This window comes from Cryptomeria japonica, chromosome 3 (genome assembly GCF_030272615.1).
Source record: "Cryptomeria japonica chromosome 3, Sugi_1.0, whole genome shotgun sequence".
Lineage (NCBI taxonomy): Eukaryota > Viridiplantae > Streptophyta > Pinopsida > Cupressales > Cupressaceae > Cryptomeria > Cryptomeria japonica.
The window spans coordinates 209,012,908-209,157,086 of record NC_081407.1 but is presented as its reverse complement, the minus strand read 5'-3'; the positions used below and the strand labels follow the sequence as shown (position 1 = coordinate 209,157,086).

The 144,179-nt window shown below is 36.8% G+C and overlaps 1 pseudogene; it reads right to left on the bottom strand.

Moving 5' to 3' along the window:
- Nucleotides 1-138,488: 138,488 nt before the first annotated feature.
- On the bottom strand, nucleotides 138,489-139,950 carry LOC131057684 (aspartyl protease AED3-like; annotated as a pseudogene).
- Nucleotides 139,951-144,179: the final 4,229 nt, after the last annotated feature.

Sequence of the window (144,179 nt, the reverse complement as noted above, 5' to 3'; positions counted from 1 at the left end):
AAAGGTTTCAATGCTTTCGAGTTAGAAGACATGAATGGGGACCCCCTCCCTATCCCTGTTAATGGTTTCCACCTCAAACCTTTTCATTAAGGGTTCCCTACCCTTTTTAAGGTATATAATGTATATCATGTTCATAATGTATATAATGCCTATTTATCTTATTTATTTCCAGTTAGAATCAAGCAGGTAGATGGAGAAAAGAGCAGATAGATAAAGGAGAAGAGCAAAAACAAAAGAAATCGATTATATTAAGAGCTTCTTATATTTTCGTTACAAAATGAGCAGGCTCTTGGCCTTTCCTTTTTCTACAATCTTTTGGTTCAAGCCCAGGTCTACGGTTTCTCACTGCTTCAGTGCCTCTCCTCAGTCTCTCCTTCGTTAGTATCAAAGTCTTCTTCTTCCCCTAGCCACTCCGAGTTGGAGGCGTGCTTAGGCTCCCCATGCATGAAAATGACAAAAAGGTTTGGTTGTTGATCTAGCACTAAAATTATTCAGAAGATGTAGTCTCTGAATCCAGTATACCAACTCATGCCTTCTGGACTTGGGATTATCAAATGGAGGCACAGAAGAAATTTTGCGGCAAGCTCAGCGTGATATCGATGAGAAGATAGTGTCATGGTTTTCAACTCACCGATGAGCAGATGCCAAGCCACTTCTTCATTGAGCGTGATGAATCTCTCCAAGTTAGGCACCATAAGGAGCCCTCGGAAGGGTACATAGTATGCAACTACATTCTCCAGTCCACCTATGTAATCCTTAGGAAAAAGAGCCTGAGTCAACTACGTCGCTAGCACCCCAGGCTGACCACAATCCAGTAGAGAGGTTATGAATTATGAACAGATGTCCTTATTCACGTGATATCGGTATGAATTACCAACAAAATCCTCTCCGAGTATCCATTTAATGGCGGCTATTATTAAAGGATTCTTCCTACACGTCATCCCCTGCAATCTCCGGTCTAAAATATTTCCAAAGAAAGTGACCTGTGCTTTCTTGCTAATGAGCCTAACAAGAGTATCCATTTCTACAAAAGCTCTACCATTAAAGCTTGCAATATGGTAAAATAATGTCTGAAAAGACATACTTATAGCAAAATTTTGACAAAAGGATGTCCAATGCTCGTAGCTCAAGCTTTCCTAAATTCCAATGTCTCTATCATGTCTCCATTAATTCGTGTCATGTGAATGGGATTGCCTTCAGTATGCCGGGGGTCCTGTCAGTTACCTCGAGGAGAGAGGTGGGCAGAAGCAAAGAGCCATGTGTACTTTCAGGTATATTGTAGCCCGCACAATCATTACTTCTGACCAAATCTCTCAATCAAAGAGAAAATTTGCCTAAGGAACTTCCCCTAAGTAATGTTGAATTAGCCAAAAGTATTCCAAGGAAGTGGGAATGATGATGCCCTTCATTCGCGTGGGTTTATTGCATTAGCAACTTGAGCTGGCGCGCGTGTAAGCAGGACCTCGCCATTAACACACTTGACTTTCACAAAAATCCAGGTGCGTTATGCATGCATTTAAGGCTTGAGGTTTTTCCCTCCTATCAGTCTATTTTGTTTTGAAATGCGGAAGGAAAAAGAGAGTGAGTGAAATTTTATCTCCCATCTCTAGTTTTGCCAGGAAAAAGAAGTGAAGTTTCTATCTATAATGGATTCTGAGGCCGCATCCGTAAGTGCTGTCCCCAAAGGTTTCCGGGTTAATGTTTTCAAAGAGCTATCTTATTCTGCGCAAGCCATCCCTCCAAGGAAGGAGTATCCAAAGACGAAGGCCAAGGCTAAAATGACGACCTAGAATGCGTTGGTTGTTCTGGATTCTTTGGAAAATATTTTTGAGTTCAAGATCTGTAAGTAGCCCAAGAACCTTAGAGAGGCTGCTTGCTCAAGGATGCTGCATCACAAAAATGATCCTCAATCCATGGCGGTGCATTTTTGGAAAAATGGTGCTCCCCAATCCTTGGTTCCCACAGTCCCGTACTGCCCTGAGCTCATAGCAGCTTGTGTGGAGCTTTTTGATCCCACCTCATGCTCTGTTAGTAGCTCCATCCTGAGATTGGTCATATCTCCAGAAGCCATTAGGGAGATGATCTTTCCAATTCTTGAAGCAACAAAAGTTTTCTTAGTGAGATCAATGGAGGAGTTTTGGAGCACCAGGAGAGATGCTTTGACTTTCTATCAAAATACCCTCAATCGAAGTCTGTCGGTGGGACTTCTGAAGTTCCCTTTATCCTACAATGACCTAAAGCAAGACGACCTCAAAGATATCTCCTTTACCTGAACCTCAGAATTTATGGGCATGATAGTGATTGGGATATCACGGCTTCCATGATGGGTTTTTTTTTCAAATGTAGGAAGTAAAGAGAGCCTTTTCACTTTGACTTCTTTGTAACTATTGCTAGAGCCATCATTAAGCAATTGTCCGAGTTCCAGCAGTTGTGACGCTTCAGATTCTCTTTGATATTGGTGCACCTACTTTTGCACCAAAATGAAACCTTCTTCTCATAATTCATGTGCTTGGCCACTTACGATGAGTCGAGAAATGTAATGTCAGTGTCCTACTGGACACCCCTGCTATTGGCCTCCTATGATTCCTATCAGTTTGCATACCTATTTATGGCTCCCGTACTCAAGGACTTTGGAGTGATCTCTAATGAGCCACTAGCCTGTTTCTCTCAGATTTAGATGAACTAGATGCAAAATGAGCGTCCTCCTTGCGACTGGTTCATGGACCCTGATTTTTCTTTCATCCGCGTGCATGGGTTCTCCGAAGAACCTTTCCAGCTACCCAGTTACGTAACTGACCGAAACCCTGGCCCTTGAAATGGTAAGGTAGTTGGTGAGCATCGAGTAGGCCATCGGTGCTGGAAAGCATGATGCCTATCACCGAAGATAACAAGGCCATTGGCCCAATCACTCTAGTAAGAAGAAAAGTTGCTGAGCAAACCCTGATGTCAAAAATGGTGTAGCTTGGTTAACCAAATAAATACGAAATATTCATTTAATTAAAATGGACAGATTTATGTGACTACATTTGCCCCTCTTTGAGACGGTGCGGTTTGTCGCATCATTTCAAAGAAAGAAAAATAGGTGTGAAGAAATGCCCCATAAAATATAAATTTAATGGGTGGTATGCCCCCTCGAGAGATGGGCCAAAAAATTTCAAAAAATCGGGCGATCTCTCGAAAAAGAATGAAAATTGGTAGGGTGATAGAAGAGAAGAAGTTATGTATACTGGTGAAAAATAGAAGAAATTGGGGGAAACATGGAGAAATGGGGGGCTCGGGAAGTTCACGGGGACCACGGCGATGGGCGAGGCAAAGTTACGGTGATGGCGGGGGGTATAAATGGGGTGAAATGGGTGAAAATAGGATCATTTGTGACCGCGACCAGTTGAAAACGAGAGCTCTGATAGTGACATTTGGAAGAGCAAGGAGGAGCTACTATGCCGATTCCGATCACCGAGCACAGATTCGAGCGAGTCCGACGGTTCCAGCGCTCAAACGACTATGGACCAGCGGTACGCAAATTTGAAAATTTAATTTTCATGCATTTTTGATAGGTTTTTAGCTGAGTCCAAGTCAAGTCAGAGCAAAAGCGCTGGAACTCTGGTTTTGGTGCTTTTGCTCCATAAACTAGCGCTTTTGCCATGCATTAGCACTATTGTATGTAAGTTTTAGCGCTATTGACTAAGTAACGCTATTGGACGGTGAATTGAGCGCTATTGTTTTTAAAGAGCGCTATTGTATAGCTGTTTTAGCGCTTTTGAAGTTGTAGCGCGTCCGTAGGGCTTTTTGAGCGTTTTTGTCATGGTAATAGCGCTATTGTGTAAAACTAGCGCTTTTGTAGGTAAAATAGCGCTTTTGTCTTAGGATAAAGAGATGCCCCAGTGTTGGACAAAACAAATCTCTTGATGCCAATGATTGATGGATGGCGAGGTGAAGTGGGAGTTGTTTTGAACCATAGCAGCCCGATGAGACTTAGGTCATTTGTTAGGATAAATGCCCGTTGAAATCTAGGTGGCCATGATTGCTTACCTGTTGAGACCCGAAGATACTTGATCAAAGTATCTGATGATAGTCTAGGTTTAAACTTAAGAAAGTTTGAAAACAAAACAATTGATAGTGATGGATGAATGTCTTATGTGCAGGAGGATCTGCACGTGTTGCAGTTACGCAAGCGTCATCCTGCGACATAGGGGTTGCGGAACCGATTGAATCAAACTGAGATAGATTGTATTGCAGCGATTGGTCTCTACGAGGTGATGCACATGCCCGTGATTCGGATGAATCATGGCTTGATCACAGCATTGGCAGAGCGATGGCACAGTGAGACATGCACGTTTCATTTGGCACAGGGAGAGATGACTGTGACCTTGGAGGACGTGTGGCGCATCCTTTGGATTCCGATTCGAGGAGAGCTGGTCACATATGACAGATCCTGGGGGACCGTGTCATGTCAGAGGATTTTTGATGATGATGTATATATTGACGATGGCTCAATCGCATGGGAGGATATAGCGGCACTATATGAGCCCCTTCCAGCAGTGTTGTCAGGGATTGTGGGAGGACTACTGTGTCCAGATAGGTGGTCACATGGATTGACAGTGGGATGGGGACAGGTGATAGAGATGATGATGACCGAGGGGACCTGATTTGCATGGGGGCCGTGCGTGCTAGCGCACATGTATCAAGAGCTCCATGAGGTAGTGTACCGAGGGAGGGGTTCTCTAGCAGTGGGCATGACGCTGCTACATGTTTGGGCATGGGAGCACCTACCAGTGACTCAACCAGTGAGTCTCAAATTCCGAGCCGTGGACTAGCCATACATGTTTATGTATAGTGGCATGATGAGTCAGCCCCACTTAGGGAAGTTAGAGTGGTAGCAGTGAGTATTGGATGACTTGGATGCAGTGATATGGTGACCATACTTGGAGTGTGAGCCATGGGATGATGACGCAGAGGCACTGTCGTATGTGTTCATGACCCAATTCCTCATTGGGAGGACCTCCTATCATGTAGAGAGGCAGGTGCCGGGATGAGTGATGAGGCAGTTTGGATGGCAGCAGGGACTGCCTAGTGGATCAGGGGAGTATGCACGGGTGATTCGGGAGAGGTATGCATGGGGTCCAGTGCTACCTTATGATCAGGCACTGGCAGAGTTTTGGACACTGCAGGCGAGGCCATGGGACCTACGACCGAGGGTCGTTGATGCAGGGGTGACAGCGGAGTATACACAGTACCGAGTGGCACACTCAATCCGACGGATATCAGACCCGGCAGAGCTGAGCCCATCTTTTGAGGATGAGAGAGGACGGGGATGAGGACGGAGAGTAGGAGGTCAAGGTGGAGGAGGAGGAGGTGGAGGTGGAGGAGATGGAGGTGGCGGAGGAGGGGGAGGAGAAGGATTTGGAGGAGGTGGGTTGGGGATGCTGAGGCAGCGGAGAGGGAGAGGTGGACTACCTCTGCAGATATCACAGGGACTTTTGATGCAAGGCGGAGTGCAGCTGAGTGGGAGGGGGATGGAGAGAGAGATCCCGATGGATACAGGTGCAGGGGAGGGTGGTGCAGGGGAGGGACCTACTGGAGGGGGTGATACAGGTGAGGCAGACATGGACATAGGAGAGGGAGCTACTGGAGATCTGTGGGATCATATGATAGGTTATTTGCAGACCCAGATAGAGAGATTAGAGGAGGAGGTAGCAGCTAGGGATGTGCAGCTATTTGCATGTGAGTCAGAGCTGATGGTGGTGCTACGGGAGAGAGATACTGTGGTGGAGAGATTAGCGGAGCTGTAGGAGAGAGTTCGAGCGGGAGTAGGAGCACAAGGTCCTACAGGGGAGGTTATGAGGCAGTTTGGGCGAGCACAGGCTGAGATAGAGTACTGGTGAAGTTTATATGAGCAGGTGGTGCCACTTAGTCAGCGAGCTCTCAGTTATACCCAGATGCAGTAGACGAGATCAGAGCGATCACAGAGGATGCAGAGTAGTGGGGGAGTGATGGGTCCTTTGAGGCGGGAGAGATCAGGAGATGCAGGAGGGAGTGGAGGTTCGATGAGGCCTCCACGGAGAGATGGATCAGGTGGTGCAGGTACTAGTGGTGGAGCAGGTAGGGGTGGTGGTGGTGGTACAGCATCTGGCCAGAGTGGCATTTGAGAGAGCATTTTTGCATATATGTATTGTATCATTGTCTATTTATGGACTGTATCTTGGATGGCTCTTGGTAGCTGATTTTGTAGACTTCATTGTACTCTGATATATGAGAGGAGATATATATATGAGGAGATCCCATATTGTGGTGATATGCATTTGATTATGTATGGATGTTTATGCATGATTATGATTTATTGCTTAGATGGATATGTGTACATGTTTCTTTTATGCATGTTTTTATGATGATCTATGATGTGAGATACTGACATATGAATGCAGGTTTATATATGTATGATTTATTTGTTGATTTTTGATGTAATGCTTTATGTATGTAATGCCATAATGATATATGCTTATGCTTGATGTATGAATAGGATTTTGGTGTTTCCTATTGCGATGTAATGATGAGATAACATTAATACAATGGTGGAATGAATGATGTTATGTATGAGTATGCATCTAGATGTGTTTAGATGAATGTAATATGGATAAACAAAATGTAAAGTACAAATGTTTATATGATAATGCCTAAATGAAATGCATATGTAAAATGGATATATGAAATGGTATGAACCAATGATTTGTAAACAAATGGACTTATGAATCTAAATGCGTAAATATGAGAGTGTGATGATACTATAACTAATATTTTTGATAACTGCACGTTAATGCAATTAAAAAGAGGATAATGAATGCGATGTGAAATGAATTCTAAAATGACCATAATAAAATACTTTAATAACTAGATGAACGAATGCACTGTTTCATTTATAAATGAACGTGATGCAATGATAAATGATAAAGGATAATGAAATGATGATGAATAATTGACACTATACGAATGCTTTAGTAAATGATTTAAAACAATCAAAGACAATTTGATCCTATGAATAAATCAACTTATTTTATGATTAATGCAATGATGCAAAATGATTGATGAAAACTTAATGTCCAAAATGAACTATATGCAATATTAAGTTTTAAAAAAATGACATGAATGTTTTAATGCAAGATATAACTAAATGTTTAATGCAAGATGCAACTAAATATTTAATGCAAGATGCAACTAAATGTGAGGATGATATGATCATGAGGAATGCAAGGTTTGTAAGACTTTGCGTGATGCATTGATGATGTATCAGAGTACTCGATCATGATTGTATCCAAGACTAGCTTTATTTAGTCATTTTTGCATGTAAATCCTACATTTGAATGAATGAATGGATGGGTGATATGCAACAGAATGCAAGATATAAACAGATGAGGTGAGATGACGATCCATAGTGCTCTATTTTCATCATTGAGCTTTAAAATGTTGGAAGAGAATACAAGCATCTTGACATAAAGATTCAAGATGACCTGAGTATTTCTTACATGGATTTTGATATAGCAAGTTAATACAAGCAACTTGATATAATGGATCAAGTTGACCTGAGTATTGCTTGCGGAACAGACAAGGATTATCTCCTTTCATGCATGACTTGGATTGTCCTCCTTGATCTTAGGCTGATCAGATCCTAAGACAAGTGCATACCGTACTAAGAAAATAAAACCTTTATCCAAATTGGATGAGGAGGAACCAAAGAATGAGCATTGTACCTGTAAACAAATAGTATATACATAAAGAATAAAGAATATGGATCCTTGGTAATGGTTCATGTCCATATGGTCGAGGTATATGCTATAGTCAGCAAGCTGTAATGATCTAGGACTGCATTTTTGCCTATGATCACGTAGCTTGGTGAACTTCCCACGTAGACACCATTAGTACATGCCCCAGAACTTCATCGGAAATAATGCGCAAATGATACAAAACAAGGCTGAAAGATCCCGATACAGATAAACAAATGAATTACTCATGAATCAACCAAGTTTTTGATAGCTTAACATAATTTTCTAGTCAAAGAAAATGTCACTTTTGTCTTTGTTTTGGGTAAGGAAGGATGCATCCTTTTTTAAAGACAGTTTGGATTGTTGATGTCGATTGTTTTGGTCGATTGATAAGTGGTCATTGTGTGAGTGTTTGTGTTAATGTTGGTTTTGCATCTGCTCAAATGAATATGTACAAGGTGTTGCCATGTTTTTGTTTTGATTTTCGATGGTTTTTCGTTGTTTTTTGGTTTTTTGTATTGTTTTTGAATGTTTTTGGATTTTGATGATTATTTGAATGTTTTTAGATTTTGTGAGACATTTTTTAATGTTTTTGCCAATGAATCATAAGTAATGTAGAATCCACTTCCATCATCTAGATTGTAAGGGTATTGCCCCCAAGTTTAGACATGACTATGAAAAAGTGGGATGCAAGACGCATGAAGTACTATCTCTTTATTGCAAATCAAATAACAAGCCATGGTTAGATGGATGGATGTTGTGTATGCATGACTGTGATCGCAACGAGCCTAAAAGATACTAGAGCCATTGTCTTTATGAGTGGCACCTATTTGCCAGGTTTTTACCATTGCACTTACCCAAGGTGCCACCGGAGTGGTTGTTCACCATTTGGATGCATGATTTTTCTTTACTTTTTTTGAATGTTTTTGTATTTCTTCAGGACATTTTTCTGAATGTTTTTGGTATTTTTTGGTATGCAGGGGAGCTTGATGCTTTGTTCAGCTTAGGTATAAAACCGTTTGAGGTGCATGCTGTTGATTGGATCTGCAAGTGGTTCTCCTTCTGATGTAGCCAACTGATATGCCCCGGACCCGAATACAGCAGTGACAACATATGGGCCCAGCCAGTTTGATTCAAACTTGCCCTGATGTTCTTTGTTTGGTTGGTTGCGAGGATTCACTCGTAGAACAAGATAACCTACCTCAAATGTATGAGATCTAACTCGGTGATTGTAGCTTCTACTCATGCACTGCTGATAGGCTTTGAGGTGATTGTATGCAGCTTGTCGCTTTTCATCAAGTAACTCCAAGTCCTGAAGACGAGATACTCTGTATGCTTCATCATCGATGAGATTGTGTGATGAAACCCGTAAGGATGGTATCTCGACCTCAATAGGTAAGATAGCTTCTACACCATAGACCAATGAATAAGGAGTTGCACCTGTAGGGGTTCAAATGCTAGTTCGATATGCCCATAATGCTGGATTCAATTGAACATGCCAATCACGACCGGCATCATTGACTGTCTTCTTTAGGATCCTCAATATGTTTTTAGTGGATGCTTCGGCCTGACCATTGCCTTGTGGGTAATAGGGAGTGGAAAAGCGGTGCTGGATATGAAATTTCTCACAAAGCTCACGGACATCCTGATTTTTGAAAGGAAGACCATTATCTATGATGATGGACATGGGTACACCATACCGGCAGATGATGTAGTTGAGGATGAATGAGGCGATCTACTTGCCGGTGACTTGGGTAAGTGGAACAGCTTCGATCCACTTGGTGAAATATTCGGTGGCGGTAATAATAAATTTATGGCCATTGGATGAAGATGGATGAATCTTACCCACAAGGTCAAGGCCCCATTGACAGAAAGGCCATGGTGTCGTGATTGGTTGGAGTTCCTGGGTCGGTGCATGTATCAAGTCACCATGAATTTGACATTTCTTGCATTTTCTAACAAAGTAGTAAGAATCTTTTTCCATAGATGGCCAATAGTATCCAGCTCGCATGATCTTTTTGGCTAGTGATGGACCGCTTGCATGAGTCCCGCAAATTCCTTCATGTACCTCTTCCAAAGACTTTGTTATCTCATCTTGTTCCAGACATCGAAGGAGAGTACCATCAAGACTACGTCGGTATAGGGTTTCGGCAATAATGGTATATCGAGCAGTTTGGCGAATGAAGGTTTTTCGTTGGTTATTTGATTGGTTGGGAGGAAGGGTATGATCGTGGAGATAGGTGTAGAACTCACCGTACCATGGGGATTCGGAACCAACAAGGTGACATATCATTTCAAATTCAGGGATATCATAAGTAGGGATCCAAAGCTGTTCTACCAAGAACTCGTAGTGTGTTGAATTCTGTGGAAGATCTAGTAGAGATGCGATGGTAGCCATGGCGTCAGCAGCTCGATTCTGATCTCTTGGTATCTGCTCAAAAGTGATAGTAGTAAATGATGTCTTTAGAGTGTCCACCATTTGCTTGTATGGCATGAGTTTATCATCCTTGGTCTGATACTCATCTGTGGCTTGTCGAATGACCAGTTGGGAGTCACCATATACTTGTAGTTCTTGTAATTTCCATTGTATGGCTAATCTGAGTCCCGTGATTAAGGCCTCATACTCTGATATGTTGTTGGTGCATGGAAATGTGAGCCTGTAAGACTTCGGGATGCTGTCACCTTGAGGTGTGATAAATAGAATGCCTGCCCCCGAGTCGTGCCTAGTGTATAAACCATCAAAATATAATTTCCATGGTTGTGCTATTGTGATCATGAATATCTCTTCATCTGGAAAATTGGAAATGAGAGGATGATCGCCTATGAGTGGTGCATCGGCCAACTGATCTGCAATAACTTGACCTTTGATAGCTTTACGATCTACATACTCAATGTCAAATTCACTTAGAATCATCACCCATTTGGCCAAGCGGCCTGTCAATGCTGCTTTGCTGAGTAAATACTTGAGTGGATCAATCTTTGCGATGAGTTGTACCTTGTGTGTTAATAGATAGTGCCTCAGTTTAGTGGCTGCTAAGATTACTGCTAGGCAAGCTCGCTCAATAGGTGTGTAATTGAGTTCATAGCCAACCAGTGCACAAGAGATGTAGTATACAACACACTCTTTGCCTTCTGCATTATGTTGTGCCAGTAGTACACCCAATGCTATACTTGTTGCTGAGATATAAAGTAACAACGGTCTACTTGAATCTGGTGGCATCAGCAATGGTGGATTCATGAGATAGTCTTTAAGCGTCTGAAATGCTTGCTGGCATCGGGCATCCCACTGAAAGTGGATGTTCTTGTGTAGCAGATGTGTAAATGGGTGACACTTATCAGCCAATTGTGCAATGAATCTTTGGATGGATTGAAGCCGTCCTTGTAGTGTTCTTAGCTGACTGATATTCCTTGGAGGTGGCATGTCCATGATTGCTTTAACCTTTGCTGGATCGATCTCAATGCCTTTGCTTGAGACAATGTATCCTAGAAGCTTCCCGGAGGTTACTCCAAAGACACATTTCTTGGGGTTGAGTCGAACATGGTATTGTTCTAGTCTATCAAAGATTTTATCTAAGATGTGGAGATGCCCATCTCTAGTGAGTGATTTTGCTAGTAAGTCATCCACATAATCTTCCATCATAGTATGCATCATGTCATGGAAGATGGTGGTCATTGCTCTTTGATAGGTTGCTCCTGCATTCTTTAGACCAAAAGGCATTACATTCCAGCAGTATGTCCCCCATGGACATGTGAAGGCTGTCTTATGTTGATCTTCTGGTGCGATCTTTACTTGATTATATCTTGAAAAGCCATCCATGAGTGAAAGCATGGCATGTCCTGCTGTCAAATCCACTATGATGTCGATATTTGGTAGGGGGAAGTCATCCTTAGGACATGCTTTATTCAGATCTCTGAAGTCAGTACAAATGCGGATGCCCCCTTTTGGTTTGCCAACTGGCACAATGTTGGAGATCCATTCTGCATAATCAATTGGTCTAATGAAACTAACATCTAGGAGTTTCTTGAGTTCTATTTTTACTAGCACTGCAATCTGGGGATGCATCTTACGAAGCTTCTGCTTGACAGGTTTGGCTCCTTCTGCTACTGTGAGATGATGCATAACTAAATCAGGATCAAGCCCAGGCATGTCTGCATGTGACCATGCAAAGTTGATCTGACATTGCTGGAAGAACTCTATAAATTTAGGTTGTTCCTCTGGAGTGAGAAGAGATGCCAGATGTATAATATGAGGATTTTCAGGATTCCCCACATTGTATTCTTTGGTTTCCTCGATAAGAATCGTTGATCGTTCCTGTTGTGTACCTTCAGGGAGAATGTCAAACCCTTCATCCTCAGGTGCCTCAGAGAGGTTTTCACCATTGGATACGCTCTTTCTTTTTACTTTTGTCGGATCAAACAGTGCCATAGTGTGGTTTTCACTGGAAGATCCATGTTTTATTGTTATATTTTTGCAGCTGAAAGGTTTGGCATCCGCCCCAAAGTATGTTGCGCTATTAAGTTCAATGGTGAATCCAACTTTGTGATCCCCGCTTGGTAGATTATCCCTTAATTCCAAAAAGTCAATGATAGCCTCATCATTTTGGAAGAGGTCAAGACATGGTGGATTTGATTGGTTCCATTTGATGAGTTCAGGGTGGATAATGGGCATTACTTCATCGATTAGGTTAAGTACGTTAGATGTATCAGTGAGGGTTAAGACAGTGTGGTGAAGGTCGTTGATGGTACTCTCCCTATCAGAATCAGGTGTAGGATGAGACGTAGGGTCTGTGGAAGATGTTTCCAGCTCAGGAACCCAAGTGGTCTTTATCTGTGCTTCTCCGTAAACAGGGATGTCTTTGCATGGTGGTGGTGGTGACGTGTCTTCCTCATCTGAAGTATTAAGCTATACAGAATCAAATTCCCACTCATGTGAGTCGGTCTCCGAATCACTTTCCAGCATCCGATTGCTATACCATACTGGGATGTCGCGGGAGTTGAATACTACTGGTGTGATTGGTTTATGTATCTTTGTAGTAATTGGTGTTGCAGGAATTTTGATGGGGATTAAAGGATTTGTCACTGGAAGTATCGGTAGTGTTGATTTAGTGGCTTCTATTGGAACGGCTAGTGCCATAGATGTTGCTACAGGTCCTGATACAGTTGCTTCTACAAATGGTGTTGCGGATGGGATTACTGGTTTGTTTGGTGGGATGGTTGGTATTGTAGATGGTTGCGGTGGGTTTGTGAGCCTCGATGGGGCAGTGGGGATAGTGCTTGATGGTGCTTTGATTATGAAAGGTGTCCTCTTTGCAGTAGGTGGGCAAAATGGTTTGCTGGGTTTTCCTTTGAACTTGAGTTTAGGAAGGATCTCTTTTTCAAAGCCCAAGCCTGTATTACCTTTGGTCTTAAATTCTGGTAGTAGAGGTTCATGTCATCCTTGTTTGCAGTATCCCAAAGCACTCTGACCATCATATCCCATTCTTTGCATAATGAGGAGGCCTTTGCCATACTGTTCTGTAGGAAGTGTAACTTGCGGTTTATCAATGGTGAGGGGATCTTTATAGATCCATTCCGCTAGGTCCTCATCTTGTGTCTCTTCCTCTTGACTCTTTCCAAGGACGAAAGGCGTCAAGGCACATGTTGGCGTGATTAATGGTTGCGGAAGTGACTGCTGTGGTTTACCATGTGTTCTAGGAGAAGTGGGCATTTGTCCCACACAAAAGAGTTGACTCAAGTTGTATTCTCTAGGACCTTCCTCTACTACTTTCATCTTAAGCTTTTCTTGCTTGGGTATCAATGCCTCACCGGGAAGTGGAAGGACCCCTTTGATCTTGTGATGGAAGTGGATTCTTGAACATCAGATGATCATTATTGGTCGTTTTTGGGTCATGTCCTTCAATTTCAATTTCTCCTCAATCAATAAGATCCTGAATGAGATCTTTCAATCAGTGACAATTACTTGTCTTGTGTCCTCTTCCTTGATGGAACTCATAGTGTTCAGTATCTCTCCACCATGCCGGTTTGACCTGAGGCTCATAGTTTGATAGCTTAGGTAGAGTGATCAAATTTTGAGAAATGAGTTGTCGCAACACTGTTTCAATGGGTTCCCCTAAGGGAGTGTATGTGCATTTTTGTTTTTGCTGATGAGGTCTAGGTTCATCGTGAGATGTGATGCGACCTTGATTAGAAGGAACATTTGTGTTGTTCTGAGGTGGAGGATTTTGTCCTACAAACTAAACCACGGGTTGTGCATTTTGGATAGTTCGAGCATCCACAACCCCATCGTTGACGATATTCTTATTCTTGTTCCAGAAGTTTGGTTTATCACTATTGAAGCGCGGGCGAGGACCATCTTTTGGTTCATTAAAGATTTTGATGAGTCCTTTCTTGATGAGTGCCCTTTCACATTTTAAACCCTTGGTGATCATATCGTTAAAAGAGTCTGTGTCTTTGACATCCAGGTGAAATTCCATTTCTTCATTTAAGTTGGAAATGAAAATTTCCACTAGTTCTCGTTCAGGTAACTAAAGAGAACGTCTGCTAGACATTTGGCGCCATCGTTGCAGGAATACTGAGAATAGTTCACCTGGTTTTTGTTTGGTATTGCACAGATCAGCCATGGTGATGTCGCATTCAATATTATAAGAGTAATGAGATAGGAACTTCTGGATGAGTTCCTCAAATGTTCTAATGCCACCTAGTAGTCGGGAAAACCATGATGTGGTTGTTCCTCCCAATCTTTGGGGAAAAAGGCACATTAGGTATGTGTCTTCATATGCCACTTCAAGACAAGCGGAATGAAATTCTCAGACATGATCGCGGGGATCCCCCTTTCCTCTATATTTTTCAAATTTGGGTGTTTCGAATCCTCGTGGAAATGGTGGCATGTAAAGATTCCTATCAAAAGGATAGGGACAGATGTCATTGAGTGAGAATTGGTTAGTCTTGACACCACTATGAAGCTGTTGGGCGAGATTCTCGACTTGTTGCCACAGCATCTCCATTTCATTTGGAGGAGGAGGTGGTGGGTTACCTTGAGGAATGTTATATCTGATGGGATCTCTACCTCTTTCCTCTTCATGGTGACTTTGTCTTTCTGATTCTTGTCTTAATTGGGCAAGATCAAAGTCAGAGGGGAGTTTTGCTCCTTCTTGAGCGAGTCTTAAGAAGTGAGCATCTGCATTGCTCCTGAGTATTTCGTCAAAAAGTCTGTTAAAGAGAGGGTTATGTTGAGCCCTTTCTATTGTTGCAGGAGTGGGAGTACTTGGGTTTTCATCATCTGCATTTCCTCCAAGTGCTTCTTGAAATTCATTGAGATTTTCCTCTTCTCCTTCTTCCCTTTCTATTTCTCGTTGCTTGGACTGTGATCGGGTTTGAGCCATTTTGCTTTATGAGTCTTTGTTGAAGTTGTGTGAAAATGATGATGAGTTTGTTGATGAAATGAAAGATGGATGGTTGGTGTTTTTGTGTTTTTTGTGGATCTCTAGCACCTTAAAGGTAGATGTAACCAAAATTCCTTCTTTGAATTGCTTGCTTGTTTTGATAAGTTTTGATGTGATAAGGTGTAGAGAAATCTGAGATGTGTTACAGATTGAACTACCTAGTAATGAGAGGATTCACTCATAAACTAGTTTTAACCTGCGTAGATGTGTCTCTTAGGATGAGCTTATCCTAGATGTAGAAACAATCTAAAAAGTGATGTGATGTGTTTGATTCAAGCAATATTTAAAAAGGAATCTTGGGACAAGAACCTCATAATGTTTTGAGAGTTTTGGGATGGATTGATGATGGAATAATGATGTATGAATGAGATGATGGATGTTTTGTTTTCAACTTCAATAAAAAATTTGTGTTACAAATGGAACAAACTCTACTTCTTCCCTTTCAGGCGTTGGTGGCACTTCTCGAGCTATGTTGTAGGTGATACAGATGTTTGGGAAGAAGTTGGGATTAATCTTTCCTCTTTGATTTTTGTGATAACTCAGAGCTCTATATTGCATAAAAGCTCTGTGGTTCAATGATTCTGAATCAAACTCGTTTGTTTTACCTTGAAGGTATAGACGCATGCGATGTAGAAAGATTCTATGTGAGACAAAAATTTGTCTATTGAGATAGAAGAATTTCCTCCTTTTGATCAAAGCCTTTGAGCTTAATGGTCTCCTTTTCAAGTTGATATTCTGATGACACTTCTTCTTTCGCAAGATGTGAAGAATGGTCATAAAAATTTTGATTCTTTGTTGTTTGCACTTTGTTTTTGATATTTTTGGTTGTTTTTGAGAAATGTTGGATGAATACTATGTTTTTGGGATTGATTTTCTGATTTTTCTTTGACAAGAAAACAAAGCAAGCACACAAACACAAGAATGTTGCCCCCAAAGGCACAAATGAGTATGGGTCTAGATCAACCCAATCCTTGGACTTGTATATGACCCTTCTTTTAGATGTATTTTAAGATGTATTTCCAAAGCCTGAAGTCGGCTCAATTTGCACTAGGTCTGTAAAATGAACACACTTCAAACACTTTTTATCCCTAAGGTCAAATGGCCAGTTGTGATAAATTTAGCCCACATCTTGATATTTCTTCGACTTTGGTACTACATACCTTATGAATCCCGTCGTGGCAGGTAAGGATGTGATATACTAAGTCTTGCACGAGTATAACAAATAGATGATCCCTATGATGGGGGAGTCACCACTTTTATCAAGCCACAAGTGACTTTTCAAAAAGCTATGTTTCTACTCAAGGAAATATGTATGGTGAGTAACTTGGGAGCAAAACCTTCTATGCTCTTGCACTAAATTATACCTCAAATATCCTCAATCAATAGAATGGGTGGGCTACTATTTAAAGGTGTTTAGTCATGTTTGATTTTTTTGGACATAAGTTCATTCTGCAGTGACTCACTTAAGAGCCTTGTAACTGGTGGTGGGGCCCATTTGTCCTTTCGGCCAGTTACACTGTAGGAACAGCTATACCCAAGGCTACAGCTTTCGCTCTCACCTGATTTCTATAGCGGCTCGAAGGATTTACCGCTCGAGGTCGTTCCCAAGAGTATCGATCCCTTGGCAGGCCTCTCTTAAAAAGATAAAATTTTGAGTGTTACTAACACTTTTCTCTTGCACCTAGGACCACGAGAGCCAAGGGAGAGGATAGTGTGTGTTAGAGGTAGGACCACTCGACTGACCTTTGTGCACAAGCATGCCAAACACAAAATTCACTTGTTCTTTTTAATCCATTATTGCAAATATGATCTAACTATTTGGAGATGTTGCTCCAACAGCCATGGTGTTCTTTTTAACTTCAAAAGAAATGTGTTTTGTAATCTAGAATTTGAAAATCCTAGTCAACTCAATGGAAAACACGTTTGCTTTGAAGTAAAATTTGTTTTTGCAAAAAAAAATCAAAACAAGTGGTTTGTAAGTTTTTAACTGCACCAAAATTTGAAGTGTGGCTTGTGATTTTTAGATTTGATGCAAGGAAAGAAACTTTGTTTGGTTGATTTTAAACACCCAAAATAAAGATGAATCCTAACTAGAAAACAATGAAAATTTGTTGTTTTGTGTTTTTCAATGTTCTTTTTAAGCACCAAATGACAAATGTGTGATTTTTATGGTGAGTTGTTAACCTGCATGAACAAAAACAAGTTAGTAAAAATCGATATTCAAGGGGGGCTTCCACAAGCCTAAGATGTTCAATTTTTTGGTTACAAAGCGACTTGGACAACACTCTATCGCAATAGCGCTAGTCTGTGTTTTGGACAGAAGTGCTAATTTATACAATAGCGCTAGTCTGCGTTTACAGAAGTGCTACTTTACACAGTAGCGCTTAAAGAACTGGAGAGACAGAAAAGACAGAAGCGCTAGAATTTTCCCAATAGCGCTAGAATAATCTCAAAAGCGCTTAAATAGTTTCAAAAGCGCCAAAAATTTTTCAATAGCGCTATTTTAAGGACAATAGCGCTGAAAGAAAAAGTATCGGTAGCGCTAGAACGTGTTCAAGAGCGCCGAAGCGCGACCTGTGTGGCACTTTCAACAATCAAACATGTTAGTAAAAAAAAATGAGATGTTTTTGGTGGTTCGATTCACGTCGGGTTCACCAAATGATGCCCTCCTAAATGGCACAAGGTTAGTCTATGATCAAAGAACACAAAACACACAAAAAATTAGTGTTAGTCAATCTAAAACTAATCTATGAAGGCATACCAAAAGAGACACTAAAAAGCATGATAATATATCTAATAAGTAAAACAAAGATTATGAGGCATCTCCAACTGCCTCTTAGCATGGCCTTAGCTTCTTCTCCCTTGTTCCTCTCCTCTCCAAGTTCCAAAATAGTGTAGCTCTCAGCAGCTTTTTGCACTATGGATGCTTATGGAGGATTGAGATTGTAGTAGAGCTCTAAATGTGAAATGAAATGCTAATACTATGCTAAAATGATGTATTTTAACCAAAATAACAAGATATGAGATTGCTTATACTAAAATGCTCTCTAAAATGTCTATAGCTTAGATGCATACAAGTTTTCAAGATCTGGATTATGAAAGAATGGGCTCTATTTATAGGAAAAATGGAGCAATGGATGGCCAGGATTGAAAGGTTTAATCAAGGGTCAAGCTTGAAAGTTGGGGATCCATGTGCACAATTTGCACCAATAAAATGGTGACAAGTGTCAACACAGGATTGGGTTGAGAGAAGAGGTTGGAGGCATTAAAGGCCTGAGAAGACTTCATGGTTATCTAAAGGCTAAGGGTCAAGTCTAAATTAAGATTATCCACTGGATTAAGAGTTAATCCAAGGATAAACCTTTGTGCAAATGATTAAGAGATAATCATGGTCAAAGCATTAAAGGCTTGATGAGACCCTTGGGTTGGGTAGAGGTTGAGTCAAAACAAATGTTTTAACCATGTGAAAGGGTTTGGGTTAACCATTAATGGTTTTTGGAGACTTTGGGGATTAAATGGTTGAAAGTTGGAAGCCTTCAATGGTTATCAAAGACTTTGAGGAATTAAGTGGTTGAAGGTTGAAAGCCTTTAATGGTTATCAAAGACTTTTAGGCTTTGAGAAGTGACTCCATTTTGCTTAGGAATGTGACAATAATTAGGGAATGGATTAGGCTAATTAGGAAGGGGTTAGAAGAATCTAGAAAGGGATTAGATTTTTGCAAGTGGATTTGGTGGGTGAGGGAAAATAGGATTTTATTAAAATAAAAATTCATTTATTTCAATAAATGTGTGCAAGTTGCATTTGTAGGAAAATGCAAGTGGGGGGATAATGATTTAAATAAATGTTTGATTTAATTTATCTAAAAGAGGAAAAGGGGATTTAATTAAATAATTGATTTTATTTATTTAATTGATTAAAATTTGATTTAATGAATTAATTAAAATAAATTGAATAATTTATTTAATTAATAGAAGAATGTTTGGGGATGAATTAATTAAATATTAATTTAATTAATTGATGGCTAGTGGATTTTTAACCAAATAAATACGAAATATTCATTTAATTAAAATGGAGAGATTTATGTGACTACACTTATAATAATGAGAAATAAAAGAGACTGGTATCTAAAGGAACTTAAGACTCTACTCACATCACAAGTGGACATATTATAGAGAGCCTACTCCAATGCAGAAGCTACCTTAGCAACTCCAAAAACCTGTACACTGGATTCAATGGAAGAGTTCCATTCACAGATAATGTCTACACTAGAATATACTGAGAACATGCTGGAGTCATGGACAAATGCTTTATCACAGTTGAAGAGGAACTTCAATGTTCATTTCATGAGAATTGCTTATGCATGAACTTTAATTTAGTTTTTCAAGTTATTATTGTATATTCTAAACACTTGGATACAAATTTTCTATATATATATATATATATATATATATTGCTTTTTCAATTTGGCATTGTTGTCAAAGGGGGAGTATAAATATGTACATGTATTTTTGAAAATTTTGTATGATGTATGCATTAAGGGGGAGCATGTGTATATGTGTAAATTTGTTTTGTATGCACACTTAGCGGTATTATTATAAAATTTTCTAAGTGTTGCCATCAATGCCAAAGGGGGAGATTGTTGGCTTGATGATGATTGTAATATATTCATCATATGTTGTCATTGATGAAACACACACATACACATATGTTCATATTTTGTACCGATGTAACTTCAAGTTGTTTACACTACAACTGATATACTAAGGGATTTATCTCTAACTGATACTTTGTGACAACCGGTATATGCATAAAAGACAACTAGTGGATATACATTAGTCAACATCAAGATGAAGATCAAGCAAAGATTATTGCAAGAGAATCAAGGATAATGGTTTATATATTTAACTCCAACCAGTATCGATTGTTCCAACTAATATTCATTGATTGTGTCACGAGTTATCACAAATCGTGATGAGTTGTCCCACTGATAAATTTTGGTAGTATTTTTGTTATGATTCCTTTAGGCCGACATGAAATCTAAATGTCTATATATTGACATCATAGTGAATTATTTTATATGATGAGCAAAAGTGATTTTTTGTGTGTGAGAGACAAAGTGCTAAGTTGCAAAGTATGTTGAATAGCAGTGTTGAATATGTTTAGAAGAATCTGATCAAGCAAGTATTGTGCTACTTAGACAGATCAAACCATTCCTATTGTCTTCTAACAATTACAACATAAGTCAAATCCCCTAACTGGGTAAGCTCTAGCTGGCTTCAATGTAAAAATCCTCTAACAGGGTGATCCATTAGTTTGGATTCATAAATCCTCCACCGAGGTTACTCCTAATAGGGTACTACCTTTTATAGGGTATAAGCTTCTAATCAAGCTTTGGGATCTCTAACAAGATTGGCTCCTAGCAAAGCACTTTGTAGACCCTAACCGGTCAGTTATCTATTCCTGCAGGTAGTTAACTTGTGAGTTCCATCTCACTGTGGTTTTTAACTATTTGGGTTTTCCACATATAAATATTTGTGCTATGGTGGATGTTTTACTTATTGTGGATGCTATTATATCATTTTGGATTACATGCATTGTGTTCAATAAACTTATTAAGTTCATCTACTAGTTACTAGCTGAAGTAGTATCATTTTTGGTGTCACTGATTCACCCCCCCTCTCGGTGCTTTTCAAGTCCATCATAAAAAAACCAACAACGAGTTTTAATTTGCATATTTATATGCAAAATTTTGTATATATAAACAGTAATGAGCTTGATCATCTATATTAGATGCCAAATTTTATATATAAAAGTACTCATGTTTGCAAATTTTGAGAGCCCAAATTTGTACCATTTGTAATAAATTTTTACCATCTCTAATAGGGAAATGTTATAATTTTCACTTGAAACTGATTTGAAGGTTTAATCAATTCATTTTGTGTACATATTGTTGATTGTCCTGGATTCTACCATTTTGACAATTTTGTGAAGGTTTTGAGGGTCACAATGTTAAAATGTCCCATTCCACCTTGTGTACTTGTTTTTTTCTCATGGAATGGGTCTAGAAAAATGTATCATAGCCTCTCATATTGGTTTAAATGCAAGGAAGAGTGAAATGAAGGAGTGGTGAACACAAATTGTTGAAAAGTTGTCATTTGAAGAGTGCATACTCGGTGCCATGTATAGGTCTGAGTGTTTTCATTGAACAAGGGTATCATTTTATGTTAGATTATGTCTATCCATGTTGAATAGGTGGTGTTTAACCTTTTGGTTGGGTCTGGAAGTTTTTGGAAGTGGGATTTTGAGGAAGCCCTAAGTTTTGGGTCCTAAAAGTGAGGGTTTGGTGTTTGGATGAGTAGATGAGCATGAAGCCACTTGAAACCTTGAAAATAGATTTTTTTTGCATCCTAAATCAATACTATTTTTTGGTTTGGGATTGAGGAGTGAAGTTTGTGATAGGGTTGCTTTGTAAACGTGGCCTAATTAGGCCTAATCCTAGTAGGACAGGGTGTTGGTTTAGAAATTTGGTCCAAAATAGCTGTGTTTGATTCCACCATATGCTAAATAAATTGTAGATGGGTATCTGAGTATTCAGTTTTTTTTGAAGTATTTTGGGAAATTTTTGAGTTATTCTTGAATTACTTGATTTGAAGGGCTATTAGGAATAAGCCTCCTAAGTGCAGTTTTGTGTATTGGGAAGTGAACTAGTCAACTTGGGCAAGTGGAACCTTGTGTCAGGGTGTCATAGGTGTTTTAAACCACTAATTTATGTTTGGTTAAGCCGTTGAAGTTGAAAACCACATTTGAGTGGTTGGGTGATGCCTTGAGAGTGCATTGAGACAAGGTGTGAAAAGGTGAGAAACCTAGTATTGGATGATTGGATTTTGATTCTTTTTAGGTCAATTGAGTGTTATTAGAAGAAGGCACAAGTCTCTGCATCAATGAGGGCCATGGTCTCTAAGTTACGTGATGTCAAAGTTCAACTATTTTTTCCACTTTGAGTGCTCAAGGGAAAGCGTCGCTACGAGGTGGCTTGGAATGATCAGATGTCTTGGGGAGAGAGACAAGCACACACCTAGCTTAAAACTGGCCACTTGTACATGCTAGCACTGATGGTTTGTTCCCACAATGAGAAAAATGAAAGATGCACTATTTTGCCACCTTTCACTGATAGTTTTTTACGGTTTTTTGATGTGATAGAAAAAATCTCACCACAAGAAAATGGAATTGAGTTGTCCCAAATAGAGAGAGGATTTTTTAGGAAGAGATAACATGACCCCATAGGTTCAAATGGCTCATCCATAAGTGTCATGGTCTTTGAGTTACGCGATGTCAAATTTTGACCATTTTTTCCACTTTGGATGCTCAAGGGAAAGCATCACTATGAGGTGGCTTAGAATGATCAGACATCTTGGATACTGAGACAAGGAAATACTTAGCATAAAATTGACCTCCCAAATGTGCTCATGCTAATGGCTCTTTCCCATGATGAGCAGAATGAAAGATGCACTATTTTGCCACCTCTCATTGATGGTTTTTGACGCGACAGAAAAAATACCACCACAAGAAAATTGAATCGAGTTGTCCAAAACTGAGAGAGGATTTTTTAGGCAGCGACAACATGACCCCATAGGTTTAAATGAATCATCCATAACTGCCATGGTATTTGAGGTATGTGATATCAAAGTTTGACTATTTTTTCCACTTTGAGTGCTCAAGGGAAAGCATCACTACGAGGTGGCTCAAAATGATCGAACATCTTGGGGACTAAGACAAGGGCACACCTAGCATAAACCAAACCACTTGGATGCACTCACATTGACTATTCATTCCCATGATGAGCAGAACGAAAGATGCACCATTTTGCCACCTTTCATTGACGGTTTTTGATGCGATAGAAAAAATCTCACCACAAGAAAATGGAATCAATTTGTCCAAAACTAAGAGAGGCTTTTTTAGGCAGTGACAACATGAAACCATAAGTTCCAAGGTCTCCACGTTACATGATGTCAAAGTTTGATCATTTTTCCACTTTGAGCACTTAAGGGAAAATGTCACTATGAGGTGGCTCAGAATGATTGGACATCTTAAGGACCAAGACAAGGGAACACCTAGCATAAAATTCACCACCCAGATGTTCTTGCACTGATGGTTCATCCCCATGATCATCCATAAGTTCCATTGTCTCCAAGTTACATGATGTCAAAGTTTGATCATTTTTCCACTTTGAGTGCTTCAGAGAAAACATCACTATGAGGTGGCTCAGAATGATTGGACGTCTTAGGGACCAAGACAAGGGAACACCTAGCGTAAAATTGGCCACCCATATGTGCTTGCACTGATGGTTCATCCCCATGATGAGCAGAATGAAAGATGCACTATTTTGCCACCTCTCCTAGATGGTTTTTGACGTGGCAAAAAAAATATCACCACAAGAAAAAGGAATCAATTTGTCTGAAACTGAGAGAGAATTTTTTAAAAAGTGACAACATGACCCTGTAGGTTCAAACATCTCATCCATAAGTGCCATGGTCTCTAAGCTACATGATGTCAAAGTTTAACTATTTTTTCCACTTTGAGCACTCAAGGAAAAGCATCGCTATGAGGTGGCTCAGAATGATTGAATGTCTTGGGGACTGAGACAAGGGAACAACTAGCATAAACCTAGCCACTCAGATGTGCTCGCATTGACGGTTCGTTCCCACAAAGAGAAAAATGAAAGATGCACTATTTTGCCACCTTTCACTAATGTTTTTTTTATGGTTATTGATGCGACAGAAAAAATCTCACCACAAGAAAACAAAATCGAGTTGTCCAAAACCGAGAGAGGCTTTTTTAGGTAGCAACAACATGACCCTGTAGTTTTGAGTGACTTGTCCATAAGTGCCATGGTCTCAGAGTTACACGACATCAAAGTTTGACCATTTTTTCCACTTTGCGCACTCAAGGGAAAGTGTTGCTATGAGGTGGCTCAAAACGATCAAACGTCTTGGGGACTGAGACAAGGGAACACCTAGCATAAACCTAGCCACCCGGATGTACTCATGTTGATGGTTCATTTTCATGATGAGCATAATGAAAGATGCCACCCTAAGGCCGACTTGTTATGGAATAAAATTTAAATGAAAACCTTACCTAAGCTGGCTCATCCTTAGATAAATTTCAAATTTTCTTTGGGTGCTCAAGTCTTGTCTTAATTAATTCTTGAAATGATGAACTTCGCTCCATAATATCAACTCCTGAAGTTATCTTGTTTTCTCTCAACTCATGAAGTAATAAAACTTTGCTCTCCTTGTTCAATACATTAAAACTTCACTCTGAAGCATGAGTTTATGAAATAATAACTTCACTCCAATATCTTCATGCACAAATTTTGCTCCTTATCTCAAACACATGAAGTAATAACATCACTTTAAATCATGATATGTGAAGTAGCAATTTTACTTTAAAATTTCAATTCATGAAGTTTTCATTTCGCTCTTAATTGTTTGAACTCAAAGTTCGCTCATATCACCTCAAAGTTGAAGTTCACTCTTATCATCTCAAAGTTGAAGTTCGCTCATTCTTCTTTGAAAACAAAGTACACACTTCACTCCTTTCCTTTATCACATGAAGTTGATTCAATGTTATCCTCAAGATTGCTTTACCTTACTAAATCATGAACTTTGCTCATCTCTCTTCCAATACAAAGATCGCTCATCTCCTCTTGAACATGAAGTTTGCTCATCTCCTCTTGAAGTTGAAGTTCGCTCATCTCCTCTTGAAGTTGAAGTTCACTCATTTCCTCTTGAACATGAAGTTCTCTCATCTCCTCTTGAATTTGAAGTTTGCTCATCTCCTCTTGAACATGAAGTTTGCTCATCTCCTCTACAACATGAAGTTTGCTCATTGTGCTCAAAGGTGAAGATGAAGTTCACTCTAATGTGTTTGAAAATAAAGTTGAAACTTCTCTCCTCACACTCAAATAATGAAGTAGATTCCTTCACTCCTATTCCCAAATATATGAAGCATAACTTTGCTTCATTTCCCCAATTCATGAAGCAACAATTTCATTCCTCCTTAGCAACCCTTGAAGTGAATGATTTTGCTCCTCTTAGGTCAAACATGAAGTAAAGAATTTCATTTTAAGCTTGCAGCTCTTAAAATTATCAACTTCACTCATAAACATTGATTCATGAAGCAAGAAACTTCACTCAACTCTTTTGATACCTAAGATATGCATTTCGCTCCTAGTTGCTTGAAGCCGAAGTTCACTGCTAAACTCTCACACTTGAATTTCGCTCCAAAGGTGAAGTCATGAAGTAAAAATTTGAAATAAAAGATAGACTTAGAGGTGAGGCAAATTATGAAAGAGCTAAAGATTACTTATTCCACATTCAAATGTTCAAACTCATGCAACTTACTTTCATCAATCCTCAAAAGGACTCAAAGAAAATTCACTCAATCAAAATACAAAATATGAGCATTATCATTTTCAGTACTTTGGTACATAGGTATACACAATATGAGAAACCTAATTTAAAAGTATACGCCATATGAGTTACATGTAATGAACAAATTGGATCACATTTCAAGACATATACACAATGAACAAGTTTGATCACTTTTCAATAGCAAATATCTAAGTTTCAAGAAAATCAAGTTTTATATATATCAAAATGGATCAAATATCAAGTATCATATATATCAAAATGAACAATAATTGTGTACATATCAAAAAATGGCATAGATGCCAAATCAATAATAGTTACAAAAAAGTGGCACATGTCATGTCTTTCAAAGTCGATATATACATATACAAATGTCGAATATATAAAAAAATTGGTCCTTCAATGACCACAACTGCAACTATATGTTTCTATAATTATCTATGATTGTAGTGGATCATCAAAATCGAGCCTCTTTGAAGCAGTTCATGGCTCTGCAGGTGGCTGCACAAGGATAATTCAAATGTCGAATCAAATATATTTTGTCAATATAAAATCAAAATAACTAAATACTGAACTCTAAATTGTTTGAAGTTGAAATGTTGATTACCTCATCTTTATCTTTTGGAATTTGGTGAGGCTGAGGATCCGTGGGAAGTCCTAAAGGGGGTTGTAACTAGTAAAACAACATTAATACAAGTTAATAATATATATCTCAAATAACATATAATAACTAAAACTGAATAGACTAAAAAACTAAGGCATATTGATGCCTTAGATGGATGTGCTATGGTCATAGGAGGCAAAGTCACTGATGAATAAGTTACGATCATTTCCTTTATCCATGGTAAGTGATCCAAAAGGAGTTAACAAGAGGGTTTCAACTCCATTGTGCACTTAGTGAAAATGAGTTGATCTAAGACAAACATACCTGTATATGGTAAAAATGGATACAAGAGCAATAATAATATTGAAAGACTAAATGAATTCAACCATAAAACCCTAGCCTAACAACAACAAAGATCCACCATAGCCTATGAAGATTACCTAAGACAATGCAAATCAAATGAAATCACAAATATTATACCATCACATGTCCAATAGGGTTTGAATCTCCATTCTTCCTATCTCCATTTATCTTGCTTGATATATTTGCTCTCAGATTTTATGTTTGCACAAGAGCTCAACAAAGAACGGAAATGTGGTTGCAAGTAGACTTGATTACATATGAAAGCTTGAGTGTTAGAGTGCTTGATTTGAATGCATAGTTAGGGTTGATAATGAAGCATCTCCTTATATAGAAGACACAATAGAAAATGGAGGGATAAGATTGAGAGGTGTAAAAGAGGTCGGCTATGATTAGAGGGTAGGTAAAGAAAATAATAAAATAATGAGAGGGGTAGTTAATGTATGAATTAAGAGATGAATGACATGTGTCATAGGTAGAAAAGGCTAATGAATTAATTAAATAAATAAAGATTCATTTAATTAATAGAGGAAGTGGGATCAATTAAATAAATAAGATATTTATTTAATTTAGGAAAAAGGGTAATTTAAATAAATAAATGTATTTATTTAAATGAGAAATAAGGCTAGAAGAGGATAAATAAATTAATTAAATAAATAAAGATTTATTTAATTAATAGAAGAATTAGGCTAAAATAATTAAATAAATAAAGATATTTATTTAATTAGATTGGACAATTTTAGGTGTCTACATTTTGCCCCTGTTTGAGACAATGCAGCTTGTCGCGTTGTTTCAAAGAAGATGATATGAACTGATACAAAGTTGCCCCAATATGGGAATGATATGCCCCATCAAGAGATTGGATGAAAATGTCTAAAAAGATCACAGACAATCTCTCGATAAGAAAGAAAGGGTAGAATGGACTGACTGGATAAAGTGATAGAGTCACGGGATAAAGAAGACTAACACGAGAGACGAAGGCTAGGGCTAGGGCTAGGGTAGTCTATAAGATAGATCACAAGGGGAATACATCCTCATTGTCATCCACACATCCAAGAGATTAGAGTGCAGAGAGAGAAAAGAGCAGCAATAGTCAGCAGTGATGGCAATGGTGCATATATTTGATCGCGTTCGTCAATTTTAGAGGCCAACAGATGCAGGAGAGCCAGTAAGTACCGTAAAACCTCCTTGTACTTTGTCGCAATAAATATTGTCATTAATGCATGCTAGGTAGGGTAATAATTGTGCTCTAGGATAATGTCAAAAAATGCCAAAAACATGTAGGCGTGTCTGCGTTGGTGCTAGGCACGTCTGGGTTGGCTAGGCGCGTCTAGGTTTGTGCCAGGTGCTTCTATGCTAGGAAAAGCATCTGTGCAAAATGCGAGCGCATATGTGTATTGCAGTCGCGCTTGTGAAATGTGGGCACGTCTGTGCAGGATAGGCACGTTTGTGTAGAGCAAAGGCACATTTGTGTATTTCAAGCATGTCTATGCAGAGCAGATGCATTTATGCAATATGTAAGTGTGTGTATGTCATGAAAGTGCATTTATGTCTTCTAGGCCAAATCGGCAGCTCTGTGATGAACATACACTATTGATTGGATAAGCTACTGAGAGGATACACTCAAGTAGGTCCTCTAGGGAAGACTAGGATAGTAGATAGGGCTCGGATTGACAATTCTGTGATAGAACATATGTTGCCAATTAGGAAACTACTCAAGAGGATACACTCAAGCAGAGGCCCTAGGATAGGATAAATCAAGGCACTTTGTGATGAACAGGGAGTACCAAGACATAGTACTTTGTGATGAATAGGGAGTACTAATATGAGCAGCACTTTGTGATGGATAGGGAGTGCAAAAATGTAGTACTTTGTGATGAATAGGGAGTACCACTAGGATAAAAAGCAACACTTTGTGATGAACAATGAGTGTCACTAGGATACAAGCAACACTTTGTGATGAACAATGAGTGTCACTAGGATACAAGCAACACTTTGTGATGAACAATGAGTGTCACTTTGACTAACATGATTGATTTGCTTGACTGCAGGAGTACTTGATTATGCTAGAGTCATGGGAGAGAGTCCCATTGACTCAGAGGTTACGACTAGAGCTAAAATTTGAGGACAGAGCTGCTATTGAGATTATGCACTTACGCCACATTCTATATGCGCCTGAGTTTCGGGTGAACATGGGTTTGCTGATTGTGCTTGCCGAGAGATGGCACTCAGAGACATGTAGTTTTCATTTGCCGATGGGTGAGATGACAGTCACCTTGGAGGACGTATACAAGATTTTGAGGATACTGATCGATGGGGAGTTGATACCCTACGATCGAGATGGAGATAGGGAGGCCCTGAGATGAGTGTTCCAGGATCCGGCATTGGAGATGAGGGAAGGACATGTTGCTTGGGATACTATGACAGCGACATGATTAGTGCTACCAACGGTACTAGGAGGAGTGATCAGTGGGATCTTGTGTCTGGATAGGGTGACGCAAGGGTTGGCTGTGGGCTGGGGAGGTGCACTGGAGACACTGGTTACATAGTACACTAGATATGCCTGGGGACCGTGCATGCTGGCACACTTATATTATGAGCTGCATCAGTTTGTTTACCATAGATCTGTCGGATTGGGCTGCGGAGTCACATTGGCATATGATCATCTATCGATTACTCGATCGATACACTTCAGAGGCAGGGGCCATGGATGCAGTTTTGTGCACTTGTATGATATCGCAATTTTGTGCATTTATTACACTATGGTATGGAGGCCATACCGAGAGTGTGAGGTGTGGGAGGATGACACAGCAGAGCTACCATATACTTTTAGGAGCAGATATCTAATTGGGTGGACACCCTATGTACTAGAGAGGCAGTTGGTGGACTGAGTTGGTAGGCAGTTCGGCAGGATTCAACGGATGCCATGAGGTTCCAGGATGTATGCTCGGATAGTGAGAGATCAGGTACACTTTGGGCCATTACTATCATATGATCATGCAGTGACTCAGATGGTAGAGAGGATTCCCTTGCCCTGGGATATGTGGCCAGAGATCGAGGATGTGAGGATGGATGTAGAGTATACTGCATATTGGACAGAGCATCCAGTTGCATGATTGACAGATCCTGGAGAGCTGGTAGAGGGGGATGGAGGAGGGGATGAGGATGATGATGGTGGGGGTAGAGGCCGATGGAGGTAGTAGGGTGCAGTTGGAGAGAGGAGAGTGGCTCCATGGAGAGAGGGTGGAGAGGAGAGATAGGCTCAGGTGGTGAGGGGTTGAGGTGGGTTGCCATTACGGGTGTCAGCAGCATAGGGTCCTAGATAGGTGCAGGTATAGAGACAGGTACAAGTACAGGCAGAGGCACAGGCACATCCACCAGTACAGGGAGAGCCACAGACATAGGGGGCTGAGGAGGAGGAGGATGAGCTATTAGAGTTGAGGGAGATCTGCCAGGGATAGGTAGATGAGATCCAAGAGCTGGAGAGGGAGAGGGATCAACTCAGGAGGTAGCTCAAGGACACTAAGCGGGAGCAAGACCAGGCTATCCAACGGTATACTAAGGCTGAGATAACATTGAGGGCTGGGAGGCAGGCGGCAAAGGACACAGGGGCTAGATATGCCTATGTTTTACGGGCAGGAGAGGAGATAGGGTACTGTTGAGACCTGTACTATGCCGCAGTGCCACCAAATCAGAGAGCCAGGAGCTATCGTAGACCATTGCGGACAGCGACGACCACTGGAGGGAGTCATAGGAGACTGACGTCTAGCAGTGGGGTTATGGGTCCTCCACCACCACCAGATAGAGGGGACAGGAGAGATGATCCTGGGGTGGGCCCTTCCAGGGCACAGACTCCATCGAGGCCAGGCGGCTCTGAGTGAGGGAGTTCGTCATAGCCTTAGAGGGCTCCCTATGTATCAGTTTTGTACCATTTTGTATGATGACACCTTCGGGTGATTGCAGCCATATGATTTTTTGAGATCATTGTATCATGACACTTATGTTTTTGATATATATATGAGATTCATCGTAGCGGCAGCTATATGCATGTGTACCTATGTGATGCTTATGATATGATTTATGATGATGATTGTATGATATGGATGCAAATATGTACATGATGTAATGCAATATTTTTGTTCTTTTATGTTTTTAAATGTTATGCATATGCAAATGTAAATGTGTGAAATGCAGATGAATATGATAATGCAAATGATTATTTACATGATGAAATGAAAAATGTGCTAACATGTGTTGTGTGTAGGATGTGATGCATTTTGATATCTATATGCATGTATGAAATGCTAATATGTGGTAATGCATGTGCAACTACATGAAATGCAAATGTTTTTGGTGTGTCATTATACTCAGTCATGTGATAATGGGCTACACAGACTCAAGAAGGATGATGAAGGTCAATCAAGAAAGGGGGATGAAAGACAAGATATGAAAGTGAAAGAGCTTCTTGTGCATTATCATCATTGAGCTTTATATGACAATCTAGGAATATGTTTGACCTAGAAAATCATTGTACCCATTTGCATGGAGATCAGACAGTTACAAACAAGGAATGCCCCAGTTCACACTAGACTCTTAGTGTCCTCATATCCTTGGACAAGTCATAGCATTACTAAGAGACAATCCACAGACATCAAAGAAAGATAGGTGATGATACCCCATCCCCGCCTTTCTAGTCAAAGACATCCTAGAGATAAAATCTCTAGTCAGAGACATCCTGGAAAAGCTAAAAGACATGTCACCAAAGAAAAATAAAATTCAAAGAAAACCAAGACTCAACACCAACATTCACTGTAGTCCTCAAATTTAGTGTCTCTTGTCACTTGTATAAGTCTATTTGATTGTGGTCACATTGTTTACTTTCACAAAAGGATAGATAGCACTGAACCATAATGTTGTCTAAGTCTATTGAAATATTTGATTTGTTGAAGCCCATTGTTGCTATTGTGTCTCATCTAAAACTGACTGAATCCATGAAACTGATACTTTATTGCGGAGAAGACGAAACTTTATTGCGGATTGTGCATGGATATACTGAAGAAAATTTGAAGAAACTATACTCCTCAAAACATGTGATGCTCTCAGTTCCACACCCATCACTAGACATAGATTTGCCTTAGCCATAGATAGGAGTTGGTTTATTATGGATGGAAAGGGGTGAAAATGAAGGTTTATTATGAATGGCTAACCAATCTTGGGTAGATCAATAACAAGCCATGATGGGGAATGGGTAATTTTATTATGAATGGATAGACAGGCTGTGAGTGTGTGCAAAATGAAAGGATGAGATGGAATCCTAAAGGAGGGAGGAGCAATGTCTCTACAAATGGCACTGGTGACCTAGTTTTCACCATGGTACTTGCCCAGGGCGCCACCGAAGTGGTTTTCACTGTTGGACAAAATGTTTTTCTTTACTTTTTTGTTTTTTTCAAAAAAAATTTGTGTCACAAGGTGCCTGTTTGCCAGGTTTTCACCAAGTAATGATTTTTATGTTTTATGATTTTTTTTGTATTTTTTTATTTTTTTATTTTTTTATTTTTTATTTTTATTTTTTAATATTGGGATACTCTGAAGAGCTATGTGTAAAACCTGCGAAGGTGCATGTTGTTGATAGGACCCTCTAAAGGGTCACCCTCTATGGTTGAGAGTTGATATGCACTAGATCCATATGCTATTGTGATGATGTAAGGACCAAGCCAATTTGGTTCGAATTTGCCCTTTTTCTCTCTGTCTTGCTGATTTTTAGGATTTTCTCTGAGAACTAAGTCACCTACCTCAAATGTGCGAGGCTTGAATTTATGATTGTAGTTGCGACTCATTCATTTTTGATAAGCCTTGAGATTATTAAAAGCAGTTTGTCTTCATTCATCCAATAGTTCAAGTTCTTGTAAGCGAGAGACCCTGTAGTCTTCATCACTGATAATGTTTTGCAAAGAGACTCTTAAAGAGGGTAACTTGACCTCAATAGGAAAGATAGCTTCAGTGTCATAAACAAGTGAATAAGGGGTAGCTCCTATAGGTGTGCGAATGCTTGTGCGGTAGGCCCAAAGTGCGGGATTTAGTTAGATATGCCAATTGCGGCCAGCATCGTCAATTGTCTTTTTTAGGATTTTAAGGATAGTTTTATTAGACGCCTCAGCTTGACCGTTACCTTGGGAGTAATAAGGTGTGGAGAAACGATGAGTAATATGGAAGTAGTCACAGAGTTCATGAACATCCTGATTTGTGAAGGGACGCTCGTTATTAGTTTTGATGGAAACATGAATACCGTATCAACAAATGATATAGTTGAGAATGAATGTAGCAATTTGTTTTCTAGTGACCTATGTAAGAGGCACTGCTTTGATCCATTTTGTGAAATACTCTATGGCAATGATGATGAATTTATGACCATTGGAGGAAGGAGGGTGAATCTTGCCTATGAGATTGAGTCCCCACTAACAAAAAGGCCAAGGAGTCGAAATTGGTTGTAGTTCTTGTGCTGGTGCATGAATTAGGTCTCCATGAAGTTGACACTACTTACATTTCTTAACAAACTGATATGAGCCTTTTTCCATATTGGGCTAGTAATATCCAATTCTGATGAGTTTCTTGGCTAAGGTAGGACCACTAGAATGCGGACCACATATCCCTTCATGAACTTCATGTAATGCAACCTGAGCTTCGTCCCTTTCTAAACATCTAAGAAGAGTGCCATCTAGACCTTGATGATATAGGGTATTGGCTAAAATGACGTATCGAGAAGATTAGCGGATGAAAGTGCAATGTTGGTTGTTGGATAAGTCAAGAGGAAGGATATTGTCGCGAAGATATGTGAAAATGAAACCATATAACTGGGAATCAAGACCGATGACACATATCATTTCAGTAGGAGTGATCTTTTATGAGGGAACCAAAAGGTTATCCACCAAGAACTCATAGCAGTTTTCATTCTATGGTAGATCGATTAGTGAAGCAATAGTAGCCATGGCATCCGTAGCTCGATTTTGCTCTCTTGGTATCTACTCAAAGTCTAACTTAGTGAAATGTTGCTTCAGGTCATCCACCATTCTTTTGTAAGGCATTAATTTGTCATCCTTTGTTTGATAGTCATCAGTTACTTGAGGAATTACAAGTTGAGAGTCCCCAAAAACATGAAGTTCCTGGATCTTCCATTGAACTGCAATCGTTAATCTAGTTGTTAATGCCTCATATTCTGCTATGTTATTAGTGAAAGGAAATGATAGTCGATATGATTTTGGTATGAAATCCCCTTGAGGTGTGATGAAGAGGATGCTGACTTCTACCCCATGCTTTGTGTATGAGCCATCAAAGTATAGCTGCCAAGGCTTTGTGTGTGATACTGTCAAGATGGATTCATCTAGAAATTTTGAAGTTAGAGGAACATCATCTATCATGGGAGCATCTGCTAATTGATCTGCGATAGCTTATCCTTTTATTGCCTTTCTGTCCACATATTCAATGTCAAATTCACTCAGGAGCATCACCCATTTTGGCGAGTCAACCAGTAAGTGTTGCTTTGTTGAGGAGGTATTTCAATGGATCAATCCTTGTGACCAACTTGGTTTTGTGAGTTAGCATGTAGTGTCATAATTTCTATGAAGAAAAGACCACAGTGAGACATGCATTCTCAATTGGTGTGTAATTTAGCTCATATCCCACCAATGTGCGACTGATATACTAAACTACCTTTTCCTTGCCCTCAGCATTTTGTTGTGCTAAGAGTGCCCCCGGTGCTGTTGAAGTAGCGGATATGTATAGTAATAGGGGTTGATCTGGAACTGGTGGCATTAAGACTGGTGGATTCAAAAGATAATCCTTGAGCATCTGGAAAGCTTGTTGGCAGTTATCATCCCATTTGAATTTGATGTTTTTGTGTAGCAAGTGCTAAAAAGGATGACATTTATCTACAAGTTGTGCTATGAATCTTTGTATGGATTGGACTCTCCCTTGCAAAGATCAAAGTTGACTGATATTTCTTGGTGGTTGCATCTCTAAGATGGCCTTGACTTTTGCTGGATCGGCTTTGATTCTTCTTTTTGAGACAATGAATCCTAGGAGCTTCCCGGAGGTTACTCCAAAGACACATTTCTTGGGATTTAATCTTACTTTATACTTTTCCAACTGATCAAAGATGACTGAAAGTATGTCTAAATGTGTATCTATGTCTATTGATTTGCCCAAGAGGTCATCAACATAATCTTCCACAGTAACATGCATGAGATCATGAAAGATAGTGGTCATGGCTCTTTGATATGTAGCACCTGCATTTTTTAGCCCAAAGGGCATGACATTCCAGTAGAAAGTTCCCCAAGGACAAGTAAATGTTGTTTTATGTTGATCTTCAGGTGTGATTTTTATTTGATTATAACCAGAGAATCCATCCATCAAAGATAACATCGTGTGACCTGCTGTGAGATCTACGATTAAATCAATATTCGGTAAGGGAAAGTCATCCTTAGGACAAGTTTTGTTGATGTCTCTGAAATCTGTGCATATTCTAACGCTACGATTTGGTTTACTGATAGGTACTAGGTTGGAGATCCATTCAGGATAATCAATGGGACATATGAATCTGACATCCAATAATTTTTCAAGCTCTGCTTTGACTAATAATGCCACTTGTGGATGGATTTTTCTTAACTTTTGTTTGATTGGTTTTACCCCTGGTTTAACTATCAAATGATGCATTACTAAATCCGGATCCAATCTAGGCATATCAGCATATGACCATGCAAAATTGATTTGTCATTCTGTGAAGAAACTTATGAACTTTGATCTTTCCATCTCTGTGAGAGATTGTGCCAGAAATATGTTATGTGGAACTTCTTCTATACCAATATTTGTTTTGATAGTCTCCTCTACCAACATGGATGACTTTTCCTCATATGATGCGGGGAGAATGTCAAGCCTTCTATCTTCGAGTGCCTCAAAGAGGTTTTCACCCTCAGATACATCCTTTCTTTTTACTTTTTTAGGGTTAGATAGCGCCACAATGTGGTTTTCACCATAAGACCCTTGATTTGCGTTTATTTTTATATTTTTGCGACTAGAAGGCCCGACACCCTCACCAAAATATGCCACGCTGTTGAGTTCTATAGTGTACCCCACTTTATGGTCCCTAGGGGGAAGATCATCTCGTATGCCAAGATAGTCAATAAAAGATTCATCATTTTGGAATGCGTCAAACTGTGCAAGTCCTTCATGGTCCCAATCAATAAGTTGGTGGTGAACAAGGGGAAGACCTTAGATGTCTTCAAAGTTAGCGGGACTAAGGGTGAAGATGCAGTTATATTCAGGTATGTCAAGGCAATCATTGAGGTCATCATTGGCACTCTCCTCATCAGTCTCGATCGTGAACGAATCCAAATTATCATCACTAGTAGTGCATTCTGGGATAGGTGTTCTCATTCTATGTGATTTCGACATAGAACCTAGAGGCAAGGACTATATGGGATCCTTCGGGGTTGTTTCTTGACCAAATTGGAATTTTTTATAAAATTCCTCTTCTTCTGTGGGTTCACCTAGTTCTCTGAATGTCACGGTGAGCTCATAGTCACTGGCGAATTTGTCTGAACCCCATTCCCATTCATTGGAGTCTGTGGAATAGTGATTCTCTTGTTGAATTTTGGCATCTTTGATTTGTAATGCTTCTCCTGTCTTTTGAGTGTAGACCTTGGAAGTTATGAAACCAAGTCCCTTTGAGCGCTCCTTTTTGAATGTCAATTCAGGTTGTAAAGGTTCAATGATGCCTTCCTTTCTTAAGCCAATAGGGCTTTTGCCATCATACCCAATTTTTTGTAGGATCTTGAACCCTTTGCCATATTTCTCACATGGTATACTAATGTGATCTTGTGTACCATTTTCAAGGTCTTTGTAAAGCATTTTGTATAAGTCCTCTTCTTCCACTCCACCCCATTTTTGGAAGATTCTAGGATCCCATTTAAGTGTAATGATAGATACCCATTTAGTAGGATGTGGTCATCCATATTCTTTTAGTGAATTCATGACTTGTTGTAAGTACATGGTCTAAAGCAAAGTGTATTCACCCATGCCCTTGTCCTGGAATTTCCCTTTAATCTCACCTTGTTTTCATGTTGAAGGTTTTAATGATTTAGGATCAATGTATGCATAAGAAGGAATAACTTCTCGATTGCTGGGAATGATCGTCTCAGTTTTTGGTCTCAAGTTATTGCAGTATATGAATGGATTAGGATCACCATTAACTGTTATCTCGACTCCGTTGTGAGGAAACTTGATGCATTGGTGATATGTAGATGGGACTACCCTCATTTCATGAATCCATGGACGTCCCAAAAGTATGTTGTATGTGAGATCTAAATCAAGGACTTGACAAACCACATCCTTTGTAACTGGCCCAACTCTGAGAGGTAAAATGACTGTGCCTTAGGATGAACGCTCTTCATCATCATATGCTTTAATGGTGATTTTGTTTGTAGAATTCACAACTTTGTCTGAATATCCCAATTGTATTATGGTACTCAATGTACAAATGTTTAGACCAGCTCCTCCATCTATCAGGACTCGTTTTATTCGGCATTTGTGTAGGAAAGCTTCAATATGTAAAGGTGCATTATGTGGTTGGCTCATGAAGGCATCATCAGCTTCTGTGAATGTGAGAGAATGTGGAATGAAAAGATATCCCACCATGGCTTGAAACTAGTCCACATTCAAATCAGTAGGGATGGCAGTGTCTCTCAAGATTTTGTCAAGAATAGCTTTATGTGCGGGGGATATACGTAAGAGCTCAAGGATTGAGATAAGTGCAGGTGTCTTCCCTAATTGTTCTACAAGGTCATACTTATGTTTGGTTGATGAAGAAGTGGTGTTTTTAGTTGGAGCACCTTGAAAAGTGAATTTACCTTGATGAGTTGTGGCATTACATTCAGAGGTTGGTTCGAAAGAAGATCCTATGCCTTTTAGGACAATCTTAGGTCTTTGGGTAGAATTCTCAGGCATTTTGTCCTTGATGATAATGGCAGAGACATAATTATCCATTGAAATGTGATTTATGGTTGAATCATAGTTATAGGATGCTTGAGTATAGTTGGTTTGGTCATCTGTGGCTTTAGCTTTTCCCTTGTCATGTTTTGGGAATGGTTCTTTAAACATTTCATGTTCTTGGTTGGATGAGTGTCCTTCAATCTCAATGTCACCTCTATCAATAAGATCTTGTATGATGTTCTTCAGCCAATGACAATTTCTTGTCTTATGACCTTTGCTCTTATGAAATTCATAATACTCATCATCATTCCACCAATTTGGTTTTACCTTTGGCTCATATGGAGGCAGATCTAGAATTGTTATTATTTTGTTTGCCACTAGCTTTTTGAAAACTAACTCAAGTGGTTCGCCCAATGGAGTGTACTTCCTTCATGACTTGGAAGTTGTTTGAGTATTCAATTGATTGTTTGTAGAGCTTGATCCATAAAAAATGATTATGGGTCTTACTATATTGCCAATCATGACTATATTGATTGTATTTTCCTTTAAAGTCCTCTTTGTTTGCTCTGAAGATTTTGATGACTCCTTGTTCAATTAGGACCTTTTCTATCGCTAAGCCTTTTTCAATGACGTCCTTGAAGGTGGACAAACAAGCTTTTCTTAGGTCATAACCAATGTCTTTGTTAACATTTGGGTGAACATCTCTACCATTTTTTTTTGTGGAATTTCACAAGAGCATCTACTGGATAGATTCCTCCATCTTTGTAAAAATGATGAAAAAGACTCTCCATCCTTTTTCTTGGTGTTGCACAAAGTAGTGATTGATATGTCTGTCTCTATGTTGTATGAGAAGTGTTGGATAAATGCCTCTGCTAAATCATCCCATGACTTAATTCTAGGTGGGAGTTGGGAGAACCATTCCATAGCTTGATCACCTAAGCTCTATGGGAATAATCTCATCAAATATGTCTCTTTTGCTGCTACCTCAATGCAAGCTGTGAAAAACTATCTTATATGTGCCTTAGGATCTCCTCTGCCTCTGTACTAATCAAACTTTGGTGTCACAAAGTGTGTAGGAAATGGAGGCATTGGAATGCTCTTGTCAAATGGATAGGGACATATGTCTCTGATTGTGTAAGTTGGCTTTGGTGTATTTATGTCCTCCATTTTCTTTTGTAAGTCCTTGATTTGCTATTCCAAATTGTACTTAGGTGGAGATCAACTTCTTGGACCATACCCCATGCCTGAACCAGCGGGTGGAGGAGGAGCATACTGTGTATATGGATGATATTGATCATACACATGTTCATATGGAGGAGGTCTATAATGATGTTGTGTATATGGACCACTTGGTCTAGAGTCATGATGAGGAATAGAATATCTACTTTGTCCATGTATATCATACTCTACAGGCATTTCATGATTTTGTTCTAATGTGTTGTCCCCAAATTTGACACGGGGTTTCCTTGTGTCCAAAGTTTGATCATGCCTTTGAATATCCAATTGCTTTTGTGGTGGGTCCTTAGCATTGGTATGTGATTGAGTATATTTTCCTGCATAAGATTTCCATAATGGTCTGTGAAGATTTGTATCATATGCTTGATCATGTGTATGTGGGACCTCCAGTTTTTGAAACAAATATGATGGTGATTCAGGCACCATATGTGGTCCTCTATTACCTCTACTATTAGGCCTAATTTGATCCATGTTGGGGTGAGGTTGTCCCAAAGGTCGATTTTCCATTATTTGAGACATGTCAAAATCATGAGGGATCTTGGCTCCACTTTGTACCATCACTTGTAAGAAGTATTGTCTATCTCTCCTCATTATTTCCTCAACTAATCGATTGAAATGAGGATTCATAATGGTGTCTTCCACTTCTGCTAAATGTATGGAAAAGTTGTCCATATTGTCATTGTGTGTATCATCATTGTTTGTAGTGTCCATGTTCTCAACATTTGGAATGTTTCTATAGGCATCCATGTCTGGTAATGTAGTGTGATCAGAATTGAAGAAGATATCATTGTCATCCTCATAGGAACTCATGTTTGCGGACTCTTGAGCCTCTTTAGCTTCTCTCCTAGATTTTTGTGAATGGGTTTCAACCATGAACTAGGTATTGACCAAGATGTGTTAGACTAGATGAAAATGGGAAGAGTATGGAAGACCAAGAGTTGGATGGAATGTAAATGAATCTGAAGTGTACTTGCAATGTCCAAAAGTGTAAGACCAAGTATGTATGTAGTAGAGTAGGCGTGGCTTCCAAAGAGATGATAGTTTCTCTTGATGAGGTAAGTTGACCTTGACTCTAAGTAAAACCAAATGAGACCCAAAGTTGATAGACCTTGATGAGGGACCACTCAACAATATGTTGTTGTATGTAGTGTGTTGACAAAGTATGATGAGGACAAGCAAGTGACTTTTTGATTCAAGTTTAGACAAATGTGAGTGTAATGTAAGGTGTAAAGCAATGATAGACTTTTTGAGACCCAAAGACAGGTTGAATGCTAGATGAAACCCTAGAGAAATAACCTAGGAAGCTCAAGAATTCTGAAACTGACTATTCTTGTTTGTGGAATTATGAAAGTTTTCAATCCTGAACACAGACGTGCCTGTATACTTCATAGATGCACCTAAATGACACAGACGCATTTCTAAAATGTTGCAAATGCCATGTTGCTCAAGAGAAAATAGACACATTTCTACCCTTCATAGACATGGTTAGATCACATAGCCGCTATTCTGTCAGACACAGACGGATTTCTGCAAACTAAGTGCAATTTTTCCAATCTATAAAGTTGTTTTGTTGTGACCAAATCTGAATGTTTGACTGTTTTTTCGTGACAAGAGGACATAGTGTTGATGATGACTCAATGTTTGCAAATTTTTAGACTCAAAATGACTCCAAAAAAGTGTGTTGTTTGATGTAAAATTGTTTTGCATACACTTGAAGACACAAAAGACACAATGTTTTGATGTTTGGTCTTGAATGTTTGATTGTTCAAAATAAGTCAAGCACAATTCTTATGGCTGGCCAAGACAATAGTTGTTGATCCCACATGGAGTTTCTCCCAAGGCTACGCTATTCAGAGCGGATACTTAGATGCTTGACCCCATTGGCTCCACCCTTGACACTCACTTCTTAGGGCAGCCAAGCATCAGTCCCCACGAAAACTCCTCGTGGTGAACTTTCTATCTCTACTAAGAACCGTATGTGTGTGGGCCGCTACCAGAGGTCCAACCTCCTACCCCAACAACTAGAAGGATTTTGGTTTCTAAAACAAAAAGGTGCTAGTAAGGGCATCCACTCGTGTGGCCATACATGCAGCACTTTCAGCTCTATAAATACAGAAGGCTCCCAGCCGGTAGGGGTTACGCCCTACAAATGATCAAATAAATTTGATCAAATGGGTTTATGGGGAGACATAGTGTCGGTATGAACTAATCAGCACATGTTATTCATAGTTTTCACCATGAATATAGTTATTTATAGTGGTTTGGAAGACGATGGCTTTTCTTTTGCTACCACTTGGGTCGTTCTCTCCTCACTAGTAGTTCTAATGACCACACGGGGAGACAGACCCTCTAAAGATGAAACAAAAAGAGCCTATTGCTCAAGACACAAAAGACACTGGTTCAATTTTAGTGCACCAATTGAAGTGTTTGATAATCTATGAAAACAAGGCACACAATAAAAATCAAAAACCCTTGCCAAGGTCCTACAACAAAGATCTATTAGTAGTTTGGATTGTTTCAAATGATCACCCCTTCCTGCAAGCATGCAAGTTAGGTAAATTTTAGATCCAAAAGACTTTGTGAAATGACAAAACGATTTGGCTTTCAAGACAAGCTACACCAATTTTGTTAGCTACATCTGAAAATGTTAGCTCAATATAAACCAGATCTGAAAGCCAAATGATGAAAAACTGAATCAATGAAATTGAAATGCAACAAAGATGAACACAGACATGGTTATCAGAAACACAAACGCTATATAAACACACAAACAAGCCTATATCTAACATAAACGCAGCTCCAGAACGTAGATGTGGTCCAAAAACATAGACACACCTGGATGCCTCACAGACGTGATTAGGGAACACAGACGTGTTTCCTGGAATCTACAAAAAATAAAATATTGTCGAAGGCATAGACGTGATTCCAGATGTCACAGATGCAGCAGAAAACCAAAAATGTGATCTGAAAGTGCGCAGACGCGAAAATGTCAAAATACTATCAGAAATGTCAAATCTGCAACTTCAAAAGCATAAAATATACAACAAAAGATGTTAAATGCAAAAGGGACAAGAGTCCCACCAAGCGTGCCAAAATGTATATGGTGAAAATGGATACAAGAGCAGTAATAATATTGAAAGACTAAATGAATTGAACCACAAAACCCTAGCCTAACAACAACAAAGATCCACCATAACATATGAAGATTACCTAAGACAATGCAAATCAAATGAAATCACAAAGATTATACCATCACATGTCCAATAGGGTTTGAATCTCCATTCTTCCTATCTCCATTGATCTTGCTTGATATATTTGCTTTCAGATTTTATGTGTGCACAAAAGCTCAACAAAGAACGGAAATGTGGTTTCAAGTAGACTTGATTGCATATGAAAGCTTGAGTGTTAGAGTGCTTGATTCGAATGCATACTTAGGGTTGATAATGAAGGAAGAATCTCCTTATATAGAAGACACAATAGAAAATGGAGGGATAAGATTGAGAGGTGTAAAAGAGGTCAGCTATGATTAGAGGGTAGGTAAAGAAAATAATAAAATAATGAGAGGGGTAGGTAATGTATGAATTAAGAGATGAATGACATGTGTCATAGGTAGAAAAGGCTAATGAATTAATTAAATAAATACAGATTCATTTAATTAATAGAGGAAGTGGGATCAATTAAATAAATAAGATATTTATTTAATTTAGGAAAAAGGGTAATTTAAATAAATAAATGTATTTATTTAAATGAGAAATAAGGCTAGAAGAGGATAAATGAATTAATTAAATAAATAAAAATTTATTTAATTAATAGAAGAATTAGGCTAAAATAATTAAATAAATAAAGATATTTATTTAATTATATTGGACAATTTTAGGTGTCTACAATACCTTTTCCCTTTTTTGTGTTGGATCCCATATTATACGTGTAGGACTTCTAATGAAATGGAATGGTAGAACATCAGTAGGAAGTTTGGAAGGGGGATGTAATAGGTTAAAGACAATTATACAAGTTAATAACCCAAAGTTGTTGACAAACTAGATAGAACAAATATTTTTAACTTATGTAGAATAAATGCACACCGAAGCCTCGTATAGCTCTCCTATAACCTTAGGAGGCCTAGTTGAATTTGATGCAGCTATTACCATTTCCTATATGAAAAATGATAACATTTGATATAGACATAAAAGGTTTTAGTTATTTCAAACAAGCAAGAATGCAATCCAAAGTGAATACGAAGATATCACCTCTTCCCTTTGCCGAACCTCATCAACATCAAGTGCATTCATTAATTCTGTAAACCCCATATGTTTTTGTATATAGAACACATAAATTAAGTGCATTTATCAATATCTACATATACATGTTTAAACATAATACATTTCAAAAAATAAATTTAAATTGTACTTAATTACCTTTTGTCATTTGGGTGTTTGGGAGGATATCTTTTTTTGCCTTGGAGTGCAAGAGGATGGATTTCTCACATGAGATGTCCTTGAGGCAGGTGGGGTAAACTAACAAAAAAAAATTAACATAAGGGAAAAGAGCATGTATTTAATATATCACCTAAGTAAAAATATATAAATATAAATGGTACCGCATAGCTATCTAGGCCAAAGTCAATGGTCGAAAGCGTGATAACATCAAGTTGGGACATCTCAGCCCCTGATAAACCCTATAAAACACCAAGTAATGATACATATATATTAATAAAATATATTTTGAAACCAATTTATTATTGTATTTTTAACAAATTTATAAATCTTTACCTCCAATGGCGAAGCTACTCATGACCGTGGAGTCGACTGAAAAGTATGTGGTGTACTCCCAACACTTGTTGCACCCTATAATGTATTTTATTTATATGTCACTTTAAATTCTTCTAAAAATTAAAACTCATTTCTTTTTATAAGATTTAGTGACTTAATTGATAACATGTCATAAAAAGAATTAAATGCACCTGTGTCTAATAGGGAGGGAACAACATATTCATCAGGTCGTCGGTGAGGGCCACATCCTTTTTAGTGGAAGCATGACATATAATCCCACAACATGTACATGAATGAGATATCAAACCATCCTCATCCGCGCCAGTGTCTATACCAAAACATACACCTTGGCAGGTGGCACACATATGCTGAATGGGCTGGTCTGTGCCAAATGATGAAGGAGTTGCAACTAATGAAGGAGGTGCTGCAGGTACTGGTAAACCCTCTGCTCCAATAAATTGTGTGTCATGATGAACAATGACATCAGTCAATGATGCAACTGCCTGAAGAGTCTGTAATTTCATAGACTCCTTCAAGGATATAGGGACATTGAGATGAACCATGGGTTTAGGAGTTGTATGCCTCCTATGCTATGGCTATACCACCCCATGGGCCCCAAGTCTATCCTGCATAGAGCCTCTCCCTCTACCCTGAAATTGTCGGACATCATTTGAAGTAATTCAACTTCTTGCCAAGGATAAACTCACAATACAAATTTCTCAAAAAATATAGAGGCACCTCCCAATTATTACAAGGTGGTTGGTCAAAGACCATATACCACCTATCCCAAAAAGCTTCATCAGCCTAGCATGAATGCACCAATGTATAGGAAATTGAGTCATATTTAGTTCTAGGTTGTTACTGGTAATAGGATCGGTGAAAAGAGCACATATGTCAACTTTAAGTTTGCCCTTTTTTTCACTTGATCATATGACAACCCATCCGCATAAAATGCTCGACATCTATACCTCCATGAACCCCATTTCGTAACCTCCCTAGATACCTTATTTGCACTATTGGCCATTGTTTCTAGTATTGTGGTGAGGGTTGAGTGGTGCTCAAGACTAGAGGACCTCAACCTGTTCACCAATATAGAAATTTGGAAACTATTTTGTGTAAGGCAATTGATGAGATCCTCTTGTGTGGCATCTACACGATCTAATGGAGGATGTGGAGGGTTTCAAGGTGGCGGTGGTTGTTGAGGAGAAGCATTTTGAGGATTTTGTGGTTGTGGAGAAACGTCTTAAGGGTTTTCTTGTTTCTAATGTGCAATGTTTACAGGGTTTCCTTGTGTTACTTGTGCAGAAGGAGGTCTTTGTTGTCTATTTCATTTTTTAGGATTGCTTGAAGAATCTAACATCAAATTAATAAAAACAAAACTTAAATCAATTAAAAAACCCTACTTCAATTAAAATGAAAACAAAAATAATCAAACCAATCAAATCTTACCTGTTCGACGGGGTGCCATTGATGAAAATTGCTCTTAATGCTGGAAAAATCCAAAATGATTGCAAACCCATGCAGGTTTTGTGGTTTTTTGGCTTCCTTTTGCTACTGTTCCATGGGTTTTGGTGTTGAAAATGGCCAAAACCCATGGGCCACCAAAAAATATAATGTTCCTCAAAACCTATATGGGTTTTGAGGAACTTTTGATTTTTTATTAAAAAACATAATGTTCCTCAAAATCCATATAGGTTTTGAGGAACTTTTTGTTTTTTAAATTATTTTTGGCTACACCAAGCCTAGCACATTTTTGAATTTTCAAAACTCGTATGGGTTATGAAAAAATTGGTTTTTTTTTTTGCATGTGGCCACTTTTTTGTTCACCATCTTGGTGCACTTACCCGCGATGTGATTTAAAGAGTTGATGATTGATGTAGAGAAATTTAATCCTCTTGATAAGATCCTTAGAACTAGGTTGTCTTTTCTTCAACTTAGTCTTTTGATGAAGACTTCTTCTTCTCAAAATATGGGGAGTGGTCATACAAAAATGATCAAAGTTGATGTTGATGCTGGATATGGATACTTTATTTTGGATACTCAAGCCTACTTGTCAAGTAGAAGTTTAGTTTGATTCACATCTATGACAAAGTGTGTCAAATGATATGATTTAAGTTTCACAATGTAGAAACTTAATTTGACAACTTGAAAACCTAACTAGGTATTGTTTTGATAAGACTTGTTGGATGATGGAAACTTTGATCACTCAAATGGAAAATCCTTAATTTTGTTGGATTAAATCTTATCCTAAGATAGTTGAAGATCTAATACCCTTTTCTAAAATTTCTTAGTTCGATTGGGAAATTTATTTACTTATGATGCAATTTTTTCTTTCTATGTCAGATTTATCAGAGAACCTAAAAGGGTATCCGAAACTATTGATGAAAAATTCACAAGGTTGCTAGTTTGCTCTCTATTTTTTTGCTATTTTGATCATGCGCTAAAACAAAGACTGTATGTGCTAAAATATGACCCCAAAGTGCTACAAAAAATTCCAGATGCCCCAGGTTGTCCTTCAAATGCATCGTTTCTCACTGTCTGTTGTCTCAAATGGTAAAAAGGGTATGCGCTAAAATGTCACTTGGAAGCACTAATGTTTGGTCTCAAAGCACTAAAATATGGTTTAAATGTGCTAGGTTGATGCTGAAATGCGTTAAAATGATGTTGGCACGCACTATCTAAGTTTTCACCAATTTAAAATTCTTATGTGCTAATGTGGGTGATAAAAGCGCTAATATTTGGTTGAAATGCATTATCTAATGGTTTTGATGTGCTAGACTATTTCTCGTACACGCTAAGTGTCCTGATAACTTTGTTTTGATGATTTTGTCGAGATGTTGAAAAATGATTTATGTGTTTGATAGATGATTTTCTAAAAAATGACTTGAAAACACAGTAGATAAAACAGTAATAATTTTCCTATGCTAACAAATGGTGTATGTTCTTTTGAGGATGTTTTCAAATCCATGATGTTTTTACTGGCTTGGATACAAATAAGACAAATCAAGCAGACTCTTTATTCAAAGGTCATTAACAACATCATAGCCCACTAGTGTTGATACTTCGTCAGCTCAAACAACCTTGTCACCCCCTAGAGGGCACCCAATTTTTTGCCTTTATCCATAAATTAACTCAAAGTGAATTTCTTCACAATTAGGTAGTTATCTTGGGAGATATATAGCGAGTAATCTTGGGGGCAGATTCTTCCCCACCCTTGCACTATGATATTGCCAATATTTGGTAACTTACTAGGCTCAAAGCTTCTACTTCTATGGTTTTTAATTAGGATTTCGTTCGGTCTTCAATGATAAACTCCCTCGGGAGGCTTCCCAAACTTTAGAAAAAAGGCTTTACGTATCTTAAAGATACTAGGGAAAGACTAATCATTGAGAAAAACCATTGGAGGGGATTTTCATCAACCTCCACATTTGATTATAGTGGGTTGGAATACTTGGCGATAAAATCATTTCCCACTTAGGTTGTTTCCCTCTCACCGACCTTAATGGTGCCCTAAGAGAAACTTGGGAGGGCAGGCCTTCTAAATTTTGTAAATGCTTAAAGTAAAGAAAGCTTTTAAAGAGTGGGTTTGGCTTTTTGATCACCCAATTAAGGGGAGAGTATATGCTTACCACTTTCGAGACACGAAGTACACATTCTTTTTATCCCATATTGTAGTTGTTTTCTACACGTTATTTAGAAGACATGTGGTTCTTTTTATCCCAATATAGCAATGTGTGGAAATAGCAAACCTTTAAAGAAACCCAGGTCAACCAAAGTAAATTCGTCAAATGAATAGCAATGGTTTTGCAATCTTGAAAGTTTTTTTTTGAAAAGAAGTGAAGGTTCTTTTTAAACTCCCAAATGAAAAATGAGGTTCATTTTAATCAACACCAAAGGAAAATGATGTTCAATTTTAACCCTTTGTAGAAATTGGAAAGTTTATTTTGTTCTTTTTAGACCCCAAAGGAATGTGATTCCTAACTTGCATAAAAGAAAGATTTGAGTTTGTTGTTCTTTTTAATCCTGCAAGAAAGAAAAATGAAGCCTATTTTAGGCAGCAAAAGGAAATGATGAAATTCTTTTTAAGCATCCAAAAGAAAGATGAGAGTCATTTTAGACCTTTGAAATAAGAGAAAATGAGTTCTATTTACCAACTTAAAAAAAGTAAATAAACTAATTAAATCCTCCTTTTCCTGCATTGAAAAATTGTTAGAACCTGCACATAGTTAGTCAAAAATGCAATTCTGATGGTGAAATTCACAAGCCTAAATTTTCTAACTCTGTTACAAATTTTTACTTTTGTCAGAGCTATGCGCTAATATTTGGCGTAGGTGCACTAAAATGCAGTGCATAAGTGCTAAAATACAATACCGATGCACTACTCTGAGGCCTAGATGCACTAATCTAGGGCTCCTATGCGTTGAAAAAGTAGAGAGGAGTATGTGCCAGAAAGGGATTCAAATGTGCTAAGGTATGGTTTATAAGCACTAAAGTGTGCAATGGAAGCACTAAAGTTCAAAATAGATGCGCTAAAAGAAGTCCCATGTGCATTATTATGATATTTTGGTGTGATTGCTATCTTCTACCTACACACAAAATGATGTTATTTTTGGGGACTTGCCCCACCGTGGGCACCCAAGATGTATCCAGTAAAATGTGGCGATCAAAACGAATAAATTGACATATAGAAACCTACATACCAATGAGACTTTTGGTGCAAGTATAAACTAAATTAGACTAGTTTAATTTCTCAAGGTGTGTCCCATTGTTTTGTATCTCATAGGAACCCTAAAGCCAATGTTTTTCTCTCAGTTCATTGAGCAAATGACTTAGGAATGACAACTCCAAGAACGAGTGATATTGTGATCTATATACATGAATGCATTCTAAGATCTATATGATGTTTTAAAATTATGATGATTAAGCTAAGATGAAGATAATGATATAATAAAAGATTTATCAAATTATCCTAACATGATGCACTAACCTAGCATGAGTATTCTATGATATGGAAAAATGCTTCTAAATTATATGATGATATCTTAACAAAGAGAGGTTGGAATGCTTAGTAAATTAGACTATAATGTGGATGCATAAAAATTGGATATGGAGAATTAGGAAAGAGAGCTCTATTTATAGGGAAAATAGGGCAATGGATGGTTGTTGAGATTGGTTAAGATTGAAAATTATCAATCCATGTTTACAATTTTCACCAATTAAATGGTTACAATTGTCAACAAGAGGCTACTTGAGAGGAGATGCAAGAGGCATTAAATTCCTAAGGAGACATGGTGGTTACCTTAGGAGGTAAGGTTAAGTTTAGGTTAGTGGATAACCAATGGATAAAGCCTTTACCCAAGGGATAAACTCTTGTGCAAGGGTTAATAGGATAACTAGGGTCAAAGCCATGAGTGCTTGATAATACCCTTGAGTTAGATAAAGGTTAAGTTAGAGAGAAAGTCTCTAACCATCTGGGAAGGTTGAGTTAACCATTAATGGTTAGGAAGACTTTGGGGACAAATTTGTAAGTGTCCTTCCAAATTTGGGGAAACTCAACAAGTTAGCTTGTTGAATGGATAAAAGCCTTTATTGCTTTTAGAAGTCTTTCCTCCAATTTTGAGAAGTGACTTCCTCAAACTTAGGGAAATGATAGGATTAAGGTTAATTAAGGCTAATTAAGATGGTTTAGAAGAATCTAGAAGTCTCTATAAGCGATTAAGGAGACAAGTGGTAGATGTAGGAAAATGCAAGTGGGTGAGGGAAAATAAGATTTAATTAAAATAAAATTGATTTATTTCAATTATTGGTTGCAACTTGCATTAATACAAGTGGAAGGATTTTATAAATAAACTAGATTTATTTATGTGCAAGGACCAATTTAATTAAAAAGGGAGAAAGGGGATTTAATTAAATAAAGTGATTTATTTAATTAAAGGCTAGAAAAGGTTTATTTGAATTTAATTAGATAAATTGAGTAATTTATTTAATCAAATAGATGAATGCAAAGAAATTAATTAAATAAAATTTAATTAATAAGGGGATATGGTTTAAATAAATATTAAATATTTATTTAGGAAGGTGGTCAGATTTATACGTCTACACTAATAATATCATTCGCTTATGACCCTTATAACTAAACATCAAGTTCTTTGAGTGGTGTATCCTATGGTATAGTTTTATTATGTAAAAGTATATTATCAAAATTTTTAGTTATTTTATGTTTTTTATTAGGATAAAATAGGTTTTGAAGGGGGCCCTGAAACCCTTTACAACCATAGAGCTGCCATAAAAAAATAGACTAGACTACCTAGCAGCAAACCACAAGTTTTATAAAGGACCTGAAACCTTCTAGACTTTCAAGCACCCAAAACCCAAAACCAAAGACTGCACAAATCTTAAACACAAGATCAAAGTAGGCACCATCAGCTAGACTCCAGCCAAAAGTCAGCAATAAAGCATTTAAAATTAGGCTGGTCCAAATAGAGGAGAAGATTTAGCAAACAAAAGTCCTCAAAATAAACAATGAGGGATTTAACAGGCACCCTCAGCCAACAAGATGGGTTCTCCCAGGCTCCATAACCTATGATAGAAATTTTGGGCCACAAGCCCCCAAACTAGAACCTAACCAAACACAAACACTGAATAGACTAGGCCCATGAAAACTACCAACATCTAGCCTGTCCCTGAGAAAAACAAAAAACGTAGATTTTTTCCAGGCTCCCTCAACCTTGAAAGGGGGTTTATTAGGGCTTCCACAAATAGACACAATGGGTTTTTTAATGGCTCCCATAACCTTGAACTTAAAAGAGAACAAAGATGAACACAAAAAACTCTCCAAGATCACCACCTCAATAGATGAAAAAAGAGAGAAGCCAAGAAAAAAACTAAACTCTGTTTCCATACAACCAAGAAATAGGGTACCATCAATCTTCTTGAGTAGCACTGAGAAAAAAAAATCCTCCACTATCCCCACCTCAATAGAAGAGAAAGGGGAAAAAACCATTGATAGGCCCAACTCAAGCTCCAAGAAAGCAAGAGACAAGACACCTTCTGCTTCCCAGAAGCATTTCCCAGCATCATCCACAACAAACATCTTTGCCTCAATAGAAGACAGGTCATCTCTAGTACCATCCATCTTCATTTATAAATAGGATAGAGCCACCTCTATAGGAAAAATTGGGGAGAACCAAAGATGTTGAGAACGAAGCCAAAAAATACAAGGGAAGCCAACCGAAGGGCTAAGAAAGATAGGAAAATATCGCACAAACCATAGATAGAGAGATTCAAACACCCATAGGGATGCCAAACCACTCAACCCACCTCTCAAAAGGGGAAATCTACAACAACAGGAGGCCTCTAAAGAAAAATAGAGAGCAACAAAAACCCCCACACTGCAAAAAACATCACCAGCCAACCCTATCACCATCACACAAAGAAACAAGATCTCCATGAAAGGATGGCCAGGAGCCCAAACTAAGGCAATCTTCACCACAAAAAGAAATAGACCCAGAAACCTCAATGAACACCGAATCGAAGCTCGAAGTAGCAAAAAAATCCCAAACCCCACCCCACCACTTTGCACACACTGGATCCAAACAACATCATCCAAAGCAAAGGCCATGAATAAGGTAGGAGGGGGGCAAGGAGAGGAACAACTACCTCAGGGAAAACCCTATCCACACTGACCCTAATGTAGCAACCTGAGAAGACCCTTGCTCCAATGGAAGGAGACCACAACAATGCCCAATAAAATAACACATCCAAGGGAGCAAAGGCCAGATCATAAGCAAGATCATCATCACCTCCTCCAAAGATTTCTTCATTTCAATTTTGCACTCCCCCATGCTTCCTGCTCGCCCCTCCACTCTTCCCGCTCATTGTTGCATCCGATCTTTCAGTTATTTTATGTTATTTAACTTAAAATATACAAATTTAAATTTTTTGTTAAGAAGTACTTGATTTGATTTTTATTTGAAAAATCATTTTTATATGAATATTTCTTATGTAATTGAATACGATTGAGAAATAGTATAACATTCAAAAAAGGAGTGTGATAAAAATATACATTTATGAGTCTAAATAAAATGATCTATTTCTAAAACATAATTATGTTGTTGTGGCTATGCTAGACAAAAGATGATTTTGACGTTTAGATTTCTCACAAACATTACTAGTGGTGGAGTCATCAATTGATTTCCATCTAGTAAGCTAAACAACAAAATTATGTTTGTTATACTTTTTATTTGGTAGCTTATTTATATCAATTTTATCGTGGTTTTTAAATACATATGTAGTTATGATGTGAAACTCCTTACTATCACTTAGAACACCTCCTAACATAATTAACAAGTTATTTATTATGCATGTTGTGTGTTATGTTTGAAATATATTTGTAACAATATTTGAGGATACTTTTGAATAGAAAAAGTATAGTATATTTATAGTTTATTAGTTAAGAATTGATTTAGTTTAATTAAATAAGGTCTAATATTAAATATCATGTGAAACTGAAAATTATTTGAGTAATGATTTATTTTTTAATATAGAAAAAAGTGAGAAAACTTGAATTATTATTATGTTCAACAACACACAAACTCAAATATAAAATTTCATTATCATATCTTAAATAATCTATACATTATTGACAAACAATATAATTTATATTGCTAAATTCTTGACTAACCCGAAGATGGTGAAAAGGAGTGTGAGGTGGATTAAATAGTAAACATGCAAATCAAACATGAAAACACATGAAACCAAAAGACATAATTTAAATCACATGAAAAACATGAATAAGATGCATATACCTCACAACCTTTTTACCTTCTCCTTTGAATGGAACTTAAATGGAGTTGAAGTGCACCCAATGTGCCTCCAACTTGATGTCGATTTGCTCCTAGATTGCTTGATGTGGACGACTCTCCAATATTGTGCACAAATGGATAAAAATGGATCTTGAGGAATGATATGGATGATATGACTAAGTGTGGATGAGGGATGATTTTGGCATGGTAAGGATGCAATGGTAATTTTCTAGGCTCAAACTAACAACATAAGCTTACTAAACTTGGAGATGATGAATGAAGGGATGGAGTCCTCAATTTATAGGAAGAGGAGAGGAAAAATGAAGGGCTAAGATTGACCCAAGATGGAGGGTCAAGATTTCTTGTGAGATCACACAAGGCCCAAGAGAGGGTGTGGAGACCAAGAGATATGCCTTAAAGGCATTTCTTGTCTCCACACTCCTCAAGGTACATTGGGAAGACTTCCCAATGTGCCTTGACAAGAGCAAGGGATGAGACATTCCTTGAAGAATGGAGGAAGAATTTAAAATTCTTCAAAAAGGGATGATCATGGGGATTGGAGGAATAAGAAGGATAAAAATTCCTTGGAAGATGAGATGCCTATAGGAAACATTCACCTAGGGAAAAAGCATTTAAGGATAGTGGTTGGATGGAAGGGACAAGGAGTTGAATTTGTGGCTAATCATGATGATTAGCCACTAGCAACTCATTAGGAGGGGGATTAGAGGAAAGGTTAGGTGGGATAAGATTTGTAGGATGATTTGACTAGGAGAGAGAATGAGTGGGAGGAATTAAAAATTAGAAGAATAATATTAAGTGAGCTTAGGGAGTTTCTAGAAGAATTTATTAGGTTAATGGTGGATTAGGAAAAGACAATTTGTAGGAACCATGTAGGTTAACCAATTAATTGAAATTAATTAGTTCAAAGGGGGATTTGAGAAGATAAAAAGAGGGTTTGATTTATTAAATAAATCAATCACAGAGTATAGTGACAATATTAATTATAATTAATTAATATTGAGGAGAATTAGAATTTGCATAATTAATAAATTAATTATGTGAGGAATTAAAAATAATTAAAATAATTATTTTTAAGTGTCTATATTTTGCCCCTTTTTCACATAGCGGCAAATTTGGCAATGGGTAGAAGATAGAAGAAGAAGAAGAATCGGATGCCCCAGCGTAAAGTGTGGGAGGTGTATGCCCCCTCAAGAATTTTTTTGGAAAAAAAAAATGAAAAATTCTCAAAAATAAAGAAAGAAGAATTTGAGTGGAAGAGATAAGTGAGGAAGAAAGATGAAGTAGACAAGAAAAAATTAGAAGGAAGAATAGAAGATACGAGACCACAGAGGAAAGGGGGCCCTCACGGGGGCCCATATAAGCCACAATGGGCCTAATGAGGAGTCATTGCTACACACAAGCCTTAGAGCTACTCAGAGTGAAGAAGAAGAGAATGAAAGATGGACCGCATTCCTATCCATGATCATCACACTGAGAGGATCCGTCAATTCGACCGACCGACCGGCTATGGACCACTGGTATGTAGGACTATCCCACCTTTTTGAGTTTTTAAATTTTGGTAGAATTTAGGGCTAAAATGGGGGTCTAGGTTTGGCAAGGCGCACGCGCTGATCATTGTTTCAGTGTGCATGCCCCTAGGTTAGCATGAGCACTAGCGAGTAGTGCAGATGCTTGTTGTAGGGACAGGTAGAATAGGGGTTTTTGGGGATATGGGGGGACTAGTGAAGCGCGAGCAGTTGCGCTTCGACGTGAGCACTCACATTTCAACGCAGGCGCCCAAGGGATTTCGTGGGTGCTTGCACGGAAGTGCGAGTGCTCATGCTGAGGAGTACTAGAAGGGGGGTTGAGTAGGTTAGGAGTCTCTATTGGCGCGAGTGCCTACCAATTGGTGCAAGCATCATGACTTTGGCGCGAGCATTGGATAGATCAGTGTGTGCGCTTGGGAAGGGATAAATTAGGTGTTGGCTTAGAATTTTTGGAATAGGGGGAGGGTATGGTTGGTTCTGGGGGGGTAAGAGAGAATTTTGGGGCATGTAAGTAATGATTTGGTCTGATGGATGCAGGTGGAGATGGAGTTGTTGGCTTCGAGGGAGCATTGGCTCACTACGATGAGCTTATATCATGAGTTAGGCTGCAATGAGCTGGAGGTGATAGCCGTTCTGGGGTTATATTATTTGGGCAGGTGGCCGACGATACGAGTGCATACTGCTATGATGATGATGCTAGTGGAGAGGTGGGATAGTCGGTATAACACTTTTCGTTTGCTTACTCGGGAGGCCACAATGACTCTTTTGGATGTTTGGAGGATCTTGAAGATCCTTGTTCGTGGTGTTATCCCTGAGTATTAGTTAGATGCAGCTAATTTTTATCTCCGGGAGGTGTGAGAGTATGAGACTCCACCAATGTTGGATAGGAGCAGGATGCATTTGGGTCGGGCGATTGGTGTTTGGTGGATTCCTTGGCTGGTTTTGGTTATTTGTGGATTCTTGAATCAGTAGATCATTCTAGATTTGGGTGGATATGGATTTCCTCTAGGATGGAGCAGGTGTGTATACTTTATGGTTCATGATGGTGTGTAGTATGCGTGGGGCACAACGATGCTAGCCTAGCTATATCTTGATATTCATCTAGTTGTGTACAAGGAGTACGCCAGTCTATCTACAGAAGTTACACTTCTATACATCTGGGCTTGGGAGCATATTGCAGTCACTCGGCCACTAGGGGTACAGGACAGGCGGGCTCGATAGCCATATGTGGATAGGTACAGGGGACTACTACACTATACACAGACAACATGTGTATGGTTCTGACAGAGTATTTTGGATGAGCTAACACAGTTTACATGGAGGCCATTTTTGGGATGTGAGAGGTGGAGGGATGACTGGCAGCTGCATTGGGTGGGAGTGGAGATGTGGATATTTGGGGGGTTTGTATATATTATGGAGTACTATGCTCCATTCAGGGTGGCCAGACAACTTGGGAAGGTACAGGACATAGTGAGGGATATCCTAGTGTATCCTCGGATTACACGGGAGGTCAGGTATTGGGGCCCGATAGCGAGTCCCTTGGAGGGAAGGACCAGCTTCCAGATGACATTTCACTTGGTTTGGGATGAGTGGATGGGGGCAAGGGAGGATCCAGGATACATAGGTGGATACAAAATTTGGTGGGAGGGACACTTTCCAGTGCGACGTACCATTCCTAGAGTTTTGGAGGATGAGGAGTTGCATTTAGGGGTAGACCAGGTGGTTGGTGGGGAGGATGATGTCCCAGGAGAGAGAGTTGTGGTTGGTGTAGGGCATGGTGAGGGCGGACATCAAAGGAGAGTCTGGGTGGTATGGAGGAGGGAGAGGGAGAGGGAGAGGGAGAGGATTCCCCAGTAGGAGAGGTCGCAGAGGCTGTGGTTAGCGGGGGAGAGGAGGTTGTACCTATGGATGCTCCTGAGGCACAAGCGGAGGAGAGGGGAGGGGTGACATAGGCTGATTTTGACCGGTTATAGTAGGAGCGAGATACTATTAGAGGAAGGCTTCATTCTATTAAGGATGAGATACAAGTAGAGAGGTCTCAGAGGGAGAGTATGGGGGCAGAGGTGGAGCAGTTGAAATGGGAGATATCCAATTTGATGGAGAGCCTCCATACCGCAAGGACAGAGGTGGATGCCTTGAGGGATGAGAGGGAGGAGTCAGAGGGGATGTTAGAGGAGGTCCAGATAGGGACAACCATAGCAGGGCTTCAGAATGTCATTCGTCGGCAGGATGCCGAGCTAGCAAGGCTTCGAGCCAGGGTACCGAGGACAGAGGCAGATGTGACATGGCTGCAGGGAGAGAGGGATGCAGCTCGCCAAGTATTGGTTCCTACAAGGCTGGCGTAGATATATGCTAATATTATGCAGTAGTGGGATAGGGTAGAGAGGGCAGCCAGAGAGGCAAAGTACTATAGGGGTTTGTACCACTGAGTAGTGCCTATAGCATAGCGAGTAGCCTCATACACTGAGAGTGTGCCATCTCACAGGACCCACAGTTAGCGACCGTCATAGAGTCAGTAGATGGGGGGATCACTGGGTTTTCAACCACTGGTAGGGGGAAGGTAGGAGGATTAGGTGGAGGAGGTACAACAAAGGGGGGTGGAGAGACAGGAGGGGAGAGTTAGCTCCTTGTTTTGCTTGTGTATCATATTTTGACCCTTCGAGGCAATCATTGTATTATGACAGACACATTTTCCTCTTTATATATATACATGATTTGATGATGATGGATGATGTGTGTTCCTTTTATTATGATGGATTCTCTTTGTTTTTCTTGTGATGTGATGTATGGATGCAATTATGGATATGTTGTACTAACTCATTTGTGATGCAATGTGGATGTGTATACATGTATGTTTATGATCTATTGTTGACATGTTTTTGGATGCATGATGAGTGATTTGTGCTTTTTGATATGTATATATGCAGATGTATGATGGATTTGTAGATGTAAAAAGATTTGTGATTCAATCTGAATGTAATGTTACATGGATGAATAGATATCTTTTATTTATGTGATGCAACCTAAGTGCAACCTATGTGATAAATGTTTGTGAAAAAATTACTATCTAAAATGAAATAAGTAATGCAATCTATATGAATAACATGATGTGAATGAATAATACAAAGAGGGAATATGCCAATAATAACACAATGATCTTAGATAGAAAATAGAAGAATATGGAATAGATGGGGAAATGGGGGAAATTGAAGACTCCATGGGATTATTAGGATTTTAAGATTTTATGGAATGGTGGTGAAATTTGTGTACAAAAAATGTGGAGAGCCAACCTAGTTTGATGTTGCCTTGGGTGACTTGCACCACTGATTATAGGAATTAGGATGCCATGAGAAACCCAAGGTGTGGACTGACTCTCAAATAAATGGGAATTCCTTACACATAGCTATGCAAGTGTTGAGAAACACTAATAAAAAATTGTGGGTACATGTAAGGAAACCCTCAAACACACCGATACCTCTTGTACACGAGAAGGTAAGTGTTGATAAACACTAGTACCAGGTCACCAGTTTATACAAGAGATCCAAAACATGCCATGTTATGAAAAATATGCCCCAATATGCACCTATTGTAACATACCTGGATATGTCAAATCTAGGCATTCATAGATAGTTGCAGTCGTAGGGCAAAAGATACAAGTCTAAATGAAAAATCCAAGAAATCAAACAAGTCATTCACTCATGACCAAATGATACCTCTTGCCAAGAGTAGGATTAGGGTGGAGGATTAGGTTTCCAGGTAAGGGAAGGATTCGTCCCTAGGGAAAAGTGGACTTTTGGATTAGGCAAGTGATCCTATGGTTTTGAAGATTGACTTGTGGACTTAGGACTGCTCTCAAGACTTTGTGAAGCTCACACAAAGGCAAAGAAGCTGAGTTTGATGGAACATTCCTTATTCATGACTTAGGGGAAGAATCATCATCATACACATGTTTTATTAGGAGATGGAAGGGAAGGAATGTTGCAAATGGGCAGACTGGACGGAGGGTGTTTGCAGTATCGACCTGATAGACAATGGATCTGGTTATTTACCTTGGCGCCTACATGGAGGTTTTCACCAAGGTACTTGGCCATAGCACCACAAAGTGGTTTTCATTGATGGAAGAATTGTTTTTTCTTTTCTTTTTCTAATTTTTTAATTTTTTTGTGTCACAAGGCGTCTGTTTGCTAGGTTTTCACCAAAGTGACGATTTTTTCAGGATCTTTTTTCTCATTTTTTTTGTATTTTTCTTGATTTTTTTTATTTTTTTTATTTTTTTGACAATTTAAGACTTTCTGAGGACTAGGCATAAAATATTTTGAGATGCATGATATTCATTGGATCATCCAAAGTATTGCCTTCAGGAGTAGCCAACTGATAAGCTCCTGATCCATATTTTGGTGTGATTACATATGGTCCAAGCCAATTAGGCTCGAACTTGCCTTTCTTTTTGCTTTCTTGAAGGTTTTTCTAATTCTACATGAGGACAAGATCACCAATTTGGAATTCCTGGGTTCTGACTTTTTTGTGATAACTCATGCGTAGATGATTTTGATATACCTAGAGATGGTTCAAGGCCTTGAGGCACCTTTCATCTGACAATTCTAGCTCTTGTAAGTGGGCAATTCTGTGTTCTTCATTTGGTAGGATATTTTGTAGTGACACCCTTAGAGAGGGGATCTAGATCTCAAGGGGAAGGATGGCTTCAGAGCCAAAGACCAAGGAATAAGGGGTGGCACCTATGGGGGTGTAGATGGAGGTGTGGTAGGCCCACAAAGCGGGATGGAGTTGGAGGTGCCAATCATAGACAACTTCATTAACTATCTTTTTGAGGATTTTGATTAGGGTTTTATTAGAAGCCTCAGCTTGACCATTGCCTTGGGGGTAATATGGGGTTGAGAAGCAATGTTGGATGTTGAATTTTAGGTAGAGCTCTTTGACATCCTAGTTTTTAAATTGTCTTCCATTATCTGTAATGATAACTTTTGGAATGCCATATTGATAGATTAGGTATTTTAGGATGAATTTGGATATCTGCTTACCAGTGGTAAAAGTAAGAGGAAGGGCCTCTACCCACTTGGTGAAATACTCGGTGGCGATGATAATGAACTTATGTCCTTTGGAGGATGAAGGATAGATTTTCCCAATGAGATAGAGCCCCCATGGCGAGAAGGGCCATGGTGTAATGAATGGTTGCAATTTTTGTGATGGTGCATGAATCTTGTCGCCATGTTATTGGCAAGGGATGCATTTATTCACATAGTTATATGCATCTACTTCAATTTTAGGCCAATAATATCCTGTTCTCAAAAGTTTTTTAGCCAAGGTGAGCCCACTTGAGTTTGCCCCATAGATGCCCTCATGTACTTTGCATAATGCTCATTCTGCCTCTTGTTTATCTAAACACCTTAGGAGGGAACTATCAAAATGCCTTCTCAATAGGGTGTCTCCAAGGATGGTGTAACGAGCACATCAGTGAATAAAAGTTTGTTGTTGGGTTTTGGTGAGATGTGGGGGAATGGTGTTGTCTTTTAGGAAAGAAAAGGTTTCTTGGTACCAAGGGGACTTAGGACCAACAAGTACACACACCATTTCAGATTCTGGTAGGTCATATGCCGGTATAAATAGTTGCTCAACCAAGAACTCACATTTCTGACTATGTGTTGGAATCTGAAGGAGGAAGCCAATGGTGGCCATTGCATCTACAACCCTATTGTTTGTTCGTGGGACTTGATCAAACTTGATTGTCATGAAGTGTTGCTTAAGATCTTCAACCATGGTTCGGTAGGGTAGGAGTTTGTCATCTATTGTCTGGTATTCATCATTGACTTGTTTTATGACAAGTTGGGAATCACCATAGACTTGTAATTCCTTTATTTTCTAGTGGATAGCCAAGCGCAATCCTGCGATGAGTGCCTCATACCCTGTGATGTTGTTGGTACATGAAAAAGCTATCTTGAATGACTTTGGTATGCCATCTCCTTGAGGTGTGATTAGTAATATTCTCGTCCCCGATCCATTTTGGGTGCAAGAGCCATCAAAGTATAATTGCCATGTGGAGGATGTGGTAACAGTCACAATGAATTCATTTGTTAACTTTGTGAGAATAGGATGGTCACCTGGAAGTGGAGCATCCACCAACTAGTTTGTGATTACTTGTCCCTTGATTGCCTTTTTGTCTACATATTCAATGTCAAACTCGCTTAAGAGCATGACCCATTTAGCAATTCTGCCAGTGAGAGCAACTTTTGACAAGAGATATTTAAGCAGATCAATCTTAGCAATTAGTTTTGTTTTATTGTTCAGCATATAGTGTTGGAGTTTCTGTGTGCTAAACACCAATGCCAAACATGCTCTTTCAATGGGGGTATAATTGAGTTCATACCCTACTAGTGTCTGATTGATGTAGTAAATGGCATGCTCCTTCCCTTGATCATCTGTTTGTGCCAGTAATGCCCCCAATGCCACTGTAGTAGCACATATATATAAAATAAGAGGTTTTCCAGGGGTACGAGGCATCAATACTGGAGGTGATGCCATATATTCTTTTAGTTTCTCAAAGGCCTTTTGACATAAGCAGTCCCATTTGAATTTTATGTCTTTATGTAACAGGTGTGCAAATGGATGGCACTTATCTACTAGTTGTGAAATAAAACGTCTAATAGATTGGAGTTTTCCTTGGAAACTGTGTAGTTGTATGAGAGTTTCTAGTGGAGGCATTTCCATGATAGCTTTTACCTTTGCAAGATTGACGTCGATGCCTTTGTGGGAAACAATGAATCTCAATAGCTTTCCCGATGTGACCCCAAAAACACACTTCTTGGGATTTAGGCGTAGTTTTTATTTTTTCAATCTTTCAAAGATCTGCCTTAGAATAGGGATGTGTTCTTGTCTCGTCTTGGATTTTCCTAGAAGATCATCCACATAGTCCTCCATAATTTTATGCAAGAGATCATGGAAAATTGTTGTCATGGCACATTGATATGTAGCTCCAGCATTTTTGAGGCCAAAAGGCATGATTCAGTAACAGAAAGTCCCCCATGTTGTTGTGAATGCAATTTTATGCTGACCCTCATCTGCAATCCTAATTTGATTATATCTAGAAAATCCATCCATAAGTGACAGCATATCATGTCCTTCTATAAGGTCCACAATCATATCTATATTGGGGAGTGGAAAATCATCTTTAGGACAAGCTCTATTTAGATCTCAAAAATCCAAGCAAGTGTGGATGCCTTGGGTGGGTTTGCCGACATGTACAATGTTGGAGACCCATTCAACATAGTCTATTGGTTTGATGAATTCTGCGTCTAACATCTTTTGAAGTTCTTCCTTGACCAAGAGTGCAATATGTGGGTGCATTTTGCGCAATTTTTGTTTACAGGTTTTGAATTTGGGCGGACAGCGAGATTGTGAACCACCAAAACAGGATCCAACCCTGGCATATTGGCATAGGACCATGCAAAATTGACTTTTACCTCTGTAAGGAAGTTGATGAAATCTTGTTTCTCTTTTTCTGTGAGGGACTTGGCAATGAGCACAATTTTTGGAATGACTTCGGTGCCCATGTTGATACTATATGTTTCTTCTACCAGCAAATTTGATCTGTCCTGTGGAAGGTAACCAATTGTAGGGAGTTCAAGTCCCTCATTGTCAAGTGCCTTTTCCAGGTTTTCACTTTCGGATACGCCCTTTTTTTTTTTCTCATCCAAAGGTGCCTCAGAGAGGTTTTCCACCTAGGGAATCATGTTTTTTTCTTTGATTATCTTCTTTGTGACTAAAGGCATTAACCTCGCTACCAAAGTACCCCTTTTCGTGTAGTTGAATACCCTCTACTCTATTGCAATCTTCTATATTTTGCATCGTCAGGAGAGTAATGAGAGCTTTATCATCGATGCATATGTCTAAAGTGGGGTTGTCTCATTGGCCCCGGTCTATGAGTTCAAGATGGACAAGATGTAGCTCGTGAGAAGTGGGAAGGGTTATGGGGGTGATGGCATTGACGTGAGTGTAAAAGAAGATATCATTTTTGTATTCATAAGGCATTTCATGGAACTCCTCTTCGTCAATGATTTCGATGTCCAAAGAGGGACTTGAAGGGGCACCAACCATAGTAATCTTGGGCATCGAGGTGTACCCCAAGCCTCTGTTATATTTGTAGGAGATAGGATTTATGGGTGTTTTTCTTTCTTTCTCCTCTAGTCCCAGGTCGTGTCCTTTATAACCTATTTTTTGACTATAGCTGATGCCTTTGGGTACATCTTTTTGGATATTTTTGTTGGGTCTTCATCTTCTTCTCGGTACAACCATGAAGAGACATCTGCATTGAGGCTCTTCTCATCAAGTGGGCCCTATTGCTAGAAGGTGGTATTTTGGCATTGCATGACTAGTTTCGTGTCTTTTTTGAGTTCTTTTGGCTTGCCAAATGACTTAGGAGAGAGGGGGAGGTTGCCTATTAATAAGACATCCTCCAATTTGTATTCTCCACAACCATTGTCTAAGATCTTGGTTTGTGTGTCTGGTTGAGATGAGGTGGAAGCAACATTTGATGTGTTAGATGGAGGTGTTGGCGAGGGTCTATTTAGTGGGCAATGATATGGATGTTTCCCTTCTAAGAGTTTGCAATATTGGAAAGGTTGTGGATCACCTTTGATAGTGATCTCTCTTCCATTGAAGGGGAATTTGATGCATTGGTGATAAGTGGAGGGTACAGCCTACAAGGAGTGAATCCATGGCCGATCGAGGAGAATGTTGTAGGGGAGATCAAGATCTAGTACTTGATAAGGGGTTTCAATTGTAATAGGGCCCACTTGAAGAGGTAAGGTGATCATGCCCTTTGAAACTCTCTCCGCATAATCATATGCTTTTATTGTGATCCTTCCTGGTGTGTCTACCGGGTCCTCAGAAAGTCTCAATTGTTTTATTAACTTGTATGTACACAGATTAAGTCTAGATCCACCATTTATCAAAATACATTTGACCTTGTGCTTTTGGATAAGGGCTTCAATGTGCAAAGGCTTGTTGTGGTCTCCATCTGTAGGAGCATCATGGGAGGTGAATACAAGGTATTGTTGGGAAGCAAGATTTCCAATGAGAGCTTGGAATCAGGTAGCATTGATGTTATCAGGAACATGAGACTCAAGGAGGGCTTGTTCCAAAATTTCCTTATGTACAAGGGAAGTCTTGAGAAGTTCTAGAATGGAAATCTATGCAGGGGTCTTCCCAATTTGGTCAAGGAGGTCATATCTGTGGGTGGAAGACATGGGTGGGGGGTTTGGTGGGGGAGGAACTCCTTGGATGGTGACTTTACCTTGGCGTGTGGTTACATTGTGGTCATTTTGGGAATGGGAGGTGGAAGGCATGGCGCCTTGAATGACTATCCTAGCAGGATTTGGTTTGCTTTGGGAAGAGGGGGGATTAACTCCTTGGATAGTTATTACATTAACATGGTTATCTATGGGCTCAATGCAACCTACTAAAGAGTCAAAGCTGGTTATGTGATTAGTGTAGTTGTAACTCACTGCTTTAGATGATGAGCCTTTTCCTTTATCATGCTTCAGGAAGGGTTCTTGGTACATTTTAAGTTTGTCATTGTTATTACCAGGTTTTGCATTTGCTACCTCAATCTCACCCCTATAAATGAGATCTTGTATGTAGATTTTAAGCTTCATGCACTTTTGTGTATCATGTCCCTTGATACGATGGTACTCACAATACTCATTCTCATTATACCACCTAGGTTTGGGTTGATTGGGGTCAAATAGACGAGTGATCAGAAACACCACTATGCCTACTTGGACAAGTTTTTGAAACACCATTACAATAGGCTCATCAAGAGGAGTGAAGTCTCTTGGAGTCCTGTTATTCAATCGGGGTGGTCATCCCTAGACTGAGACATTATTGTGAGGATTTTGTGATTGATTTTAATTGTTGAATTGATGATTATTGGTGGTGGGTTTTGGGGGAGCAGCCATGGTTTTGACCTGCTTTACATCTGTTACACCATCATTGACTACTTTTTTGTTTTTAGACCAGAACTTTGGTTTGTCATTATGATAAGAGGAACAACTTTGTGTCAATTTTTGGTAATGTTTCAAGGTTCCTTCCTCCAACAAGACACGTTCGAGGGCGAGGCCCTTATCAGTTAATTTTTTGGAAGGATTTGATACATTGAGACATTAGAGGTCTTCAAAGTTTAGGTACCAAGTTCTTTTAAAATAATTAAATTTGATGTTGTTCTGGCATGTCCCATTGGAATTTCTTGATAAGATGTTGCCACCTTTGCAAGAAGTTGGCGAAAGTCTCTTCGGGCCTTTGCTTTGTGTTGCATAGGTCCATCATAGAAACGTCATTAGCCATGTTGTAGGCATAGTGAGATACAAATTTCTTTGCCAAGTCTAGAAAGGAGACAATGGAACCCCAGGGTAGAGATGAGAACCATGCTAGGGCGTCTCCTGTGAGACTCTTGGGAAAGAGTCTGCGAAGGTATAGGTCACTATAGGAGACTTCTTGACATAAGATGTGAAATTCCTGGACATGGTTGCAGGGGTTTCCTTTGCCTTCATACTTGATGAAATTAGGGATCTCAAATCCTGGGGGGTAGGGTGCAACTGATATAGACAGGTCGTAAGGACAAGGACAAAATTCCTCAAATGAGTAAGGTTTCCTCTTATTAGTCCCTTCTTTCATATCCTTGATGATATTTTTCATGTCCTGAATTTTCTTGATGAGATCTTGTTGTGGACTTTGATAATGATGAATTGTATTTGCCCCAAGAATTGGATGAGTTAAGGAAGGTGTACCACCACCAATGTATTGATATGATGAAGAGGCGGGAATGTGAGATGTGATAACCAATGTCACAGGGATTTGAGTCATAGTTAGTTGCGGTTCACAAACTATATGACAAGATTGAGTGTGGCCCAGATAAAGAGTGTGACATTCTTGACAGGAAGAGAAGTTTGTGGAATAGATATATGTGGTTGAATGGAAGAAGGTGGTATAGAAGTGTGTTGGAGAATAGATGAGATCAGATTTGATAGCAGTATAGATGGTAAGGAGGAAGAAGGTGGGATGGAGACCATGAGGGGAGGTGTCACAGGTGGCATTGACTAAGTTTGGATGATTGTTGGGGCTACAATTGATTGAGTTTGAATAACAGGTGCAACATTCTGTATGGGAGCAAGGTCTCCTTGTGGTTGTTGGCCAAGAGCGGATCTGTTGAATTTAGGTGGAAGTTGAGCTCCATTTTCAAGGAGGGTCTTTAGAAGTACAGTAGGATTGTGTTGGATGAATTTGTGAATCATCTCTTGGTTATAAGAGTCCTCTAGGAAAGTTTGCACTTCCAGTGAGAGTTCATCTTGGCTAACCATATTAGGATTTTGGATTTGATCTTGATTGCTAGGTTGCCCACTTTGTGTAGGATCTTATGTGGGATCTTCATATAGGACACTAATGTCTGGCATGCCATATTGTTGTTCAGCCATCTTTTCCTTTTGAGATCGAGTTGTGACCATACACGAATAACCTTAGAAAAGCTTGGAGGAAGAAATTTTTGATGAAGGGACTTAGCAAGATTTTTATGGAATCTTTGGATTTTGTCTTTGATGGCAAGGGATTTTTTTGATTGGTGGGGTTCTTGGATTAGAACTTAGATTTGATTAGGATTTTGACACCTTAGTCCTTGGATGAGGATTCTAGGTGGTGGATGAAACCAGAAGAAAGGTAACGACCAAGTTGGGTAGGATTTAGACCTTGGAATGATGATTAAAAAGCCTCTTTTCCACCAAGGGTTGACTAATGACCCTAAGAAAAGCAAAGGCATAAGTTAAGATTCTTGATTGACTCAAAAGGATGAAGCAAAGGATACTTAGAGAGGATTCTTCTTCAAGCACAAAAAGCCGATTGATTAATGATGAGGTCTAAATGGAACTTCACAAGGCATGCAACCTTAATGTGAGGTTAAATTGGATTAAAGGATGATTGGATTTGGATGTTGAGAATTGATTTGATAGTGGAGGGATGTTGATTTGATGTGCTAATTCCTTAGGAAATTGAGGATGATTGATTGAGGAGGTATGATAGTGATGATTAGAATAAGTTTGGTGACTAGGTCATTCTTGGCATGAACATGACTCAATAAATGATTGGTTTGGATGGCAAGTTGTATGAAGGGACATGACCACCCTGATTTTGATGATAGTTGGTGTTAAAAGACAAACCTAAACCTTGATGGAGGGCATGGACTCTTAGTTCATCACTAGCATCAAACTTATTGCTATGACCATGGATGTAATCGTGGTAATGATGCAAGAATGTCCTATGTTTGAGCAAGAGTTTACTATTGGTATACCAAAATTTCTGACGCCTAAGGAGTTGTGCTTGTGTGAGCTTCTTCTTCTTGATAGGTCGGTGAACTCACTTCTTACGATGTTTATACAACTTGGGCTTATGAAACATGAGACAGACAGATTTTTGATGCAATTTTGGACTTTGTGTGAATAATGATTTGGATAATGTGTTTTTAGTCTACTCTTGGCAAGTATGTATCAAACAAAGAAACACAATGATCAAATGAATTTTTAACTCAAAGACACTCATGCTCATATACAATACTCTTAAGGCTGGGGAGGACAATAGTCATTGGATCCCAATTGGTTTCCCAGCTACACTTACCCAGAGTGAACACTTAGATGCTTGACCCCACTAGCTCCTCTCCATGACACTCACTTCTTCGGGGCAGCCAAGCATCAATTCCCATGAAAACTCCTCATGGTGAACTTTGTGTCTCTACAAAGGGCTGTAAAAATATGGGTGGCTTCGGAGGTCTGACCTACTGCACCAATGACTAGAAGGTTTTTGGCCACTATACACAAGGTGTTTAGTATGTATTCCCGTTAGGAGCTACCCTTTGTAGTTGCACAAGAGCAATTGAGGCCTATAGCCCAATGAAGCACCAAGAACCTAGTAGTCACGCAAGCATGATTGAGATCTCTAGGATCCTACTAAGCACCCAATGTGAGAGTGAACTCTCATATAGCCCCAACCATTGACCCTTTCATAGTCAATGGCCTATTTATTATAGTGAGTTGGGAACCCCAGGTCTGGGTGTACTCACTTGGGTCGTTCCCCTCTTACCTTCTCAAAGAAAAAGTTGGGAGGGCAAACCCACTAAGGGTAAGCATGCAACAAACATGAAAAACTTGGAGGGTCTAGATTTCTGATCATCTTCCTAGATGCTTTAATTAACATCTAGGTGCCTAGTTTAAAAAAAAGCACAATGTTTGGTTGGAATTTCTAGGCAACCTGCAAGCAATTTAGATTAGTAGTTTTTCTATTTTTCAAGGTCTTGGATGGTCGATTAAAACTGCAAAACTAAAAAAAGGAAATTAGTACTCACTGGACTGCACATACAGCACATGCGTTGAAGCGCCTGTGCAGGCACTGAAATGCCTACGTACGCATTGTAGTAAATAAAAACAATAACAAAAAGAAGATAAGTGAACACAAAGCAAATAAGAGTTGTATACCTATCTGTCGTGCTGATCTAAATCAGTCACGCTGAAACGCCCATGGTCGCACCAAAACTCCTGCGCTCGCACTGAAATCCTGAAAACAGAGACTGGAAAGATTAGTGGTTAAAATTTTCAAAATTCAAATTTTAAAATTGAAGCTATACTAAGGGTGGGAATTTTGTAAAAATAGTCACACTGATTAAAAATCGCTCACGAAACACCTCCGCTTGCGCTGATGCACCTGCGCAGGCATTAAAGAGACAAACAGAAAGCAATTTTTTAAAAAATTTAAACAGGACAGGAAAAGATTTCAAATGTTTTAAAAGTGGCCACGCTGATGCGTTTGTTCTCGCACTGATGTGCCTGCACTGAAACAGTTTTTCTCTCGCGCTAAACCCGAGTTGCTCGCGCTGATTTGTAGTCTCTCGCGTTGTTCCAGAACCTACATCTCACAACTCATAAAAACTCAAGAAAATGTTATATTTTAGGGACATGGGTCCCACCGGGCGTGCCAAAATGAAGATGGTGGAAATGAGTGTGAGGTGGATTAAATAGTAAACATGCAAATCAAATATGAAAACATATGAAACCAAAAGACATAATTCAAATCACATGAAAACATGAATAAATGCATATACCTCACAACCTTTTTACCTTCTCCTTCAGATGGATCTTAGATGTAGTTGAAGTGTGCCCAATGTGCCTCCAACTTGATGTGGATGGCTCTCCAATATTGTGCACAAATGGATAAAAATGGATATTGAGGAATGATATGGATGATATGACTAAGTGTGGATGAGGGATGATTCTGGCATGGTAAGGATGCAATGGTGATTTTCTAGGCTCAAAATAACAACATAAGCTTACTAAACTTGGAGATGATGAATGAAGGGAAGGAGTCCTCAATTTATAGGAAGAGGAGAGGAAAAATGAAGGGCTAAGATTGACCCAAGATGGAGGGTTAGGATCTCTTGTGAGCTCACACAAGGCCCAAGAGAGGGTGTGGAGACCAAGAGATATGCCTTAAAGGCATTTCTTGTGTCCACACTCCTCAAGGTACATTGGGAAGAATTTCCAATGTGCCTTGAGAAGAGCAAAGGATGGGACATTCCTTGAAGAATGTAGAGGAAGAATTTAAAATTCTTCCAAAAGGGATGATCATGGGGATTGGAGGAATAAGAAGGAATTAAAAATTCCTTGGAAGATGAGATGCCTAGAGGAATGTGAGATTTTGAAAATCTCACATTCACCTAGGAAAAGAGCATTTAAGGATATTGGTTGGATGGAAGGGACAAGGAGTTGACTTTGTGGCTAATCATGATGATTAGCCACTAGCAACTCACTAGGAGGGGGATTAGAGGAAAGGTTAGGTGGGATAAGATTTGTAGGAGGATTTGACAAGGAGAGAGAATGAGTGGGAGGAATTAAAAATTAGAAGAATAATATTAAGTGAGCTTAGGGAGTTTCTAGAAGAATTTATTAGGTTAATGGTGGATTAGGAAAAGATGATTTGTAGGAATCATGTAGGTTAACCAATTAATTGAAATTAATTAGTTAAAAGGGGGATTTGAGAAGATAAAAAGAGGGTTTGATTTATTAAATAAATCAAACACAGACTATAGTGACAATATTAATTATAATTAATTAATATTGAGGAGGATTAGAATTTGCATAATTAATAAATTAATTATGTGAGGAATTAAAAAAATTTAAAATAATTATTTTTAAGTGTCTACATAACCAATCCATCATCCACACAAATTTCACACCAATATACATGTTGGCCAACAAAATTTAGAAACATTTTGTCTAGACAATCATGATTAGAATCATGTGAGTTTATATTGCTACCATATATAAACATGGTGCATGCAAGTGGTGTGGTCAATGAATAAACTTATCATATTATGAAGCATGGCCATATTGTTTGTTTCATATGAATACATGAATAAATCAAACATAGCATGCTCCTCGTCACTCACCAAAAAGATTATTCAATCAATGATGAAATACTAGGATCTCTATGTTTTAGATACATTCTTGATATTTTCTAACATTTCCTTGAATAAAAATTATATAAGACCTTGCTTTTATTAATAGAAACCTTTCTCAAATATGAAATATATTTGGAATGTAAAACCCGCATTAATAAATTGATATGACAAACCTTTTTCCATCGTTTTGAATTACCATTCATTACATGCATAATACAATTAATTAAGTATGGTTTTCCTATTCTAGCAATTTTATTAATCATAATTTTAGGAGTTTCATTATTATAATGCACAATTCATAATGTCTCATGTCTATGTCAAATGTAAAACATTATTTTTCACATAAGTTGCTTTCAAGAGCTAATGAATATTAATTTTCTCTTTAAACTAATTTTCTATTTGGGTTGATTCTTTAAATCTGAAGGTTCTTGTTTACTAGATATATAGTAGTTTATATTGGTTTCAATCATACACCATGTTAAATTATTATTGATCAAGAATATCAACACTAAATAAGTATCCTGTTAGGAATAGGTGTTGTACATCTTGCATAACATTGATTCTTTTAATTATGTAAAAATAATTATTTGTGGTGTATCGCTAAGAAATGTTATCCATCTGAATTTAAAACAAAATTGGATTTCCAAATGATTTGGTGTTTGAGTCTTGAGGTCTACAATATTATCTTCTTGGCTATCTTGGTTTGTAGCTTACTAATGCAATGATGAGTTTGCATGTTTCATTAAATTAGTTTTGAATCTTTGAGTTACACAATTATGGATTGGCTACCAACTGGTTATAGTGGGATGAATTGAATGATGACTTTCTATATTGACAAGGTTGATTTATTGTTTATATATATATATATCCTTGTCAATGGCTATTTATGCATTGGTATCCTCCATTGAGATGAGAGGATGGATGATAAGTAGAGTGTTTGGATAGTCAATTATAGAGACTTGTAGCATGTGGTTTATCATTATTTTATTGATAGATTGACTACACAAATTTAGTGGGAAATTTTGATAGTGATATTTGGTGGTGGTTGTATCATCTTGGTTGTACATTTTCCTTTGAATCTACTATCATTATTGATGCTAAAGAAATGGAGATTCTCTATTTTTCCTAGATTTATTTCTTTTGTTTCTTCCATGAGAATAGACAATCTTTCTTAATTTGTGTTAAAGGGGAGAATTCCAAACCTTCCATCCTTAGGTGCCTTAGAAAGGTTTTCAACATTGGATTTGTCCTTTATTTTTACTTTTTTAGGATTTAAGAGTGTTGTAGTGTGTTTTTCAAAAGATCCATTCTTGATTGTTATATTTTGTGACTGAAAGGTTTAGCATTCTCTCTGAAGTAAGCCACACTATAAATATTGATTTATTTAAATGTGAGAGGGTTTTTTGTAGGATAAGATGAATTAATTAAACAAATATGTTTTTCTTATTTAATTAATAGTCAGAACAAGTTTTAATGAATGACTTAATTAAATATGAATTTAACTAATAGTTAAATGATTAATAATTAAATAAATATTAAATTTATTTAATTAGGTAGGAAAAATTTAGGTGCCTACATTTACATTTGAGTGTGTTTGGACTATGTGCAATCTTTCTTTATGAGATGATTTTGATAATTCTATAGAGAGATCAATGACATGGTTCAATGGGAGATTTGGTGGAACCTGATATAGATTCATCATTTGATGATGGATGATCTTTAATTGTCAAATTCGGTTTAATGGAGGATCTCTTAGATCCTATTTCTATAGTGGGATTTTTCTTGATCTTTTTAGTTTCATTGATAGGAGATGGTTATCTTCATGTTTTTTAAAGACATTGACATATTTTTACCATGGAGAACTATTGGATTCTTTGGTTGAGGTGTCAAGTTTATGAATTTTTTATTTTGACATGTGATTCTTATTTGATAGGATGGATTCCAGTATTATGTCTTAGTTTACTCTTTATAATAAGTTAGAGTTTTGACATGATACAGGTGCTCTTGGGAGCATGATATGTCAATTAGAACATATAATCTTCTTTTGAGGAGATGCTGGATGAAGATGTCATGATGCGTACCTAATTCTACAACTAGAGCTTTGATAGTTGTCTTGTTCGTTCTCTTAGTATCAAGTATATTGTTAATGCCCCTTGAGAGATTCATGATTGTGTTCTATTGTATTTGGAGTTTAGCTTGAATTCATTGATTTTAGCTTCTCATGGATACTTCGAGACTTGGGTGAGGCTAGAATCCTATTGAGATTAAAGATATTTGTTGAGACAATTAGTTTTTGAGGTTTCAATAGAAAGTTTGACGGGCCTTCACTTGGATATAGACATAACTTTAGGATGGGCCTATAGAGGATATTTTTCTTGGAGAGAGTCATGGTGAGCTAGTTATCCTAGAGGAGAAATTAATATTTCCCCAACCTTTTTATACTTAGTGGAGAATCATTTGAGAGGTATTGGCTATCATTATTTTCAAATGCTTTATGTGTTATATTTTTTCTTCTCATATTTATGGATCTTGAGCTATGCCTATTTAGTTTAGGAGTGTTAATTTAATGAGTATATTTCATGTTTATCTCTTTCTACATGTCAACTTATCTATGATACCATGATTAGGAGTTTTAGTAGATGTTATTGGGCTAATTACCTAATTTTGTAATGCATTTGAGTTTATCTTCAATGGTTAGAGAGGCTTACATCCATGTTAATTTATGAGATACATATGTTTCTTCTTTATCTTGGATATTAAATAATTGGGTGTTATTAAGTATTTTCATTTGGGATTATAAAGGAGATCATACTTGACACAACTTATCACTTTTGTAGTGTTGGTAAAAGGGAATAATATAATTTATAGGTCTTCTCTCTTTGTTCTATAACTACCACTTGGAGGTTCATGTTCACATTGTTTTTCATAGTGTACTTGGGAGAGCTATGGTGACATGCTGTGAGAGAGTATTTAGTTATTTTAGTTGCATGTTTGCATCATTGTGGTTATTCTTTAATACTATCAATTTGATTATTAGTCACACCTTGGTTTGAAAATTTACAGATAGAATTTGAATGCCTTGATCTATTTTTACATTTGACATTACACATGTATTGAGAGTTCTTGGATTGCATTTTCTTCATTGACAAGTTTTAAATACATGGAGCTTTTGATTATACTTTATGGGTTGGATTTGTTACCAGCATGAGTTCTATTTATGGTATTGTATACCTTTAAGGTATGGATGGTTGGATGGATTTAAACTTTCTATGATTTCTATTTCCATTCATTTGATTTTTTCCTTCATTTAATATAAACTTGGAGCCTTTGTTATCACTTGAATTTGATTCTTGAGTTCTAAGTATTGGTGCCTTTTTTTACCTTGGATTGTTCCTTTTCTTTTGTAGGTGGCATGTTGGAGGATGAAATGATTTATTGGTTGAGATGGTAAAAATATTGGATGTTGTTGTATGTATCATGATGGAGCATTAAATTTTTCATGCCCTTTTTTTTCTTGTTTGTGGTATCATCATGATACACCATCTTTATTAAACTTTTTATATTGTGCAAACCAATCTATATAATGGGACAGGTAGTAATATGTTGAAGAAATAAATTAACCAAAGATAATCACATATGGAAATTAGATGAAGTAATAAAAACATAACCTACTTATTTATTTCAATATTTTTATTAATGAAATAAATTTATACATCCTTATCATGCTTTTTGAGCCTAAATATTTTTTGAAATGCCCCTTTTATTACAATTTCAAGATTTCAATTTTGAAATTTATTAGAGACTTACATTTTTATTTTGATATTTCTTGACCTCATTTAATATTCCCCTTCTATTTGGATCTTCCTCTCATAAAGAGAGGATATTTTTAACAACCACCAATATAAAGTATACACCTATGTGAACATGTTAGCCTCAAGTGAAGAAATCTAATGACTTGACCTTATCAAAATATTATGTTAAAATGAGGCCACACATGGATCAATGATGGGTTTTCTAAAGGAGGATAGTAGCTCAGTTAGTAGATAACTCTAGAAAAAAATGCAAGGTGCTGGATTTGAGTCCTAGTTAGCCCATATTAGCTCAACATGAGGTATTAAAGCTAGGATAGGTGCCCTGAGAACCTATAATATGGCTTAAAGGAGAGAGTTATAAATAAGACACACTCAAATTGATGATAGGTTTTCCAAATAAGGGCCAATAGCTTAGTTAGTAGAGCACTCTAGTAGCATATAAAAGGTGGCGAGCGATGAATCACCTTTATCACCATCATCCAATAGAAAAATTTAGGTGTCATGAATCCATTTAGTTAAGGACAAATTAAAATATTAATTCCCAAAGAACTATGTACTATCTCACTACCATAATCCTTCTCTTCAATTTCTTATAAATTTGTAACTCAAGTTTCCACATTTTTTTACTTTCTCATATTGGTTTCTATAGTGTTGTAAATTGTATCTACATACAATTTCATCCTCAGTTAGACCTCACCTTGGCAGTTTAACTTTCAATGCCTGATGTCTATTCTTTTTTTGCTCACACCATCCACAATCCTGAATTTTCATCTCTTTCTCTATCTTATCTCCAAACCTAAGTCCTGATTAATAGGATTAGGACATTGAGTGTGAAGAACACAAATAGACACTGAGAGGGTGGTTGAATCAGTGTATTACAAAATAATTTAATCTATGTGTGCTAATTCTAAAACTGAAAAACAATTAAGAACACACACACACACACACACACACACACACACACACACACACACACACACACACACACACACATAGATCAAACCATAACACCAGAGTTACAAGGGAAACCCAAAGTGAGAAAAACATTGGTGAGAATAGCTGCTGGAGTCTACTACAGCCTCACAATGAAAACACTTGTACAATATGTTTAGGACACCAACCCCTATTGATTTTGAGCACCTACTCAAGGAGCACCTACACTTTCTCTTAGTACCCACTTAGAGAATTGCAATGATTAAATAGATTACAATAATATTGCCTTGATGCAAATGTAATTTTGTAACTCATAGTTTGATTGTCTTCTCTATTTTCTTGATCCTCTACACCCTGCTCTTCTTCTCTTTGACTCTATCTTCTCTATCCAATGGTCTCTAACTTTCCTCTATTCTCAGCACATTGTACTCTACCACTGCTACACCTTGCTAAATACTCTTTATTCTCTCACTATCCACTTCTATGATTATGTCCACTCCTATCGGCGACAACTCACACTACTTATCTACAATACACAGTTTGATTAGATAATTTTTTTTATTTTCACCTCTACCTTTGTCTCGACAACCACACCTAAAATTGTGAAATCTCATCAAATATACTACTTGATTCGATTGGCTTTATGCACCTAAGATTTTTCCCTCTAAAGAAAAAATCAAATATTTTATTTAATTTTGTTGTCTTGTAGACTTCTATAGCAAGAGATTTTATTCTCTATCCTGAATATGTTCATAGATTGGCCACCTATATTAAATGTATCATTTCTTTCTTCAAATCATTCTTTGTGCTTAGATTACTAAGTTTAGTGATCTTCCTCTACCTAAAGAAATCTAGTATCCTTGCTTGAGCTACTCAAAGAGCTTGCAACAAGGTTTCCATTAATACAATCTCCATCCTCTTGTTCTGAAAGGATGAACAAAAATCTCTTTTAAATGTATTGCCTTTGTAGTCATCTACTTTGACACATATGATTTGTTCTTCAACCTCTTGAAATCCACTTGTCTTCATTTTCGACATCCAAAACCCTTGGTCAAGCTTGGTCAATTGCCACATGCATCAACTTCCTTATCGACATGCAAATGTATTGTCAGAATCTTGGCAATCAGCTTCAGTCAACAAAAGTCAACCTGCCACATGGACTTCTATGTCTATTGGGTTGCCAATGTGTCAAATGAAACACCTCTATTGGTCATAATGACCTTTAAATCTGTCCATGTGGGATGGTGAGATGCACACCATTTTACTTTTAACCTACCCCACATCATCTTTTATGAGCCCATTTCACCCATGCGGGCTGGCAAGATACACCTTTTACACCTTGCTTTCATACCCTGCAGGGACATTTTGCTCTGGTTATCCTTGCTACAGGATGGTGGGATGCCTTTGCCTTCTATCTTCTTGATACTTTGCAACATATTCTATACAAGGTTTGGACCCATGCAGGTTGGTGGGATGGTCTAATCTTCATTGTTTTCTTACCCCACATGCCAACATCTTTCTTATCTTTGTGGTTGTGGGATAGTGGGAGAACCTGCTTCACCTCATCTTTTGTCTCCCCATGCAACCTTTGACAAAGCCTAACTAAGGTGCAAGATAGCAGGATATCTCACACACCTTCTTTCTTGGTATCCTATAGAACTGTAGCACACCCATCTTGCATGGTCTAGGATAGCAGGGAGCCTTGAGCTCCTTTGTTTTTGCTTCCCCATGAGGTTGTCTTTCCTATGTTCTTATTGATCTGAGTTGGCGGGAAGCATCTCTCCACACAGATATTTATTTTTTGATGTGACACAAAATGTTCACATTAGAGCCTATAGTCAACCACCGTGGGCCCCATTTTAGTATAACTCACACCGTCTAATAAAAAGAAAAAGGGCTTTTACTAAAACTAAATGTTCCCCCTGCATGAACACTCACTAACAATGTGGACCACAAAGTGGCTACCGATTGGACTCGAACAATTGGGCCCTGAAGAACCCGTGCTGAGGAGACAAATACTGCCACATAATTGAGGACCCCACAAGAACACATCATAACATGAGAAAACCAATGCATAGTCACCAGTTGTACATCAATGCACATGAGAAAGGGAACCCACTCAACACATCACCACCTAAACATATCAAACCATCGACTTCTTGTCACCAAGACATGGCTACCACTACACCAAAAGAAAACTCTATCAGTATAACAATGAACCCTGATAAGACAAGAAGAAAGTCTTTCCAAACAACCAGATTACACCAAAATGTAGAGATGTTCAAACTGAAATACAATCATGCTGAAAGACTGCCAAACAATGGATTTTCACCATTTTCAATCTAGAACTCACATAGATGGAACCCAATGGATGAAACACTTTTAGAGACCACTATAGGACACGATTCCAATCCTTCAGCATTTGTTCCAACCCTACAATGTTTGTGTAGCATAACACGTGTTATGCACGACTTCATAATCTTTGCATAACCTGCAAGTTATGTGCTTAACCTTGTCTGCAACTATTCTCTTATGGACATCAATGACAATCTAATGCCAACAATCTTCCCCTTTGGCATTGATGTCAACCATGCTGCTAATATTCTTCCCTTTTGACAACAGTGGCAAAGGGCTTGATCGAGACATATTCTACTCCCCTATTGAAAAACAAAAAAATTATTATTCTGTTGGAAATATGCATTCTCCCCTTTTGACCATCGCCACATGCACAAATTGGGACTGCCTGGACTTCTTGAAGGTTCAATGAACCATTATTACAATATAAAAAGAAGTACTACTACTGCTTAAAAAATAAATTCAAATCTCCCCTTGAAAATGGGAAGGTGGTTCAAGGATGAAAATGATGGAACAGTAGGCTCCCCCTGAACCAATGACTCATTAACTTCTTAATTTCTATATGAAGGAGGAACAACCCCCAATTTCATTCTGAGATATTCATATGTATCTTTAGGTAGGGGATTGGTGAAAATGTCTACGACTTGTTCTCTTGTAGGAACATATTCCAGCTTGACCTCCTTATCAACTACCTCCTCTCTTAGAAAATGATATTTGTTCGCTATGTGTTTTGTCCTTGAGTGTATGACTAAATTGTTTGATATGTTGATTGCACTTGAGTTGTCAAATATGATGGGAATGGGATCTCAAAACCCTTCTTGAATGTCCTTCAATGTCTACTTTATCCATAATACTTTTGAGCAACATGTAGCAAATGCAATGTATTGAGATTTTGCAGTAGATACTCCTGCTTCTTTCTATGCCATGAGACCAGTATATCACCTAAGAAGAAGGATCCTCCATTGGTACTCTTCTTATCATCAATACAATTGGCCCAATCAGCATTAGTGTAAGCATGCAGAGTGGCCCCTTTTTGAATACCATAAACCATACTTTAATGTTCCTTGCATGTATTTAAAGATTCTTCTCACTGCATTTACATGTGATTGTTTTGGGGTTGCTTGGAATCTTGCCACCATACACACTGATTTCACTATGTCCAACCTTGATTCTATTAGATATAACAAACTCCCAATAATTATCATTGATCTATACAATGTCTGATCTACACTAGGTGACTCAATAATCTTTACTTAGCTTGCACCCAGTCATCATGGGGGTACTAAATGGTTTTCTATCCTCCATCTGAAACTTCTTCAACATGTCTTTAGCATACTTAGTTTGCAATATAAATACACCTTTATCTAACTAAGAAATCTACAAACCAAGAAAATATGATAGCTCACCAAGCATGAACATCTCAAACTCGGACTGCATTTGGTCAACAAACTCCTTGCACAAGGAACCCCTATTGCCTCCAAAGATGATATCATCTACATACACTACTACAATAATCATATGATTACCTTCTGATTTGATGTGTAGGTTGCTATCAACACTACCCTTTTTGAATCCTTGTTGATATAGGTACTTGTCCAATCTGGAATACCATGCCCTTGGAGCTTGTTTTTATCCAGACAAGGCTTTCTTTAATCTACAGATAAAGTTATCATCCTCATGTAGCTAAAACCCTTTTGGTTGTTCTATGTATGCCTCTTCTTCTATATTACCATTAAGAAATAAAAATTTAACATCCATTTGGTATACCTTGTATCCTTTATAGGCCGAGAATACCAAGAACATTCTTATAGCTTCAAGCCTTTCAACTGGTGCAAATGTCTCCCCAAAGTCTCTGCCTTCAACCTGAGCATATCCCTTGCACACTAGACTTCCTGTGTTCCTGATTACTTTGCATTCTTCATTCATTTTGTTCTTGTAGACCCATTTTGTTCTAATAACATTCTTGTCAGTTGGTCTAGGAACCAATTCCCAAGTCTTGTTCTTCTTTATCTACTGCAACTCTTCTTTCATAGCCTTAATCTACTTGTCAATTTTTCTGACCTCATCATAATTCTTTTGTTCCACTTCAATCATAAGGTAAAAATTTACTTGTTCATTATTCCTTTCTCTCCTTCTTTTCACACCATCACTCTTGTTCCCTGTAACCTGATCTTAAGGGTGATTCTTTTGCACATATTTGTTTAGGGCTTTGCTTGGTGCTTCTTCTTCATGTTCACTTTCAGATTGATCTTCATTATCCATGTATGAGTTTTCAATTTGAGTTACTAATTTTTTCCTTCCTTTGTGAACATCCCCATCAATTCTCACATAAACACTCTCGACCACCTTATTTAGTCTTTTGTTGAAACACTTGTAGGCCTTTCTATGAGTAGAGTACCCCATGAAAATACCTTCATCACTTCTTGACTCAAAGATAACCAATCCATCCTCATCTCTTTTGATGAAGCACTTACTGCCAAAGACCTTGAAGTACTTAACTGAGGGTTTTCTATCATATGATAACTCATAAGGTGTCATTCTTCTATTTACTCTTATTTGCACCCTATTTAGTGTGTATGCAATAGTATGGACAACCTCTTTCTAGTAAACATCAAGAAGATTTTCTTAATTTAACATTGATCTTGCCATCTCCTTGACTATCCTATTTTTCCTTTCCATGACACCATTTTGTTGTAGTGTCCTAGGGGTTAAATACTATCTTCTGATTCCATGTCTTTCATAGTAGTCTTCAAATTCATTTGATGTGAACTCTCCTCCACAGTCTGATCTAAGACATTTTAGCTTGTAACAACTTTCATTCTCAACCATCTTCCTAAAGATTTTGAATCTTTCAAAAGCTTGAGACTTGTCTTGTAGGAAGGTGAACCATGTCACTCTTGAGAAATCATCAATCAACAACATAAAAGTATTTCCCACCATTTATTGGTCTTGTTTTGGTAGGCCCACATAAATCTATATGCACAAGCTCAAGTGGCCTTGTCGTCGAATATTCTTTTGTCTTAAAGTTGACCTTTGTTTTCTTACCTCTTTGACACTTCTCACAAATGACACTAATAGGTTTGACAATCTGAGGAATGTGCCTAAGATATCCTTTCTTACCTACTTTAACAAGGTTATCAAAGTTTATGTGGCCTAGTCTCCTATGCCACAATCAGTTGTCATTAAATTGCCCCATCATGCATTGAGACTCAAAACACTCCTTAAGATCATATACATTGCCATCTGTCATTTTGCCTTCACCAACAAGGTATCCATTAATTTCCCTTCCGATCTCGCATCCTTTGGAGTCAAAGGTAAATTTGTATCCCTTGTCACACATTTGACTCATACTTTGAAGATTATGTTTCAGACCTTCAACATAATAAACATCATGAGATTTTAATTTTCCATTAGTTTTTAGTGTACATTTGCCCTTGATTTTGATTGATGAATTTTATCCAATCCTTACTGAACCACCATTCCAATCCTCTATTTTTTTGAATTTATTCTTGTCTCAAGTCATCTGATTGGAGCAACCACTATCAACTACCTATAGATTTTTCCTTTCAACATGTAGAGCAATTTGGACAATCAAACATGACTCATTCTTATCCTTTCCTTTTTCTACCCAAACCTATTTTCTCTCTTCCTTCTTTTCTACTATCTCATTCTAATCTGATTTTGTTTTTTATTCCAAAGTTGACACAACCTTCTTTTGCTTAGTTCTTCTAAGCTTATAATGTTTTGCAATGTGGCCCAATCTTTGACAATGATAGTAATTTACATTCACATTGAATGATGAATTTGAAAATTTATTGTAGGATTGAGATACATTTCTCCTACATTTATGACTCCTATGACTGACATCGTTGCAATGATAACAAATGAAATTTACATCTCTAAGAGTAGAAAAAGGATTTCTACTTTCATAACTAGGAGGGGACCTACGCATAAGTCTACATTCTATAATTTTATGACCATAAGTATTGCATTTATAACAGTAGTCATGGAACTGAGGTACATACCAATCATTGTTGAAGTCATTTCTAATTGGCCTCCTTGGAGAAACATAGTTTTTCCTTCTTGAGTTCTTCCTTCCTATATCCTTGACCTTTGTGAAGCCTCCATCATCAACCTTGGATTTTCTTTTAGGATCAACATGTTGATTCTTTGTTGTAGCAATGGATGTCTTCTTTTCAGTGGGCTTGCTGAATGTGAATGTTTGTTTGACTTCACTTTCACTTGAGGAGGTGAAGTGTATCTCCTTTATAGGTGAATCTTCATGATTAGAACATTGTCCTAGTTCAAATCCAACACCATTAATATCCTTGTTGTGCTTCTGCTTACTCAATATCTTATCTAATTCTTCTACGCTACCACCAAACTTAATCCTCATGCTAAGTTCATTTTTATTGTTTTCAAGCTCCTTCCTTAGATTCAGAAGGTCTTCTTACATCTTGTGATACTCCTTTTCCTTCTTCTCCAAGTCTGATTTTGTTACTTCATACATTATTTCTGCTTCTTCTAATTGAATTCTCAAATCAGAAATAGTTTTCTTTGAATCCTCAAGAGATTTTTTTAGAAGATCTTGTTCCTTAGTAGTAGCAAATCTATATTTTTTGTATTCTTTTCTCACCTTTCTAAGCTCTTCTAGAGAACTTACAAGTTCACCCTCTAGGTCTACTTCATATAGTTCATCATATAGTTCTCCTTGTGCCATAAAGAGATTAACTTATCTTTCTTCTTCATTGCAATCCTCATCAGAGACACTCTCTTTATTTGTGACATCATCTTCAAAGGTGTAGATATTGTTTTTCTTCCTAAAACTTCTTCTCCTTGGCTTCTAGGTTTTCTTCATTGTATCCTTACTAAAGGATTTGTTGTTTTGCTTCTCATCTCTATCTTTCTCACCATAGGGGAACTCAGAAGAAAAATGTCCTATTTTGCCATAGTTGAAGTATTTAAAGGGCAACTTACTTTTGTACTTGCTTGATCCATTTTTTATTTTTCTCACAAAATTAGCTACAACGACATCAGATCGTCTTCTTCTTCATGAGCAGGTTCTTCTTTTCGTTTCTTGGTTATGCTGAATGCAACCTCTCTCTTTGAAGGTTCTCCACTTATTTTTCTCATCTCATAAGCTGAAAGGTAGCCAAACAATTCATCCATAAAGAATGTCTTTAAGTCTTTAGCCTCTTCAATAGCTGAGAGCTTTGTGTCATACCTTGTGGTTACAATAACTTCATATGAGACATCCTTTTGAAGTCCTCTTTTAGCAATTACAATCTCATCCACTCTTTGCAGTTAGTCAACTATCTTCTCCTCTTCTTTGATTTTTAGGCTTTCAAATTGAGGTCTTAGATTTTAAGTTTGGCTTCATTCAGTTTGGTATCTCCTTCATATATACTTTGCAGCTTATCCCATGTTACTTTTGTTGAAGTGCAATGTATGAGTTTGACAAACTCTGTATCAGACAAACCACTTAAGATTGTGTTCTTAGCTTTGGGATTGTTCTCTGACTCTCGTTTGGCATCAGGATCAGTAGGAGGAGTGGATGGAACTGTATATCCATTCTTTACTAACATCCAAACATAAAACCCAAGGGAAGACAAGTATGTCTCCACTCTTCTACTCCAGAAGGCATAGTTTATTCCATCAAACATAATTTTTTTAGAAGAGGATTCATTTTTGGCCATTGTGTTCACAAGACAAGATCTACCCAAGCTAGAGGAAGCTTTACAATAAGGGAACCTAGGGCTCTGATACCAATTCAAGAACACAAATAGGTACTAAGAGGGGGTGAATCAGTGTATTACAAAAAAAATTAATCTATGTGTGCAAATACTAAAGATGAAAAACAATTAAGAACAGACACACACATAGATCAAACCACAACACCAAATTTATGAGGAAAAACCAAAGTGGGAAAAACCTTGGTGAGAATAGCTGTTGGAGTCTACTACTCCAATCCGGCCTCACAATAATTTTTTTTGTACAATATGTTTAGGGCACCAACCCAAGGAGCACCAATACCTGTTGATTTTTAGCACTACTTAAGGAGCACCTACCCTTTCTCTAAGCACCCACTCAGAGAATTACAATGATTAAATAGATTATAGTTATATTGTCTTATTACAAATGTAATTTTGTAGTTCATAGTTTGATTGACTTCTCTATTTTCTTTATCCTCTGCACCTTGCTCTTCTTCTCTTTGACTCTATCTTCTCTATCCTCTGGTCTCCAACTTTCCTCTATTCTTAGCACACTACACTCTATCTTTGCTATACCTTGTTGAATACTCTTTGTTATCTCACTATCTTCTTCTATGATTGTGTCCACTCCTCTTGGTGGCAACTCACACTACTCTTATACAACACATAGTTTGATTAAATAATTTTTTTTTAATTTCCACCTCTATCACTATCTCGAAAGCCACACCTACAATTGTCAAATCTCATCAAATCTATTGCTTGATTCGATTGGCTTTGTACAATTAATATTTTTCCCTCCAAAGAAAAGATCAAATATCTTATTTAGTTCTATTGTCTTGGAGACTTCTACATTAGTAGATTTTATTCTTTGTCCTTAATATCTTCCTACATTGGCCGCTTGTATTAAATGCATCCTTTGTACTTAGATTACTAATATTAGTAATCTTCCTCCACCCGAAGAAATCTGGTATCCTTCCTCGAGCTATAGAGGTAGCTTGCAACATGGTCTCCATTAGTGCAATCTCCATCCTCTTGTTCTAAAAGGATCAACAACAACCTCTTTTAAATGCATTTCCTCTATAGTCACCAATTTTGGCACATATGATTCATTCTTCAATCTCTTGGAAGCCACTTATCTTGATTTTCAACATCTAAAACCCATGGTCAAGCTTGGTCAACTACCACACTGATCAACTTCCTTATGGACATGCAAATGTATCATCAGAATGTTTTTAGTCAACAATAGTTAACCTGCCATGTGGACTTATGTGTCTATTAGGCTACCAACGTGTCTACTGAAACACCTCTATCGGTCACAATGACCTTAAACTCTATCCCTGCAGGATGATGAGATGCACACCATTTTCATTTCACCCATGTGGGTTGGTAGGATACACCTATTATACCTCACTTTCATACCTCGTAGATCCATCTTCCTTTGGTTATCCTTGTTTCAGGATGATAGGATGCCTTTGTCTTCTATCTTCTTGTTACCCTACAACATATTATACACAAGGTTTGGACCCATGTGGGTTGGTAGGATGCTCCATTCTATATTGTTTTCTTACCCTGTACATTAGCATCTTTCCTCTTTGTGGTTGTAGGATAGTAGGGGAACCTGCTTCACCTTGTCTTTTGTGTCCCCACGCAGCCTCTCACAAAGTCTAATTAAGGGACGGGATAGTAGGATATCTTACGCACCTTATTTCTTGGTATCCTATGGGATTATAGTGCACCCATCTTGCATGGTCTATGATAATGGGGAGCCTTGAGCTCCTTTGTTTTTTCTTACCCTGCGAGGTTGTCTTTCCTTCGTTCTTGTTGATGCAGGCTAGTGGGAAATGTCTCTCCATGCAAACACTCATTTGCTAATGTGACAGTAAACTTGTCACATCAGAGCCTATAGTCAACCATTGTGGGTGCCATTTGATAAAAATAAAATGGTTTGTTGCTGAAAAGAAATGTGGCCCGCACATGAACACTCACTAACAATGTGGACCAAAGAGTGATTGCAAATTGGATACTCTCAAACACTTGGATGAAGTGCGCCCTCCAAAATTCATGTTGAGGAGAAAGATATTGCCAAATCATTGAGGACCCCACAAGAACACATCATAACACAAGCGAACCAATGCACAGTCACTAGCTGGACATCAATACGCATGAGAAAGGGAACCCACTCGACACATCACCACCTAAGCATATAAATCTATCGACTGATTATCACTAAGACACGACTACCACTAAACCGAAAACAAACTTTGTCAGTATAACAATAAATCCCGATAAGACAAGAAGATGGTCTTGTCGAATAGCTAGATTAAATTGAAATGCAGAGATGTCATTAAGACTAAAATATAGTCATGCTGAAAGATTTCCAAACAATGGATTTTTACCATTTTCAATCCGCAACTCACATAGATGGAACCCAATGGATGAAACATATTGAGAAACCACTATAGAACAATATTCCAATCTTGCAGCATTTATTCCAACCCTATAGTGTTTGTGTAGCATAACACGATGTGTTATGCATGACTGTATAACCTCTGCATAACCTACATGTTATGCGCTTCACCTTGTCTTAAACTATTCTCTTGTTACATCAATGACAGTCTAATGCCAATAGGCCTTGGTCCTCAATTAGGACCCATTTATGGTCCTCATAATGGCCATGTCAAATGAGAAAGAAATTTGATCCCATGTCAGCCTACTTTGGAAATTAAATTAGTTTTTAGGTAGTCAAGTATAAAAGGAGGGATACCCCTCTAATTTAAAAACATAACCTCAATCAAGATCTCAATTACATGCTAACAAATTCAAGTGAGCAAGCAATCAATCATTCAACAAGCATTGGAGAAAAAGTGAAGTCAGGTTTACACATTCATGATGGCATCCATGATCAACCTTCTTTGAAAAAATGAAACCCTAAAACCCTTGCATGAGGATCAAACAAAACTTCATCAAGGTAATTTCAATTATAAGCATTTTCACTTTAGATCTATCCCTTTCCTCAAAAGGAAAGCATTTAACATTAATTTTCATTTCAATTTGAAGGGTAATTCCTAAACCAATGTTTGACTTAAGGCAAACCTATATCTCCAACATCTTTCCCTTTCTTTCCATGTGCAGGAAATAGGTTCAAGAGTTGTACTATGAGATTTCGATAGAGTCAACAATGACAAATAGTTTCAACTTTTGACAAAGCCAAATTTAGTGGGCCAGGGAAAATCTATACTACCTAGTGCCAAAAAATTAGGCTAAACTTCTAGGAACAAATTCTAAACATCTTCTTTTGTCTAGATCTTAGTTTGTGGCTCTGTGGGATATATGTAATAGTCTATTTTTTACAATTTGCTTCAATTATTCATGGTTTTACCATAATTTCATAATTACCTTCCAAATTCAGCTAAGAAAGAGGATAATTATTAACAACCAATGAATCTAATCTGAATTTTAGCCCTTTCTTTATTTGGATTGTGGGTAGATCTATTATGTTCATTGCTCTTTCAATGTTCTGGTAAATTTGGCTTTTTAGTGGTTTGATTATCTTAATTGAAACCCCAAGTCCGAATTTCCACCATTACATTTTTGTAAACCCAATTTTTTTCATACTTGTTTCCAATTAATTATCTCAAATATAATTTTTATTCACTTTAACATCAAAACTTGCACCCATAAATCTTATTTGCAATTGAATTACATAAATTTAGAGGTGAAATTCACAAAAACTATAATTTATTATTCTAAAATTGACTTGTGGGTTGCATAATTTTTCAATTGTGTTTTCAAATCTGATTATTATGACATGTTATGTTCATATTTATATGCATCTAACATTCAATATCGTAATTCAAATTTCTTAATTAATTGGTTAATCAATCATTTTTGAAACAAAATTTCATTGCTTAATCATAGTTTTTTATTTTTGCATCCAATTTTGCCTCCTTTGTACATGAGTTTTGTTACCATTAGTCCTACATACAATATTCCAATGAGAAGAACTTGTAGACTTAAGGCTTCCAAAGGTTTAAACACTAAGGATATGGACCCTCGATTGGATAACTTGTTCCATGAGAATGTTGTTGTTTCCTCTAATCTAAAAAATGACATCACTTATCCACATCCTCCTCATACTTCTTATGATGTGGATGCATAGCTAACTAGGGTTACCATTGCCCAATTGGAGAAGATTTAAAAAGAATGGTGCAAAGTGATAAGATAGGTGTATATTTATTGTGTGTCCTTGATCATATTCATCACACTACTATTATATCAATCAAAAGTTGTGCCGAAGTTCTTGGATATTCTCAACCCACTAGCCAAGTTAACCATTCAATTCCTATGCCCACATCCTTGACTAGTGTGCCTACATTTACATCTTCTATCATGACTACTTCCACACAAAATGTTAATCCTACACATGTAAGGGGTGGGTGCAAAAAGTTGGGTCCCAATTCCATGGAAGTCTGTGAGTAAAAAAATTTCGCTAGAAACGAGTGGCTATTTTTTAAGAAATAGACACCTATTTAGCTTCGGGGGCCCGACCCATAAAAATAAAACAGGTGCACATTTTGAAAAACAGGTGCCTGTTTAGGATCAAACCACCATAGAGAAACGGGTGCACGATTTTTAGAAATGGGCACATGTTTCTAAAAATGGGTACACGTTTCTAAAAATGGGCACACATATCTTAAAATGCTACAAATTTCAAAATGGGTTCTCATTTTTTGAATTTTAAATAATGGGCATCTGTTTCATAAAAGGTGGAGTGAGAAAAAAACCTATGCCTCGGTTTTGGCTTTGGGTTAGGCTTGGTGGGACCAAGCCTATGCTTGGACATCCAAAAATTTGGCTAAGGCACTGGAATACCAGATTTATGCCTTGCCGTAATTTTTTGAAGGTCTTCCTGATAGTATTTTTTGATGAAATGAAAACCCATTAGATTTCTCATTGTCATGATTTAAAAAATGTAAATTCCATACTGATATGATTATTTTTATTATTTTTAAATTATTTATTAATCAAAAGTGGTACCTAAATGTAAAATAATGAGGCTCGGTAAAACTTTAATAACTTTTTTTTTTTAAGGTTTTTTGGAAAATAAATTATGTCATCAATCTACATACAATTCTTTTGAAGATTAAAAAAGAAAATTAAAAAATGTGAGATTTTCATCAAATTATGGTGGTCGTACACCAGATGTTTTGAAAATGTACTTTATAGTCAATTAAAAATTAATAAAAAAATATATATTTAGTAAAAAAATATTCTCACCAATATTTAGTGTCTTAGGTATCTTTTTCCAGAAGGATTTGCAAAAATTCATTTATTTATGTCAAAATATGGTGGTCGTACATGTGTGGTATGGTCCTAAAACAAACATTTTGAAAAAAGTGGTTTTTAAACATGCCTACTAAAAAGTAATTTCTATCATGTGGGTATTGAAATAAATTACATATTTGAAAATAAGACTCCGAGCACTGCATTTTCTATTACTGAAGGTTTTTCAGATTCAATCTCTAAGTGCCTCAAATTTTGACATCAATCGACATAAAATTTGAAAAATAGGGAAAACACTTCCACTTTTTCCCCAGAAGTGGGACTCAACTTCTTGCGGCCACCCTTAGTCATTGGGACAATCCTATTAATCAATATTCTTACATTCCTCCTTTCGTGAGTCTTCCATTTGTGTCACAACCATCTTCCATACCAACATACCATAATATTTCACCTCCTTATTCTTAACCTCCACCTACATACAACAATGAACTACTCCTTCACAATTCAATATGTCCAATTTTAATACATCCATCGAAGAAACCATCAATAACCTAGCCCAAACTATTACATCCCTACGACATCAATTGACTTCCATTACTAAAACCAAGTTCAATGTTCCCACATTTTATGGAGTGAGCCCACTATTAGATGAAATTGTCTATGTGGTTCCTCCAAAGCATATGGAAGTCCCTCAATTAGAATTGTATAATGGAAAAGGAGACCCCTTGACTTATGTGAAGACATTTCAAACTTTGTGTAGTGATTTTTCTCACGACCAAAGATTTATGGCTAAATATTTCACTAGAACCTTTAGGGATAAAGATTTGCAATGATATTGTTCTTTGTCTCCTTATTCTATTACTTCTTTTCAACAATTTGTTGATGATTTCATTCACCAATTTCAAAATAAAATTGATCCTAAGATTACTCTGACTGATTTGATTCATTGCAATCAAGGAGTTATAGAAAAAGATTGATTTTATTGGTCGATATAAAAATTTGTATTCTAAAATTGCTTATTAAGTGCCTGATCATGATGTTCAAATAATTTTCATTGCTAATTTATAAAAGGATATTAGAGATACTTGCTTCTATTTATGAGTTTACTTCCTTTACTTAATTATGTACAATGGTTCATGATTATCAACTTCAAGTGAGTCAATTTGAATCATTCTCTTCAATGACTCTGGTTGATAAGAATGATAATGCTAAATTTTTTTTGCGAAGTTCAAACCTAACAAAGGTTTCATCAAACTCAATTACAACATCAACACTCAAGTGGTAGCCACAACATTAGGTGTGGCCCCTTTATCCAAATACTTTAGAAAAGAACTAACTCCTCTTTTTGAGTTTTTTTATAGTAAAATGTTTAAATTAATTAATGCTAATGTGTTGCAACTTCCTCTCATCAAACCAACTGATACTTATAAATAATTACCACATTACCATAATCCCAAAGCTTTTTGTCAATGTAATTGTCAACCTGGCCATGAAACTTGGGAGTGTTAGAAGTTGAGAAATAAGATTCAAGACTTCATTTATAACAATACTATATCCATAGCTAGTGTCAATGAAAAAGCGAATAAATATGTAGCTCCTCCTAATTGAAACCTCCAAACCTTTACCAATCCATAACCTTCTCATTCTACCAATGTTGTTGAGTCCAAGTCTCTTATTTTTTCTCCTAATGACCCTAGTCTAGAATCTAATAATATTGTGAACCTTAACCTACACCTTGAAAAGGCTTATGTATTACTATTGATCCTAGTGAGACTATTGTTGCACTTGATGGCCCATTATATATCACTATGAAGATCAAAGACAAACTCTCACAAGGGGTTCTCATTGATCTAGTGTGTACAATGAATGTGGTCACTAAAAATTATCTTTAGATCTTATAATTGATTCAAGTTACCTATGATAAAATAATGTTATGGTCAAGGTGTATGATGGTTTCTCTTTCCCTACTTTTGGTTCTGTTACTCTTCCCATTGAGGTTAGTATTGAGTTCTTAGATGTCACCTTTGCCATTATTCCTATATTGGATCAATTTTGTGTGAAGTTGGGACATCCTTGACTCTCTTCCATGAAATATATCCCTTCTACAATTCATAACTATTTAAAATTCCCTAATAATGACATTCTCATAACAATTAAACGTAGCTTCTACCAACCCAGAATGAATCTTGGCAATTTCACTCTTGATTACTTTTGTTGTAAACAACCTGAGCCTCTTAAGCCTCGAAATGACATCCTTTTCTTATCTTATCAAAAATGAAAAAATGAGATAATAATGTCCTTGAGTTAACCTAGAGACCCTACACCCATGACTATCTCTCCTCGTAACGGTTATGGTATCTTCCTACTCCTTCCATTCCTCCTATATATGCCTTAGTCCCTTCTCCTCCTCACAAAGGAAATTTCTTGGTATTAAGTCTCCCTCAACCTATTTGGGTTTCTTCCATTCCTCCCCATATAAGGGAAGAAAAGAAGCGTATATCCATTGATACTAAACCTTCATCAGTTTTGACTAAGACTTAAAGGAATCATTGTGTGAGAGAACACCGATGAAGATATCGTGCTAAGGCTCATGAGATTTCTTCCCAAACCATTTCCTCCCTAAAGACACCAAATTTTTACTTGGTCCCATTTTTCCAACCTTTTCCTAACCCTAGGGAGGAAGGTCACATCAAATTATCTAGATTAAAAATACTTGAGAAAAATGATTGTTCAACTTCTTTTAGCATTAAAGATCCCATTTTTATTAATTTAGATGATGATATGGATGATGATAATGTTGTTCAAGCTAGAAATGTTGGTTCTAATGATTCTAATGATATGTATGAGCTTGTTGAGATTAATCATGAGTTATCTTCACATTTTTCAAAAGCATTAACCTTAGCTCCTAGTGACAAACAAAGGGACTCATCATTAGAGAATGATCCTGTTTGGAACTTGCAGTACCTCCATTCTCAAAGTGGTCTCTCTTCCATCTTGTCCAACACCCCTAAATTATTTTCAAGAAGATTGGGAGGTAGATGATTTTCTTGACTAACTTCATTTGTATCATGGATCCTCTTTTGTGTGTTTCCTTGTTCGTAATGTGCTTCCCCCGTGATATACTGCTTGACATCTTTTTGTGTTATGTAAGGTTCTCTTTGGATGATCCTTGTCACTCCATCGGTGCAAGGTAATAAAGAGTCAAAATATATTTTGACATTCTTCTTTTTGTATCTCAATCTTTTTATATGTTGTCCATTATGTTGTCTACTTGAGGATGATGCAAAGCGTTGAGATCTATTTTTGGCCTCTTCCATGTTGACTCAAAAAGACACTTGTGCTCTTCTTCCATTGTGTTTGTAGTTCCACTACCTTTGGGGGATGAAGTCAATTCAGTACAATATTCTTGATATATATTATTTACCATAAGAGCATATTGGCCCCAGAGTTAGTGGATCCCTTATGTGCTTTTTCCTATATGTTTTGTGACTATTATTCTTTGATTTATCCTTTCTTGGGGGCATGCTACATTACATAAATTTCTCCCGATAAGTCATATGAAATCACTTTAAAGTGGAGGCATGTACACTCCACTCAATGTTACACATTATGCACATACCATGACATGTTTTCGATAATCAAATTACTTTGCATACTTATCCTTTTTCTTTATAATTTGGTATATTATTCTTTTTCATGACTCATAGTAAGAAAATATTACTAGCCAAGTAAAATCATGCTCTCTCTATTTTCCTTTCATGTGTTGTCCCTTTTATCTTGATATAAAAGTAGTAAGATCCTAAAGTCCCTAGAGGTTTGGTTTATATTATCTCTTGGATATCTTGGTGAAATTTTTTCGATACAACTTTGTACTTTTCCATGAGTATTCTTAGTCTCATACTACAGCTAAAGTGGGGATAATTGTAGCATCGTAAATTGTATCCACATACAATTTCATTCTCATCTACACCCCACTTATGTGCTTTGGCCTTTGATGCTCGATGTCTATCTTGATTCTTCTCACACTGCCTATCAACATCACGTGTTCATCACCTTCACTGTCTCCCTAGTGCAAGAGTACCTAGTTAGGTATATACTTCTATAGTTCCATTTTGAGTTATTTCAAGTTTCATGTCATGTCTATATGGAAATAAGGTCATGAAAGACCATTCTTTATGTAATAAGGGTCCTTGAGACCATTATGTAATGTTTGTGAACTATTTGTTGTCTTGTTGTCTCAATGTTGTCAACGTTGTCATTAAAGGCATAAAATGGGGCATTCCATCATATATAATGGAACTTTGGGTCCCTTTTAATGTATTCACAATAGCATGAAGTCATAAAGGACCTAGTTTGGGTCTTGAGTCAAGTTTTGTCAAAGTTGTAATTAGTTGTTAAGGTGATTAGGCATGTTTGTTAGTGCAAATTCAAAATGTAGTTGTAACCATTGTAGGAGACTTGAAAAAAAATTTAAATATCCTATCCTCAGTCAATGAGGGGGTGAGAGATGTATGTGGACATATGCATTAAGAAAGGATATCAATAAAATTTTAAAACTTTCTTAATTGTCACTATTTTTCCTGAACGTTACAACCTAATATCTCCCATTTTTTTAATTGTTAAATCTATCTTACTATTATTAAAACCTTATTTTCTATGGAAGAGGTGCAAATCCTTTTCAAATTGGCTTTGGTCTAGTTCAATTTCATCTCGTTTTGACAAGTTTATAAGAATTTTGTGAAAACTATCCATACCTTAAGCTAGGGTAACTTGAGATAGTAAAATAATGGATTTTGGATTATTTCCACATAAAAAATTCATACCAAAGAGTGGAATGACCCCTTGTAAATATTTTTCTTTTTTCTCTTTTCTTTGTAGGGTTCTGAGATGGTCTTGGCATGTGTAAAATGTGAGGAGAAGACTGATTTTTTTGTCTTAGTTTGATGAGATAGTGAGGTGATGGTGTGAAGAAGGTGTAAGTGCAAAGTTGAAATTGGGAAGGTTAATAGAAGATAGTGAGGGGTGTGTGAGAGTGCCTTAAAATTTTTCCAAGGGTTGTTTATCCTTTGAACACATCAAACGTCAAATACTTATGATTGTCCTCTTGATAATGTTAAGGTCTGTTATAGTATAACAAAGAGTTACAAAAAATATACTTTGCAAAGCCAAACCAAAGAGTTGTATGTGAATAATGTCAGAGGGAAGAGTGGAAATGTCCTACACAATCACTGGCAATGCTTGGAAGCTTCATGGCTAAGGGATAGTCTATGTGTAGGTGACTATCATAGTGGTCTTATCTATCATAGTCTTGAGAGCCAGTCAGACCCTCATTGTAAGGGGTGACTTTGTAGAAGTTCTTCATCATTGTAGACCAAGGGAGAAGTGTGTATATCATGTGTGGGACTCTCTTCAATAAATTTCACAGAAGTTAGGTCCTAAGGACCTAGGTTGCACTTTTCATCTATCCATTAGTAGACACTAGTAATAAGGGTCAGATTGGTATCAAGAGGGTTGTGTGAAACTAAGTTAGTTGGGAGTCATTGTTGATTTGGAAAAGAAGTTCTCTATTGGTTTCAAAGGTGTCTCAATGGCAAGTGGGAGTTTGTAAGTCGATAAGCATATGCTATGTCTTTGAGCCTTGCAAGAGGGCTAGTGGACTTGGAAGGAGGTTGGATTTGGTATAGAGGGAAGACGGTTGGGGATCAACTTTTGATTTAATCTATGTCTTGTGAGGGTCTTATAATGTCAATGAATCTATCCTTGTGTGGAAGAACCTTTGAAGTGTTTGATTAGGTGAGTTGGGAGAAAGAACTCCCTTGTGAAATTTTGCATCAAGCCAAGAAGTGATTGTGTTTACTATGTTTGTTGGTTGGCTCTACATCATAGTGGTATTAGAGCTAGTGAGTAACTCTCTTGTGGGAGATTGGTGAAAGATTGCTTGAGAAAGGTTAAAGGTTGTGGGGTCAAGATGTCTTCTAAGAATGTTGGCACTGCTAGAGAGTTGCAAGAGTTGAGAGAGAGGAATACTAAGTTGGAGGAGTCTTATAATGTTGTTTTGGCAAGGATTGAAGCCTTGAAGTCAAATAAAAGAAGAAATGTTGACATAGGAGATGTGAATGATCAGGAGGAAGAAGAGTTCCAAGAGGTAGAGGATGAAGAGTAGTTAGATCTTGAAGGGAAGAGGACAATTAGAATTTTTAAGGCAATTAAAGGTGACCAATATAAGGTAAGGATTGATTTACATATGTATGGTGGGAATATAAATGAGCAAGAACTACTAGATTGGATTTCAGCCATTGATACCTACTTTAAAAGTAAAGATGTACCTGATGATCAAAATGTCAAGGTGACAAAGACCAAAATAAAGCAACATGCACTTCTATGGTGGGACTATGAATAAGATGAAAGGAGAAAGAAGGGAAAGTCCATGATAATAGATTGGGACAAGATGATTGCAAAATTAATAGGTAAATTTCTTCCTAAAGATTATGAAGTTCAATTGTTTAAGAAATAGAAAATTTTAAGGCAAAATGATTTAGATGTGAAGACATATACTGGTGAGTTTTATAAGTTAGGCATAAGGGTAGGTAGAGAAGAGGGTGAGGTTGAGAAAGTGGCTAGATACCTTGGTGGTCTTAGATTTAACATACAAGATGAATTGGTTGACACTAACTCAAGGAATGTGGAAGAATGTTTTCAATTGACTATTAGGGTGGAGGAGAAGATAAAGAGAAGGCAAAATAAGTCTAGTAAAGGAAGAGGCAACAATACAAGAGGAAGGGGATCCTTTTCTACAAGTAAGCAGTCATATACAGACCAAGAAGAAGCAAGAAAGGGTATGGAACAAAGTGCTCTGCAAGAGGTGTCTGTAGGGGTTCAAGAAGTAGATTTAGAGGAGGTAGAAACTCAAATACCTTTTTAGGTAGATACTACAATTACCAAGAATTTGGACACCTAGCATTCAAGTGCCTTGAAATGCAAAGATCTACATCAAGTGGTGGTGAGAGAAGAAATGAAAGAAGGGCTCAAGTAGTACAAGGAGATGGAAAATAAAGTGTAACCTCTCCTAGAACTAGTACATTTGGAGCAGTTTTTCAATGACCATTCGTCAGAACTCAGAGAACTAAATGTCAAAATTCAGACGTATTCAAGGAGAAAATCCTCATCGCTATTTTTTCGTCGATGATTCCGACACTACCATGTCAGAAATTTCTATGCACCTGCGACATGTTTTTTTGATGAGGAGATGTCAAAATTTTGACCTCGTTGCATCCTTTATCGCCATAACCTTTGCCGATGCATTTTACTTTTGCCAATGTCCATCAAGATAAGTCTTACCAATAACCTCATCGGCTATCAGCAAGACATGATTTCTCCATTGTCGCTAGTGTGTGTTCTATCGAATTTTGATGATTACGATAAATGGATGAGGCTGCATCCTGTGACATTTTTTTTGTTGCAAGTATGGCAACATTATCGGTTATCTTGTGGTGTTCGTCGAAAATCTGATATTCCCCAACATTTAAAAAAAAAATCCTGACTGCTTTTGTCTACACCAATGACCTTTTATCATTGTAAACCTTTGCTGGTGCATTTTAATTTTTGCCAGTGTCCATCGGGATAAGTCTTACCGATAGCCTCATCTGCTATCAGCAAGACAAGATTTATCCATTGCTGCTAGTGTGTGTTTTGCCAATGGAAAAACAATGTATGCTATCTCTATCACATGCTTCTACTTGTCGGTGTTACCATCAGGTTGACTTTTGTTGATTACAAAGGATTAATATCAGCAACATTAATATCAGTGAGCTTACAAAGGATTAAGCACAGTAGGTACTTTATTATCAGGAAGATAAAGATGATATAGCTACAAGAATGCATGCGAAGACTTATCATAAGGAATCATAATAGTAAATGCCAAAAATGTCTTGCAGCCAGTACATAAAGCATTCATAAATATTCATACAAATAGTCATATTATTGTTTAAAAATATTATCAAAGGAGGATATTATAAAGATAGAGACCTAGAACTCAGTATGCAGTCGTGGATAATAGTGTAGGGTTAGGTATAGTCCTAGACCTTGTTTAAAGGGAAATATGTGATAGTGCACGTGCCTAAGGAAAACTCTAAAAAATAGTGAGCAACAAGATTATTAAGAACAATATTTCAGTCTTAGGCATACAAAGATCAAGGAGATAATGGTTAACAAAGAAACCACTTACAAAGATATATCCAGTCATAAAACATAATCGTCTGAGTTGGAGACATGAGAATATTGTAGAACACAAAGTAGATAGTGCCATCATAAGGAATACACTCCATTTCAAGGCTCCAAACTTAAGGGCAATACAAAGACATTCCATCAATGCCAATTGTAGTCCATAAAATCCTTGTCACAAAGAAAATCAAAGACAAAGTATATTCATAGAGAGATAAGAAGATCAAGGCTATCAAAGAAAAAAATAACTCAAAGGCATTCAAAGATGTAATAGTCATAAGGCATGCACAGAAGCTCAATAAAATGGTGATATAGTGTTTTAGACTAGTAATGAGGAGTGAAGAATAAGGATTGTGATAGAAATCAGGTTCTAAATACAAAGGCACATGACAGTAAGTTTGAGATTAGACAATGCAACATGGAGATATGATCACCTTCTATGAGAAATGAAAGTGCAATCATGATAGTATGTTTTAGTATATTGGACTATCATAAACAAATGACTAAAGGGTTAGTTAAGTGAACTTCAAGTTAGAATGCAAGTTCATCAGTTCTGGCATTAGTTTTTAGAGAAAATGTGGATTTCTAAGTTCATCATTAGTTTGACACCTGAAAAGGTGGAGTTTTGAGGATAATTTCATCAGTTCTACATCAGTTAGAAGCCCCTCATAGGTCATACATGAGACAAGATGTCTTTTAGATAATTTAAAAGCTAAGTTACTGATTTGGGTATGCATATGGATACGAAATCGAGTACGGATTCACGAAATCGGCAAAAAAAATCCTTATGTATGGGTACGAGTACGTCCGTACGCACACACACACACATATATATATCTATATATCTATCTCTCTCTCTCTCTCTCTCTCTCTCTCTATATATATATATATATATATATATATATGACATATACTCCAATGATATAAAAGCAGTTGAGAGAAAATGTAATCCTGAATTTATTTAGTTTATGACACTAAAATGAAATCAAAGTAAATGCTCATATAGTGAATTTCATATATGCAGAAACTAATTTGATTAATTATGCTCAATTAGGTCTTTAAACCTTAGAAAAATATTGACAATACTAGATCTAGTCATCAAGATAGTAGGATGACAAAATCTAGTGATAAATAATGCCACTATAACTATTGCAAGGTCTTAGAGCTGATTACTAATCAATATCATAACCAGTTGACCAATAAGAAATCACTAATAGCAGTTTCACATCCTTATGACAATATGAAGAAATCAACAAAAATATAAATAAAGATCAGATTGTACCAATGATGATAGGCTGTGTATTTATGACAATTGCAATTTGAATAGTAGTTTGGGTTAGATCACACCCCTTAGTAGGCTCTGATACCATGTTAGTTTTAGTAATTAGACTAAGAGTAAATAACAAAAATTGAGAATGCAACACATCATAGCATAAGAGCAACACACGAGAACATAGCAGTACCTTGGGAAAACCTCCCTCTTGGAGGAAAAACCCAACAACACTATTCATATTTGATTATATTAATGTCAGAATGTAACTAATTACAAGTACACCCACCTAGGGCTTGATAAAATCAACTTATCTGAATTACAAGTTCTGATAAGAACTTGACCAAATCCCAATCACATATAGGGCAGTCTCTAGGGCAAATATCCTTTACTCACAATTCACCACCAAGTAGGGAATACTTGATCAGAGGTCTCCAGAGTTGCACATTGGATGAACTCACTCAACTGAGATGACATTCGTTGTTGATGTCCAATGTTTGATCGCTGCTTTGTTGATCACTTGTCTTCTTAAGGATTTTATAGATCTCAAGATATTGTTGCTATCCTTCACTATGTATTTGTTGAGCCTTGGATAGATTCACTTACCTCCAAGGAAGATTCACTGATATTGTAGAAGAACTCACTGATATTCAAGGTAATTTGAATCTATGTGAAAGGATTCAACTTGCCTTGACTTTATATGAGTTACAATGCCTTAACTTTGCTAGGTTGGCCATATGAAAATTCCCACCAAAATATAAATAAATAATTTCATTTTACAAGTTACAAGTTACATAATTTTGGTGCCAAGCTATATTTTACATAATGTTTACACATTACATACATTTTTAACATAAGTCACCCAAATAGGGCCCAATCAACATGATGACAAATTTCTACTTCATGAAGTCATAGCTAATGCATAACAACTATCTAGAGTTTAACTAGATACATCAAGAATCCCATAAATTACCAAAACTCAGTTGGATCTGCAAAAATCAGAGTTAGCTGTAGAAGCACTGCAATCCATCATTCAAGCTATCAATTCATTGGATCCTTGGCATACTTCTAACTCTAGAGAGTAATGTATTAGGCCTAGTTTTATTTCAAATTCTGAAACTAACTTAGCATTTCAACATTAATCCATTAGGATCAACATCATGCTTACAAAATCCTAACCTTATGAAATATTATCAATTCTTTCATCAAAGCATTTTATTGAGGATTGTAGGGAACATAGAACCCCCTCTTAATCCTTAATATAAACCATGACAACCAAATCTTATGATGATTACATAATATAAGAATCCACTAAGGAAAGAAACCATCATAAGTTTTCATAAATCAAAATGAGAAATGCTAATTTCCTTTTCCCTTACTTTCACTTTATATGAAAAGGACCCACAGCACAATTATTATGAACAAGGCACACCTTCAGCCATCTTCTCAAGTGAAGGAATGAGCTGAAAGCTTATATAGGCTCTCATGTCTATTCCCAAGATCCATCTAAAGCTCGAAGCATAATAGTTATAGACTATCTCAAAGAGAAACATCAATGTTAGAATCAAACATGATTCAACATACCAATAGAATGAATTAATAATAACATAAAAATTCATGAGCATGATTCCAATATAAAAGAACTTATCTCTTTATTGGCTAGTCTTCCACATAATCCACCAACGTTCTTAAGATGTTCCATTTTCAAGCCCATGGATCTTTGATGGAAGCATGGACTTCGGCCCTTTCCATCACACATCATCTACCAGTAGACATGCATTTCATCCCGATTGCATTGATATGTGGTTTTTTTCTCATACAACTTGATGGTTTTGAGGTGAGAGACTATATACAATTTGAACTTAGTTTGTGCAATAGATCGCTAATTCTAAAAGTAGAATCACCCTTACCAAAGTTATTTACTGTCAAACATAAATCAATGTGTCCAGGATTAACTTTTTCTATGTGCATGGAGATGAATTCAAAAATAACCTTGTGAATTGCCTTAATTCAAATTTGTGGCTCTCTCTAGTTGATAAATTTGATATAAATTCAATGTTCGAGCCAATATATCCACTCACTTCTCAATGAGAGAAAAATATAGATTGGTAGTCCAAGGAATATGAAGATGCTCACGACCATCAATAGCTCTTCCTAAATGAGGTCATCGTGATATAATATGATCAATTTGCATTATTCAAATAGCTTCAATCATAGTATAAAATTACACTACATTCTTTAATGGAATGTAAATTATTTTCCAAATATTAAAAAAATAATAGGAAGATAACCACATCAAAAGAACTAAGAATGTCATATGTTGATCACACCTGATCATATTATTGTATTATTGAATTGAAATTAAAAAATGACTCATAAAAAATACTAAAACAAGTGTATGTCTTCAAAGAAGCAATGTACATAAGCCAAGTTGTCTTTCCAGCCAATATGTAAAACTAATCAAAAGGAATACAAAACAATTATGTAAGAACTTACCACTCAATTGAAGAGACACACACTAGTACATTCGGAGCTGATTTCCGACGGCCGTTTGTCAGATTTTCGATGAATTTTCATCGGAGTGTTGACAAAATCCACCATCGAAAACTAGGCGTCAGATTGGTCGATGATGCCATGCCCATCAAATATTCAACAATCCAATGGACTCTATGGATGGTCAAAGAAGTCGTTGGTCGAAAGCTTGGTATTCGTCATAATTCCAACGATGATCATTTTTATAAAAAAATAAAATAATTATCATCGATATAAAAGAGCCATCGAAGGAAGGAAACACTGAAAGGACTCACCGAAGATAATAACTTCATCGACAAAAGATATCAAAGAAAGCAGAGAGGGTCTTCATCGACGGGAAAAGTTCTCGAGGAAATAATACTATCGGTGCAATATAAAAAGGACCCACCGAAAGGAGCATTTTCATCGAAAGAATAATATCGATCAGACAAAAAGAAGTACATCGATAAAAGATATCGATGAGGATATACGTTTCGAGGAGGTTAAACTTCATCGACAAAAGATATCGAAGAAAGTAGAGAGGGTCTTCATCGATGGGAAAAGTTCTCGAGGAAATAATACTATCAGTGTAACATAAAAAGGACCCACTGAAAGGAGCATTTTCATCGAAAGAATAATATCGATCAGACAAAAGGAAGCTACATCGATAAAAGATACCGATGAGGATATAGGTTTCAAGGAGGTTAAAATGCATGTTCTCGATATGCATGGTTTTACCGATGTAACTTTATCGGTGAAGAATGATAAGGGAAAATAAAGAAAAGCCTTGGTGAGATAATAGACTCATTCATCGACGGGGCATAGTGATATCGATGAAAGAAGTATTTCGATGGAAAAATAAAGGAGGAAACTGAAGCCCAAGGTTTCTTTGACATAAGACCCAATGGATATCAGATATGTTTCAATGAGGAGACAGCCATACTGACCAAATACAGTATTTCGATGAAGGGAAAAAATACTTGATCGAAGTAATATTTGAAACAAAAGTATTGTCGATAGAAACAAAGAGATCAATGGACTAAAGAAACAAATGATCGAAAGACATATCCTCATCGAAATGATTATTGATTGCCACAAAAATCATAAACAAATCCCAGGGAAGGTCACATCACCATTAAATTCAAACGTGTGCCTGAGTGACCATTGTCCAAAGCGCCATTACTAACTGATTAAATATGCCATAAGTAGTGGATCAACCATCAAAGGGCACAACATTAAGGAATTCATAGGCGATGAACTGAAAGTAGGAATTGGGCGAATTCACAGATAAAGCTCAGTAATTCCAAGTAAGTTGTTTGCACACAGACCTCTTTTTCAAAATTCAAATGGAATCATCATCTAAAACTAATAAGACCAGAAAGGGAAAAGAACCTATCGCTGTAGAAGAAAAACCTAAAAGATAGAAAGGGGAAGGGCATTCTTTGGCCCAGGACCTAATTGACCAGTGCCCATCATCCAGTTTGAGGTCCAAGAAGATTAGAGTTGATGAGGAAGGCTTGGAGGACCGGTTTGAGGATCTTGGAGACATATGGACAGAGTTGAGAGGGTATGAATTATTCATATATGGGTACAATAGAAGAGTTTCCCCTCAACCTATCAACAATTTATGGCAATTGAACTTAGGAAGGTTAGTTGTGGCTAATGTATTCATAAATGTGGAGCTCATGAAGGCATTGGCAAACAATTATGACCCTAAAACCAGGACCATATATAACTACATGGGTGAGCCAATTCTTGCAATCACAAAGGAGGTTATTAACACCGTGTTCGAGTTGGATTGGGGATTTGAAGAATTGATTGACCTCAAGAAGTTAACAAGTGAATATTTTAACGTAGAGCACACTTACAAAATGTGGAGACTCCCTATACATAGACCTAGGAATGCAGGGTCCTTAGTGCCACTAGGTCAGGATGACAAAGCTCCCTATGATGTCAATTGTTTCCATCCATATTTCAAGTATACCTATTACTGTGTTGCCCAAGTGCTAGGGATAAAAGCCCATCCTTTGATGGATATTGCAGCCATGGACATTTGTGCCGATTTGCAGTCGAAGGACCCCCGCTTCTTTGATTTTTCTACTTATTTGGTTGAGGTTTTGAATCATGGGTTAGAAAAGTTAAAGGGGGATGTCATCAATGTTCATTTCAAGCATTATTCCTTACTTATGTATATGCTATTGTATGTGGGCCAAGATGAAGGGTTATGGCCAGAAGAGTTATGTGTCAGGACATATGACAATGCTGGAATGAGAAAACTAGTGCAACTATGGGTTTCTTCATGGGACCAGAGGTATGTGAATAATCAATATTGGCATTTTGAGGAGTTCTTTGTCAAGCCATTATATAGACTGTTGGGATGCCCGTGCAATCATGCCCTTGCACCAGAGGTTCAAAGATTCCTAAGAAAAAAAGATTTCGCTAAAGATACCTCAATTGAACATAATTGGGGAGATTGGTATTGTTTTTCAGACTACACACAAGTCAAGGTATACGGGTTTGAAGGGAGACCATACTTACTACCACTTACAGTCCCTAACAGAGTGGCTTGTCTAGAAATTGTGAGGCAAATGTCAATAGTGAGTATAGAACATCTGACAAGCCATGGAAAACAATCAATTGTACCTAGGTTGTTAGTATTTTCAGATTTTATTATGAAAATTTCAAAGAGTTATGGCTTGTTGCAGACAAAATTGGATTATTATGGCATGGCTATGGGGGATCCAAGGCCCAATTTCAATCCTGAAGGATACATAAGGATAGCCCGGTCATCATAGAAGCTGAAGGCTAGAGAGCATAAATCTTACCTACTAGATGACCTCATTAAGAACATTGGCAAAGAAGAGGCCAGAGTGAAGTGAATAAAGTTTGAGAAAGCAATGCAGGCTTATAAATGGAAGCTTTATAGAAGGAAAATGGATGAGAACATGCTACAAAAGATTGAAGACCCCTTGGAGTTGGCCAACAAACTTGTGGAGCATGAATTGGAAATACTTGAGGGAGTCTTGCCTCATGTTTTTAGGGATTACATTGATACTATTAGGAATAAAGAGCCTTTGGCTCATATGTCTCCTTCTTCCACATCTGGCATCATTCCATTCACTCCTCAAGAGGATTACCCCCCTAGTTATGCAGAGGATACACCGATAAAATTGGCAACAGGACAACTGAATGTCCGAGAAGTGGCTGACATTAGATTCCTGGAGCATGAGGATTTCATTGCTGATAGTGACTTCATTGCTTCCAAGGAGTTCACCGCATTCCTCTATCAACATAAAGGATCTCAAATTAGGAATAACATGAGAAATAGTGAAGAAGAGCAGCAGCTTCAAAAGTTACAAGAGGAGATGGATCTTGTGATGAGAGAAATGACACCTGAGAAGGGAAGACAGTTTCTTAAGGAAGCTGGTGTGCTATTATACTCTGGATGGGACATGAACTCTACCTTGTTATTTGATGGATTCCTCAAGAAACAGGACCCAAGTAGGCAAATGATGCCAAAAGAGATTGATAAACTCTTTAGAGGATCAGGATATGATCTAGATCAGAAGGCTCTTCTATAGTGGGCTATCTATCCCAAAGATAAAACACCTATATTGGTTGATACAGAAGAAGCTTCTGGACATTTGATGGTGTAGCAGGTTGGAAAGATTGACCCTAGAACAACTGCCAAACTAAATTTGGATGTCGCTAAACTGAACCAAGATTAGATAGAGTTTCTGGTCTGAGAAAATTGTACATACAAAAGCCTATATGAGAAAACCGATGAAGAAAAATAGAGGCTCCAAGCAAGATTGCTTCAGATTGATACAGGTACCAGTAAAATAGGGACGACATATGGTGTTGACAGAGATGCCATGGATGCCTTGACAGATGCTATGTATTGGAGGAATAGGGTCAAAAAGACATCTTGGCAACTAAAAAAGGAACAACAAAATATGGATAAGTTAGTTCTCGAGGTCATTGACCATAGATTCAAAAGTATGATGCAGGTTGCAGAAATCTATTGGAAGACATACACTAGAACAGTCAAAGCTGTGAAAGAGCATGAAAGGCTCAGGTCTTGGTTGGAAGGCTTGATGAATGACAACAGTCTGATGAATCCAGGTGAGAAAATTGAAGCCAAGGCTCACTTGAAGTCCCATGATGAATTGGCAAATAAATTAAGGAAAGAGCATTAGAGGCTGGACGATGGGATACCCCTAGGGTGCCCTCTTTTTACAGTAATGGTGAGTTAGTATCGTTGGAACAGTGGAAACAAGAGTTCAATGATGAGAAGAATCGAGCAGTAGCTGATTTGAATCGAGACAAAAATTTGTCACTTTGTGTTAACAATATTCTATCCAATCATTTCTAGATAGAAAGCGACATGAGGACACTAAACAATGATGTTCTAATGTATAAAGATGATAAGTACATTGAACACATAGGAATGTTGAACTTGTTTATCTTCCAGTTTGTTAACAAAAGTGCTAATTAATAGTTATGTGTTGAAAAGCCACGATGCTTGGTGACAATGTATACCCTCATATAAATGAGGGAATTTTTGTAACAATAAGGATCATTAGAGAAGAAGTAGAATATAGCCTCAGGCTTACTATTGTACCATTTTGCGAACATACATAATATAATTAGTCATCTTTCCTTTGTGTATATGTTGTGGATTACTGCATCTTTCTGTAGGCAATTGCTTGTGATATTATCTAAAGGAGATAAGGTTACTTGTGTTCTTCCAGTAAAACTCTGTGTTTCATATTGTGGATTTGAATAAAAGATTTACTTACGAATATAGTTTTGTATATAGTACGCATGCATATTATCTCAACCATGGTGCACCTGCATATGTATATAGTTTTGTTTATAGGTGGAAAGCCTGAGGTTCAATGTCAAACATGGTTGCTCTGATACCAAATGTAATATTCCATTAATTCTATACTTAAAGAAAATAAATTGTGATCTATATTAAGATAAAAAATTGAGCATTTCAAAATTAAACATAACTACTTCAGTTGAAGGAGAAAACTAACTAAATGTTCTTCAACATAATAAGAATCTAACTAATTTATCTAAAATGAAGGTAATCTTTTAATGATAAAAAAAATTGAACAAATATTATTAAGCTAATCAATATGAGAAAGGAATTCAAATGGCAAGTTTCATTTTTGAGGGAAGAGATAAAGGTTCAGAGGTTACTGTTATCACTATTTAAAAAATGGGTATTCTTTTCCATAATTGGCTAAGTCTATGAAATTCTTGGGTCTGGTATGGCCTTGTGACTTCTATTGCTTTGGGTCCTAAAGAGGGTTTAGGGTTTAGGTTTAATCACTTTCAAAATGTCTGAGAAAAAACCCTTATAATTCTATTTCTGTGTTACTTTATTCACTTAAGTAATGGGTCCTTTTGTCATGCAAAGTGTTCCCCCCATTGTTTTTACCTAGGCAGTCCTTTTAAATGTTTTAATTTTTATTTGCCTTTAAATTGCCTTTTCTAATGACCATCGAGCCTTGTAATTATTGCGCAACTCTCAGTCAATCGGATGGCCCATGTGGATTCGCAAACTCAACATGCCCGAAAGTTACCTATCATGTAGTAGTGAAAAGGTTTGGCGGGACCCAGCGATAAGGACTTCTTTCTTGGCTAAAAGCATTCTATCAAAGTATCTAAGATTCAAACAGTATCGATGAGACCCAGCGATGTCTCATCGATATAAAAGGGGCATCGAAGAAAGAAAATGCTGATGAACTTCAGAAAGGACTCATCGAAGACAGTAACTCCATCGATAAAAGATATCGAGGAAAGTGGAGATGGTTCTCATCGACAAGAAAAGGTCTTCAAGGATATAACACTATCGGTGCAAAAAGACTCACCGAAAGGGATGGTCCCACCAACAAAAGGTATTTAAGAAAGCAAAGGTGGCCCCCACTAATGAGAAAAGGCTTTCAAAGAAACAATATCATTGATGCAAGATAAAGAAGATTCACCGAAAGAAGCATTCTCATCGAAAATGTGATATCGATAAACAGAAGAAAACTACATTGATGAATGATATCGATAAGGATATGAGTGTCAATGGGAGGACAAAAGAAGTCACCAAAGTCCAAAGTCTCTTCGACATGAAACCTGATGGACAACAAACAGATTTTGTTGAGAATGAGTTTCGAGGAGACTAAAAGGCATGTCTCTGATACACATGGTTTCATTGATAGAAGCCATCTCTCTTTGGAAGAAATCATCATTTTCATTGATACCATAATAACCCATAAGTTATCGAACAATTCTAAAAGAATTCTATCGAAGTATCTAAGATTTGAATAGTATTGATGAGACCCAGCGATGTCTCATCGATATAAAAAGGGCATCAAAGAAAGCAAATGCTGATGAACTTCAAAAAGGACTCATCGAAGACAGTAACTCCATCAATAAAAGATATCAAGGAAAGTAGAGATGGTTCTCATCGACAAGAAAAGGTCTTAAAGGATATAACACTATTAGTGCAAAAAGACTCACCGAAAGGGATGGTCCTGTTATCACTGTTTTAAAAATGGATGTTCTCAGTCCATATATGGCTAGGTTTTTTAAAAATTCTATGTCTAGTATGCCTATGTTCTTTCAATTTGTTTTAAATCCTAAGGGGTTCAGGGTTTAGGTTTTAAGTCGCTTCAATACCTAAGAAAAGCCCTTTTGGTTTCTAATTTGGCATTACTTTATTCACTTAAGCGATGGGTCCATTTATCATAAAAGTGTTCTCCCCTTGTCATTTACCTAGGCGGTCCCTTTAAATATTTTATTCTTGTTCACTTTTAATCTGCCTTTTCTAATGTCCATCGGGCCTTATAAGTATCATGCAATTTTCTGTTGATTTGATAGCCTGCATTGATTCGCAACCAAAAAATGCTTGAAACTTAGTTTTCGCGAAGTAGTGAAAGGCGAAGGTGGACCCGGCATATAGGTTTGGACCAAAGCTAAACACCGATCAAGTTTCATCTGATCGGATGGACAACGTGGTTTCATGAGATCAAGCTGAATGTGTTTTAACCTTTGTGAAGTGGCGAAAGGGTTTGGCGGGTCCCAGAGATAAGTGGTCTTCTTTGGTTAAAGAATGATCGGGTTGGAAAAGGATCAATGGCTCACGTTGATTCATGGCCACAAGCCAAACAAAGTATAATGTTCACGAAATCATGAAAGACAGGTGGAATTCACACAGAGGTGTGACGTGGCATAACAGCTGCTACTTTTTGTAGAGCTCGATAGCGATGTGTCAAATGCCACATGGCTCTAAAAGTGGTTGAGGACCCGCCTAAGGTGTAACCACTAGGTATGTGGGAATAGTAAAAGGGAATAGGTGGCGGATTAAGGGTGGAAACAAAAGGAGTTTCCAGGGCTAATGGCCGACTGCCATGTGGCATTTATTAACAAAAGAACAAGTGGGGTAAGTAATTCCTAGGTAAAGGGCCCACTTAAAAGGCATTCATCTCAATATTGATCCAACGCTTCTCATTGTTTCATGGCCCTAAGATGCCCGTAGCTTAACCTTAGTGAAATGACAAAAATCGTTAGCTGTCAAGATGAGGCGTGGTTAATTGAAAGGATTGACAGTCCTAGTTGGAGTTAAAGGCCGGGTGATTTGAGTTTTATCTAACGCTTGGCACAACCTTGCGAAGGAAAAGTGAACGACTATTAATGTCCGCAAAGTGGCGAAAAGGAGGTAGGGCCTGACACTAAAGCAAAGAGATAAAACGGAGATAAAGACGATGCAAGTTCTCGTGATCCAACGGCTGGCATTGTTTCGTGAAAGAAAAGAGCACGGGTTTTATGTTCTGTGAAATAGAAAAAGAGCGAAATAGAGGAAAGACTTAGAAGAATTATGACCCATTGGAGCCAGTTTTGAATTCGATTTGGCGAATTCAATTCTAAAAAGAAAGCCGAAGCATGCGGAGTTAATTTCTAAAACTTAAATGCCAACTTGTCCTTTTTGAATCCGCATCAACTTGATTGCTAAGTATTGTTTCATCGAAGTTTGTTGCAGGACGAATTGTTGCAGAGCGATTTTCTTCAGGCAAATAATCAGGTTTCTTGTGCTTTTCTTGATAACTCTTGGCTTGTTCTCAAATACTATTGTGTGAATTACTTCATTAGAGGTCTATGCTAGTTGCTAGTGGTATAATTGTTTGACCAGAATAGCACCCAGAAGAGAATTGATAGGGAAGGTGAATTACTAGGACCGAAATATCTATGATGATTTTTTAGAGCAATTAACCATGTCCACCAATGTTGGGGCTAAGGTGAAAGAGCTACTACCTAAGAACCCTCGTCTAAAAATTGGAGATGGCCTTTATGATAAGGGTAATTGGTTGAGGGACCTTGAAATAGGATTATCAGGCTTAGGACTCTTCAAAGTCAGTTTTGGGTAGAGGGATTCACTAGCTCCTTTGAATGGCATATGGGAGCAAGATGTAGGAAAGCTTGTGGTCCTAGGTGTTTTTATGGATGTAGATTTGTTAGACCTGATTGCACAGAATTATGACTCTATGGCAAGATGCATCAGGAACATAAAGGGACCAGTCTTGATTGAGATAAATGAAGATGAATTCTGGAAAGTGTTTAAACTCAGTGAGTCCTCCAATTTGTTAGAACCTATTGACTTTGAGTCGTTAGCCCAGGTTTACAACACACAAAGGGATCATCTTAGAAGTGGCCCATTGAAAGAATTCTTTGTAAAGATAGGGGGGTTAACAATTGTAGGCCCCAGCACAATGGAACCATTCTCTCTCAACCTATTCACTCTGAGAGCTAAGGGTATGTATTGGGCATTATGCTAGATTTTTGGAGAGGATGCTGAAAAGAATATGCCAACCCATTATATGTTAATGATTGCACAAATTCTAAACCCCTCCCTAGCAATAACATTTGATTATGCCTCATACCTTAATGATGCAATTCATAAAGGGATAGTAGGAATAAAAAATGGTAAGGTGGATAGGCCATTTGGATGGTACTCCATGTTAATGCATATGTTTCTGTTCAAAGGGGATGATTATTTTGGAAAGGAGATGGACCTGATTAAGGTCAAGGATAAAGAGGAGATGCTGGTGCAATTGTGGAGTACTATTCTATCTTGGGATAGAGAAGATGCAAGTTATTTAAAGTTTGATAGATGCTTTGCATCTAAAATTAGGATTCTTCTATGCAGAGAAAACCCTAGAATTCCTAAGGCTCTTTTGGAGTTTCTCAGACCAAAGGAGTTTGCAGAGGATATCAAGATTGTTCACAATTGGGAAGACATATATTTGTACCTTGTGTCTACTATTTTTAGAGTGTTTGGATTTAGAGGCACCCCCTTTTTACTACCCTATCAGGTCACATTGAAGATAGGGATTGCAAAAGTCCTGAGACAAATTGGGGGAGTACAAGAAGCAGAGCTAACCAATAGAGGTAAAGGGACTATTTTCCCAACTATTACCATGGCTCACCATATTGTGATCACTAAGGGTGGATGGATATTTTTTGAAGAATTCTTTAAGCCATATAGGCTGTCTACTACAGTGTCAAGATGTGTAGACCCAGAGGATTTTTTCAATGGCATGTTTAGAAAAAGAGAAATGTGCAGAGGTAGGCCACATCAATTTCAGTTCCCAGAAGATCTGATTAGAAATGAATTCAGCTTAGATTAGCAAGAATTGAGGAAGGAGAAGTGGGTGGCATATAAGAAAGCCCTTTATTTTATCCATCAATTTGACATTGGCTATGACCCCCTTTCTAGCTTCAATCCATTTGAGGAGAAAAAAAAATTCCTGATTCTTTATTTTGAAGATCTCATGCAGACCTTAAAAGAAAAGAGGGAGGCCATAATGCAAAATGAGCCTGATAAGGCTAAGATGGTATTGGCTAAGCCTGCCTTTGCTAGAGATATCCCACCTAGTGACTATGTAATGCACAAAAGGTCAAAGTACACTGTGATAATAACAGTGACAGGTGAGCCTTCCACTTCAAAAGGGAAGAGGAAAATTGAATATGTCATTGACATCTAGGATTCCCCTAAGAAGTAGAGAGTGGGAAAGGAAATTGAAACTGATGAGCCTCAATATTCTCCATCTCAGTCTCCTATCCACATTGGAGATGAACAAGTTGTGGCTGAACAATTATTGTAGTTAGGGAGTCTTAGTGAGATTGCCTATACCTATGAGGAGACCCAAGAGGGGATGCCCGAAGAGCCACCTAATGTTGAAATGGATTTGACTGATGGTGAGTTAAAGAGCCAAGAAATGGACCTTACTGTTAAGCGAGCTAGTGAAGAATTCCTAGCTGACATTAATTTTGTCACATCAGGAGCTTTTATATAGTTTCTATGGAAGCAAAATATTGATCAATTCAAGACTAGATGTGAACAGAGGAAAAGTGAATAGCCTCTTAAAAATACAACTCAGGTAGAAGAAGAGGTTAAGCGAGAAATGATAGAGGAGTTCAAAGCAATCACCCTTGAAAAAGGAAGAGAAATGGTAGCAAAGGCTGGTGTGTTGATTCTCCCTGAATGGAATATAGCTCATGCCTTAGTGCTTGATGCAATGAGGAAAGAAACAAAGCCTATGGAAGGAGTGACATTCAGCAAGGATAATGTTGCTCTTGTCATGTGGTCTTTAAAGAAGGATGAAAACAAAAGAAGGAAGGATGCATCAGATTCTAGCCTCTTAGGAGGCATGATAGTTAAAAGAGTCCAAGACACAGGGGTAGTGGAAGCTGCAAGCACAGTCCTAGAGACTACAAAATTCAGTGTTGCGGTGGCAGAGAAAGAGGCACAAGTAAAGGCTAATCTCCAATTGAAGTTGGAGACTATTTTAAAAGCTTACAATGATGCTAAAGAAGGAATAGCCAATAGAGACAACATAATTGCTAGACTCCAGAGTTAACTGGCAGGTCAATATCATCCCGGTGAATCTTCTACACTCATGATAGCCTCCTCTCTAGCAAGACCCCCTCCTACTAGTCCCATCATTGAATATCCCCCTTCTCCTATGCCTTCTAGTTCCCAATTACCTAAAAATGTCCAACATGAGTTGGAAAAATTGAAACAAGCTCAGACATTATATGCAAACAAATATGAGGAGAAGGTGAAATCCACCATCTTGAAGTTTGCTGACTCAGTCAAAACCTCCAATGTATACATAAATATGAAGAGGATTCTTGAGATTTTAATCAGAGTCAGAGAAGAAGAAGCCACTTTGGAACCAATCCTGAATAAGTGGGTGCCTAGAGGTAAAGAGTTAGAGCTCATGTGTTCTTCCCATGCAGATGCAGAAGAGAATGACAATCTAAGGTCCACATGTGAGTTTATAAAAGAGATGAATATTCTTTTAGTGGAAGGAGTAGGTATAAAAAGAAAAGCCCAACTTTATAGAAAAGAATATTCAAATCATAAATTTGAAATGTTTCCAGGAGGTTTCATTGGTCCTGTCCAGCTAAAGGAAGAGAAGACTTGGTTAAAGGAGGTGGACCACAATTTGTCCCTAAGGATCAATTAGATTATTAGTACTGATGACACATCCTTATTTGTCCAAAAAATTGAGGAAATTGAAAAAGTGAAATCTCATTATGGTTTCATAGAAACAGAGATTGGGCATGTATGAGTCACTTGGAAGCGGCTAGAAGATATGAAACAGAAGATTGCTAGTTTTACTTGGCCTAGTGATGATGTGTATCAGGAGTGGAAAGATAAGTATATGGGATAGAAAGAAGATGCTCGGGAGTAGTTACATGAGGTTGCAATAGAACAACAAGAAGAGGAAGCCGCAGATGCTGAAAAGGACTTATAACCGCTTCTTGAAAATGACAGATTGTTTGTAACAAACTTTCTTTTGAAGGGTCCAAAGCTTGTATGCATCCATACTATTATAAATGGATACCAAGACTCCTAAAAAAATGATTGCAAGTAATTGTAAGAAAACACTGCAGAAATTTATCTGAGCTTTTTTCTAGTCTTATGGAGAATACTCTGAGTTTTGTAATATTTTCTCAAAATTAATATCAATATACAGACTATCAACTTTCAAACCTAAATTTTATGTTGTCTTCTGGTCTACTTGCAAATATTTACTATTTACAATATGAGTAATCTAGGGTTATTCATTTAAGTATGGATTATAAGGCAATCTTAAATAGAGGTGTTTCTTAGCTTTTCTTTCCAGGAGGGAAATTAAATATGCATGAAGCATTTCTATCAATAAATTCCTTGTGGGAGATTTTGAATTTGATGAATGCAGTCTAGTTTGATAAGGGTAAATTCTTATGTATGTTAGGCATATGTAGGGTTTTATAGAAGCTGAGGTGATGGGATGTGTGGAGATATTTGATTGTGGGAGTATTGTTTAAACTTAGATGACTCTGTGGCTTGGATAAGGCACTGGTATGCATACAAGAAACATCTAGTTCTATTAAGGCACAAGCATCAAAGTCAGAGGTTATGACAACTAGTGAAAAACATCAAGAACAAAAAGTTTAGTCTCAAGCATTAGGAGTTGTAATAAAAAAACTTACAAGGATGAGGCATATTCATAACTTTTGTAGTCCCACCTTGGATATCAACACTAGAAGCAACTCATATTTGTTGGACCCTGCAATTAAGATTCAATATACATTCTTCAATAAGATTAACTATGCAACATAATGAAATATTGAAAAGTGTGTTACCTTGTTGAGCTTCGCTTGGTTTCGAGAATAGTTTAATATTCTCTACTTAACAGGGCCAACCACGTGAAGGTGGAAGCTCATTTGGCCCCTCCCCCCCCCTAACATCACTCTAAATTCCTCGTTAACATCTTATAACATTCATTCATTAATTCTTTCTACCATTAATAAAATATAGCATTCATTCATTAATATCACATAACGTTCATTAACACATAACATTGATTAACATTAATTAACACACAACATTCATCAATATTAATTAACACATATCATCCATAACCATTAATTAGCACATAATTACATTCATTAACACATAAAAATCAGTCATTATCAAATAAGTTAGATTAAAATCATTTATTTCTTTGTTTTTTCTTTGAAGCTATGAAAAGACTAAGTGGAACATCAGTGTCTTCATCATTTCTCCCCTTTGCAGATGTTCTGCCGACTGCTCGTGATCTCAATGTATGCCTAGTCCTATACTGAGGACGAGGACACTGAAGGGAAGGAGGGTCCTTTGCAATAACAAAGAAATGGGTTGAATTCAAAAAAAAAAAACTATTATTGTTACAAGTATTTCATTAATTTAGAGAACATAATTGTTGTGCTCTTTACCTGATGGGGCCACATCATTTTGTGTAGCCTCAACCTCAACATGCTGAACACCAATTGCAATTATATTTGTTTAAAGCAATAACAATGGTCCTCTTTACCTGAGTGGGGAACATCATGTTCTTGAGGTTGTGTACCCAGATCATGCTCCACTTTCTCACCACCGACTACATGCTCTAAAATATTAACAAGAAAGATTACATTAATTACTACTCTAATTACAAATTAAGATGTTTAATTGTATTAATGGCTAAATAAATAAATTTGAATAGCAAATGAATACCTCCACTATTGGGATGCACATCCGGACCTTCATTAGTAGGTGGTGTTTCACAATTAGCATGCTGCATTCCAATGACATGCACATTGTTATCATTGCTTGCTTATTTAAAACAAATATAGTCACTTTATGTTGGAACTCAACGTCAATTAGATTATTGGTAAAGTATTCAATTTGAAACAACTTCCATTTAGCATATTTACCTGTGTGATGGATGCACTTGAATGTTGTGTATTCCCACTCAATTCTCATAGCCGATCAACCACGACTGAATAGCCTTGTTGGTAGGCAATTCTCTTGTCATCTTCTGTGGGTTCTCTATTGAATTCAAAGCCCTACATTTTTTCTTGGTACCGTGAATTTTGCTTACATTGTTTGAGACAAGTTATTGCCTGGTACATTTGCAATTTATTAATATTTTGAGACAATATGGGAGTTTACATGAGATACTTACAATTCGTGCAGCAAGTTTCATGTAACCACCAGAGCCGAGTTTGTCTTGCCCGTGCTTTTCTTGCCTTGCCTTGGTTGCCTTTGACGTGTCACTCGGTCTATAAAAGTTTGAAATATGTTAGATTATATAAATATAAAGAGTAATTAATTAGTACATAATTACATTCTTAATAGTATCCCGTACCTTCTTCTGGCGTCTACTGGTGTATTTCCTTTTTTCCTTTCAATTCTCTCCTTGGCATCCAAAATCAAGTCCTTCCACTCCCTCTCTGGAATCATGGGGGGATGCTCGTACTTTAGGTTCCTCTCCAAATGGGTCCTGTATTGGTCCCTCACATACTTTAGATATGTGCCAGCTTTTTCAAGGAGCTTGGTTTTGTCAAAGGTGTCATTTCCAAACCACTCAACCATTTGGTTTGTCAATTCATCTTTTAACCTTTTTTCTTGGTCATTCCACCTTTTAAAGCAAAAACAAACCTGTTAGATTCAGAAATGAGCTGAAGCTACATTTATTACACTTCAAGAAATGGATCAAAGGAAAAGTATTCTAGCAATGATATGAAATAAAAAGTGGATAAGGGTTAGTTCACATATGACGTACCACCTTTTACGTATGGTGGGCCCAAATATCTGCAATGCAATATCACTAAGATGTTTATAGAAAATATCATTGCCTGCAAAAAATTCATGGGATCATTAGTCCAAAATGAGTGATCATAAAGTAAATTACAGTTAGAGTATATATAATAATAATTTTAAAGTACCTGGAACCTTTTGTATCTTTAAGGGAAGCATTTCTACATCGCTCACCATGAATGTGGCTTGCAATGTTCCCGTACTAGAAATACGAGAAGATCTAGGAAACGATGCTATGTTATCAACAGTAGTCGCCTGTGGCACATCCTCATGTGCATCTCCTCCTGCAAAAAATGAATCCACTATGAAATGGCATTAGAATTCAAGAAAGAATGCTTGAAGGGAAATAAACACATGACAGAAGATAGAGAAAAAGAGGGATCTACCGATAGTGGGTGGGCCAATATGACATGCACTAGAGGATGTCTGCATGCTACGTGTTGCCGACATTGTAGTCGGAAATACAGGTGAGGGTGACCTCTGATGAGGCAGAGTCGACATTTGCACAGTGACATTGACAACACCTAAAGAATAATACATTAAATATATCAAACATTAAATATATGAAAAGTGCAAGAATTGTAAACAAGGATGAACCTTTATTTTGAAAATTGACAGTATGAAGTATGATGTGTTTTGGGTACTCAGAGTGATAAGCCAAGCAAGTGATAATACCAGAAAATCATCATCACCTGATCCTGCAACACCCTGATCATAGGAACGACTTTCATGAGGGTGGATAAATTGCTGTAAAACAATACGTACATATTTTAGTTAATGACATAAAAAGAGAATAAAATATAAACCATTATTGAACTTTTGTTATAATTAAACCTTTCATTACTGCTTACTTGCAAGTTTTCTGCTATCTTATACAATAATTCCACCCTTTGTCGTATCCCATCAGTGGTAGGATGCACCACTGCCAAAGCAACGATCTCTTTTCTAATTTTTATAAGAGGCATTTTAAAGAATTTCACAAGGTCTATGGGATCTTCAGGGTCATCATTGCTTAACCCTAATGATTCTACATCCATAGAAAGGTTCTTAGGTACTGCAACTCCCTTTCCCTTTCCCCGAACATCCGTCTGTGTCAAGAATATCATTAACAATTACAAAATTAGTATAAATCACTAAAAAAAGAACATAATAATGTAACAGTTTGCTTCTACCTAATTTGTACAATGACAATGAGGTTTACCTGCTCGGTAGAAGTGTCGCAAGGTACATCTCTGTCTGTGATATGTGATGGATCCATGTTGGCCTGTGACAAAGAAAAAATATAAAAAATGTTAGCGAAATTACATCATACACAACATGAACAACATGAACTTTGTAGACAAAAAGAGTATTAAATATTAAAAAGATGTTGTCATCAAAATCATTATAAATTTTTTAATTCCTTACCTTTACTTTATGTAGACTATGTAGGATCCTCAACTAAATGGTCACATAAATAGTCACATAGCTAATAAACAATCCAATTTCCATAAATAAACATAGTTTAAAAATTGTCACATAAATAGTCACACTCCCTATCTCCATCTCCATATTAAAAGGTGCATCATGAATTAATTATGTAATGGCATTACAATTCAAAATAAAATGAATTAATTATGTAAAAAAAATTCTATCAAGAAGTCAATATTAAATAGATAATATACTAATCGCATTCCTCATACATTTCATTCTTCATCATCATGAACATCGAGGTCATCATCGCCATCATCATCATCATCATCATCATCATCATCATCGTCGTCGTCATCATCATCATCATCATCATCATCATCATCATCATCGTCGTCATCATCATCATCATCACCATCTTTGCCATCATCATCACCATCATCACCATCACCGTCATCATCATCATCATCATCATCATCATCATCATCATCATCATCATCATCATCATCATCATCATCATCTTCTTCTTCTTCTTCTTCTTCTTCTTCTTCTTCTTCTTCTTCTTCTTCTTCTTCTTCTTCTTCTTTTTCTTCTTCATCGTCATTGTGAAACTGTCGATCGTGATCATCATCCACTTCATCTTCTACTTCTTCGGTATCTTCTTCTTCGGTATCTTCTTTTTCCATCACATTATACGTTCAATCCATACCGTCATCCAATCAATATTGTTTGCAATATACAAATGTGGTGCATCCCACTCTCGACCAACTGTACAAGAAATAAATAGACATCTTACAATCAATTTATTTTGAAGATTAAGAATTAATTAACTACAATAACATCTTATAATTACCTCTCACTTTCCTCAATCTACCTTTCCCCATCAAGTACTCCCCTTCAAATTTATTAATGGTGTTGGGATCCCAAATGCGATCCACATGGATCTTTGCTGCAAACTTAGGAAGATATTCAGAAATATTCACCATAGTCTGGTATACCATATATCCCTCCACCATAGAACCCTCAGGATGTGCTCTTTGTCCTAGTGTGTACAGGTCCACACAATTCAATCTCCTCAACTTGGTGTATGTGGTAGTGTTCTTGTGCATTGAAAAAAGCTGGAGGTAGACACTTTTGCATTTCACACATTAAATGAGGAATTTTTCTATTCCAATATTTTATATCGTCTTTATGGATTTCTTTACATGACAACCACCTACAAGGTATTCAAGATGCAAAATAATATATTACATAAGAAGTAAAACAAATTGCAAATATAATATCTATACAACGAACTAAACAATTATCACTACTTACCTCATTTATTTTCCAAGATCATATATGACTTGCTTGACATATAGAGGTAGAACGTACTACAACAATTATAAAATTATCTTTTCATTTTTTTGTAACATAATTAAAAGTACATGTACACGCAATACTTAAATACATACTAAAAACACAAGAACATGAATTACCTTAATGAAGGTATGCCAATCATGCGTTTTCATCCCTGGCCCAAATTCACTTTTCTTTGATATGAGATTGTTTATGTTCGCAGCAAATCCTGTGGGAAATCAAATTTTTCGTATGACTTCTTTTATAGCATTGCTTTGCTGGTCCATTAATAACCAAGGAAGCTCACTTATATTAATCTGGTCTCCATGGCTATTTGATTGAATGACATTTATCATTGCATGATTAGAATCCTGAATGTCACTACATATTTTGACAATTTTTTCTTTGTCACGCCTTCCATCCAATATTTTCCATAATGTCTCTGTTATATTCTTTCCAATATGCATACTATCAAACAAATGAACAATTTGTAACTACTTATAGTAGGGCAACCTACTAAATTGTTGGGGATAACTTTTTATTCCCTTAGGAAGGTGGTCATTTATGCCTTCATGACCTTCATGATCATCAATCACATCATCAGTAAACAAAACAAAATAGAAAAGATGTTTTATGACAAACCAATAGATGGAATGGCATTACCTTGACAATTAATTCTATTATATTCCAACTTCCACAGGTGAGGTGTCATTCTTCATGGCTTTGATGTATTCTCTTCTTTCCCATTGAAAAGATGTTTTTCAGTATTTCGATACTTATGATTTTTGTGGAGAAAGTGCCTATACTCATCAAAAACCTGCTTTCCTAAAATTTTTCAATGACAAGATTTCATCTTTGGACCACAAACAGGCATGCAAATTTTCTCTTTGTTTGAAGACATACAAGATAATGTATAATTGGATTAAATATGATAATTTTTTGAATTATAATTTTCATGCACAACTTAAACACTATAACATACCACAAAAATGTGTTAGCCCCGGGGCATCGTGTATTATCCATAGAAGCATCGCATGGAATTGAAATTGTCTTTGTCCTATTGGTCTAGAGATGTCATACATAGTGACACCATTCCATAACTCCAACAACTCGTCGATAAGAGGCTCGATATATACATTCATATCTTTAACTTGGTACTTACCTAATCAAATGAACAAAAACATTACATAATTATTATGACCATTTTACTGCAATATTTATAATTAAATTTAGATGACTATATTTAAATGATAAAATACCTGGAACAATCATTGCCAACATTATGTGCTCCCTCTTTATTGACATCCATGGAGGAATGTTATTGTTGATAACAAAAACAGGCCACACTGAGTAAACAGATCTCATCTCTCCAAATGGATTGACATCGTCCGCTACCAATGAAAACCTGAGATTACGAGGTTCTTCTTTAAAGTGTGGCCACTTTTCCTCTATGTCCATAAATGCTTAACCATCTGCAGGCATTTGAATGATGTCATATTGACTTCTATTGTGTGCATGGTAATCCATAAATTATGCCAAGCTAGTGCACTTGAATAATCATTGCATACATGGAATAATGGGAATATAGCGAAGAACCTTGTGAGGAACCCTTTTTGTTATTTGATCTATTCGATATCTACTGATATGACATTCATGGCATTCAGTTCAAAATTCATGTTGTTTGTGATATATAATATGATCATTGGGACAAGCATCTATTGCTTGATACTCCATTCCAATATCTTTCATAACAACAAATAATTCTTGGTATGAGCAAGGCATAATATTTGATGGTGGTAACAAAAACACACCTATCAATCTACAACAAAAAATAATAATTTGTTATAATAAAGAATATTAATGGTACAACATGATTCATAGTTTATTATGACATATATGAAATGCCTTAACATACATGACATTGTTATGTTGGATAAACCATTCATAACCTTCAAGTTCACCAACAACAATACAACGGAGAGAAGAGTTGCCTATGAGCCTTCATAAAGGGCCTCAGATGCCTTCTAGAGTAGAGGGACATCATGAACATCATCAAGGTCATCTTCATCATCATGATCAATTGGGTGAGTACTAAATGAGTCATGGATCAACGTATTTGTACCATCACCTTCAATTGTGTTTTCTGGCTCATGATCGTCATCTTCCATGGGATCATTATCTTCAGCTTCGATATTCACACCTCCATGTTCGTCCACTTCGAAAACCATATTCTCAGGGTTGTGTTGATCCATACCATGTGCTCTAGGGTGCTCGACCTATATAAAATTGATGTACATAAATAAACCGTGATCATGATCTCATCATCACGTGATTTATTATGTATATAAATTGTCAAAACGATATAATAAAAAACTTACCAATGGATGATAATCATGTCCACCTTCAATGTGACCATGCAACCTACAATGTTTCTTCATTGTTTTGATTAGAAGTCTTCTAGTCTTTAACCCCTTACAAATTTTGCATGGACAATAACATTTTCCATCACCTTTTCTTTTCAATTTAGACCACAATCTAGCAATTGTCTCCTTATTTTGTTGTTTGTTGATATTGTCTAACATGGTCTTTCTTCATAGGCAAGAAAATAATAATTTTTGTCTGACATGGTCTTTCCCTGAGGAGCTGGTAGATCCTGCTTCCATACTTTAACTATGTTTTCTCAAAGGACAATCCTAAAAATCCATGCATTGCAAACAAATTTTTACACCTTTGTTGGTTGTGGTGGCGTCACAGAGAGTTTACATCAATAAATGAAGAACATGCCAATGCTTTTAATGCAGTAGTAGAAGTCTATCTCTTATTCAATATCTCTAGTGAAACCCCCATGATCTTTTATTGGAGTAGAATTTGTTATATTCTAGAAAGGGTTTTGTCCTTTGTTGATGGGATATTCATCTACCTCAAGAAATAACTATTCTTTTCTCCAACAAGAAGTGGAACTAAATGAAGATCTAGCACCATGAAATTAATCCTCAAAAGGATTACTATAGTTAGTTCTGGTAGATAATGATCTGGGTAAAATACTAATGTGGCTTTACGATACATTATGTACTAGCTTAGCATACTCTAACAACTTTGGTGTGACATGCTACATCCAATTAAGTCTCCATTGGTATCTCTATTGTGTTTATGGATTGGGATTCAATGTACTCTTTTTATACATAGATTTTACTTTCAACTGAGGAGGTTTGTATGTACTTACTTGTCTTTCGATTGTATCCCTATTTCAAGAATTTCTTCTATCAACAAATCATTTGTTGTAAGTTGTACAAGTGGAAGCTTGAACATACCTTCCATGGTAGCCTTGTTGATACGTTCAACACCATCTTGTGCAACAAATCTTTAGAACTCCATTTTTTTGAATTGAAGAGTGAGTAGTAGGGACAATCTAAGACAGTTACAGAGGTTTTGCAAGAGAGATAAATAGACCTAAATATTATGGCTTAATAATGATCAATAGGTAAACAAATAAGAAACTCTCAATATCAAAATGACTTTCTCAATTGTCTTTACTAGAAATGGATAGATCTGCTAATAATGGCTTTATGACTGTATGTCAACTTTAGACTCAATTCAAGAAGAGCTAGAACTAATATGCGACATCTAGATTTATGATCTCTATAATATAACAATCCCATAATTATGTTTCCATGCATCTATACCACAACACAAACATCATGCTAGTGTTCAACCATAGCAATTGATATCCTAATTATAGAATGCAAAATATGCACATAACTATGAATAAAGATTAAGAAAAACAAAGAAAGATGCTTATTGCAAACATAAATGACTAATGGATAAGAATTGAATTCATTGTAGATAGTTTTGAATATCAAATTCACTTATTTGTGTGCATTTAGTAACTCATGTACTTGTGGCCAACCATTTATCTCTTTCATAAATTAAACACTTATTAATAACATTAAATGGCTGAGTAATTATGTTTTAGTTGAAATTGAAAATAAAATATTTTATTTTAGGACAGCTCACACTATTCCCTATCATATTTTAGACTCTCGATTTTGTTAGTAGTGGTTTGATGTCTTTGGAGCTAGTCATTGCATTTCTTTAGTTACATTTTCCAACCTACTCCCAGCCTATGCCAAAATGGGAGCTTTGGAATAGGGTATGAACATCCATCAAAGCATAAAAGATAGAGGAATTTTGTCAGATGTAGTTGCAACTACACAAAATGGATTTGTTGAGAAGGCTTTAGAAACTTTCAAGCAAATGCAATCGGTAGGTGTAAAGCCAAATTCCATGACCATTGCTACTATCCTCCCTGCCTGTGCCAAAATGGGAGATTTGGAACAGGGTATGGACATTCATCAAAGCATAAAGGATAGAGAAATTTTGTCAGATGTTGTAGTTGTAACTGCCTTGGTAGAAATGTATGTAAAATGTGGAAGCATAGACAAGGCACGTGAACTATTTGATAGAATGCCTAAAAGATATATTGTCTCATGGACTGCAACGATTGTTGGATATGCACAAAATGGATTTGTTGAAAAGGCTTTAGACACTTTCAAGCAAATGAAATTGGAAGGCATAAAGCCAAATTCCACAACCTTTGCCAGCATCCTCCCTGCCTGTGCAAAAATGGGAGCTTTGGAATAGGGTATGGACATCCATCAAAGCATAACGGATAGAGGAATTTTGTTAGGTGTTGTACTTGCAAATGCCCTGCTTGACATGAATGCAAAATGTGGAAACATGGACAAGGCTCATGAATTGTTTGATACGATGCCGCAAAGAGATGTGATCTCATGTGAACAATCAACACGCATGTATATGGGAGGAAGGGATTGTTGATACAAAATTGAATTCTCACTCCTCTATCACATTTCTATGGTTTTATAAGATTAAACTAGGACAATTAACCACCACATGTATATTTTTTGCAACATGAAATTCAAAACTAGGGTAATTTGAATCTACCTCCTGCGTGGGATTGCCTTCGACGTGGGTTTGATGTTCTTGGGGGTTGAAGTCACCACGGATGCCTATGCGGGATTGCAATTTACAAATGAATTCCTTGCCTCTTTTTTTATTTTGTAATGGCCGCTGTCGTCGGAATTATGATGAACTCAAGCACTTTTTTGAAAAAAAGAAAATTCTCATTGCTAATGCCTTCTTCGTCCAAACTAAATGGGTAATTTCTATCGGAATTATGATGAATGCGGGCATTTTTAAAAAAAAATCAAATTTGGCCACAATATACCTTCTCCGTCGAAAACCTCAGTCAAAAATCTAGTCCAAATGTATACATTGTATAGTTGAGCACACACATATGATTGATAAATACCAAAAGAACTAAGGCCACAAAATCTCCATGCTGGGAGCCCCCACATCATTCTAGCTAAATAATTCTATTCAATAGGTTAGATACTTCTATTTTAGATTGTTCTTAGGATTCATCATCAAGAGATTGAACAAAGTCTCAAGTATATTCAAATTTCATGAAAAGAAGGCAGAAACTAATCAAGCATTAAGATTTAATAAATTTTTACTTCAAAATGTAATAGGAAGTGTTCCCCATACAAACTAAATATCACATATGTGCCACGATGAATGAAGAAGAATAGACCACTATATATTATATGTTTCCAACTGATGTTCTATACTTTAGAATTTAAAAAAAAAAATCATTTCATTCATCTTTCAATCTTCCTATTTATGCTTTCTACTTTCTGTAATATCCATCGGGATATTGCAATTGATACTGGTAATATTAAGTATCAAGAATTTATGACATATTCAAATCAATGCATCAAGGCATCATCAATATTTAGATCAGTAAAATTATTGATATTTGGATCATTGCATATAAAAAAGCACATCATGAATTTGGGTTAAGAATAATGTTGTGAGATACGCATACTCAAAGTAGAGAATGAATGAATACCAACTTCCATAACTTGAACTAGGGTTAGAACAAATTCTTAACATAAAGACAAAGCTTGAACTAGGGTGACAGTTATAAACCTTAGGATGAAAATTATACAAACCAATAATAAAATACAAGGAATACTAGGGTTTGAAGCTAGAAGAAAATAAATGCCCAAAATCAACATATGAAAGCACACTTTGATGAGATAGTTAACAAATAAGAAAACCCTGTGCTCTAGTTAAGATGCCAACTAGGGTTACAAAACAAAGTGCTAAAAGAACTAATACCAATAACAACAAAGGAAACATATGCAAATCCTCAAACTAAGAAAACCCTTCTTAATAGAAGCAAACAAGTGAGAGTAGAGGAATAAGGACACCTGTATTCTAAGATTTTATTTGAAACCTTCATACTCTTGTTATGGCCCCATCGATGCCCTCAATCTTCAAGTTGTTATGTTGTTGTTGAACTATCTGATATAATCAATTCTCGAGCATTTTGCCAAAGCGGATACCATTAAACAAAGTGAACAAGAGAATGAAAGGAAAGAAAAGGAACTTGCAAAAAAATCTTAATGACAATAATTAAAGGACCAACCTCTTGTACAATTGCTATCGAGCATCTATCTGCAGCAATTGTGCCTGCTTCCTCCCAATTTTTGCACCCTGAGCCCACATATAATGATGGTGCATAATTACTTCTTTTTTTAAAATACCACTTGTTTGTCAGAATTCCGATGTGAAATATGAAATCTTCACTATCGACAAAAGTCAACCCAATAGCAACACACAAGAAGAAGCATGTGATTGAGATAGAATACACCGATGGAGTCTATCAATAGAATGCACACTAGCGGCAATGGAAAAAATCTTGTATTACAAATAGCCGATGATGCTATCGGTAAGACTTATCCTGATGGACACTGGCAAAAGTAAAATGCATCGGCAAAGGTTACAGTGATAAAGGGTCAAAGCTTATGCTGAGGAGACATAACGTATCGGGAGGAGCTATGCTGAGGAAAAATATATTTAGGAAATTATGCCCATCGCTTGAATACATTTTAAGCTATCCCAATGCCCAATGAAACTGGCGAGATAAATCGCATCGATCAGCAGGAAGAGAGGTCATTAGCTTATGTTATCTTGATGGGTAAGAAGAAATCAAGAGGCTGTGAAAATCATCGGACCAATATATGCCGATCGATAGGTAAACGTGTATGTCAGAATTCCGATGTGAAATATGAAATCTGTACTATCAAAAAAAGTCAACCTGATAGAAACACACAAGTAGAAGCATGTGATCGAGATAGAATACACTGATGAAGTCTATCGGCAGAATGCACACTAGCTGCAGAAATCTTGTTTTGCCAATAGTCGATGATGATATAGGTAAGACTTATCCCAATGGACACTGGAAAAAGTAAAATGCATCAGCAAAGGTGACGGTGATAAAGGGTCAAAGCTTATGCTAAGGAGACATAACATATCGAGAGGAGCTATGCCGAGGGAAAAGATATTCAAGAAATTATGCATCACCTGAATACATTTTAAGCTATCCTGATGCCCGATGAGACTAGCGGGATAACTTGCACCAATTAGCAGGAAGAGAGGTCATCAACTTATGTTATCCTGATGAGTAAGAAGAAATAAAGAGGCTGTGAAAATCATTGGACCAACATATGTTGATCAACAAGTAAACGTGTTCATCAGAATTCCGACATGAAATACGAAATCTGCACTATTGGCAAAAGTCAACTTGATAGTAACACACAAGTAGAAGCATGTGATTAGGATAGAATAAACCGATGAAGTTTATCGATAGAACACACACTAGTGACAATGGAGAAATATTGTATTGCCGATAGCCGATGATGCTATCAGTAAGACTTATCCTGATGGACATTGGCAAAAGTAAAATGTATCGGCAAAGGTTACGGTGATAAAGGGTCAAAGATTATGATGAGGAGACATAACATATTGAGAGGAGCTATGCCAAGGGAAAAGACATCGGGGAAATTATGCCCATCACCTTAATACATTTTAAGCTATCCTGATGCCTGATGAGACTAACAAGATAACTCACACCGATCAGGAGGAAGAGAGGTCATCGGCTTATGTTATCTCGATGAGTAAGAAGAAATCAAGAGGCTATGAAAATCATGGAACCAACATATGCCGATCAACAGGTAAAATCCATGAAATTTTAACATGTCGGAATTCCAACGAACACAGGGTAATTTTTGAAAAAAAAACAAATTAATCCAACAAAGCAAAAGAAATCCCAATTCTCATTAGAAAATTGCTCCCAATTCGATGAGGACTTATGACTAACACCATTGTCATCGAAATTCTGATGAATGAGGGCAAGGTTTAAGAAAAAAGGAAATTTGACACAAATTGTGTTGTAAAATTTGACAAAGCAAAAAAAATCCCATAGTTCGTCGGAAAATACACCCAAATGTACTAGTGTAGTCCTATTAATGTTTTCTTAGAAGTTGGAGGAGCTTTGATGGTAAGAATAACTTTGTTGCAAACACCTAAAGAGAAAGACATAAGTCAAAGGAGGAGCTTATTCATGACTACATGCAAGTGTAGAGGTAAGGTATGCAAAGTTGTCTTTGATTCAGGTTCACAAGATAACATGGTATCTCGAGAGATGGTACATAAGTTGAAGCTAGATAGACTACCTCATGAAGAATCATATAGAGTCTCTTGGGTAAATGATAATCAAACTCTTCTAGTAAATGAACAAGAATATGTGCAGTTTCAGATTGGTGAGTATAGAGATAGGGTGCTAAGTGATGTTTTACCAACAGATTGTTGCCATTTTCTATTGGGGAGACCATGACAATTTGATAGATAGTCAATGTATGATGGTAGAGAGAACACCTACCTTATCAAGAAGGATGGAAAGACATTTAAAATAACTTTTTTGTAGGAAGATGAGAAAGTGAAAGGTCAAACTAATATTGTCATGTTTGGCAAAAGAGAACCCATAGGGTATGCAGAAGTTGTAGCCATTCCAAGGCTTGGAAACACTAAGATAGTAGGGTTGATTGATTGTTTATTGGTTGGGATAGTGATATATCCATTTGTGTTGACCAAGATCAGTAAACAACAAGAGTTTTTAGATATAGAGGGTTTGATCCAAGGTGGGAGGAATGAAGATTCCATGAAGAGGAAGCAATTGCCAATCCCCAAGGGTGACTTTGGGTGCAAAACACAATTGGCAACAAAATTTACTCCCATTCCTTATGATATATGTTTTGTATGTGGGTTTGTATATTTTTTTTGTAGGTGTCCCAGGAGTCCAATGGAAGCATGGATCGGGGTGGTACTCATGGGACATGATTTCTTCTTTAGGGGGGTTGTATAGTACAGAAGCACCTAGTTAGTCATATGCTTGTATAAGGCCATTATGAGTTATTTCAAGTTCCATGTCATGTCTAGATGGGAAGAAGGTCATGAAAGACTAGTCTTTATGTAATAAGGGTCCTTGATACCATTATGTAATGTTTGAGTTCAATTTGTAGTCATGTTGTCTTAATGTTGTCAACATTGTCATTATAGGGTGGAAGTGTATTAAAGGCATAAAATGGGGTATTCCATCATGTATAATAGACCTTTGGGCCTCTTTGAATGTATTCACAATAGAATGAGTTCATAAAGGTCCTAGTTTGGGTCTTGAGTCAAGCTTGTTCAAAGTTGTCATTACTTGTTATGGCGATTAGACCTTTTTGTTAGTGAGAATTCAAAATGCAGTTGTAACCATTATAAGAGACTTGAAAAAATATTTAAATAGACTATCATCAGTCAATGAGGGGGTTAGAGATGTATGTGGACGTATGCATTGAGAAAGGAGATCAATAAAATTTCAAAACTTTCTTAACTGTCACTATTTTCCTAAACGTCACAACGTGATATCTCCCATTTTTTTTAATTTGTCTTGCTATTATTAAAACCTTATTTTCTATGGAAGAGGCGTGAATCCTCTGCAAATTGGCTTTGGTCCTATTCAATTTACTCTCAAGGGTTTTGACAAAGTTATAAGAATTTGTGTGAAAATTGTACATACCCTAAGCTAGGGTAACCCAAGATAGTAAAATAATGTATTTTGGGTCATTTCCACGTAAAACATTCATACCAAAGAGTGGAATGAACCCTTGAAAATGTGTTTCTTTTTTCTCCTTTCTTTGCAGGGTTCTGAGATGGTCTTGGCATGTGTAAAATGTGAGGAGACGACTGATTTTTCTGAGTCTCAGTCTGATGAGACAGTGAGGTGATGGTGTGAAGGTGTAAGTGCAAAGTTGAACTTTGGAAGGTTAATATAAGATAGTGAGGGGTGTGTGAGGGTGCCTCAAACTTATTCAAAGGGTTTTTTAGACTTTAAACAAATCAAACATCAAATACTAATGATTGTCCTCTTGATAATGTTAAGGACTATTATAGTATAACAGAGAGTTAGAAAAAATCTACTTTGCAAAGCCAAACTAGAGAGTTATATGTGAATGATGTCAGAGGGAAGAGTGGAAATTTCCTACAAAATCATTAGTAGTGCTTGGAAGCTTCATGGAGAAAGGCTAGCGTATATGTAGGAGACTGTTCTAGTGGTCTTATTTGTCACAGTCTTGAGAGCCAGTCATACCCTCATTGTAAGTGGTGACTTTGTAGAAGTTATTCATCATTCTAGACCAAGGGAGAAGTGTTTCCATCATGTGTGGGACTCTCTTAAATTTTATAGAAGTTAGGGCCTAAGGACCCAGGTTGCGGTTTCCATCCATCCATCAGTAAACTCTAGTAACAAGGGCCAGATTGGTATCAAGAGGGTTGTGTGAAACTAAGTCAGTTAGGAATTGTTGTAGATTTGCAAAAGATGTTCTCTATTGGTTCCAAAGGTGTCTCAATGGTGAGTGGGAGTTTCTAAGTCAATAAGCATATGTTATGTCTTTGAGCCTTGCAAGGGGACTAGTTGACTTGGAAGGAGGTTGGAGTTGGTATAGAGAGATGATGATTGGGGATCAACTTTTGGTTGAATCTATGTCTTGTGAGGATCTTATAATATCAATGAATCTATCCTTGTGTCGAAGAACCTTTGAAATGTTTGATTAGGTGAGTTTGGAGAAAGAACTCCCTTGTGAAAGTTTGCATCAAGACAAGAAGTGATTGTGTTTACGGTGTTTGTTGGTTGGCTCTACATCACTCCCTCTCATGCTGGAGTCTTGATTCTTAGAACCAAGGCATTGAGCACCTTGGTCCTCCTAATCAAGACCCATTTTGGGTTCCCGCAATGGTCCACTTCAAGTGTGTAGGAAAATTGACCCCATGTCGACCTACTCTGAAAGTTCAACTATTTTTTGGGTAGTCAAGTATAAAAAGAGATCTACCCCTCTCATTTGAAACCTTTTTCAAGAGGAAAAACTATAATCCCAATTCAATTCAAGTGAGCGAGCAATCAATAATTCATCAAGAATTGGAGGGGAATTAAAGTCAATCTATGCATTCACGATGGCATCCATGATCAATCTTCCTTGAAGGCATTTTAAAAGACATCCCAATTCCCTTGCATGAGGATCAAACACAATTTCATCAAGGTATATTTCAATTATGAAACTTTTGTTTTGGATCAGACCTTTCGCTCAAAAGGAAAATACTTTTTAGTAATTTTAATTGCAATTCATATTTTAATTTCAAAGTTAATTCCAAAACTGGGGTTTGACCTAAGGTAAATGCCTATCTCCAACATCTTTCCCTTTCTTTTTGTATATATAAAATAGATGCAAAATCTATACTCAAAAATTCTTGCAAAGTCGATAGTGACGAATAGGTTTAGCTTTCAATGGAGAAAAACTTGGAGGACCAACATGAATTTGGGTTACCTAGTCCTTAAAAATCAAATTAAACTTCTAGGAACATGTTCTAAACATATTATTTTTCCCAAATCTCAGTTTGTGGCTTCGTGAGATATCTATAGCAGTATGTTTTTTACAGTTGAATTAAATTATTCATACTTTTACCCTAATTTCACAACTATCATCCAATTTTCAACTAAGAAATAGGATTACTACTCCTAACTAGTGAATCCAATCAAAGTATTAGCCCTTTCCTTATTTAGATTGTGGATAGATCTATTTCACTCCTCTTTCAATGTAATGGGCAAATTTGGCTTATTAGTGGCTTTATTATCTTAAACCCTAGTTCCTAATTTTCCACCACATTACAACTACATAATAGTTATAATCATATGCTATCTAAACTAAATGGTTGCTAAATAATTATTAACGTGAAATATATGCTAACATAGTCTTCATATTTGTAAGTAATTGCTCTTTCAAATGCATGTATGTGTAAAAGTAGTTGTACACAAAATTTTACTAATATGATGTTATATTCATGTATAGCCATGAAATGAATTATCAATGTGATATCCTCTATATATGTGTATAACATCTAATGTGAGACCCCACCTATAGTTTGACATTCATACTTCTTAATTGGATGCTACTTAGAGGTAATGTTGCTTGCTTTTGATGTTATGGATGTTGGGTTTATGATTAGACCATTGTTATGATTATGTGGTGCATGTAGGATGGTTAATTATGTTACGAGAATATTTTATTTTTAAGGCAACAAATTGAAAATGTAATGAAACTTAGTTTGATATGCAGTATTAACCTCAGATGAACAATAGGTTGATATATATATTCATATTAACTCTCTTACAATAATAAGCCATATTGACTTGAAAACTTATCCAATGTAAGGCTTGTAGAAAATAAGGTAGAATCTTTAAATATTCATCACAAGCCTTAACCATATGGAAATAAAAATAGCTACAAAAGGCTAAAATAATTCTACTTTAAAGCATAATGACTTAAGAACAATGTTAATATTGGTGATAAAGTTAACGTGCTTGATTAGAAGTGTGTTAGTAGTCATAATCCTTCTAATTAAGGTCAATTACGGGTAAAATTAAGATTGACATTGATGTTAATGTTGATATTAAAAGATTGGAGATAGGTATTAAGTAAATATTTAATACCATGAATCATAATCTCCTTCTTATTGATGATATTAGTATTACCACTTGAACTTATGCTTGCAACAAAACTAACAATACAATTATTATTGGAAATAACATTGGCATGAGTAATAATAGTGATGCTATTATTAAGTGAAATAAGAGTGATAGCAATAACATTAATGTCTATTAATTATAATAATATTTCTCCAAATATAATAATAATGTATTAGTAAGAAATTTGATATTATATAAAAGGTATGCCTAAATAATAGACATGAAATAAATAAATAAATATTAAATTTAAAATCCTAATGGAATACTTGAAAATTATGAATATTACATTGAGTTGCTCCTTACCTATGTTCGATAAAGAAAATATATAGAATGCCAAGCTCAAATGAACATTAGAGTGTAGTATAAATAAATCTTATTTAATATAATTGTTTAGAAATAAGCTATGATAAAGAGTAAATATTTAAATATTGTATTAATTGGATCCAGGCTGCATTACACTATCCTAGATAGGTGAAAGGAATGCACAAACATGGGCTAGTGTAGCCAACTTCCGTGAATAGTTAGTTCCTATTATTCTGTGTAATAAAATAGGAATTCGTGGCAAAGAACCTATTGAATAATTATTGGCTAAATCTAAACATGTCCATACAATTATAAATACATATAAAGAGAAGAGAGAGAAGGGAGTAGAGAGAAAGCAATTTGTGGTGGATTGGATTTGGTGTCAAGCTAATTTTTATTTTATGTCATTAAAGAGTTTAATTCAATTAAGGATCATGATGAAAAAACATATTTAGGGACAGCTATCAAAGGAAAAGCAAGGCTGCTAGTTGGTCAATTGAAAACTGGATCACATCATCTTAGGTGTGAGATCAGTCAGTGGATAATACCCAAGGAAACGTGGAAAGAAAGAGCTTGCATATTCTACAATAATGGGATGGTGGAAATAAAATGACACTTCATCATGGAGTGCATGACTTATTAGGATATCTGTACTCAGTGCGAAGATGGTTTGAAGTTTGACAACATGCACCAATTATTTGAAGAAGATAGGATTAACCAGACAGCCAACCTCATAGTCAAAATCAATAATAGAAAATCTGAAATTGAAAAGAATCCGAAGATAACTATTGATGATAATCTTGATCCCATAAATTATTTACTCTCATGAACATCATTAAAATATTTCATTCGTCATTTGGTTCATGTGCTATTAGGACCAGTCTAATTCAACCGACATCATAAGAAATAATCATTGACTTCAAATGTGGATTAGTCTATCTTGGCAGCTAGGTAGACTCTTTCTACTTTCACCCTTCATAATTGCCATCTATTTATTGAATTAAATTTAATTGTATAAAGTTTCCTAGTGTTTCTTAGCTTCTAGTTTGGAAAGTGATTGCATTTAATAAGAATGCATGGGCAAATTAGTGTGTCATCAGTAATTCCACCCACTCTGGCCCTTGGCCGGGTACGAAATCCAAATAGTTTAGTAGGATGTAGCATTTTGCGTAGCTCATGTTAACACCCTGTAAAACTTTGGCAATGGCTATGCAGCGGACAAAATGGCCCACCCATGCCATGCCTTCTCCATGCCCCATGCCATCAGGCCAATCATTCTCCGGCCCGTACAATCCTTCACATCCGTCAGTTAATTTTTCCCTCTGTCTGCCACATTACTTGCTTTAATTAATAAGGTATTTCATGATGTGACAACTACCAACGTCTCTCGATCCAAACGTTGACAGGACAAAGCAAGTAATGTGGCGGACAGAGGGAAAAATTAACTGACGGATGTGAAGGATTGTACGGGCCAGAGAATGATTGACCTGATGGCATGGGGCATGGCATGGGCGGGCCATTTTGTCCGCTGCATAGCCATTGCCAATCATTCTCCAACCCGTACAATCCTTCACATCCGTTAGTTAATTTTTCCCTCTGTCCGCCACATTACTTGCTTTGTCCCGTTTGGATCGAGAGACGTTGGTAGTTGTCACATCATGAAATACCTTATTAAAAAATATAGCTATGGATACACTTATAACTTCATTGTGTAATATGGTTTTGACATTTGTGTAATTTAATGTCACGCTGAATCCAATTCAGTACTGGCATAATTTTAATAATATAAGTAAATAATTTTAATAATATATAAGTATTTAAATGTTCTTAGAATAATATTATTAAAATTTATATATAAATAAATTTTATTTTCTATGTTAAAATCACTTCAGGTTAAAATCGTATAGTTATTTCTTATGTTAAAATCATTTAATTATTTTTTATTTTAAAATTACTTATTTAATATAAGAAATAAATAAGTAATTTTAAAATAAAAAATAATTAAATGATTTTAAAACCACTTAGTTATTTTAAGGTATATGGTATAAGAAGTAACTATATGGTTAAAATCACTTAGTTATTTGTTACTTATATATAAATTTTAATAATATTATTATAAATTTTTAACATATAATTAAATGATTTTAACATAAGAAATAATTAAATTATATGTTAAAATTTAATTATTTCTTATGTTAAAATCATTTAATTATATGTTAAAAATTTATAATAATATTATTAAAATTTATATATAAGTAACAAATAACTAAGTGATTTTAACCATATAGTTACTTCTTATACCATATACCTACAAATAACTAAGTGATTTTAACCATATAGTTATTTATTATACCATATACATTAAAATAACTAAGTGATTTTAACCATAAGTAACTAAGTGATTTAACCATAAGTGACATACGTTAAAATCATATAGTTATTTCTTATGTTAAAATCATTTAATTATATATAAGTAACAAATAAGTAACAATTTAATTATATGTTAAAATAATATGTTAATTATATGTTAAAATTTAATTATTTCTTATGTTAAAATCATTTAATTATATGTTAAAAATTTATAATAATATTATTAAAATTTATATATAAGTAACAAATACCTAAGTGATTTTAACCATATAGTTACTTCTTATACCATATACCTTAAAATAACTAAGTGATTTTAAAATCATTTAATTATTTTTTATTTTTAAAATTACTTATTTATTTCTTATATTAAATAAGTAATTTTAAAATAAAAAATAATTAAATGATTTTAACATAAGAAATAACTATACGATGATTTTAACATAGAAAATAAAATTTATTTATATATAAATTTTAATAATATTATTCTAAAAACATTTAAATACTTATATATTATTAAAATTATTTACTTATATTATTAAAATTATGCCAGTATTGGATTCAGCATGACATTTAAATTACACAAATGTCAAAACCATATTACACAATGAAGTTATAAGTGTATCCATAGCTATATTTTTTAATAAGGTATTTCATGATGTGACAACTACCAACGTCTCTCGATCCAAACGTTGACAGGACAAAGCAAGTAATGTGGCAGACAGAGGGAAAAATTAACTGACGGATGTGAAGGATTGTACGGGCCGGAGAATGATTGACCTGATGGCATGGGGCATGGAGAAGGCATGGCATGGGCGGGCCATTTTGTCTGCTGCATAGCCATTACCTAAAACTTTAAGGCACTGGCTAAGCAGCAATGTAAACCGCATCTACTTAGCCTAACCCTATGTCCCTCCCTCTGCAAATAGGTACCATTGGAACTGTGCCATGCCATAGACCATCGTCAGCAGGCCTTGGAGTAAACAACGCCAAGGGAAAATGGTGCCGTTAAAAACATAATGATTTAACATAATAGTAAGTTAGGTTAAATCATTATGTTTTTAACGGCACCGTTTTCCCTTGACATTGTTTACCCCGAGGCCTGCTGACGATGGTCTACGGCATGGCACAGTTCCAATTGTACTTGTTTGCAGAGAGAGGGACATAAAGGCTAGGCTAAGCAGGTGCGGTTTACATTGCTGCTTAGTCAGAGGGATGAGAAGTGATGGGAAAAAAAGTATGGGCACCACGTGATGGGTATGATACCCTCCACTGCAAAAGAAGAATTATGCAGCCGACAACTGGGAAGACAAATCTATGAAGAATTACATGCTATCATTCCATTTCACAGGGGAAGGTATTTATGCTATTGGCTGATTGGTTGGGACCAGAGGTGCCACTGTTATTCTGATAAGAAGATCAACAAGTCTAAAACAAAAGAAGACATTGTGTATAAGAAGAGAGGAGCATTGGGATGAGGCTTGGACAACCATCAAAGAATAAGAACACGAAGTACTTTATTATATGCTAGGGCAACTGTGTTAGGGGAAATGCATGCAACGCATGTATGTAATCATTGATTTTGTGGATTTGAACTATTACACTTACAGGCACGCTGCTCATGTTTCAATGCCACCAAATAAACTTAATCTACTCGCTGGATTCCCAAGCCAATCTTACCGTGTTCAGGAACAATATGCCCATGATTCAGTCGGTAAGGCTTACCATACATTTTTTTTATGGAATATTAGTTACTTACATTGCTAATTCTCATTAAGTTGTTCTCAAATAGTCTTACTAAAAGTCATGAAATATGCTATTGGGGAAACAAATCCATTAGCTGCATATCCTATTATTATTATTATTATATAGGAAACTCACTTCTACGAGATAATCTAGTGAACAGATCGCATGTACTGTCTAGACTTCTAGGTATTATATTTGCTGTCTGATTATTATCTGATAGCTTAAATCACACACATTAAGTTTAAAAGTATTAAACATTTACAATTGATTGACATTCTTTAGGCTTAATATGTGGTTTAGTGTGTGGTTTAAGTCAGGTCGGTTACCATTCCTTATGTTACCGGTCTTCCTATTTGTGTGTATGAACAAAGTACATTGCACTCAATTTTTCATATGGACTAGAGCTAACAGTAGCTAGAGAACTGAAACCCGTAGGTCCTCCCTTTATCATCTCGTCTAATCTGTGTTGCTTAAAACTAAACTAACCTTAGCATTTATTCATTAAAAACTTGAATGTATTTTATTTTGTTTCAAAAATATTATATATTGTTAGAATAAATGAATGTTTTTAATAACGTTCAAGAGGCCAAACAACTTATGTTTTTAATAAGACTGAATGGATGAATGACTGCAATTGATATTAAAGTTGTTGTGTGAGATTTATTATTCGATGGATATAATATCAACTAATTTCTTTGAACTCTCCCATTTGTATAGTTAAACTAAAATGAAATAACATTATGACTTTGATCCCCTAGCTAGGTCATGTTTAGTATAGTTAGGTCATGTTTAGTATAGTTGTACCTCATCATTTTTACTTTTGTTTTTGTATAGGCCACTATGCACTTCTCTACTTTTAGTTGTCTTCCCATTCAATGCAAATAGAAGGGGTAAAGGGAACGTAAAGGCCACATGTCAATTTTCTCTTGTTGAGTTAGATCTTAGTATGCACTTGTCACTTAGTTTACTTTCATTTAAATAAACAAATTAATTAATTAATAAATTGAAGCAAGGAAATGAAATGAAATCTTAATGATCTAGTTTTGGAGTGCAAGTAATGAGTAAAATAACTCTAATTGTTACCATAAGTTAAGCTATTTAATTGGATGAATTAGATATTCTAAATTAAGCCAGGTAAGATTTTATTGGTATATCTTTTTATAAATATGGTAAAACAAATTGGTTATTGACAGAACTTTCTTATAGGAAATATATGGGAATAAGGAATTTCTATTGTGGACCACTTATAAATTAGGTATGAAATTAGTTATCAAAAAATTATAGAAGAATTTAATTCATTGCTAAAAATGATAAAAGATTTAAATTTCTATGGTAGTCATAGATATATTAGACCTAGTAGCATGTATTATTGATCTTTTGGCATTAAACAAAATTAGTTAAGAGCAAGAAATATAGAATCTATGCACAAGGGATTTTTCTTCTCTTACTTTAAGAAGTAACAAATCTATATAGATAAAATTTAGATTACCTATTTAAATGATAATGTTAGAGCCTTATTAATTAACAAGGAAGTAGGGAATAGTACAACCTTACTATCCTTTTAGTCCATATATTCCTATAATTTTTACTTATAAAGGATTAGGGAAGATTTATGATGAAGATTAGATAAGTTGAATACCATTGTCAAATAATAATTAATATTAGTCTACTACTAATTTTGTCATTTTTATGTAATGACCATTGAAAATAAGTTGTACTTATCAATTTCATTGGACTCGTATCATTATATTCAATTATAAAATTTAATCTCTTGATGATAGTTCTAGTTATTAGTGTCATTGTGTTATCAAATCATACTTCCCTTCCTATCTCATTTTACCTATATAGAAAGTTGTTATTTAAATATATCTTGATTAGTAATTATATTTGATCAGATTAATCATAATTTTTTTCCTTATAAGAGGAATTATCGTAGGTCACTATTGTATATATATCAATTGGATAATTGTTTATTTTGCAATATTTCAAAGGTGTTAAGTAATGGTATGTGTTTTGATCTCTTTAGCCACATAATTGTTGCTAATTATCCATTCATATACATCATCTTGTGTAGTTATAGTTATTGCATGCATATAAAGGACAATTATATCCTTAGTATTAAAAGAGTTATCAATATGATGTACATTGGAATTGAATAGTTGTCCTTTCATTTAATCATTGGTTTACAAAAGTGATAGTTACAACTATTTCTTCCTAAAGTAATTTATTCGATAGAAACTAGTATTATAGTTATAATGATCAACATGATCGAAATGAATATACATATAGCCCTAGTAATTCATGAGTGGTAGTTGTAGAAGGGTTCATATTTTTTATAATTGGTTATTAGCATAGTAAAATTCAATGATATTTTGAGTGTTCTATCATTCTTAATATGAGAGTTTTCACTCTTAAATTTAATTAACAAAAACCAAAAAAAGAACCTCATTTGAATATGTTCAAATGGTCAATTCTTATCTAGGATTTCGTCTCTATTTCATGTCAGTGGGTGGTAGCCAACAAGGGAACTATCTGGGGAGTTGATCCCTAGAAAAGGTTGCACACCTACTTATATAGTTTTATAATACCTAAAACAAAAACACATATGACTCTTTAGGATAAGTGTTTCATTTCCTTATTGAGGCATACCTAGCATGGTATGGTTCAAGATTACAAAGTTGAACTTTGAAGTCTCTGTGCTTTCATGTAGGAATGGCCATCTATGATGAGGCCTCGATACATTAGGTCTGGTCTTAGGTCTTGCCCTTTTGAGCTTTGATTGACCTTTCCATTCCTCCCCAATCTTATGCATTTCTTGTTTGTCTTTACAAATTTAGTAGTTTACTCTTGTATGATTGATCTAGTTAAAATAATGATCCAATTTATCATGATGATTGTGTATCTAGTTATCCTCTGACCTTGTGGTAAGCATCTAGAATGTAGACATCTTGTAGGTGCATGATTGGGAGGAAAGGCAAATACATCACAATCGAATGTGAGAGCAACTTGGGTAAGAAAGAGGTACATTTTGACGTGAACTAAAGAAACATTAAGCTATTGTTTTAACATTTAATCTAGGTTGAAATGGTTACTTGTTAATTGATACTATTGCTTTTAGTTTTACAAATGCATTAAGTTGTGATTCAAATTTTTTTTATTGCCAAACAACTAAGTTTAGAGTAGGATAAATAGGTTGTGTAATGTTCATTAAGCATGTTCTTTTTAGGCATTACATTTACATAATTTCATATTGTCATAATACATATAATGCTTTTTTTTTTTAATATCTCGATCAACACTTTAAACTCAATTTTTAAATATAAATATGCCATTTCAACCATATTTAAGTATATTGTAATAATAAATTATCATAAAATAATCCAACTATTAATATGTATGGAATAAAACATTAGACAAATCTATGTTATTTGAAGATGACATATTACTAATAAATACCATTTAAAATTACAGCTGATTTAACAAAAGCAAATCAATTCTTATCCAATAGGGGAAGAGCACTAGTGTCCGTTGTAGCTAACTTCGTGCACCCACAGATCTTAAACGATACATGTTGTCTTCATATGCGACTTAACTACTTATAGCTATTGATCTGGCTTCTGGGTAGTAACGATGCACGCTATAGAATCAGTTATGCACACAAAGGTCAAAAAGCACATATTTCAAAGTGTCGCCTGATACCTAACTAAAGATGTTCCAGTTACGTCAACTCAAAATCGCTAGTACTTGTTGACAAATATCCCAATAGTGGTGCACAAATGTTCCAATAGTGGTACACAAATGGGACAAATGTTCCAATAGTTGTGCATAAATGGGCCAATTAATTACAAAAAGTGATCGGCTATTGGTACGAAACAAATTTATTAGTGGTGTTTTCACTATGATGGCTATTGGGGGGTCAACATGACAATAAGGTGATGGTTATTGGAACTATGTTATCTATTGATACTCTTCACCTAGAATACAATTTTTAAATACCTTCAAACATTCTTAAAGTTATATTCGAAATGCACCACACACCACACACCACACCTAGTATAATTTTACCAACCAAACCCATCAAATGCACCTATTGGTTAATTTGATGTTTAGTTATAGAGGGAGGAAGCAGCGTAGATGCTCGGTAAAGTGAATAAACAATACTCAGCAAACAAGCTACTGACCATCGCAGTTCTCGCTGGCAATTCCAAGCCTAGACCCTGCGATATCATGCACGATTCGCAATTTCTGCTGCTGATAGTTCCCAAATATTGACAATACATCGTACGCCCCGCCCGGAGGAAGAGCGAAAGCAAGGCATAAAACGGAGCCCTCCTCATCCGCGGGGTATAAGGTGCTTTCCACCGGCAGAATCAAGTCCAGGCCATCGTCAAAATGCAACGCGTGATGTGAGGAAAAACCAGCTCGCTGGACGGTTTGTTGTGGTACGTATCAAAAGGCTCTGTGGAACTAGCCATAGTCAGATTAGAGAGTTGACGGCGGAAAGAATCTCGCATGGCATTGTAAGCGGGCTCCACCAACCGAGTGATAACTGTTCCCGAGTCTATGATACTCCCTCTTCCCGTCGACTCATCCAAGCTCAATGTCCCCAGTGGAATGGAAACAAGCTCCTCTCCCACAGAGATTCCGTTTAACCCCACATAATGGAAGTAAGGGTTCACCGCGCTGGACAAGAGGGGCGTAAGCTTCAAGCCCTGCGCAGATAGAGCCCCTTTCCCCAGCAGGAGAGAACCCGTGAAAGCAGAGGAGAAGAGAGAGGGAAGGCAATAAGAGAACATACTGTCATATAACGTGGCCGTCTGAGAAACGAAGGTGAGAGGATCCTTCCCAAACCCAGTCAAACCGGGCGTACTCTGGGTGAGTCCCCTAGCCGCACTCGCACATCCGAAGACAAAATCTTCCACCGGCTGAGAGCCCACATTTAGCGTCTCAGACGATATGAGCTCGTCCACCTCCGACTTGTCGCCATACCCTTGAGTACGGCTGCAGTTGACATTGTTATCGTTGTTCTCACAGACGCCCAGACTCTGACACAGCTGAGAAGCGCAAGTGAGATACTTATACGTAGACGACCTGGATGGCTCGTATTGCCCACTTGAGCAACCGGAGCAGGGGTTGCAGGGAATCCAGGCAATGTAGCTACCGGTATCGAGGACAGTGTAGAAGCTCTGCACAGGCGTGCCGAAACCCAGCTTGATAATGTAGTTTCACGTGTTGATGGCCTGTCCCGAGGCCAACGGGAGGTCCACGTCCTCTTGGGGATTAACCATACTTTTGCCGGCGCTCCATCCCCCTTTCACCATTGCTCTGTAGCGCTGAGTGTCGCCTTTTATTGACTCGGATATCGCCTTCCACCATGATGAATTGGGGAGGCGGAAAGGAGAACACTTGCCCTGAATGTGCATCACACTCAAACTTGATGTTTCCAATTCACCCGCAGAGCAGTTCTTGTTATCCTCTGCATCTTTCCAGGTAAATGATGCAAGATTTACTCTTGCAACCTTACTGTTTTCTGCGCACACAGAAACGAATAATAGAAGACACAGTAGGACTGAGCATAGATGCTTTGCCATTGTCGTCCTTGAGAAACAGAGGCACTGATGGCCATATTTATGGAGAAAGTATCGCTTAACTTGGCTTGGGGCTCTCCTTCCACTTGATTTGACTCCTATTTATGGACGCAATTTCACCGTATGGAGTTTGGTTGTCGTCTGTCCTCCTATTTGACTCCACTCCACTCAATAGACGCAATTTAGGCTAGTGAGTTGACTATGCTTGCCTTTTCCGCAATCAGAACATTCGTTTCTCCTTACTCGCCAAGCAGGTTCCTTTCAATATTAAACTTGGCCGTTTTTGATGCGGACGTTTCTCTTGCTTGGCTCTTGTTTCACACTAGGTACTCACACATTATCTTGTTTACTTACAATCAATCAATCAATTCATATACCATCATCAGTTACTGTTGCCGTTGAAGTGGGAAAATTTTATTTGATTGTTATTATTACATTGTTTTTATTTTAAAAAGTTTTTATTTTTAGGTTATTAATATATGTAAGCAATTAAGTATAATTAATGTCTAATAGCATTTGATTTAATGGTAAAGTCTTCCTAATAGACATCTAGATAGCGTTGAGTTTAAATCTTCTAAAATGAAAAAGAAAAAGCAAAAAAAGAGTATAATTAATTTATATTAAATTATTTGAATTAATAAAAATATAATGAACAATTAAAGACTTAAAATGTACGGATAGATGTACTTAATTTTAGAAATGGTGAATACAAATATGAAGAGAAGCATTTTAATTGTTATGGCATTTTATTTCAAACAATATCAAATATTGAAAGTATCATAAGATTATGATGAGTACTCCATTAAAAAAATTGAAATCATGAATAGCTCTTAACATAGATAAAAGATTTTGAATATTAAAAATAAAAGCATAAAGTAATGTCAATTATTTAAAATGAAAGAAAAGTAGAATCATGTGAATAACTCTTAATATAAAGAATTTATATAGAAGATTACTTATTTGAAATGATGGGCTCAATATTTCACTTTTAACCCTATCACCAATGTTGTGTATCACTACATAGGATGATAAGTTCTATGTCTTGCAAGATGCTCCTTAAAGTTTTGAATTATAAGGATATCATCCATAGGTGAATGATGAGAATGTCCTAGACCTTCGGTACTTGTTTGTGTAGGAAGATTAATAGGGACTTTAATTCCTTGTTCAAATTTTCCAAGTCCTTGTCCTCTAAAAACTTGTTTATGTATTATGTTATAAACACTCCTATAAGAATGTTTTAATTGAGAAGAATAAGGAGTATTATAATGAATCTCTTTAAAACTTGTAGTGTAAGTGTATTGAGAAGGAACAAAGGGAAAAGTAGATGAATAAGGGATATCTTGTGTAGGGAGATTTTCATTTCTATCATCACTCATATCCTCTTTGATAGGTTGAAAAAGAAGATCCTTATCATGTAAGGCCTCATCTTTACTTAATGTTACATGGAAGATATATCATGAATAAAACGCATAACATCATCTTCTCTACAAATATTTTGATGGTTAAGATAGGCTTTAGGAGAATAAGGTGGATCTAGAGAGATTGAAACACCAATATTTTGATCTTGCCCCACTTGCACTAGGGTATGTGTATGAGAAGAAGATGGTGCCATCTTCCTCTTCAATGCTTGCTCTCCATTAGAGATATCATTGATAGAAGTATTAGCTCTTTATTCATTCACATTAGATACCCTAGGAGATGTACAAGTATTAGGTTTTTCATTAGCATCTCTAGGATTAGGATATATAAATTTTTTTATGTAATTTACAAATGTAATGCATTTTCCTAATATCACCATAAAACATGTATGATGGATAAAAGATTTGAGATTTAATTGATTAATAGGAATCAACTTGGAAATTATAAAAATGTAATATGCTAAAGTGCTATGAATGAAGAAAACCAATGTGAAGTGAAAGAAAGCATTATCCAACACATGATTATGATAAATATATGTAAAAAGCAATTTAATAATATGTGAAATGGAAAATAAATTGGATCTATTGATTGCCACTATGAATGTCTAAAATCAGATCTAAAAATAAAGGTTACAAATTATGCAACCCACAAACCAAATTAATCAAAATAAATTAGGGTTTTTATGAATTTAACCTCTAGATTTATGTAATTTGATTAAAAATAAGATCTATGAATGCAAAATTGAAAATTAAAATGCTCAAAAATCAGATCTGTTAACAAATTTTAGAAATAAGGGTGTAAGAAGTCAATCTCACCAAAATGTAATAGGTGAAAATTAGGGTTTCACCATTATATGTAGTAAAACCAGTAATTTTTCTTAATTAACTATTACATTGAATTGGTGCACTTACTCAGTTGATGGCCTTTTCCTGTCTTTTTTGGAGACTTTTTCATTTTGTTTTTTGGTGTTGGGTCTTTGTGAGGTTTATCCCCTATTTCGCTTATGATTAATGTCTTTTTGGCTATTCGCCTTGGTCTGTAAAACTTGTTTATCTTTATCAAAAAATATAACATTGAAGAGGGAGAGATCTAATAGATCTAGGTTTATTCACTCTTAAGAAGAAAGATCTGAAATACTGATTAGGTTCCACTTGAGGTTAAGGTTTTATTTCCAACTTTCTAAATTGAATTGTGAAAATGCTGAAATTAGGATAAATGGGTCAAAATTGAAGAGATCGAGCATAAACAATGAACTATAGTCATTATATAGAGCCACAAACCTAGATTCGGTCTAAGGAATATAATTTAGATCTACCCCCCAAAATTTGTTTTAAATTGTCAGAATTGTGGTGGTGGTCGCCTTGGTCCTACTAAATTTTTGCCATCCAAAGGGAACCTATTCGTCTTTGTGAATCCTATCATTCCTCCAAAACAGAGCTCTATACTTGTTCCCACACACAGTGAAAAGGGGGAAATTTTTTGGGAATAGGGCTTTGCCTAAGTCAAACCCTGGTTTAGGAATTAACCTTGAATGAAATAATACAAATACTAAAATAAATATTGGAAAGATATACCTCAAATCTACAATTGTTGATGATGATGTTTTGTTCTTTGAATGCAATAAGATATGTTGTATGAAATGGCATGAACATGACAAAACCCTAATCACACACACATGCTTTCATATGAATATTGTAATTTTTCTCCATAATGATTGAAGGAATATGCAGCCTTGAAGATCTTTGAAAATGCTTGATAATGAATGCTTCATGGATGCAAGAGTACTTAGATTGGATAGAGTGGATAGATTAAATAAATGAAATTAGGTTGATCAAATGTATTTATAGAGGGGTATCTAGGTAAATTACCAATTAGGATGACATCTAATGGTCATGCAAAGCCACAAAGATAAATTCCTGCAAGAGAGGTATGACCCCTACACCAATTCAAATTTGGGCTCCATTGAGAGGGACCATGGTCCTTCTCCAAAAGGGACCAACATAAGCCTTAGGGGAAAGGGGTACCTCATCAAGAAATCCATCAATGGGTGTTCATGTCATCAAAATTAGAGAACATAGACAAAATGGACCTAGATAGGTGATGAGGATAAGACAAGCTAAAGTAGGGGCACAAACATGAGGTGTTAATTGGCCCGACAATAATTTACAATGCAACACTTAAAAAATTATATTGTTTGTGTAACAAAGTTCTCAATGAAGAATTGATAGCTTCAAATCAAATATGCTTCCACTTACAAAGATCCAAGTATGATTGAAACAAACTCTCTATATTAGGAAGATATTTAATGATATAGAGAGGTAGGCATGTATAGAGATAGAGGGGGGAGATGAAGATAGAGGGAAAGATGAAGATAGAGGGAGAGATGAAGGCAAAGCATGCTGTGAAGGGAAAAACTAGATAGAGATAGAGTAGAGAATGAGAGATAAATATGGATAGATAGGGAGGAGAGAAAGAGATAAATATTAATAGATGGAGAGGAAAGGATAGATAGATATAGAGGATGAGGGATAGGGAGATATGGAAATATATTGATAGTTAAATAGAGAGATAGAGATATAAGGAGATATAGAGGGGGAAAGAAGTAGAGACAAAATAAAAAGAAATAGAGATGGACTTGGATAGGAGAGAGAAATGGGGAGATAAAAAAAGAGGGAGAGAAATAGGGAAATATAGAGATATATAGAAAGAGAAAGGGAGAGATATAGAGATAGATAGTGGATAGGGAGGGAGTGAGGGAGTGAGGGAGAGAGATAAAGAAAGGTGAGATATAGAGGGAGAGAAAAAAGAAATAA